The 144,179-nt window shown below is 39.3% G+C and overlaps 1 long non-coding RNA gene across 6 annotated transcripts; it reads left to right on the forward strand.

Moving 5' to 3' along the window:
- Positions 1 to 3,368: 3,368 nt before the first annotated feature.
- On the forward strand, positions 3,369 to 97,171 carry LOC114513433. Of its 6 annotated transcripts, XR_004901682.1 has the most exons (11): positions 3,369 to 3,587; positions 5,949 to 6,009; positions 6,725 to 6,758; positions 32,125 to 32,268; positions 32,815 to 32,956; positions 33,475 to 33,669; positions 34,211 to 35,562; positions 63,888 to 64,095; positions 84,491 to 84,690; positions 93,068 to 93,231; positions 93,332 to 97,171. It is a non-coding gene; the product is annotated as an uncharacterized LOC114513433 (long non-coding RNA). The 6 variants fall into 6 exon arrangements; XR_004901683.1 differs by having other exon boundaries at positions 3,369 to 6,758; positions 34,211 to 34,390; positions 35,435 to 35,562; XR_003685839.2 differs by lacking the exon at positions 6,725 to 6,758.
- The last annotated feature ends 47,008 nt before the right edge of the window (positions 97,172 to 144,179 follow it).

Here is a 144,179-nt window from a genome sequence, read left to right on the forward strand (position 1 = left end):
AATCTCGCTTCCACATGGGCTTTCACTCTGAACCAGAATTTAGTCTCCAATCTCAAATGGCCCAACTGAGATGACACAAACACTTTTAATTAGAATTTTAATATGTAATCCAAGCCATTTATAGATTATGCACAGAGGTGATCTTCTCTGTGTTTAATAACTGTGTGGAGAACTTAGATAATGTTTAATTTGGTGGAGAGACTATTTTTAACTTTCCTGGAGTCGGGTTACCTGCAATGTTCCCGGAGAGTCTCTTAGAAGTTCTATCAGCGTGAAGTTTATTGTGTGAATGAGTAACTGGCTGCGTCTGCAGCAGGTCCTGGGGGGAGATTATAAACACCGGACTATTCTGCAATATTCTGTAATTCACATTGCTTCTGGGAAACCTAATTTCATGTCTCTTAGTTCAAACTCTGTGGGTGAAAAGAGATAAGTACCCAAAGGAGTGCCCGGGGAATTAGTCTGCCCCTCACTACTTGGTCATGAGTGGTGCCCCCAGCCTCATGCGTTTATTCCTGAAAAACCCAGCCCATGAAACAGTGTTTTTTTGTGTGTTTTTTTTCAAGAAATAGTTGACACTTTAGGTTGGACTTATGCTTGACATGAATTATTTGGCAAATTGGGGACCGAAGTGTAACTGATAAACTTCAGGCTGCATAATAGGCTTAAGAGGAGCTCTTGGACAAAAACACCTTAGTAGGGGTTCCACCAAAAAACTTTATTGAGAAAAAACAATCTTTTCCCCTGCTCATGAAACAACAAAAAAATGTGTGCCTTGCCCCAATGCCAGTACTCATTTATACGCACGCACACACACACATACACGTTGTAGGACTGTATCCTGTTTTTTATTTACATGGGCACGTGACTCTCATTAATGTTGATAACCCTCTGCACATGCCTCCAAAAATAATGGACCCCAACTGTGAGAACTGTCTGTATTCAAATGTGTTAAGAGCTGAATATTTAAAATCTGTTTGGCACACCGAGCTTGGTTTTCTGAAGACAACAGAAGTTGGAAAGAAAGATCAAAGAATAAAAAAGAAAGGAAAGCAAAAGCACCGTAAAAAATAATGACATCTGGATGGGGCCTTGATAATGTTCTAATTAAATGGACTTACACCTCAGTCTTATCACGTGCTCAGGAGTGGGAGCTTCAAAGCCCCTTTCCAACTGCATGCAGCATTGGAGGCAGGCAGGCAGGGGAGCCTTGGCTGGGAGCAGTCACGCCTGCTGTGATCCAGCTCTGTCCTCTACTTTCTTGCGTTGGATGGGCTTCTGCTATTTTGCTATTAAAGGTCATGATAAATGACGTTAACCGTATAGCTTACAAAGATATGCATGTTCCTTAAACTGGGTTTGAAAAAAAAATCGGTTTATCCACGTAGATTAAATATGCTATGAGATCCCTGTGTTTTGTTGCCGGCTCATAGGTTAAGATGAGTTTGATGAGAAACCTTGTATACATTTTCCCTGTCCAGGTAAAGTCTTTTGACATCCTTTCCCTTCAGGGTGTAATAGAAGCTCTCCCTGAAGACAAAGTCTACACTAAGTAGACTTTTGGAAGTCACCAAGTCAAGCACTTGTAATTTCAAAAAGAGTTTCCAGAGCCTACCTTAAATGGACAGATTTCTAGTGAAATCAGCATGACCTGAACTATCTTCAAAATGCTGGAGGTTTAAGACCAGAGACAGTGTGAAATGAGGGAGCGATATTTTCTAGGTCCTTTTTTTCATGGAGTTTTGAAAAGTCATGATGAAATCTCTCATTAGGTGTTCAAAAAAAAATAAAACGTACCCTAGATTTTTAGAAGATGTTGGTTAGAGAGTAGATATATACTGGCTTTCTCATTACCATTAACAGCCACACATGGTTAAACCTCCCACGACTGTGCTGAGTATTTTCCCTCTGGCTTTGTAAAGTGATGTCTGGGTGTAGGTTTTACAAAGAAATTTTATAACCATTTCACAGACTCTGCAACACACTTACTATTGCAGACTATGCAGCATTTCTCCGGAAAATGGTAACAATTAATGCAACTGACGTTTGGTCTAGAAAAAAAGGCCAACGTGCTTGTACCTCAAGTCTTTGGGGGAGCACAAGTCCATCTTGTTTGGACTCAAGGGGAAGCTACTTTTTCTTTTCCCCTTTCCTATTGTTTTCATATTCCCCGTCATCTAATAGTGCTAAACAATCGAATGCAAGGCATTTTGCCTTCTTTCCCTCCTTATAGGAAAATTGTTCAATTAATACGTGAAGATGAAGGTTGGAAACCCACCATCACCTAGAAAGGTCCAGGAATTTAAAGAACAAAATGTACCCTCTGGAGCTCAGATTTCAGCAGGAGAATGTAGAACAAGTTAGTTTTCTCCGGGCTTCCTTAATTTTGTTTCTACTGCCCTAGGCATAACTTAGACACTAGTGAGGCTTGGTGGAAGTGCAATGTTTTGGGGGTGCTTGAGAACGCAGTGGGGTCTAGAAAGAGAGAGACCAAAATGACACCGGCCCCTAGAAACAGGGGGAGGGGGTAGCTTTCAGTGTGGAAAGTATTCAGTGTGCCACACCCCTATGCAAAAGACTGGGACTCATTTGGCTTAGGGAATCCCATTCATGTTTTGAAATATATGTATTTATATCCAAGATGCTTTGAAAAAAAACCAATTTCTGTCATCCTTTTATAATTGGCTGCGCCGTTCATCCTGGATGTCAAGGTTTTCTTTTACTTGCTCTGTCTTCCCCATGTAAGCTAACGCTTTATTTCTTCCCAGAAAAAAAATAAGATATTTGCATTAAATTTATCATTTCAATAATAGTAGTGACAAGTCCCTCTTTGTGAAAGATACAGGATTAGTTCCTACCATGAGCTCATCTGCATCATCTCTATTTATTTCTCCAGGGTGATGAGGAGACCTTTGCATTTGACCAAAAAGCCCTAGTAAATAAGGAGTTAAATTGAAGGCAGGCTCACTGGTTTGCTGAGATCTGTCAGAGTCTGACTGGCTGGCTACATATCTGTCTCTGGAACAATAGGTACCTGTATTCTGCACGGACTGCTGGGCAGCGCTGACACTCTGGAGAAGGTCTGCCTCTGTCTGCGCTTTCCTGGTGAGAATCCCCAATGACAGCTCCACTTCTCAGTGGAGGAGAAAAAAATATCTGTCTATTCCCTTGATGAAGGACAGGGCTTTGATCATTTTTATTCAAGCTTGTCTTGGCCGGAGGTTTTAGGTTCTTAGTCTCAAGTCAGCAGTCTCTCCCTTTTACTCTCTCTCTCTCTCTCTCTCTCTCTCTCCCCCCTCTCTCTCTCATTCTCTCTGTCTCTCTTTGACACACATACACACATTCCCTCTCTCCCTCTCTCTCTCTGACACACAGAGACACACACATACACATACTCTCTCCCTCTCTCTCTCTCTCTCTCTCTCATTTCCCCTCCTAGGTTCTATGCAGGCAGATGAGTGCCACAGCTGTAACTGAGGCACAGAGCAATAAACACAGTGGAGCCAATTTCCACGATGGCGAGAGGGGACACCGGAGGTGACAACAATGACAAGGACTCAAAGGACCACCCTTCTGACAAGTTTTAGGTAAGAAAATCTGTCTGCCTCGATTCTTGTATTTTTGCTTCCCTGTGGCTGAGAGCGAGTCTCGGAAGGGAAATATATTCGTGAGGGTATCGTCTCTGCTGCCCCTTGCCTGCAAACCTGTGTTCTCGGGGCTTTGTGTTACTAGAATCCTTGGAGGTGAGGTGTGAGCGGCGCTGGGTGAAAGGGTGAGCTGCTTTTTATGTCTGCCTGGTGACATTTATCATGCTGTTTAAAGTCATATCTGGAAAAAATTCTGTTTGATGATAGTTAGCAATGTTTTGTGCAGCATAGAGCATATGGCCGTGTAGAATTCAAGCGATGCTCTTTCATTCTTAATTTGTAATTATTTTTACACTCAACTGTACTGAGGTCAGAGAGTTTTAAAAATTAATGAGCTTCCCTGTGGAGTTCAAATACTAATGTCGATGTGAGCTGCCACAAAAAGATAAGATTATGCTGGTATATTTTAAACTTAGACTTAACTGTATCATTTTGAACATCTCCATCTGAAATGCATGAGTTGTATATTAGTTTATGGAAGCCTAGGTATTTGAGAATATTAGTCCTTAAAATTTTTTTTAATGACCTGGAGAAATGTTGTGAAAATTAGACTGTAGAAAATGATTATTTTGTATAGAGACATTGTTAAAACTTAAGAGAAATTATTATTATAATGGAGAATACCTTATACTTTCGAGGAAATCACAAATAATGAATGAGCTACATGCTCAAAAATATCTGCAATGTGCTTTCAGCATAAGTAAGATAATAAAAATTCAGGATTTATTTAGGGTGAAAAATTGCTGGCACAAACAAAGAAACAAGTGTGCCCATAGATGAGAATTCTTTGTCACAAAAATGAATCCAGGGCATGGATTTAGGAGGTTAAGTGATTTCTACATTCTTAGTGCCCTTCAAAAGGGGTGAGTCCAGACATTTAAGAATGTGCCCCAAACTTTCATTTCCCACAATTTAAAGACATTGTTTATGTTCCTGATACAACACATTGTTTCAATGCGGGGGATTGAAAAGCAGTCTGAGTATACAGTAATCGGGGCTAAAGATGCTTTTTATCCTGAGTTCCCCATTTACAAGACCCATTCTGAGCTTCCTGTGATATATTGTCATGTAAATACTGTGCAGCCAGGGAAAGCAGTCCTATGGAGATTCAATTTACTTTGAAAGTTGTTCATTATAGAAGGGATGAATGTTATTTATTTGATGTGATTCAAAGGCTGGAAATGACTTTTTCATTGTGGCACCTTTTGTAATGGGTGCAGGGTGATCTAATCTTTTTAATTTTGGCTTTCACACCAGTGGAGATGAAAAGAGATCTGAACTCATTTATCGGTTGCTAGGTCCTTCTGGAGACCCGAGTCCTGTTCTTGGTTGCTATGGCCAGTCTGACCTCAATCTCTATAGTTTTGGGGACTTAAGCAGTTTCTTGTTCTTCGTCGTTGTCTTCTTCTTCTCCTTTTTTTTTTTTTTTTTAATGAGGAGCATGTACCTTGATTTGTGTCCAAAATTGTGGCTGAACGTCTTTGTCTGCGAGTGATAAATGGTGCCGAACAATTCAACAGTTCTTACAAGTAAACACCGCTGTCCCACTAAAAATATGTTTTGTTCTGAGTTAATGGTACGGAACAAGGCAGCCTCCACAAACAGCTATCTTTTATTGTGGAGGGGCCTCCGAAACTTGGAGCAAAGTGGAGGAAATTGGCTTTCATTTTCTCGTGCATTAGCATTTTATTTGTGAGTCAGCCGGCGCGGCTTTAGGTGGACCGGTGGATCGAGGATGAGAGGGTAACCCTCCCTGTACTTTCTTTCTAGCAGGGGCTGCGTGTGCCCGGATCCTGCCGGGACGCTGAGAACTCGGGAGGAGTTTCTGCGTTGGGAATGGTCTTTGGTTCCCAAGCACCGAGTGCTGAGGCACAAGCGGGCAGGTGTTCTGTGGCTTTGCTGCTTTCGGTCTCACGCTGATGGTTTCAGGGAAAGTTCTGTCCAATTGTGGTGACTCCCAGGAATGTTCTGCTGGTGTGCTACTAACGCTGAGGCGTCCCAGGACGTCCTTGGATTCTAGAACCTCTAGAGAAAGGATTCATGGTGATTAAGAGGCTGTGGAGGCTGCAGCCGGATTCAGCAGAGGGGCCGTCATACATTTCTCCATTCCCTTAAAAACTGCTTATTTGATTCTGCAGGGAGCATACACTCTGCTGATAATGTGATGGTGGCAGAGAAGGTGTCAGGAAAGGCATTTATTGCTTACCAGCACCATCAGCTTCCTTCAGAGATCGTGGCTTTGTAGTGTAGTTTTTTCTTTTAATAGGACTGTGCTAATGGTTTTTATTCTAAATTGGTCAGCCCTGAGCATCTTCAGGAAAAATGGGTTCCCTAAGAAGTGACATCCTCCTCGAATTGAAAGGTAAAAATTAAACGTTTTTTTAAAGTGCCGTTTTAGAAACCATTTCATGTACTTCTTGCCAGTGGCATTAGAAAACTGCTTTCTAAAGAAAACTGTTTAAAATTTAAGCCATTCTATTTCACGTTAAAGGTTTAAGGAAGAGACTATCTTTGGGAATTTTATTGTTAGTGATTTTGGTAAAATTGCCTAGCTTTTATTGACAAATTACAGTCAGGTATCTTGTTTACTTTTAGTCTTGAAAATAAACAGATTTTCATATTTTAGAGAAAATGATAATTTGGGGGATCAATAAAATAATCTTTATCTATTGTGTATAGATTTTATTCCTAAAACTGGTAAATAAAAACCAAGATTAGGTGATGTGGAAGGTCTCTTCCACCCTGAAAATTCTTGATGGAGTACCAGTTTTCGAAAAGAATGCATGACGATGCTTTTATTAACATAACCACACATATTCAGCTACTGTGTGGCCCTTCACCTGAGCAGCAGTAAAAAGTTCCATGCTCTGTTGTACAGGTAATAATTGTGAATGGAAGTAATTTCCAAACAATTGATTTTCGAAGGTATTTTTTTTGAAAACTGCTTCTTTAACGCTTTATTAAAACTGGGGTTTTGCAAAGCTCAATTGTGTCTCCTTAACTGGGGTATCGTCAGGTCTTCTTAAAGATAATACTTTATTTAAGTGGTTAATGTCCAAAGAAATATTTAATTCTAGGTATCCGAAGAAGACAGATATTCCCCGGTCTGTGGTATGTATCTATATATGTATGTGATCATATTTTCATATGAAATGTATACATTTAACATTGTGTTTTGCTTCACTGTTATTTCAAAAGATTTAAGTGAATGTCGGATAGTGCTCAATTTCCTGAAATGATTAAATTCAGTCTCTGAAGAATCTGGGGGAGAGGCCTGTAATGACATTTTGATGACTTTCATTTTAAGGTGTAATAGAAATTGAGTAAAATATTTTAATAGCTATTCTCTAATATCTCATTTCAAATACAATGTTTTTATTGCTCATTCTAGCTTACAATTTTCTGGTGATGATAATGTTGGCTGGTAATTGTTTCTTACATAGAAGTCATTTTATCCTTATGTAAAAGTTATTTCATAAAAGTCTTCAAGCATTTATCTCAGCTGAAGCAATTGCATTAAACTTGAGATAAAATGGTATTTCCAGAGTCCTCCTATTTTAATTTAGTACTTCCTCACAAGAATTAGGTGTATCTTAAAAGGATGAATATTAGATATGCTAGTTTGTGGTTTAATGAGGAAAACTAAAGAGGCATACAAGTCAAGGGAAGGCTGAGAAAACAGAAGGAATAAATGCTATAAACTATCACAACATTGACAGTGCTTTCGGATGCCATTTACTTTTTAAAATTTAAAATCGGCCTGAGAAGTAATACATACGTATGTAAATATCTAGTTATTACATCCATCTTTATGGAATGGGTAAGCGCAGATATATAAAGGTAACATGATTGTAGCCAATGATACCAGGAAGATTTTTGCACCTCAGTCCTTGCAGGAGCTGTAGACACAGAAGTTAATCACATAGCTTTTAAAGAATCAAATCTTTGGGGAACTACAGTTGTGACATTAGATCAATTTATGTAAGTCAAAATGAAATCCTTAAATCAGTCTTTCTGTGCAAATTATACAAAGCCATTAACGCCCTAGCTGCGATGTTCTAAACTCGCTAATTGGAAAGTATTTTATGCAATTTAACTTGATTGTAGTGAACATTTAAAGTCAGGATATAACATTATGGCTGAACTAACACACGATCGGTGTGTTAATCACCGATCGTGTGTTAATTCAGCAAATTTTTATAAAAGTAAAATTAAGCTCTAGTATCCAATTCTTTTCCTCTCCTAATATGTTTCCTAAGTTTCTCCAAGTTCACTTTCTTTTTGTAATTAATATTCTTTTCCAAATACTAGTGTGGCAGGACAATTGGTTACTCTCAATTTCTTTCTGGCTACTGTACTTTTGGTTTTTGTCTTTTCAGTGTGCCAACATTCTCTCTCACCTAGAAAGCTGTATTGACTTTGAAGCTGTGTGTCCGACCTATTGGCCTGAGTCTGGGGGGAATCCCCAAACTTGTGTCATTTGAAATCGTGCATTAAATGCTGAGAAGTTTGAGTTGGCCTTGGGTTGGTATTAGGATATAGGATTTTCTCGGTAATAGCAAGTTACTTGCCTAATTCAATAAAGTCTTGCAGTGGCCTTCATTTATTTCACACAGAATAGTTTGCCAAGTGGCACACTCTGGATTTATACGAAGCACCATCTAGAAAATTTAACACAGAGAAAGAACTGTCAGGGGAGGGCCTCCCTCTTAGGTAGCTAGTGAAGGCATCCCCCCAAATTACTACTCTAGCATGTTGTCAGGAGGCATGGTAAAGTTTTATCTACTGCTGTTTCGTGTTTTAATCACCTCTGAGATCCGACAGCAGATTTTAATTTGCATGGCCATCAGTCTGATACTTTCATTTAAACAATGTCAGAGTAACTTAAGAAAATAGAAGTTATGCTAAAGAGCTTAATTATATGCTCTGGCATTCGCTAATGATTAATTGAAATAGTTAAAATTTTGTTCATAATTTTAAATGTGAAGATTGTAGTTTGCTTAATGGGGCTCATGATTTATTATTCTTTTAATCAAGAGATGTGTAGACTGTGTAGACTGGTAAAGACCCCGAGTCCTTCTAAAGTTGCTAGACTTTATGATCTTACACCATAGAGTGAACAGAAACTTTTTACATCCTTAATAACATCTAAGCCATCATTTATATTCTTAATGTTGCTTGGCATTATTTAGGCACATGTACTTGTGATTCATAAATCCTTGAATTTCCTATACTTTTCTGACAGTTGAATTCACAGGCCCACTGCAAAGAGCAAAATATACCATAAGGCTGGGAGTTTCCTTGGAGAAAGGAAGGCAAGGTGGCATACCGAGGTCAGGAACATATGGTGTTTCATTAATTACCACCGTCTCAAAGGTTTTAACGCAGTTTACTTCAGGCATTATTGAAGTTTCTGGATTTTCTGGAAATATTCGAAGAATTCAATTGGCTAGCTAAATTTGAAACATGGAAATCAAATACATTATTATAAAGATGTGCTGCCATATAGATTTAGAAAAATGCATTCATTCATTCAACAAACATTTCTATTAAGTGCCTACCCTGTGCTAGACATTATTCTTGTGACTCTTAATTGAATAGTCACCATCAATTCAATATTCATCATGGCCTGATTTTGCAGATTATAGGAGTCTCACCAGTTATTCGTACATCATCAACTAATCACATCACAATCCATATATGTTTGGAACTTGTATTTCTCTTGTTTATTGTTTAAATGGCTCTAAATATATTTTAGGAATAAATACCCATTTAAAAAATACACTGGTAAAACAGTCAGAATGCGTTTTAAGATGTTATCTTATTGATGTGTATTTAGAAATGTCTAAATTGATCGCGAATTTTCCCTCACTATTCAGGCCCATAATGCAGCAGACACTAAGTTGGTTTTACTATTTTTGTGCTTCCTTCTGATGCTTCTTATACTTCTTATACTTAAGGGACCTCTAATTCTAATTATTAATGACTAACATTTATTCCCTATAAGGGATATGCCAGGCAATGGGCTAAGCGCTTCACCTGTTTTCTAATTCAGTCCTTTCAATTACGTTATGAGAAAGATAGTACTACTGTCCTTATTTGTAGATGAGGAAACTGAGGCTTTAATAAGTTAAGTAACTCCCCTCAAAGGAGTTACTTAAGCATCTGAGCTACTAAGCATTCTGAGATGACTTAATTCCAGGCCTTTCAGGTTCCATTCATCCTTCTAGTCATTCAACAAATATCATTGAGCTTCTGTACTGTCCTAGGCCCATTCGAGGTGTCCAGAATAAAGCAGTGGCTGTTAACAGGAAGTCTTTGCCCTTAGACTATGAACTCACAGCCAAACCTTGATACTTTCAGTATGTTCTTCCTCTTTTTGCATCTATGTATTCCCCAGAGCCAATAGTATAAACATTTTAAATTCGAAAACTTCATTGAACTCCTCACCATTTGGCTTTCATCTTTTCACCTGCATTATCGCCGATTTCTAAATAGGAATTTTCTGTGCGGGAAGGCTGGTCTGTTCATTACCCTCATGAAGATTGTCTTATGTTTTTCCCTGCTTTTCCCCAAAATGCTGAGGGTGAGCTTCTCTGGTCGCTGCTGCCCCTGAAAACCTTTGCTGCTGCTTTCTCAAGGCCTCCTATCCTTCTGTGTCTGGGTCAATGCCCATAGCTCCTACAAAGCCCATTTCAGAAATGAAATCCTAAAATTCTTTCATCTGCATTGATCAGTTGCCCCATGACATTCGCAGCAGCGGACGTGACGTCAGGCTAGGTAATGTTCCACCCAGTTCCTGTGTACCGACTGTTCCAGTGTTTGTAGACGTGCCTGACTTACACGTTCGCCAAGAGTTCAGGAAAATAAAAGAAGAGCGTAACAAAAGTAAGACTGGAGGGTTTGGAAGCAAGAGCCCCACTGCCTACCCCAGTGTCTGGCACAGAGTATTCAGTTAATGTACATTTGAGGCTGGGAAGAGGGGAAGACGGGTGGGGAGGAGGGGGGAGCCTGACAACAGGAGGAAGCTTAGCAGGGAAAGAAACTAATGTTCCTAAATTAATAGCCCAGGACTTTCACAGATCTTTAAATATTTATTTAGAATTGGAGATTCTATTAAGGAATAGTTAAACACAATAATCTCTACTTTCAAACATAGTTTTGCTTCTTCTGGGCATAAACTGGTATTCATCAATATTAATAGATTGCATGTAGAATAAACTTTCTTGTTTTCCTAAGTGTGGTTATGTTATATTTGTATATGTTCTCCATCGCTCTTCTTGTCCATGAGGTAGCTGACTCTAAATTAGTTTTATTATTTTATGCCATACACAATTATTTCTCGACCCCTTTGGACATTGCTCAATATCATAGAAGTTACTGACCACACTCTTCCCGAAAAGAGCCATCTTCTTAACCATCATAAAGTTATTAGTTAATACTTAATGACGTATTTCTTTCAATAAAAAGGCAATTTAACATTTAAAATCCTGGTGCAAATCTCTTCTGTTAACAGGCAGCTCTTTTGATTAATTTTACTTATGTGTTTTGCTCAATTGTATGCAAAAGTGTATAGTCTTAAAATCTCAAGAAAAAAATAGGTTTATATGGATTCTTAAACCCAGAGCTTAAGGTAAAATTAAGGTGGAAATTTTATTTCATAGGAAAATCTAGGTGAGTATTTCTTAAAGCAACTACTACATCAGATCTCTGCTATGGAGCTATTTTATTGGCTGTTTGGACCATGACTTGTATACATAGATATAAAGATAGGACTTACATCAAGAAACTACTACCAGTACTTTATATATATGCAACATGCACTCATTTTCTTGGGTGAAACGAGCTAAAAAGTTCACACCCTAAAGCAGTGAATGTAGCCTGTGTGCACTCATTTATATGGGCGTATTCTGTGGAAGTAGCCCCATCCTGTGGGAATTTCTACCTGCTAGTTGTGATAAGTGGGGGTGAAGCTTTGGCTCGGAGGCTTGGAGCTATCTTCTCCTTTTAAGGAACAAGCCATATTTCTGCAGCTTGTATTGTAATAGTAGCATTGAACTGTCCATGAGATTTCCAAAACGGAAACTGTGCCCCAAATTCTTATTGCCTGCTGTGTTGATGTTACTAAAACACAGAGGATGAGCTTGTCTACCCTTTAACCCTAACTTTTGATGGTCCTTTCCCTTTGACACTAATTTCAGGCATGAACCTTGGCACTTAGCCACAGTGTGTAATTGTTGGTATCTCACTGCCACCTGGGTGCACAATGGAGAACAATATTTAGCCTCTGCGATTTGCCATAAGAACACACCACATGCAGTTGAAAAGGGAAATGTTTAATCAGCCAGTTTCTCCACACAGTTCCAATCAGTTGGGTCGGTTGAAGATTTCATTTTCTCTGGATTAACTGGTTGTTTTGTCACTGTGAAGATAAAACCTTTGGCTCCCTCTTGAATTCATATCAGCAAATTTGGGGATGTTGCATATCAATTTGAATGTAGAAGCAAAAAAGATGTTTGAAAATATGCTAAGGGAATAACCCATTTTGGTCAAAGGGTTTTTTTCTTCTTTTTTTAAGTTCCTTAAGTCTTCTGTTTTGCTGGTTGGCTGTGGACTTAGTTTGTCAATGGCTATAAGTGATAACATGAATAACATCATTTCATTTTTGGTGTGTTGTATGATGATGCTGTTGATCTTTAGAAGAAATTCCATGTGGTGACATTTACAAAAATAGTTTCACGTGAACAGTTTTTAATAAAAAAAATAACGAGAATGGTGTATCTTTCAAGTGACAAGCAAGTCACCTGGGGGGTGTATACTCATTGTACATAATGGGAACGTGAAATGAACCTTGCCTCCCACCAGATATGCTTACCAGATATTCAGTTCAGGGAAGTAGTTTTTAAAAGTATGAACATGGTATAAGAATAGGATAATCTGTATAAACAAGCAACGTATCATCTTGAAGACCAAGATCTACTTTTTTAGAGATTTTATTTATTTATTTTTAGAGAGGGAAGGGAGAGAGAGAGAGAGAGAGAGAGAGAGAGGGGGAGAGAAACATCAATGTGCGGTTGCTGGGGGTCATGGCCTGCAACCCAGGCATGTGCCCTGACTGGGAATTGAACCTGCGACACTTTGGTTCTCAGCCCACGCTCAATCCACTGAGCTACGCCAGCCAGGGCTTGCGATCTATTTTTTTAAAGGCTGCAGCTTTCAAAGTGCCAGAAAGATTTGAATTCAGGGTTTTGTCTTCATGTTACTTTAATCCTGATAATTCAGTGCAGTACAATCCATTTCAGTTCACCCAGTTACTCAATGGATTTCTAAGATTTATGACCATTTTAGCCTCTCCCCCAGTCAATGATCTCTTTGATGGTATTATTTTATTTTATTTTATTTTTGGTTGGGTAGACATAATGGGAAATTTGGGAACATATGGCAAAGAATGTCTAGCTCTCTACCACAAAACAAAAAAATTAAAGAGTTCAGAATTTCTGTGTGTTTGGTGGGGCATTCCAAGTTGGGTAAAAATTTGTATAGAGTATGATCTTTTTAACTAAAATGGTATCTCTTTTACTCAAAAATCATGATTATTATCATAAATTTGAGAATACTTCAAATCATTTATTTATTCAATTATTCAATTGGCTTTTCTCCCTTCATCATCTTGTCTGACCAGTGTTGCCCAAGTCATTGTGGGAGATTTTATAAAAGGAGAAAATAGGATCTTTCCTTTATTGACTATGGGATAATTGGAGAGAAAAACAACTCTAAAGAACATATTGGATAATATCATAAAATTACTCTTAGCAATCACACTTCAGTACTGTGAAGGAAGAAGCTATTTCCTCACAGGTAGAAAGCAGTATTAACAATCAAATAGGGCTTTTGGCTCAGAATATTGTTTCAGATTATTTGTTGTGAGAACAATAATGAGAACATTCAGAGTAAAGACCAATTCTTGAAAATGGATTTTACAGTTTTCAATTGATTTCATCAGGAAAACAAAGACTTTCATTTCACGAAGACTTAAACATTACTGGTGCCACCTGATTGGTGATTAATTCAGTGAAATTTACAAATACTTTCCTGATGGTTTATAATCAAATATGCACTTGTGGGGGCTGGAGTATACCATTGCCTTAATTGTACTTCATGATTTTTCTCCCAAAATTTGGAGACAAATGTAAATGTAAATGCTTTTTGAAATCCTTCAACTTCCTCCCTGTCTTGAGGAGCTCAGCGAACACATTCTGTGCCATGGAAAACTTTTGGAAGCTGCCTTTCACAACATCCTGGGACGTGGAAAGCCCTGCCCACGGCTTTACTCTGGGGCGGAAATATCCCACCAATCACCCACATTGATAAAAACATGGTTCCAAATCAAACCTAACATTAAGCAAAGAGCTTTGGGATTGGTTCAAGGTTTAGTCTCCATCTCGAATGTAAAGTTTTAAGATTCTAAAGAAAAACAACAACTTGGAATGCACATTACCATTTTTAAAGCCAAAGATTTGCCAGGCCAAAAAAAAAATTTAAACCTGACGTAAAGTTTTTGCCTTTAGTTACATTGAGGTTTGTGTGCTGAAAAGCCCAGTAATCATTTTAATTATTCTCTTGTTTTATCTTGTGGAGTTTATATTTTGTAGACGTAGAAAGAAGAGTGTTGGCCATTTCTTGGCCATTTTCTGCCTTCTTTCCTTAGGAAGGGAAGAATTAGTTAGAAAAATTCACACTCCATTCTTACCTATGGGCTTCTCCTGTGGACAGTATATGTAATCCACTAAGCAAGGAAGGGCAGATATTCTGTTATTAAGGAGTCAGGGGGAGGGAGTAGCAAATAACTAATTCTCCCATGTATCCTATTAGGTGAATGGACTTCTACTAGATACATCATGGGGAGAATCAGATGGAAAAATACATAATGGGTCCCACTTGGAGAATACATAGCAACATTTTCTCTAGAATGTGGCAGCTCTTAATTCTTGGCGCCTTTGGGAAGCAGGGCTCACCATACACACCTGTCTAACCAGATGGGAGCAGAGACACTATACACCTTCTACCTGTGACTTGTGAAAGCCGTTGGTTGCCCCCAGTAAGGAACTCCTCTCACTGCTGCCTACTCTGAGCTGCATTTCATTTCGATAGCCATTTGCTGTAGGCACTTTGAACTCCATGCAACGCGAAAGGTATGGCTGAGAAATTCTTCACTGGGATTTCTCCCTAGCCCGCCTCCCCACAGAGGGTGATTTAGAAAACGAAGACTAGAGACTTAGAGACACTGTGTCTAGCCCATTTCTAAAGCTATACATTGAGGCTCACATCATTTGAAGCAAAATGGAAAAAAATAACTGGAGAAGGCCAAGGTATGCTACGTTGGAGAATATGGCAACTGGTCAAATTTATGACTCAGAAAAGACAAAAGAAAATATTTAGAAGAAAAGAAATCAAGTTGTTGTTGAATGACAGGTTCACCTATTCTCAGTTTCACTTTCACTTGCTAGATCATGATGTCCATTGTCATCTTCAGGTTTCATTTCAGTGCCACTCCCCTGAGAGTAAATATGTTTTTCGCATGGGCACCCATACCTCGTGCCTTCTTTCAGGGCTTGGCACACTTCTTTGGAACATCTCTAGCACGCTCATTCGTAATAATTTAACTTTGGCATAATTTGCTCATTGTAATCCAGATCTTTCCCCCCAAAAGGTAGCCAAGACAATTTGATTAATGGTGCTTCTAATGGCAAACACAATTTCTTAATGTTTTGTCTTGAAATATTTAAACATGAAATAGAAGTTATATGCTACATCAGTGTCCAGGAACAGAGGGCTAGGTTTTGTGCCCCTATGGTAAATTCATATCGTGTCAGTAATCAATGAGTGTCAGCTTTTCAGGTTCATTGTCATATTTTTAGATTAGCTTAACTGGTCGTGATTTCAGTTAATTTTACATTTGAGTTTATTGCCCTGGTATTTGAAGGTCTTGGATGATTTTTGAAAGACTAATATTCCAGCACACACTTTGCAGAAAGTTTATAAAATACAGACATCCTAAATAAGCACTGAAAAGGTGTTTGGAGAATCTTCTCAGCTGATGTCTCCTTCTCTGAGTCACTATGGCTAAGAGCTAAGCGGCAGCCTCTGAGGCCAGAAGGGTACATACAGTCTCTGGAATCAAACTAAATTAGATTCAAATCTCAGACCTTCTATTACCTTGGCCCAATTGCTTAGAATCTTTGAAACACAGATTCTTCTTCTGTAAAATAAGGATCATAATACTCACATGATTAAGATTTTTGGCTATTTCCCACATCAGGCGCCATACCCACATGGGCTATAAGGCAAGTACTGTTATTATCCATGGTTTACAAATCATCACACTGAGACTTGGAGAGGTTTAAAAAAAACCACCCAGAGCACAAGTAGTTCTCTAGTAGTGAGCTTCTTGTTAGATGTTTTCTTTACATAGAATTTATTTTTAGAAAAAAATTGTAGGATCAAAAGGTATGTATATAATACACTTAGTTAGTTTCTGAAAGGTCATTCAGTTTTAAGCCCTTGACCATGAGAAGTAGTAAAGCTATAATTTATAGTTCACTATGTTACTGCATCACAAACTGATGCTGTCTGAGAGTTTGTAAGTGGGCTTGGAGAGCCATATGCCATGAGAGCTGCTTTATGCTTTTCTTCTTAAAGATGGTGATGGTACTCTTACCTTGATGAGTAAGAGTACCATCACAACTCCTTTTCAGTAAAGACTCTGGATAAATGGCTGTTGCATGAAGTTCAATGCCAGTCTCCAAGGCAATTGCTATGCTTTACATGAAAAGTGGACACCGTTTCCAGAAGAGCTTGACAGTCTCAGGGAGGAGTTTTATAGCCTTAAAGAATTTTATGTTTGTGATTAGTGTGACTCTTAATAGAGGGAAAAAAACTGAGATTGACTAGAAATTTAAAACTTTTATTCTAGTCTAGCTGCACCTGTTGCCTATTTCCATGTGCTGATTTCAGTGTCTTCTCCTGCTTCATCCTCAGGCTCTTGAAGTCTGTCGGATGCCCAAAGCAGGTATAGAAACACCAAAATAGCACAGTCTCTTTGGTTGAGAATAACATGTCAGTTTTCTTTTCTTGCTTTTGTGTGCTCTCTGGAGCTCACCCATGCGTGATGTTCCAGTTGACTTCAAAGGCAAGTCTGTGGTTGGATTAGCTCCACAGGACAGGGAGCAAGGTAAGAGACAGGCTTAGTGCATTCAGGGCCCACTGGGGAGCAGACAGAGCCAAGCTCTGTGGTTACCAAGACGACTTGTTCATTTATGTCCTCATGGAAGAACAGGTAAATTTGCATAATTTCTTTTACTTTATTGTCACTATTAAAATTATTTAAAATATGACTAAACAGTACTTTAAAAAGGTTGCCATATAGCTGCACTTGGGGAGTTTAAAGTCTAATAAAGAAGATACAGATCTAATGGATTTGGAGTTAGAAAATACCACTAAAGTCAGGAAGGCATAAAGCATGCAAGTCTTGAGATAATTTTAGGTGTTAAAAAAAACGGATGGCTTAAAGAAAGGGTGTGCTTGAGAAGTTGCAGTTAGATGTCTTTGCTTTCTCAATCTTTCCAGGAAAGGTAGACTTCTCACAGAAGCAAGAGTCAGGCATGGCAGAAGGCAGGAAGTGAGAAGACTGGCTGAGTTAAAGACATCGGTACAGACTCAGGTTGCACTTTGGGAGAAGGCTTAGTAATGAAAGCAGAGTGGCTGGATGATGTGGACTTTGAGATGACTCAGCAGAAAAGAACATGGGAGACTGGAGAAGGTTAAGAGACAAAGCAGACAGGCAGGGTGAGGTGTTCCCCATGGACTGTGAAGCTAGGAGAGTCTGCCATATAAAACATCACCATGGAGACCTAAGGAAGACGTGGAAGTAATGAGGTCCATGGAAAAGCAGGGAAACGCCCCTGGTAGTTCTGCTGGGTACTCACAGTGGGCTTATTTATGAAGTCTGGAAGCCATATGAAGGCAGATAAACAGTCTCAAGTTTTCAGCAATCAGAGGACCAAGATAAAAGAGGCCACAATAATCCAGGTGAGCAGTTGCTAGATCCTGGACTGAGATAGTAGATGTGATGTTAAAAAAAGAGGAGGTACCTTTAGTAGTTGTGAAGGAAATAATCAAGCAAGATAACATCAATGAAATCCAACACCAGAGAAAGAGGGTTCCGAAACAGTAAAGGATAGAGAGGAATAACAAATCATTTTAAGGTTTTGCTCCTTTGAGAGAGAAATCACAGATGAAACAAGGCTGCGTGAGGATATAGAGCAAATCCTAGAAAGAGAAACAAACATACTTATGGCATATTAATGTTTTTCTTCTGCCTCTGGACTGAAGAAGAAAGAGAGTAAGACTATTTCTTTGCACTTTGACTTATTTCATTTCTCTCTGGGATCACAAAATCTATCTTAATGTTATACGCTGTCTACAGCACTTTTTGGTGTCCTTGCTCCCACACACCAGAATTCTTTGAGGTCATCCCAGTTGGCGCTGTCGGGAGACATGACAGAGAGAACGGCTGTCTGTGTGGTAACCAAAGGCACAGACTTTGTATTACTGAACCTCAGACTGAATCTCGACTGTGGTCATGTTCGAGTGAATAGAGCAGAAACAGGAAAGAATCACTGGTCTCCCGAAACTGTCAAGCTGACTTTGCTGTTGGAGACACGGGCATATGCACTGAGGCTATCACAGTCTTGCTTTGATTTATGCCATCAAACACTTGGTACTGGACTTGGAAAGGGAAGAAAAACATTGTGTGATTCAAATGAGTTTTTCGTTTGAAAAGACAAAAGACTGCGTACAGCTATCTTTTCTAATTATTACCAGTGGGCATTTTTCTCTCAAGATAAATGCCGTAATTGTAGGACCTTAGAACTGCTCAACATCTATAAAACATAGCTTAAAATAATTTCCTAAATCTTAGAAATTACAACAGGACTTTCAGTCTTATTTTTCTTTTAGCTGTAAGTTCTGAAAGAGGAAACCCTCCAGAGGAAGCACCTCATTTTTTAGTTAAAATGAAGGCTGAGCTTGGAGAAGGGGCTTAGTTTAAGGTCACAGGTCTAGGTAGTAACAGAACCAGGAAAATCTTAAATCTATTTGTTTATAGAACAAGCCTCTTTTAACTATGCTGTGTGGTTTCTTCCTAGGGTAGGAGATTATAAACAATAGAAAACTAACTGCACATCTAATTGCTACCCACCAATAAATCAGGTCTCATGTTCGATGTCTCATAATGTGCCTGTGCATCTATCACAAAAGCGTTATTGTGAAATAAAGTATAAGCACTCCAGTAATGACAGACAGGGCTTAAATAGGAGTTCAAAAGATTTTTAAAAGACAGTAATTATTTAGGGGAAAAATCATCTGTTTTTCCTGATTTCCCCAGGAGATAGATATAACAAGAAAATTATGAATCCAGGTCTATTTTGTTCCATGTGTAGTAAAGGCCCCACTATCCTAGGACAAGGGTGGGGTGCCCAGAAAGTTGCTCAGGTGTAAATGTGGTCGGAGAATAGAAAGAATGAACAGAAGAGGAGAGGGAAGGGGAGTGGAACAGATGCTGACTGAGCCATAGCTGAGTTTGCTGCGGCCTGGGTTGGCACTCAAGCACAGATGGTCATCTGTCCCGGCGCATCCCCCAAATTTGATCTATGTGTACGTTGCACATTTCCTTGTCCCCACTTTACAATTCCTAGCACCTGGCACTTGTTTGCACTGCACAGCTGAACCATGGTTCTTGAATCGCTAAATCCAGTGGAGTGTTAGGGCCTTCCCTGGATCTCTTTGCACATTTGGCCCGGTGATCACTCCTTCTTTGTTCAAGTTCTGTGCTCCTGACTTCCATGGCCCCATGTTCACCAGATCATCCTCTAATCCTTCCTTTTCTGTCCTTTCATTGCCTTCTCTTCTTCCTCCTCCCCAGGTTCATCCTCAGCCCATTGCTTTCCTCACCTTTACACTCTCCTTCTGCATATTCCTCTATTGTCATGATTACAATTACTCATAAGTTTTATAGGTAGAACAAACCCCCTTCCTGCAATTCAGACTCAACTATCCAACTGCCTGCCATGTCTGTTGAGCACCTGTCAACCCAACGTGTGTCACTGACCTCTGCATTGTTTCCCTTCACCTGGCTTCTCCATCTGTGCCCTCTATGAGTATACTGATTTGTTCAGTATACAGTTCAGAGCTGCTGCCACTGCTGTAATTTATCTCTTACTTGGGTGTCTGCACCATCAAAATGCTTTCTTCTCCCAGCTGTGTCACCGTTAAACATCACTGTACATCCAACACAAGGTAAACCTGCCTTGCAAGCTTAAAACCTCCTCATGTTTCCTCAACCTGCTGGATAAAGTCTAAAATAGGCCCGACTTAAATTCTAGCTTTAAATATGCTACTTCCTGCTTCTCTCTGATCTTATCTCTAACAATCTCCTGTTTTAAACTGTGCTTTCCAGCAGCACACGACAGCTGGGAATTCCACATGTAAACTATTGCTTATTTGCTTTTACATCTCCTTTTTCTCTAAGTCACTTCTCACTTCTCTTCCTTGGCCCAGTGCCAGTCTTCCTTTTGTCAGTCAACATAAGTGTGTCACCTCCTCCCAAATCCTTTCCTTTGTATGTCATGTCACCCTCCGTTCCAGCTACATGGGTATCTTTATCAAGCCCTTTGCATATTCCAGTCTTTGCATTAACTATATCATTTTCTAATTTGTATTTTTATGAGCTGTACAGTCCATTGACAGCTGTTAGAAACTTGTTAGCAACTTATTTCCTTCAATTAAATTTAGATGTGTTTGGATGAGAATTTGGTACAGAACAGAAAAAATCTTTGTCAGTTCCACTGCTGACAATTGAGTTAGGAAATTGCTCATTTAAGGATACAGATAAATGAACAAATAAATGGATGGATGGATGGATGGATGGATAGATAGATCCTGACATGTGTATATATTTTGCCTTTGACTTTAATTTAATTTATCTCTCTTTCAACAGTAGCTGAATCACAAATATACAAGTATTTTTATTTTACTTTCTCCCCCAACACTCATAGGTTATATTTTACCCCTAAAAGAAGCTCAAATTCAAGAAAGACTTGGTTATTGCACAGAACACCACAATTAGTTTAGAAGTTTAGAAGTTTCATAAGAATCTCTTTTTTCACTCTTCTTACTATTTTGTGACATTGCCTCTCTGTGATTTTATAAACACTTAAAGGTATATTTGTATGACGTGTATTCAAACACATGCTAAAACATGGATTTTCCAGGGTGGCCAGTTACCATGCTATAGAAGAGGTTTTAAATTTTATTTATCTATATTTCATATACAGGAGGTAGCAAAAGTAGGTTTTATAGTCACAAGTATGCAAAACAGTTTATTACTACTGTAATAACTGTATAACTATATAATAAACAGTTATATTATTACTTATTAATTATTATATTATCTTCCATATGAGCAACTGTAAACCTACTTTGCCCCACCCTGTATACAGCTTTCATGCAAAAAAGTAGCAAAAATACTACAAATGCTATTCTCTCAGGAAGAAGAATGAGCTTTATTTTTTGTTGATGAAAAGCCAAACAAGCCCAGCCAATTTGCCAGGCATATTTACACTGGAGCATCTTTGCCTTGACCAGTGTGGCTCAGTTGGTTGGGCATCGTCCTACAAAGTGAAAGGTCACTGATTTGATTCTTGGCCAGGACACATGCCTGGGTTGTGCGTTTAGTCCCTGGGTGAGGCACGTGCAAGAGGCAACTGATCAATGTTTCTCTCTCAGATAGATATTTCTCCCCCTCTCTTTTTCCTTCCCTTCCCTTCTCTCCAAAAATAACTAAATAAAATCTTTAAATTTAAATTTGAGCATCTTTGGCAGTAAGTTATGTGGTATCTCCAAGTGTGCAAATATTTTCCAGAAGTTTAGCTTAAGCAATTTTTTTTGGCCGGATTCTTTTCAGGATAAAGTTGGGATTTGAGAAATTGGGGCAGTTCTCACAACAGTATAAACATTTCCAAAGACTGGTTAAATAAGCTCCATTATTATTCTAATCAATCATCTCAAGTCTTTCTCCTCCCACCGTACTCACTAAGATTTTAGCACTTGGTCCATATGTGTGTGAATGCAGTGGCAAACTTCAGATTTAAAAAGACTGCTCGTAGAGTTACTCCATTTCTAATTTATATTCCTGCTACCTATGTTTTATTTGTTCACTTACCACTTTTTTGTTCTTCTTTGGGTCAGAGATGAAACAAACACACATTTCCCAAGAAATCACTCTTAGACAAATAGGTTCATTCCATTTCTTACGTATACTGTCCCATTTTAATTAATATATTCTCTATTGTGTCTAGTAACCTCTTCTATTGTAGCTCAAAAGCGTGACAATGTTCTAGTGAAACTTTACACAAGTAGGTGGCAGGCTGGATTTGGTCCATTCATCGGAGTTTGCCTTCTTCATTTCACTCTTCTGTTTTGATTTTTAAAGTTGTGAACATAAAGGTCAATGCTTCTATGATGAGTAAAATTTTAGGTTATATATTTAGGTTAAATTTTAGCTTAAAATTTTAGGTTCAAAGACAATGAAATCTTCAGGGTTAAGAACGACTAATAATTTTTAAGATCTTTTCCATTTTTGAAGTTATTGCTTGTACAATTGTAAGTTTCTTGAGGGGAGTGAGCAGATCATAATTTATCTTATGCTCTCACCATGACCAAAGTGCCTGGTTCATGGTGGAGGCTGATTGTGAACCAATGAATGTGTGATCAGGACCCTGTATGCCAACAGATAAAGTTAAGTTGATTACATTGTAGACAAAATATCAGACCCAGTTTTTAAGACTTTTTCAATTCTCTGTGCTCTGTTATTTCAAAAGATTCCAGATTAGCCACTCCGATGTTGGAATAAAGATGGGCACCATCAATAGATACTGGGGGTCTGGTGTGTGCTCCCACCTGAGCCCATGTTCTGAAAGGGATGCTTGTGGGGGTTTTATATGATAAGCATGTACAGGTGGGTTTTTGATATATAGGGTATGATTTTTTTCTCCAGTGGTTTAGATCTGTTCCATTAAAACCAAGAAGAATGACCCTTTTAGCTGTGACTGTGGGCTGAGGAGAATGGATTTACGAATATTTCCGACTCCTCAGATTTGAGGTTATCATGGGCATCGTGTCCTGTGTGAAGCTGTGGAAGTTCTTGTGACAGGTAGGTGGCTACATGCCAGGAAAGGTGCTCTCTACATCAGTGCAAATTATGCTGCAGACTATGTGACCAACATAGATAATCACAGACTCAATGATGAAAGACCTGTAATTACATTCAACCGTCCTCAAGTATAGGTGCCATAACTCGTACTTCTTGTTTCTTTAAAAATTAATTATGAGCGGAGTAGTAGTAATCATGCTGAAATTTAAAGACTTCAGATTTAAAATGTTAACAATTAACATCGAAACAACTCCCTTTCCTCTTTCTGCTTCTCCCTTCCCAAATCTACTTTCCTTCCCATATACAACATCTATTAACAGATTAATCTTTGTCTTTTTACACTTTTTCTATACATACATTTATCTATGTGTGTGAAGCTTAACTGGGAAAATATCTACAGATGTAAGTATAGGCATAGATACAGATATCAGCGATATTGATATAAATATAGACATAGAGATCATTCCATGCTGGAGATGTAAATCCCCCTCATACATTTGAAGTACTACCTGTTATATAACCACTTTAAGCTTTTCTTCCCTCCTCTTTTAAGCATTATGCTGTGTTTTTAGCAATACACAGTCAAAAAAATCTTTGTAGTAGTTAATTAAGGAGACGAAAACAGCTCTTCTCCTGGTGGGGAAAGGAATATTTTCTTTTATTAATCTAGTTTTACTGTTAGTTGGTTCGCAAATGATTGTTGATAGCCTTGTAGAGTTTTGCCAGCGCTCTGCCAAATGTATCCTTGGTTCTCACTCTGCATATTTTTGGTATTACTGTGCATTTATAATTATAAAACCATGAGGGCCCATGACTAGAAATACACACACATGGATTTATCTCAAGGAGACCATTCAGAGGCCCAAGCTCAGAGTGGAGAGCATTCTGACACATATCTGCCTTTTGTGGCAATGGCATCCTAACACATCTAGTTTTCAGATGTTGAGCTTTCAGAATATCCTTCCATTCTATAACAATTGCCACCCACTTTTAGCCATATTATAAAAAGAGCATCTTTAACCTGCTATGTGCAGAAACCTTTATACCTTACTATTCAGAGATAGCTATTTTAAAAATTTCCAGATTCACTCGCAGCTCTATTCTCTGCAAGATCTACCCATCTACTCCAACTATGTCAAACTGACAAAACAGAAGAAAACAAGAATAGACTTTATATGTCACTCAGGTTGGCGGAGAGATAAGCTGAGAAAGCAAGAACTGGAAGGTGGAGGAAAAAATGTACCATCATCTGAAAAAGAACTCTTCTCTCTTTCAAGCTATATATAACTTAGCCATTGCAAATTGAGTAAGACTATTAATAGTAATAATTATAATAACACCTTACATTTGTCTAGTGTCTAGTGTTCCTCAAATTTTAATTCATTTCATCTTCATGACAGTTCCATCAATTAGTCAGGACAGAGCCTATTATTTCCTCCCTACTTCCCACCTCTGCAGGTACTTCCTGCTGCTCTGTCCAAACCTGGTGATCAGATTTGGAGAAGTAAAACTCCCCGCCTTGAATATCTCCCACGAGTCATTGTGTTTGGGCGTCATACCTGGTGATAAGTTAGAATGAGGGGATTTCTGCTGTGCCTAACATCCCCTCAGGGAGAATGCGAATCACCGGAAAGAGCAGGTCAGATAACTTAGAATTACTGAGGGGATGCTACTTTCTTGAAATAGAGACATGTGGCAGTATTAAAATCGGGTAGCATGGATTAATTCCTTAAATTTATTCTTAATTATATCACAGAGTCATTTGGATTCCATTCATTTCCCTGGTAAATTAGCCACTGATAGTCATAATTATGACCCTTAGGTGTGATAAGACAATGAAATGCCTCCTGAATTATTACGAAGTGTTCATTTATGTCTACCCTGTATGTTAATTATATATGCAGGTGACCAATTTTCAAGAAGGGTTCATTTATGTCTACTTGTATGTTAATCATATATAATGAGATTAAATTTTAGTAGAGGTCATATTTCTTTAGAAGAAAGCTCCTATTCCAAGTGCTGAATAAATATGATTATATTTTACACAGATTTTCCCCCTGCATTTCTGTTTGGTGTCCACGGTCTTGACTTAATTTGTTCATTACTCACACAGGTCATCATTTGAAAAATAATAATGCTGAGCATTTGTATCATACTTTATTGTGAGCTAACACTTTCTTGTCATACACATTACCCAGATTACTGTATAAGCCTCCAACAGTATTATTACCAGAATTTTGTAAAATAAACCTCAGGGAGCATAAGTGGTTTGCTTGAAGCCACATGGCTAATAAGTGGTGGAGAAGAAACCCAATTCCATCTGTCCGAGTCAAGAACTTTTTCCATCAAACCACAGCCATCTCAGAAACTTGTTCCCCAGACCTTGCGTCAGGAGGCATCAGCTGCTGTGGGCCTCTCCACTTGGAAGCCCATCTGGCTGAGTTTCTTTCTCGTGCCGGTCAGTGGGGCTAACATCAGCCTACAGTTTGGAGATTCGGAAAATGTGTCGTAAGCCTGATTACCAGTGAAAAGGGATAATGTCCCCAGTATTAGACTGTGTTTCATCCACCTAAAGCGGTACACCGAATACATCATTTTTTTAAAGATTTTATTTACTTATTTTTAGAGAGGGAAGGGAGGGAGATAGAGAGAGAGAGAGAAACATCAATGTGCAGTTGCTGGGGGTTATGGCCTGCAACCCAGGCATGTACCCTGGCTGGGAATCGAACCTGGGACACTTTGGTTCCCAGCCCGCGCTCAATCCACTGAGCTACACCAGCTAGGGCTCCGAATACATCATTTTATAGAGAGACTACTTTATTTTTCCTACAATGTGACCAAGGCTGTGATAGAGCAGGACCCTTTGTGACAGCTCTTTCGTGTACATGAGAAGAGTATGCTTTGAAAGGAAGTATAGGTGTAGGCATTCTCCATTCACCATGGCTACAAAACAGATTTTCTGCCTTTGATGAAAAGAACAGGCAGTGCCTATTCTAAGGAGGGGATGTGAAGTAAGAGAGAGCTCTGCATGCAAGGTTTTATCATCACCTCTCATTTCTCTTTATTCCATTCTAATCACAACCCTGTTATTAAACAAGCTGCCCTGCTATTAATAAGGAATGCAGAAAAGTCACTGCCTTGAATATGCTCATAGGAAAAGGGGCACAAGAAGGTGAGGGACACCTCTAAGGAAGGGGAGGGCCTTTGCCAGTCATAATTATCTGTAGGGAACAAACAGTGCCCAGGAAGTTGGGCTGGACTCACAAAAATAGAAACCCAAAACATTAGGGCAGGCCTCTGTTTTTTTAATGAAAGATTGCCGATGCTGAATACTAATTTCCAACTAGAATAATGCTGTAACAAAGCCATCCTGCCCTCATCCATTCTGGAATACTAAAGAGAAATGTTTTCTGTGTTTATTAAGCCCCTTATAATTATCTCTGACGTGTCAAATATACTGGGGATAGAGAGAATAGTAGAAGATTGGGGGGAACATTTTTTAATGTGATGTCAAGCCTTCAAAGAACTGAATGAGCGGCCCCAGAAATAACCATGCTTTAAGCATGACATTGCCATTTAATAAACCGACAGAGAAAATATTGAAAGGAATTCTGTCAACATTCTGGGACTAGTGTAATTTTGAACAATCAGGCATAATGGCAAGATCAAGCTTGGGGCCATGCTGTAGAATTTGTACTTCTGTGAAATTATAGAACTTGCGAACAACACAGAATGAGAATATGTAATGATGGAAAGGAGGCAGGGATGTGGGAAGCTGGACCTTCTGGTTCTGACCCCTCTGACGTTACTGATATGCAAATGATTTCGTTATGTCAAAATAGCAGAGGTGAAGCCGTCAAGATTTGCTGAGAATTTTAGGTTTCACCCCAGAAAAAAGATAAGTTTGGCATTTGGAACAGCTGAGAGTGTATCTGAAGCGTTGTCTCATTAAAATTTATGATCAGAATTAATTCACATTTATTTCATCAAGGACCAAGGCACTTGGGTTGAACTATGTGGGGGAATTGTAAAAGAAATAATAATGAGAAATGACAGCAGGTCCACAGAGTGACCAGTGAGGACCATTCACAGATCCGATCTTTTTCTTTTCCCTTTTTTAACTTTCCATTTGGTGTTTGGAGATTATTTGGTGTTTGGGGATTCAAGGTCATTTGTTGGCACATGGATATGCTATGAAATCAGTAGAATCCTCTTAAAAATCACTCAGGTTAAAGAATTAATACACATGGCCCTGGCTGGTGTAGCTCCATGCACTGAGCATGGGCTGTGAATCAAAGGGTCGTAGGTTCAATTTTCAATCAGGACACACGTCTGGGTTGCAGGCCAGATCCCCAGTTGGGGGCACACGAGAGGCATCCACACATTGACATTTCTCTTCCTCTCTTTCTCCTTCCTTTCCCTTCTCTCTAAAAATAAATTAAAAAAATTTAAAAAGAATTAATACATGTAGCAATATGAAAAAATAAGACTTCCACAAGAAAATAAGGATGGTACGTGTTGAGGATAATTTTGTGCCTAGCGCTGTGCTCAATTGACTTAATGATGCTCTCAGCAGAAAGCCTCTGCATAGGGTAACTTTCCCACGTAGTTGCTGAAAGGGTCCATTTCTTGTGCTCTGTTGGATCGTCATCTTAAATAAGAAATGAGATACTCTGTTTGCCTCTTGATCACCCCAATCTTCTTGGTTGCAGAGCACCTAGGACAGCATCGCTTCATGCCTCTGTCATCTGTGTAGATAATTCCCAGTTGAGGATGCAAACATCAGTTGCCGGTAGAAGTCTTGTGTGTTTCCTGGGCCTTCTATTTTCCTTCTAATAACTGAATTGCTAGGAGGAAGTTGGTTTCTTCTCTAGCTCCTCAAACACCTTCTTCCCTACTTCTGTGAGTTCTAATCCTAGAACTGCCCCTCACTGGATGATGCTTTGGGCAGATCAGTATTTCTGACCTTTATCAGCTCATCCACATGGTCGTCTAGGAATTGGAGGCTGATTATCGCTAAGACCTCATTTCAGAGTGAAAGTCTGCTGGTCCGTGAGTTTTTAAGTTTGTGCTCTCTGAATGTTGACAATGGTGAGCTTTCACGGATGCAGATGTGGGATTAAAATCAAAATCTTATGTGCTTTGTCTTACTATTCTATATTCTGTCTGTTTTCTGTATACCAGATGAGGCTGCACACTAACCTTTTTATTAAAAATTCTAATTCTTGATTAGGGTACTACTTTATACATCAATACTTCCTTTCCCTCGGGAATTGCCAAAGAATACGCCATCTCCAAGGTACTGGGAAGTGAGGCAAATGTTGCCCTCCTCACTGCCAGCTGTTTGGAGACCAGCAAGTGGTTCTTAAGTCCTGTGGCAGCTGGACCACAAGAAGGCAGTTCAGTGCATCCTGGGAATATCCAGGCAAAAGAGTGAGCTCTACCTCAAATGGCTCCTCCGTGGTTCTACTAGGCCTACAGCCTACTCGTTCTCTTAGCTGGTGGTGTGTCCATTTTAGAACTGAAAGGAAAAAAGGTTTCAGTCTTTGTTAACACCGAGTAGCTCAGTGCAAGTGGGCTTTCAGTGATCATTTTCTTCTAGCACTTGCATTATTTTCTCTGCGATGGAAATTTCTATTTCAGGTTCCTAGGCAGCCATTTCTAAGTGGCCCATGTGACCTCCAAGTGTTGGGACTTAAGCATAAGCCTAAATTTTTAGAAAACAGAGAGAGAAAGGGTGAAAATGGAAGGAAGGAAGGAAGGAAGGAAGGAAGGAAGGAAGGAAGGAAGGAAGGAAGGAAGGAAAGCTGAATGCATGGGCAGTTTCACTAGAATGGACTTGCACAATTGTTAAAATTACATCTTTGCTGCCAGGTCAGTTTCATTTAAGTGACTGTTCAAAATATGGGTTATGATATTTAAGAAATTAAGCAAATAATCCTTTTATGTTCTTTAAAACCTAACCTTATAGAAAAATCTACTGGTCCTTGAAGTGTCTGACAACATTGTAAGCTCTGATGCCTTTTTAAGTAGTTCTGACATATTCTGCGATATGCCTGTGTGCTCACAAAATAAAGGGGAATGGAACTTTATGTGAATACACGTCATAATGAATTTCCCGAGCTAAATGATTCCTGGGCTGAAAGGATTTCTTATGATCACAACTGATCTTCCTAAAATCTATATTAATAGTTTTATACCAAAATGGCACAACTTTTGATTGTTAGTGCTTAGTTGTAGCCAGAGGCTAGTCCTATACAAACCAAATGTGATAGTGACAGCACGTATTTTTTGAGTTGAGTGCTCGCCATGTGCCATGCACTGGGGAAAGCATCTGACATGGATTTGTTTGTTCATCCTCACACCCTCAGCAGTAGTGCTGTTTTTATTCCCATTGTATAGGTGGGGAACCTAAGTCATAGAGAGAGAAAATAACTGGTCCAGCCTGTGAAAGGCAGAGTCAGGATTTGACCTCAGGAGGCCTGATTCCATGAGGCAACAGTCAGGTCCATGCTCTACTCAGAAGCCCTATTTAATCCTTTTTATTCTTGCAGTTTCTTTCTTATTTGCCATTTTCCACATTCCGTGGGCATCTTGCAGAATTTAAGTTTTAGAGGAGTAAATGTGTTTTGTTTTGTTTTTTAAGAGAGAGAGGGGAAAGAAAGGGGAAAGAGACCAAGAGAAACATTGATGTGAGAGAGGAACATCAACTGGTTGCCTCTGGCACGCACACGCTCCAAATGGGAATGGAATCTGCAACCTAGCCAGGTGCCCTGGCTGGGAAATCACACCTGCGACCCCTCGCTTTGCGGGCTGATGCTTAACCAACTGAGCCACACCAGCCAGGGCTAGAGGAATAAATGGTATCTTGAAATGATAATCAGTGAGAATTAAATTTTGCTTCTGAGTTCATCTAACTTGCTCTAAAAGAAGGAGATGCTGGCTCATTGAGGAAGAAAATGCCAGTAGGTAGCAGAAAAATGAGCCAAGTGGCCAGAACAGTTTCGACAGTAAAATTTAGTCTCTTGCCTACTGGTTGGTTTCAGTCATACAGGAAGAAAAGAGGCTGTGTAAAGACACTTCTTTCTGATGTGGATCTCCATTCTTCACAACACTGGTGTGGTGGCCGTGGCGGAGCAAGGGGCAGAGAAGCAACGCGAGAGGATAGACTCTGGAGCTAACCTGCCTGGATTCCAGTCCTGGCTCCACCACTCGCTAACCATGTGATCTGGGGCGAGTTGCTTGCTGCCTCCCTGGCTCCGTTTCCTGTTCTGTAAAAGAGAAATAATAGGACTTAGAGTTCATGCAAATAAAACCGTTAGAACAGCTCCTGGCACAGAATAAAGACCCTGAGGGTGTTTGCTGTATCATCATCTTCATCGTGAGGCCCTTGAGCACTGGGTGGCAAAGATAGCGACAGTGGTTTTATATTTAGACATTGTTAGGGCTTCTGTATAGAAAAGGAAAATAATAGATTAGATTTATCTTAGACTTTGCTAAATCAAGCAATTTTCACATCACCTAGATTTATTTTGGTTTTAGAGTGTGAGTGGTTATTTGTAAGTTATTCAACTAATGTGTTGCCATGACTCAGTCTGAAGGAGGAATTGTGCTCCCAGCAAAAGAAGATTTAGCATTTTAATTGAGTGATTATAAAACAGAAACAGACTGACCAGCATCCTGAAAATCTGAAGACGGGAGTGGCAAAAATGAGAGCTAATCCTGCCTGCAAAGTCTGAGTGATTAGGGAGACCGGGATTTGGAGTTTGACATCGCAAATTTATTTTGGGGTGATATTGGTGAAGTGGGGCTCATAAAGCACAGTTCTGGTCGATTCCCACACTTTTAAGTCTTCACCCCTGCTGTCTTCAAATCGTTGGAATGGGTGCTGTCTGACCGCCTCTGATGGCATCCATGGGGTGCGCGAGAGGCTTTCTTCCTTCAAGGCAGTTTGGTGCGTCTCTGCCCGCTCAGGGAGGGGGAAGCCTGGCGAAATTCCAGAGGTGATTAGTGCTGTATCTATTATTTCACAGGGTTGAGTGTGTTTGGGTGGAAGAAGGGGGAACCCTATAATTTCATAGCTGTTAGAACATTTCTGCTAAACCTCTTTTTCTTCTAGAATTCTGAAAGGATCTCAACGTTCAAGATGATTTGAGGGCATCGTACAGAATAGAGTGCACCCACCGTTGTTACTAAATCTTAATGGTGCAAGTGAGAAGAGTATAAATATTTCCTCCAAAATATCAATTATAATTTAGACCCATTTTTGTGAGATGGAAGTCCTCCTTGCAATTATTGGAACTCTGAGAATTTTTCTCCCATAAATACAAAATCAGAGTCAGAAGCTTAACTTAGACCAGTTAGGAAAAAGTACTGCAATGAAAAATTGTGCCTGCACTGCTTTGTTTAGGAAAAAAATATATGACTTGGGTTAAACCAAATTTTGAGTTATCAACTATTTCAATACTCCTATGCATCCTGCCTGTAAAGTTTAAGCATTATTCTTAAATTTATAGGTTCTTTGAATTACATTGTAAATGACTGCCATGCCAAAACATTGGAGCAACAATCATGCGATGCTTTTTTGTCATCATGGGTCATTTTCATCCAATGCTTAGTGATTTCATTGCACTTGTATGCTTAGGTGAAGACGCTCCACCGAGCATCCATGGGTCAGCTATGTGGACTCTAGCTGCCAAAGGCGCTTCTCCATCTGAACAGAGCGCTTTGCTCAGCCAGTGTAGACATGGCCTGATAAACAATGGAACTTCTCTTTGAGAGCTGAAGGTTGGATTGATCTAAATGTTTTAATGCGAGAAAATGTGCACAGGTTTGATGAGCAGTTAAAATGCCTTCCTTTTGGTAAAGTGGGACCTTAAATTGACAGTAATATGAAGAGTAGCATAATTCATAATGAACTTGAAAGGCAGTAACACTCACAGTTGCACAAGCTAATCAAGGGAATATCAAATCAAAGTTTTAACCTGAGCTTAAATATCTGTGACAGGGAGGTTGTTCCTGCAGGTTTATATCTGTCAGGTCTTAACACTACACCTGTCAGAGTGCAACATGGCCTTGTCACTTTAAACCAAGATGTCACATATATTGTGGGAAACAACCTGCTTTGTGTTTTCTTCTCTAGGATTTTACTAGGAAAGCCAGTGTAAAAGGTTTTTTTTTTTTTAACACTCCAATTTTGCTTTTCAGATTCTCAGGCTGACGCAGTGAGCGGTGGAGTGGGTTGGCAACCGTAGTTTCTCCGCTCGTGCAGAATGGCTGCAGGGAACAAAATTAGACATGCCCAGCGAAGTCTGCCCGGGGTGAAACAGATGCCTTTGAGGGTTGAATCAGGTGTGTGGAGAATGCTGGCGACAGAGGTTTTGTTGTTGTTGTTGTTGTTGTTGTTGTTGCTGGTTTTGTTTTTTTGGGTTTTTTTTGCATTTATAGTTGTCAAGGAAAGGGGGCAGATTTGTGGCTTTGCCTGTTCACCCAACGCTTTTAATGCTATAAAATACCGACAAAAGGTTAACCTATCCTCTCTCCTAGGATTTGATACAAATTACTTCACCGCCTTGAAAGGCATGATTGTGGTTTTTCATAGTCAAATACAGTTCTGGAGATATCTTCACATTGACAATTGAAGTTTGATAGGCTTTCTTTACAATTTGTCTATTTCCTTAGGAAAGTAAATGCTATTGGTAATATATGAGTTAGCTGCAAAGTAATGAAGAGGACTACTTTCAAGTTATCTTTAAAAATATATGCTCGCTTTATCTTTAAAAAGTCGTTAAGTGGCTCAGAAAAATCAAGCTGAGGTATCTTTTTTTCAGAAAATGTAAATCACTTTTCTTTTACAGGATGAAATTGTACTTAATAGCTTCTTTTTAATTCATTCAGAAACTACACGATTTTTGTTGCTATATTTTGTTAGAAAGGAAGGAGAGGCTGTTTCTACAGGTGTCATAAAAAATCAATACTGAGCCACGGATTATTGGATCCCATAGAACCATGGAGACTTCGTGCTGAAATTCTTCCAAAGGTGAGTAGGGGCATTGATTTTCCTTCTCATGCTGGAAGAAATATGACACAGGGAATAGAAGTTAAATTTAGACTTGAAAACAAGTCTGATTTGAAACTATGCCTTCAAAAAATTAGTGACATTTTTTTCAAAATATTAAATGAGGACATTGAGTGAAAATTTGAGCAATACATTTTTGTAATATTTTCTCTTCGATTTACTTCTTTTCTTTATTACTCTGAGGATTTTTGAAGAAAAAAAAATGAATTACTTGACCAGCATTTTATCTGTAATTCAGATCCAGTGATTTTCTTGTGGAATACTTGTATCATACAATGGAAAACAGTCTCTCTCTTAAAGCTATAACCAAGACTGCTATAGTCCTTCAGCTTCTAAGAAAAAGCATATTACATACACAATCATGTTTAAAAATATGAGCTCATCTCTAAGCTTCCTTATTTAAACTAGTATGTTTTGCCAGCTAGTTTGTGCCAGAATATTTAGACACATACTTGCTTAGTTGTTTACTTATTTTGCAGTTTCTTCTAGATTTGGCAAAGTTGAAAAGCTATACCTAACGCATTGGTTGTTTTACCGCATTGCTTAGTATTCCATCCGTGCAGGCAGACGGTGTTCCTAGGTTTGGGAGGATAAATCCCGGGGGAAGTAAGCTGAAGAACATTTTATGCATCACTCATTCTATTACGAGCCCTCTGCTGTTCCATCTCTACAAGGTAAGAGATTTATTGTGCGCTGGCTTCTGGCAGTAGAAAATGACGTGTGCTAATGGCTCTTGCTTCAAAGGGTATGTGTTTGGAACTCATAATGGGGAGTATAGAAATCGTTTTATAAGTAAAAGAATAATTGGGACAATTTAAGTTACTCACACACGCTCTAACACATTCATCTGTCCCCAGGTAGCATTTGGTTGTTCTACCCTGGGACCCACATTCTGTAGTATTGTCTTCCTCATGTTAAGTGAGGTGGTAAATTGGTCATTTTTATAATGAATTTGAGCAGAGTATGTGATCACGAAAGATAATTCAGGTCTCAATGTAGAAAATTACCAAATTACCAGCTTGCTATGTCTGGAGATAGGTATAATTTGAGTTTTAGAGTTTTGTGGGATCAAAAAATGGATTCTGAGAAAATTAAAATATAAAATGCTAGCAAGTTCGTGGTAATATATACCATTGACTTAATATCATTTTTTTTTCTTATTGCTAGCCAGTGGAAAGTTTTTATTCTTTTTTTTTCCTTGTTTTAAATTTTCAGACTGGCTGAAACAACAACAATCTTACAATTTATACTCTAATTTTGGATCATCTAGTTAATACTTTAATGCTGATTATCTTGAAAGACAATGTCCTATAAGAAAGGCTATTTGAATGCTGCTCTGCATCAGTAATAAAATAGCTGGGAGAAGGCAACATGCGGGAGGTACCATCTGATGAGGTAAGATTCTATCATGTCCCATAGAGTACGATTACATTTGATTTTCTTTGTCATTATCTCAACCCCAAGAAAGTTTGCATTTATCAACTTGACATGGAAACCTGTAATGTAGAGCATCATATACATTGTGTAAACTGTGACCAGTTTGAAGCACTGAAGGCCAAGCTATTTAATGTATTTTCTTTATGTATTAATTATACTGTTTTACTATTTTTCATCCTTTGCAGCTTAGAAAATCATGACTCATTAAGCATGTAACCTATTTAAATGAAAAATAAATTACATACATTATCATTGTTATGGGAGGGAAAGGCATACTATTCTGTCACTTGGGATGAGGTTTAACTGTCCATGTGTGAATTCTTAAATGCGAACAAACCCAAGACAATGGCATGCTTTAAAGTGCTCTAAAGTTAAAATGGGAAATAAGGATTTTGTGGTAAGTGGCAGCCTTGTTTTTACTGTTGTGATAATATAACATCTGCATGAGAAAAGAAACGTACAAAAGGCAATGAAGGGACAATGAAGGAGCTGGACTTACAGATAGTTCCAAGTGCCTGTAGGTACAGTTTGCAGGTGTTAAGTATCCAGCCCTCTTTATCTGGTGCACATACACTGGCCCGTCAGAGTGGTCAGGTGCTCTCTTCGTACTCCAGAAAAACTAGTGTTTTCCACATCACTTACGTTTATTCCAAAATCTCCAACAATATATAAAACATATTTTATCATTGTCTGAGTAACAGGATGGTAGCTCTTTTCTCTTGGGGTTAAAACCATCACATGACTTTTCCTAAGATGTTGCAAAGACGAATGTCTACTAGATAATTTGTGGTCTGTACACTGTTGTGAATTTCTGTGGGGAAAACGTGGCAACTGATGGAAGCATAACTACCCTCAACGTGAAAACGGCCTGGGATGCCACCTTCAGCCAGCACAGTGTCTTGGATCCATTACCGTTTCCTTTGCTTCCTTTGTTGTTGTCCTCCAGGTTCGCTGTGGGTCCACCTCGCTTTTGTTTCCCTTTGACTCTCTGTTGTGTTCCAGTTGGCAGCTGAAGAACAGAAACAGAGCAGTAAGGCTGCATGGCTCCATTTTCCAGTGCCACCAACCGCGAGTTAAGCTGACTAACATTGTGAAAGCCGGGTCCATTTCGGTCACAGCAGGCGTGGCAGGTAAAAGCATTTCTATATTAAAGTACACACTTTGTTTCTTCAGGTCCTTGGTCTAATTTCTCTTGTTTGCCAGGTGGGGGGAGAAACGAAAATAGGTTGAGGACCAAATGCCTAGGGTATTTAATCAAATGCTCAGTAACTCTTGATGAGAGGATGCAGAAATTTCACTTTCAAGGATTAACTGGGGTGGATTTTGTCCACCCAAATGTGTATCTCCTTCCACTCAGCATGTTATCTGGCTCCTTTTTGCCACTGCCTAAATATGATGTAGTGGAAGAATTTCAAATAGTTCTTCTTTTCTTTTTTTTTATTGTTCAAGTACAGCAGCTCTTGGGTTAGCAGAAGCTAAGCGTGCAGGGTGAAGTGCCCACTAAATATAGGTATTTCTGGAGTTTCTCAAACAGTATCTTTGCATGCTGTTGTTTACTTCTATTAAAACAAGACATATTCTAGTTTGATGTAGTCCCATTTATTTATTTATTTTTCTTTTGTTTCCCTTGCTAAGGAGATGTATCAGATAAAATATTGCTACGAGCAGTGCCCAAGGTTTTACTGCCTATGTTTTCTTCTAGAATTTTTATGGTTTTGAGTCTAACATTTAAGTCTTTAATCCATTTTGTAGTTATTCATGTGTGTGGTGTAAGAAGGTGGTCTAGTGTGATTTTTCTGTACAAATCTTATCCAATTTTTGATTTCACTGTGCTTTGTTAATTTGATTACTATTTCATACATGGTAAGTACAAACCTCCTTAAATACTTTATGAAGCTCATTTAATCAAACAAATATCCTAAAATACACCACTCTATTGATCCTTGACCTTTTGACCTGTCACCTTGCCATGTCCTATGCCTTTTTCTCACATCCTTGTGATGAGTGCTTAGGGAGCAGAAGGGGAGAGGAAAGGCATCAGCCCCGCTCTGTGAGCAGCAGCGGGCTGTGGAATCGTCTCCTGAGGGGGATTTGTTTCCTTGCAAGTGGTGAAATTGGGATGAAGAATATCAGTCTGCATTCATACTGAACATATTTTTAGGAAGCTTCAGAGGACTGTACAAGAGTCACTTAGGAGGGATAAACGTGCTCTATATTTAAGGTGGGAGAACTAAATTGCTGAGGTGTGCCAGATGACAGTGATAATGTCAAGCTCATTTTACAGATAAATCTAAATGTTCCTCACCTAGTTTCTGCGTGCCATCTATTAAAATAAATTTTACAAAGTCTCCACTGGAGTTAGGGGCCTTGACATTCATCTTCTTGCTCTGGAGTCTACCCTAGTTTGCTGTGTTTTCCATTCTACGACCGTTCTATGGATATTTCTTACCAGGTTAGATCAAAAGTTAACAGAGGGTGCCATGGGAAAATAAAATAACTTTTAAAAAAAGTTTTAACAAGAAAGAAAAAAATAGAAACGATCAAGGGCACCATGGCGCTGCCTGGAATCTTTTCAAAAGTGTGAGGTCCCTTCTGTGTTAGCAGTCAGATAAATTCTTTAACCATTTTAGCCTCAAGTTGACAAAGGTTTTTTATTTATAAATGTCCCTTGGGGTCTGGGACGAATCTGTGGTACTCATTTATTTTCTAAAGAAAGGTTCAGGATCAATAAGTTCAAAATATTTCAAAGTTACCGTGTACTTCTCTGCTTGACTAACTCAGCACTGTGTGGACATACCCAGATTCTTTTGGGCCCTCAGCACAGCAACCTCCACTGCACTTCGGGGCACTAATTGGCCTCCTGGCTGTCCGAGGGCCTGAGATCTAACATTGGTTGAGTGGGTGCTGCCTGGTTTTCCAAACCATTTCTGCAGAGACTTATGGTTTGGGACAAGAGGTGAAAGGGTTGGAGACAAGGATTATATTTTGGCATTTCTTTTTCTAGTTTGTTAAATTTAAAAAAAAAAACACTGGAGAAGAAAATGTCATTCTTTTGTTTTCGGTTCAAATAATGGCATGAAATGTGAATCACACCATAATTGTCATGGAGAGGAGAAAGGGAGGGAGTCAATTATTCCTTAGCTACTCTGGTTCTCAGGGACCTGCTGTGCTGTTAATACACTAAAAGGAAGGGTGCACAATTTCTCTCTACTATGACATTAAAAAAACCCAGTTGTTTAGACAGAGTCGTGTTAAAATAGAAATGTCAGGGGTCCATTATCCAGAATAAATATATGCATCCATGTGTTCATATGCATATACGTATCCAAATATTTCCACTAAATACTAAAAATGGAGGAAAGGAAAGAACAGGATTTCCTAAGGGTTTAGGAGACTGACTTTCTTTTCCTTCCTTCTTCCCTCCCTCCCCCCCCCCCCCACCGTCTCTCTCTCTCTCTCTCTCTCTCTCTCTCTCTCTCTCTCTCTCTCTTTTTGTTAGGCAGGTACCAAAGCAAGTCCATTTTTAATGTAGAGCTTTGGGTTTTAGCTTACAATTTCACTGAGATTTTATATTCTGTTCCATTATGTGTCATGATGACTTTATTATATAAAAGTTCTAACTTTCTTACCTTTGAGTAAATCTGGTGTTTGAGATGAGTGGGCCAGGTTTGCCCTTTAACGACCTGTTCAGAGAACATTTATTGAGCTTATACTACGGGCTAGGCACTATTTTACCTCTCTCCAAGTATCTCTCAGAGCCCAGACATTTTTATTTGAGTCTGAAAAAGCACAGGATAGAGACACACACAGTTGTGAGATTGATGAATTGGCAGTAGATAGATGGATTGTAAAATGCCATAATAACCTGATACTGTGCACATTTTTCTGCCCAGGGATTTTATATGGTCATTTTCAGAATTTAGCAGAAAGCCTCATCAGAGTTGTGTATTTTTGTTGAACTTAAAGCAATTCCTTCAAGCTTTAGAAGGTTACATGTTCACTGTTTTTTACAGGTACAGAAAGTTCTTATTTTCCATTTCTACTCTTGACAAATGCTCTACCCTTACTGTTTATATCCTTCTGCTTTTGCTTTTCCCTTCCTTGCTTTCCAACTTCTCTGACGATTAACTGCCACATTTTTTCTCCACAGTCCAACTCTGTGTACGTATGTATGGTAAACTAGGAGGTTAAAAACTAAGTGGAGCGGGGGCTCTGGCTTCTTTGCGGCAGGGTCTAAAATGATTGTGTGTGTGTGTGTGTGTGTGTGTGTGTGTGTGTGTGTTATGGCAGAAACATTGCAGTTTACATTGAGCACACACATGTAGCGGTTTAATTGGAATTGGAATGACTCGTTTGAGTTTTTACCACTTCCTGGCCGAATAAAAATTAGTTTCGAAACCTGCTTCTCCAATTATTAAATGGGAAAGGGAACATACCCACCCATTTGAAATGCTATAAAGATGAAATGCAATCGGCAATGTAAAGCACAGTGCTTGGCATGTGGTAAAAGAGCAAAAAAAAGTGTTACCAATGATCTGTAGGGTTGCTATTACTTATTGTGTCTACAGACACACACCTACCCCATATACACGATTTTTCCATATGACGCATTATTCAAAGAATGATGGCTACTGTTAGGCAAAACTGTGCAAAGGACAGATCTGCCTTCAACATTACCAGCTTTCATTGAGGAGGCAATTCTCTCCTTACTCCGTTCAAATGCCCAGCACCCTGCCTCTCATCTTCCCTTTCCTGATAAAAGCTCCTTTCAAGTAAGGACCTAAAATTTATCCATGCAGAGGTCTAGGTGAACTGAGAACATTTGAGGTGTTGCCTTTGAAAAGGTCACTGACCTCTTATCAAAGATCAAACGCTGGGCTGATGAGATGGCAGGCAGCTGGCAGCAGCTGGAGGAATTTGTTTGCCAGTGTGACCTTTCCTTGCCTTCTGGAGATGTCCCCCGAGTGGGAATGGTTAACTAGGCCAAAGGTGAGGTGAGTTCGCCTGCTGAAGACACCTGCTGGGGCTCTCCTGGGGGTTGTCTGACATCCTCAAAGGCTGCCTCTCTCTCTGAGCCTGGGGCCATTAAGGAATGACTGTCAGCTTTTCCGTTTTTCTTTTCTATTTTTTTTCATTTGTATCTGTGGGTTTTTGAATCTAGTTATGCCTGAGACCACAAGCTGTATTCCTTTGAACAATTTTTCCTAATACTCTTCTTTATTTCTGGATATACATCCATTTTTCTTCTACCCACATCTCATCCATATATTCATTCTTGGTTGCCCATTGTATTTCTGTTACAAAGGCCTATATTCATGATTTAAAAATTTTTCACACATCAAACTGTTCTGCTGAGACATTCTCCTGAAATAATCTTTTTTATGTAACTCTACTTCACCTCTATTTTCTATGCACAGATTTAAGGGTTTGAAGGACTAGGTTCAAGTTGAAGGTAGCTTCACCAGCAATACATGCTTGGAAAATTAATTTCTAAGCCTGGGTTTGTCAATGAACCGGGAATAAAAGGGTCAGCCTTGGTGTCATAAGAGTCAAGTCAGGGTTTTGTAAACTCAAAAGTGAGGAGATGCATTGTGGTCTTCTTTTTACTCATCATAGCTTCGCTCGAGCAATACTTTCTTAATGGACAGCATGAAGACGCGCGTTGTGTTTAGTAGTTTGTGAAAGATGAGAGAGGATCGTGACTCTGACATTGTCCCCCATTACCTGAAATAGCTATTGTTTGCCTTCTGATAACATTACTGTCAGCCCTCTCTGCCAAGCGTGATAATATCGTCTAATGCAGAGACAGCCCAGAGGAGCGCATTCTCAGAAATGTCCACTGGTCGACAAGGGGTCTGCAGTGATGGGCTACATCCACGAACAGCTTGTCAAAGGATCCAGGTCCTTCTGTAGAGCAGCTGTACGACGCATGGGCAGGCTGAGATGCCCCCAGGTCACTGGAAGTTTGGACTAGGAACATGAGGCACAATGTTTTCAGGATCCTCTACCCAAGTGTGAAACGATAAAAGCTAGTTATTTTTTTTAATACCTACTATATGCAAGATAGTTTCAACACTGGTAACTGCTAACTTTGGGTTTCTGCCAATCACCAAGTATGCACTGAGCTGCAGACTTCACCCAGTTGTCTAATCTTACCATTTTGGAACACCTGTATTACGTCCATTTTCCATTTGAGGAAAATGAGACCAAACCCACTGTTTTCTGGTTTTTCTCAAAGATCCTGACATATAGGTAGCATTCTGTGCATTTTGCAGATGAGACAATGGGGTCCCAGTGGTTTCTTTTTTTTAACTTTAAGATTTTATTTATTTATTTTTAGAGAGGGGGAAAAGGAGGGAGAGAGAAGGAGAGAAGCACTGATGTGTCGTTGCCTCTCGCACACTTCCTACAGGGGACCTGGTCTGCAACCCAGGCATGTGCCCTGACTGGGAATCGAACAGGCGACCCCTTGGTTCACTGACCAGTGCTCAATCCACTGAGCCACACCAGTCAGGGCAAGGGAGCCAGAGGGTTTAAGTAACTTATGCCTGTGGCTCTATGCAGAACAGCTGGGATCCCACCTAAGTTGGCCTTATCACCCTGCGCATAAGGCCACACTGCTATTCTGAGAGCTGTGAACCTCACAAAAGGACGTTTCCCCCCTCTTAATTTATATATATATATATATATATATATATATATATATATATATAATAGATTGATATTTCCATAAAATAAAATAAAATTGATTTACTGAAAAAATAGAATTAAAAGACATACAAAACACAAATTTAATTCTTTATTATCAGACTCACCAAACATGCAACTGCTCTGACACATTGCTGTAGACGCTTTTAAACACTTTTCCCCCCATTTCTGGCTTATCTTAGGAGGGACCAATAACAAAACTGCTTGTGCCAGCACCAGTGCACAGGGCCTACTTTGAGGGGCGCTGCTCTAGACCTTTGGGGTGCGGAGATAAGGCCGTTTCTTCACTCATTAATAGAAGTCTTATGGCCATAGATTTCATTTCAACATTTACCCGTAAGGCTTTGAATAATACCCAGGTTGGAGATATACTAAAACACAATTAAATATTGAAAGTCATAGCCTCTATTTCTACATTTTATTTTTAATCTCACCCAAGTTAAAAAGAATGTCTTAACAATATACCAACAGGAGTTAAATTAATCTTGGATGGAATATGTCTATTATTTGAAGGTCTATCCTCTCATAACCTACGTAACCAAGAAATGTGGACCGTTGTAAATTAGCTTATTTGATAGAATAGAGATACCAATATATTGCAAGTCTATCCCTCTCTCTCCAGAGGGCAGGCTCATTGTTGTGCTGATTAATTAATATTCTCTCCTACTGTATCCAAGTCGGTTAAAGGAATGAAAAGAAACATGATAACAAAGCCAGCAAAGCAAACACTTCTGGTTAGTGTCCACGGTGAGTAGGGAAGGGCTTGTCACCTGCTTCCTCTTGCTGGGCAGAGTAAGTTAGCTTCATGACGGTTCCATTTTCAATATTTCTGAAAGCAAGCCTTAAAATAGAATGGCCATGAAAAATAGCAAACATGTGTTTCCCAGAGGAAAACATGGTCTGTAGCAGGCTCCGTCTCCACATCCATCTGTGGAAGTGTCTGCAGGAGATAAATGAGAGGAAAGGCTTAATAAACAGAAAATGTAGAGTTGCTAATTTTGAAATGTATTTAGCAACATCATACCCAGATTTCAAGACCAAACTTAGTGTTTGCCTGATTCCTGGCCCAGCCCTGCATGTGTATCCCTGCTGTTAGGAATGCTGTGTTTATATGGCGTTCGTGCCTGTTCTGGTTCATCTTAATGGGGCTTTCACTTCAGGGAGATGTGCTAGATGAGAGGGTCTGTTTGGATCCCTCATTTCATTGCAGGTGTCACAGTTACATTGATATGGGACTTTCTTTGTATTCAGTAGAGGAAAGAACAATGGCAGAAATGCACAAGATTCATGTTTGTCTTCATACTGGATCCCTGTGCTGACCATTACATTGGCGACCTTCGCACCTGAAATTCAAATGAAGCTCCATTGTGTTCTTATGCAAAGCCCTCCCTGCCTTGGTATCTAATCTCTCACACAAACTTCACAAGATCATTCGTTTATGGAGGTGCCACTGTGTGACAGGTCCTGTGGGAGATTGTTTGAACTTGGAGCAACAATTGTGGCAATTTAGCCCCACCTTCAAAGAGTCTCCAGACTGGCTGGGGAGGTACAGGGACAGAGGTGCAGATTCAGAGCGTGTGGGCACTTGCCATTGTAATTATAAACAAAGGGACTGACCGGCCTTTAAATGTAGAGCAAGTGACAAGCTCGGGCTGTGGAATCAAGGAAGTGCTTCCCAAGGTTGGTGACGTGCAGCCTAGCTCTGGGAAAATAGATAGGTGTGTCAAATTTAATAACGAGAAATACTTGTATTAATATTTTTGTATTGAGTTTTTGTGCAATGTGACTTTCCTTGGGGTCTTTTCACTCACAACCTCTTTTTTTGGGGGGGAGGGGAGCTTTCATTCAGTCCCCCAGGGAACTACTGTTTTTATGGAATATTTTTCACATTGTTTCTCTGCATCTGCACATCACATTCCTCCAATAGCTAGAAGTCAGAGTGGTTAAGAGCAAGATTTTGTTTGTACTTTCCATATCTCCACGTGAGTGTTTTTGCCATATTGATTGTCAGCAGCTTCCTTCTGGTTTCCAAAACTCAGCATCTGCTAACGAATTTTATTTTTTTTATTTTCCTGTGATAAAAACCCATTAGTAGTTAATAAGCTCATAACTACTAATTAGGACTTTACCTCACCCTCAAGGATGTATGGCACAAGGCACACCGAAGACAGCATCCACCTTAATACAATAAGCTTACACTCACTCAATTTTCGCTCTGGGAAGCTTGACAAAATAGAGTCTTTTGTTTTAAAAAAATGAAAATGAGTAACTAATCCATAGGGGGATTAGAGGATGTTTTTAAACACTCCCCTTTTTAGAATTCCAGGGGAGAAGCATGGTGCTTATTAAAAAATAAATAAGCACCTTAAAGGATGAAGGCTGTCACCATGCCTTGCTAACTTATCTTTTTTCCTTTTTGGCCTTGTCTAGTTTGCTAAGTAGGCAAGGCCAAAAAGGAAAAAAAAAGATGCAGCTAAAACCCAGACAAATAAAGCCCAAAAGATCCAAATAGGCTGCCTCAAATTCTTGGCTACAAACTCGACATTGGGTGGGACCACACAATACTTAAGGGTGATTGGCGAAGCGTGCCCAAACTGCAGTAAATGTCAGCGAAAGTGTCAAGGTCGCAGGTTCCTATACATGTCAAGAAAGTCTCAAGGGCATGTCCCAGCGCCCTGGTTTTGTCCACATACACACTCAGTACCCACCCACAACCCTGCTGTTCTGTGATTAAAGACGTCTGAACACCTGAAGAAGCTGTTAGTAAGCGCTTAGAAAATGTCAGTCGCTGTTCATTTGTTAAGCTAGACTGATACGCTGAAAGCCCTGTTTTTAAAAAACAAAACCAAGAACTTGACACCCTGCCTTTACATGTGCCAGTACAGTTTTTCTAGTGAGGTTTTAGTTGGGGGCTGAAGCAGCCATTGAAGCTGGCCAGGAGTGAACAGAGGCTGGGACTGGGCAGAGGTCGGAGTGCAGAGAGAGGATTCACTGTCCCCATGGAGCAGACCTGCTGGCTAAACCCCGGAATATAAGAATTGGGGTGTGTACCTCTGGGATCTCAGAGCAGTGGAGACCCACGGCCAACCAGGAGATAAAAGACCTAAGAGCTGCGGCCAGCTCAGACTCTTTCCAGAGGCCAGCTCGTGTGTGTCTCTGGGCTGTCACAGCTTCTTTTCTCGCATCCGTCACATCGAGGAAATGATGCAGGGTGGGGCAAAAGTAGGTTTACCCTGGTTTGTGTGGAAAACCACACAATAAGGGATACAGCATAATGGAAGAATAAACTCTGGCTGGCGTACTCACAATTGTAAGGGGTGTGATATCATAAAACCTCAGCTTTTATATTTGACTTTTTTTTATTACCAATGATGGAAGGATCTGAGTATTGTGTATATATATATTTTAGAAACATGAAAAAAGGTATTAGAAAACATTTATTTTGTTAAAAGGGGTCACACTTATTTTTATATTTATTTTTCCCATATCCTGTGTATCTTAATACATATGGCTTCAGACTTCAATTTATTTTATATCCAGTATATCAGGGCAGGGGAAATGAGTGATTTCTCTTCACTTATTTCTCTACTGAGTTCTGCCCTTTGAAAACATGGAAAATGTTGCTTGGGCTCACTCTCTATGATTAGAGAAAGAAATGGTAAAGGAAGTAATATAGCAAGGATTACCTTCCTGGGGACCTGGGTCACCCCTGTTGGAGAACTTCTCATTTTGATCTTCTAAAAGTGTTGTGTTCACTTTTATTTCATTTTGCCATTGAGGGCCTATCAAAGATTTTACTTGGAAAATACTAGGGTCTCATTTTCTCTCTGGGATTTATATTTTGGAATAGATGAAATGCGGTTGTCAGATGTGTGCAAATTATTTAGAGGTATCCAAGGCAAAATCAGTGCGAACCCTTAAGGTATTTTGAAAGCAACTTAAAAATATGAATACTTAACTCCTGTTATTATGCTTACAGAATCACAAATGAGCATAGAAACCATTCCGAGTTAAGAATATAACTTACTAATCAGGTAATCAGTGGTGAATGCAAGCCTTCTCGAGTGAGTGACTGCTTGCAAAGAATGGGCTTTCACACACGTTGACAGAAAACTTGACAGCTGCACGGGGCTGTGTTTAGATTTCTTCTGCTGTCGCGTGGCAGATGCTTAGGCATGACAACAAAGACTGAGGTTTACAGTGAGAACTCACTGCGGGTCACACTTGTTGTTCTGCAGCCGTGAGTACGTAGGCTTCTCCCCGTGAATCGCAAATGGCTTCTTTCGTGAAAACCATACAGATACAGGATGACAATGACTTGTATTACTAACTCTGTCATCCTTATCCATGATGTGTGACCAGATGCGTGTAATGACTGGTGCGTGTTGATGATGGGGTGGGTAATGCACGGGGGGCTCCCGTTTTATTCAGACCACTTTTACTTCGATTCTTCTGGAGTTCTAGTGTAGCTAAAACATTTCAGAGCTGGATTTAAGTTTTTGATATCACCTTGTCATGACAGGGTGTTTAAAGTGAATTTATGAGAATTTCTACTTTATGGTTCTTCTTGCAAACATAAATCAAAATTCGATTTGTAAATTTTCAGGTAGAATGGAAAGGAAACATGGTCAGATTTAGATACATAGAAAGCTGTTTATTTGTACATTTCCAAGTGTACAAATACACAATATGTTTAATATGTAAAGGTGTGAACCATTTAAAATATTATTGACTTCTGTATATATGAAGTTATTTAATTATGAAAAAAGCATTTACTTTAATAAAAGTAGCCATTATAGCTATTGTAAGTGCATTTAATGGTACATTTTATTCTTAATATGTTAGTCAGATATGTAGACTAAAAATATAGACATACATGACAACATAAACTTTTATACATAATATAATGACAGGAATATATTACTTACCAAGCTATCTTGTTAATTATCCAAATATAACTTTATAAAATGACTTTAAGGACCCCTCCTTTTATTACTTATTTAGCTAATTTGTAAAAGTGGTCTTTGTATTCAACATGGTAGACATATTGAAATGAAAATCATGGTGAGTTTCTTTTCTTATCTGGATTATTCCCATCATTAATTTTCAGTGATTAATGTAAAATGTGTATATATCAAAAATATTGATTAAATCAGTATTTACTGACTACTTTCTATATTTGACACTGTGCTAGGCTCTGGAGACAGATACAGGTGAATTAAATTCTCTGTCCTAGAGAACTTTGAGTCAGGGTGATAGATAAATGGATAAATTACCACACAGAGGATTAGAGATTTGGTTAGTTTTAGTAACTCTATGGGGTAACTAGGAAAGGTTTCACCTGAAAAGATGACATTCAAGATGTTTGCTAAAGAATGCAGAAGGAAGCCATAGGAGAATCATTCTAGGCAGAGAAAATGACACCTGCAAAGGTACCCCACAGTCAACGTGGGGATTTCAACGTGGTGGAGCTTTGAGTATATGCACATGTGAAGGAGGAGAGGTTAAAAAAAGAAATGGAAAGATGTGATGAGGCCAGATGACAAAGAGCTTTGAAAATGCAAAAAAGAGGGAGGGAGTATTTGAATTTTTGATCTTGTAGAAAATAACCAAGCAAGCTATACAATTGCATTTTTAGACAGGTTTGTGATTTGAAATGTTTTGTTCTTCATACTGTTTTTGTGATGGTTAACTCTGCCAACCATGGGAAAATATGCATACTGGCTAGAAGAAGAAACAAGAGGGGAAAGATAAGGAAGAGTTTATCATCCCCTAGCTCTTCCCCCAAATGTGTTGATAACCATGAAAAAAGAGGCTAAATTCAATGAACACTTCTGAGTTACAACTGATAGATGTTGGTGACTAATTGAATGTGATGGGACAGAGAGATGGATGAGTTAAAGGTGGTACTGAATGCCTTAGTGTAGAAGACTGTACTGGATGGTGACACCATTACAGAAAGTAGGATTAATACTGGAAGTAGGCCCTGGCTGGTGTGGCTCAGTGGGTTGAGTGCCAGCCTGTGAACCAATGGGTCACTGGTTTGATTCCCAGTCAGGGCACATGCCTGGGTTGCAGGCCAGGTCCCCAGTAGGGGGCCCATGAGAGACAACCACACATTCATGTTTCTCTCCTTCTCTTTCTCTCACTTCCCCTCTCTTTAAAAATAAATAAATAAATAAAACCTTTTAAAAAAATACAGGGAGTAGGATCATTTATGGAGGATGAAGAGGGAGATAGATAATAATTTTGAAATATTTGAAAGAAATCCTAGTAGAGATCTCCAGAGACTAGTCATGTCAGTGTGAAACTCAAAAGGGTTGTGACTGTTTCATTCTTATTTGTACCTGTTGAGACAGGTTAATGAGTATTGAATAGAAGAGGCTGTATTTATAGAAGAGTTGAACACTTTTCCTCCCAACCCCTAATCTCGGAGAATGAAGGGAAGCATAGAAGAGCATCAGAGATGGAAACTCGACAGACTAGCTCACATTCATAGGATGAGGAGAATGGAAGAGTCTGTCCAAGTTGACAGAATGAGGCAAAAGAGACTTAGGGAAGAATGATGCCATGAAAACCAAGGCAAGAAAGGATTTGAGCACAAGGGAGTCCCATTAGCGCCAAGTTTCACTGAGTTGCCAAGCAGTATGAAGATTAAACATCAGCCTTTGGTTGGAAACAAGGTAGTTGATGGTCCTCTCAGAAAGACTGAATCATTGAGAATGTAAGCCATATTACAACGTATGGAATAACAAATACAATGTATGAGTCAGTAATAGTAGGCAGGCTGTATTTTCTACACATTTGATGTTGGAGGGAAGGAGGTGAATAGAATGGTAGCTACGAGCAGTGGTAGGATAAAGGATGGCTTTTTAGAAAGCAAGAGAGTTGAGCACATCTGTAGGGAAAGACGTTTCCAAGGAGAGAAACAGGTTAATGAAGCAACTCCTGGTGGAGGTGGAACAGGACACAGTCCTGGAAGAGAGAACTGAGAAAGAAATATGTGTATGTTTCTTCTCCAAGAGATGAAAGAAGAAGCTAAGGACAATTGCCAACTGATAAGATGAATGGATTTCTACTTCTTGGGTTCTTTTATTTTTAAGAAGAAAGAAGCCAGATAGTCAGTGGAGAGTTGACAGCAGAGGAAGGGCAGCAGCGATTTGTAACAGCTGCCTGAGGGCTAGGACAGGGGGATGAGTGGGTGCGAGTGGAGGACTTTCTGAAGTCCTCTTTTCATAATGGCGTCAACCTGGCCAGTGGCGGAAGATTTTTCGGTATCATTGAGTAGCTTTGGAGCAGGAATTGGGAAAATCTACTCATTAAATTACCTGGAGTTAGAAATTGATCCAGGGGCGTGTCAGAAGGACAGTGGGGCAACTCTAAAAGTGTGAAGCAGTAAAATGTAGTTAATATGGGGTGGCAGAAACGAAATAATCAAGGTTCAAAACATTGCTTTTATCTTTTAGTACAATCCTGGAGGTTTCAGCAGGAAGACTTAATTTATTCTAAGTGAGCTTTAAAAGAAGACAAATATTTAGACAGGAATCAGCTACTTACTAGACTCATCATTATGCAAGGTGGCATAAGAAGAGGAAAGCTAGAGTCGTTGACTTAATTTTCTTGAGTTTTTATAGTAAAGTGAATTCTCAGAAAGTTCATCCTTTGAATGGGATTTTACCAGGAGCCCATCATTACTTTGTCTCAACAGCTATTTTTGTAATTGCTTGAGTTCTCACTTCCATTCGAGCTGGTAAGATTAAAGCTAGACCTTTGAGAAAGGGCAGTTATAACTTTATTTATGAAGACTCCATTATAAGCACACAGCTGATACTAGAGTTCTTCTATTCTGCTTGTGTATTAAGTCAAACCTTTAATTTAGTGTCACAGAAATTTTTTGAAGCCTGCCTTTAAGGATAAAGAGCTCTTTCATTAATATGTTCTCTCGAGTGTGACATAGTGGACTACACGCTAAACTTGCTGGTCTGGTTCTACTCTCAACCACTTACATGCAAATATGTCACTTTACATCTTAGGGCTTCGATGTGATTAGCATAAACATCTCTGTACTTTCCTCCAAAGTTCATGCTGAGAGCCTGCCAAGGAGAGAAATCACAGTTATAATGAAATCCTCTTGGGTGGACAATTCAGATGGTTCAACTCCTCTGCTTGCTTTCCCTTTCTTCCGCTACCATTTTCCCCCATCTCCCCAACCCTCCCCAGCTCCTACCAATACTGAATGAGGTCAAATATTCTGGAGAAAATATATTCACATTTCTGAGTACTGGTGACATCTGAAATTAAACAAATCTCTGTAATGCTATTTTTACTCCATTGTGTTGAAATTTTATGCTCATGTTTATGTCTTACCCATTAGACTATATCTACCTGAAAAAAAAAGGCATGTGCCTTATTTCTTCAAATTCCCATGATGTAGCATAGTGTTTGACATGTAGTAGATGATCAATAAAGGTTTGTTGAGTAAGTTAATTAGTGAATAGATCAGTTAACATAAGCATATTGACATTCTAAGATTTACAATGGAGGAAACTTATTTACAGAAGTTTCAGTATAATTATCTTTCAAGCTGTTGTGAGATGCCATATTAAACACAAAGAAATGCATGGTCTGTCCAGCAGGTATCCAGCCATATAATACAAAAAATAGAGACATTTATTGAAGAAGATACAAGAAATATTGTACATAGGAAAATGACACCTCACTTCCCTTCAAAGTGGGCACCTTGGTACCTCACACAGTTCTCCCAGCCACCATCAACTGCCCCATTGTATTTTCCTGAACCTCACTGATGATCTGAAATCTCTTCCTTTCAAAGATGATTTTAATTTTGAGGAAAGCCAGAAGTCACAGGATGCCAAATCTGGGCCGTAGGGGGCTAAGTCACTTGAGTGATTTGATGTTTTGCCAAAAACCCCTGCACAAGACATGATGCATGAGTGGGAGTGATGTGGTGATGAAGCTGCCAATCACCAGTTCACTTCTGAATCATCCAAATAGTTTCCGCAGAGGAATGTTCAAGCTTAGTGCAAAATTTGAGCAGATTTGTTGCTCTACTCGCTCAGTCATTTTGAATGCAATGGCCACACAGTACACATGCTCACTCAATGGCATCTACCACCCCCACTGACTGGTATAACGAAATCTTCACTGTTCACGCATGTGCATTCCAGCCCACTCTCCTTGGGTGCCAGGTTACATCGATGCCATGCAAACCGTTCTTGTTACATTAACAATGGCTGCACTTTTTCCAGATAAGCCTCATACATTTCATTAACTTGATCTGTTTGGTGACCTCAGAAATTAAACAACTTTGTAATTTTAGTGAGTAACAGTTAAACTACTATGAAAAACCTTTTTAGCCAGTGCCAAAAACAGATGGAGGCATTAAGAAATCCTATTCATGGAAATCAGAAAGGGGCTGGTTAAGCCCACAGAGAAAATAAGGTCTTTGATTTTCATTGTTGCCAACTAATAACCGATTTCTATGAGTCACTTATTTACTTTGTAATTGGGCAAGTCATAACATGAATTGAACATCTACAGATTTGTTACAAATAAAGATGAACTATCATGTGCTCTTATTAAATAAGAAATTGAATTTTCAAGATAGTTAAAAAGATCAGTACATTGTGTGGTCATAATGCCATTATTCAAACAAGTGATTATCCAGTTTGTCTCAGGAGAATGTTAGTTAGCCTATTTGAGGGGAATATTTTCACTCAATTGGCAGTTGCTTGAATTTGTTGGTCAAAATGAATTGTCTTGATCTTTTATCACATAGGGAGTTACTTCCAGAAACCCATTTGCTGTTACAAACATTTGTCATGCATGTTCACTCTATGTGACACCCAGGTAATGCTCAAAAATTTTTTTAAAATTCAATTTATTCCAAGCTATCTTGACTCATTCCCACCAAAGAAGTGGATATGTTGATTTATTCTTTCTCCCCCAGTTTTATTTTTAGTTGAATTTAGTAGTTGGTTTGTCATCGTGCAAACATGGTTTACTCACAGGGAGTCCGTGATGGGGATCTTGTTTCTCCTCTCCTAAACTTGTAAAATTATTTTCTTCCTCAACCAGCGTCTTCTGTTATAGAAGTGAACATTCAAAATTTGACATGAATTTCAAAGTTGAAATTTCTTCCAGGATTTTGATCTCTGATTGTTTGAGACGATAGAGCAGAGAAGGGAACATGTTTTAAAGAGAATGGATTTCTAACGGGAACTTATGATAAACTCTGGGAAATTGTACTTCTCTTTACCAGGGAGATGCAAGTTATTTCAAAACACCTCTCTTAGGTATTCCTTGACATTATTTTCCATGTCACATTATTTTTTGATTTTCTAAAATGAAGAGGATGCACTGGTGAAAAACATCACATTTGGTCCTGAAGGTACCTGAATTTATATGCTGACCGGGTATTTACCTGTGGGTGTGACCCAGAGCCAGTCATTGATCTGCTGTTGCCTCAGTTGTCTCATGTAGGAAATCAATGTCGTATTTGAAGAGTAAAGGAAATAGTTAATTATGGCAGGATTACAAGTGGAATGAATTCACCTATAGGGAGGTGTGTACTTTGTAGTTGAAAACTATGGGGTGTGACGAAGTCAAGATGGCTTTGAATCCATCAAGTCTCATAGGTTAACCATTGCATTACAGTTTGTTCATGTGTATGCATTCAGATATAGTTTGAGTTATTGCAAGCACTTGGTCTTAACCGAGGCAATATTTAGCATCTACGAAGCCTTATATGTAGATTTTGGAAAACCAGTACAGAAAGGAAGGGAACTGACTCATCAACAGTGCACACAAGTGAAGATCTAATCCTTTAAATGACTGCGTTGTTCTTGTAATTCGTTCACCAACTGTTTACTGAGTGCCTCTGTGCACTCAGTGCTGCAAATGGAGCAGTTAGCAAAACAAACAGGGATTCCTGCCTTCATAGAGCTGCTATTCTAATTAATCATTAACTCAATCCAAAGCCAACTCAGAGAAGCTGCTGTGAGAGATAACGGAAGGGAATGCACGTTTATTTTGTAGTTTCCAACTCTTGCACACTAAATCAGGGCTCTAATGGATTTTCTGCTTATTGAACTTGTGTTCTTACATTTATGTTTGGTGATACAAATTAAAGGGGATGTTGGAGTGTCTTGGGAAGATAAGACCATGAATTTTTGAAACCATGTACACTCCTAAGTGGTGCGCTAGGAGAAACGGGCCAAGGAGCTGGATAGTTGATGTTCAGAAAAGACAAGGTTTGGAGGAAATGATAGTTGACCTCGTGCATTGAAGGGGCTGACTCAACGGAAAGGCGACAGACAGACTTTATGTGGCTCCAAATATAGGAATAGAACCAAAGGGGCAGTTTTTTCGAGCAGATTTCAGCTCAAGACAGAACTTTCTGTTTAGAAGAGTTATGCTGCAGACAAGAGGTTGTTGGGGGCAAGCTTCCTTTTTGCTGAAAATAACTTGGCAGAAGCTGGAAAAACAGGGTCAGGGGTCCTCTCTGATTGGCGACTGGCAAGACGTGCCTTGGATGATCCAACCCTATGCCACGATTTTTACTCTAGAGTTAGTCACCGCAATAATTTACAAACCCCCCAAAACTCAGAGCCAACATATTTTCGGTGACAATATCCCTGTAAGTTTCTGACCTTTAAGGTTTTTTACAGTTTTGCAACCCTAAACGTATCTCTCTCTCTCTCTGGTGAATTTGTATGAAAAGAGAATGAAGTCTTCCTTATTTATCACCCATATTCAGGAAATTATGTTTGGTGTATGGGTTTCGCTTTTGTTTCTTGTAATGGTGGCTCCCTTGGAGATTTGCCTTTCTAAATCCATTTTCTTGTCAGGATTGAAGATGACAGTTTATTCCAATGCCCGAATATTAATTTCTGTGGAATATCTATATATTTCGTTGGCCAACCTACTGTGAATTTTCTGGATTTCGATTAGCTTGTCCTAAACCCCTGGCAAGCTAAATTTCTCTAACAGTTTTCAATTCATTGCATTAAATGCCTGTTCAGCCTTGGAAGAGATATTGATTTTTTTTTCTCAGCAAAGTGACAAATACCGTTTTCATGACTATAATGGAGATTGATTATATTTTATGGAACACACGGAGAGAGCCGATCTTCGTGACACAACCTTGGGGCGTACACAAATGAAACAATCATTTGAATTAATAATGAAATTAATAAATTCATCTGTTGCTGATGAAGTAGAAGTGTTTTTGAGAAAAAAGAAAAGCTCTGTTCTGCAGCCTCACAAACACTGTGAGGAATCAAGACCAATTTTAGTATTTCGTGGGTGCTGGTGTTGTGATACCTTTTAAAGAGTTAATAGTAATTGTTTTTCACACCTAAAACTATGGCATTAACCCCAGCACACCTGGGAATGTTGTGTAATAGTATTTATACGGAATGACATTTTTCAGTTAAGTCAGGACAAAAGTAAATCATGATGAATGTCAACTAAATGTGAAATATCAGGTAGTCCATGGGGAGCAGTCTATGTTTCTAATGTGACTTATGTAGCCTCAGTGTAAAATTGAACTGGTTTCCTTTTCGTTCTAAGCTGTTTACAGGTAGGCCTTAAGTAGAGCAAACGTTAATATGTTTTTGTCATTGTGTCCTGCTGTGCAGTCGCTTTACCCTATACTCTACAAGGCATTTGAAAAACGAACAAAAATAGCATGCACATTTGTCATAAGCTTAATGTATGTAAAGGGTATATGCCAGTTTTTTTGAGAGGAAAAAAGAAATAGAAAACAAAGAGTATTTTAAGGCATTGAAATAACTATGGTGGACCCAGAAAATGTTGCTAGGGAATGTTACAGTGTTACTTTCTCTGGAAAAAAAACCTTTAAAACAAAGAAACCGGCTCGTGTCTGTTTAGGGCCTTTTTCCATGTGCTCATCTTCTATCCTCATCACCTAAAATTGTACCAAATACAGTACCTGGCACCTGGGAGGCATTCAGTAGTATTTGTCAAATGAATTAACAAGTTATGCTAGCAGAAAGAAATGAAAATTATCATAGTAAGCAATGTGGTTAAAATACTAATATGTACCATTGAATTTTACCACTTTTACCTCTAATTTTTGCAGTTGTTACATGGCTACAGAGTGAAAGTCTCAGGGTGGGGTTGGGGGGAAGAACAAACACCCATTGATGAAGCTGAAGATATTCATACATGTGCTTACATATTTGTTACAGTTCTGAAGGAAAAATGACCTTATGTAAGGATTTGAGAAATACCAGAGAAATTATTATGGATATTTTGATGGCTCACTTTTATTATTATTATTATTATTATTATTCTATGATGGTCCTACATAGAGAAACACTATTATTTTTAAAATATACTTTAATTATTTTACAGGCATATGCTTTGTTCCTAAGAATAACCAAAGTAATGTTTTGTTTTGTTTTTTTTATCTGAAGGGTTAGAATTGAATGAGACCTTCTGAAAACAGGTACTTAAGGTAGAGTTATTAGAAGTAGAATAGTGGACTTTAAACAGGTTTTCTTTTTTAAAGTAATAGTAATGTCTTAACAAACTTAAGTTGAGCTTCAAAGTCATTCTTAAAAACATAATTAGAATATTGATATATGAGGAATTCCTATGAGATTTTGATTATATTTTAGAGAAATAAAAGTATTGATGTTTGCTCGGAACAAAGATAATTATTATCAGCACACACCTAGATTAAAAGAAGAAATTCTGATTTGGACGTTTTGTCCAATGTTTCTTTGGGGCCCCCAATCCTCCCTTCCCAGAGTGCTTCTGACATACTCTTTGGTTCACTTCTCCCTAAACACTTCCATGGTTCCGTGTGGCCGCTAAGAGATTGAAATAGTGTCATGATTTGTGAGTTTGTTCAAAACTCCAGTTTCTCAGTTCCCATCCCTGAAAATCCTGGAGTGGGCCTGGATCATCTGAGTTTTCAGGAGGAATGCCAGGTGCTTCTTCAGACTACGTCTTGAGGAAGACTAGGGGAAAACAGGTCACGCACTTGTAAAGGCTCCTTGTAATTATCTTTCTTACCTTTCTGACGTCACACAAGTTTCTCTGCCCTCTAGCCCAAAGGGTGATGTCCTCTCCTCTTCACCTCTATCGATACCCTATCCCTTGTGTCCTAAATCAAACCACACCTCTTAAATGAAGACTTCCTACAATAGCCCACTTCTACAGCATTTATGTATGTCATACGTTTGAGGCTTAGGGTTTCCTGTTGTTCATTATGGCTCGTGTGTCATTCTTCTCTGTGTCCCGCATAGTGTCTTACGCATGATCAGTGCTGTAAAAACACGTGTCAGTTAAGGAGTGAGGATGTAATTAGACTGCTAGGCAGCAGGTCAAAGACTACACTTCAACCCCATGAAGCCACTTCATAACATGTCGCAACTTACTCTACTCTTCAGAGACTCCATAATTGCTTGTTTGGGTAAATAAAACCAAAGCTAATGCTTACCATATATCTGGGTCTATTAATCACATATTTAAACCTCTCTATATGCAACGCTTGGGAAAGTCTATACAAAAGGTACAGTTTTAAAATTTTATTTGAACTCTAATGTCCTGACTCCATACATTTTCCCCCCGTTGGTCTGTGTTGCTAAAGGCCAAGCTTGCTTAGCTTTCTTGAAAGAAAATTGTTTTTATGTTTAGAATAATTTCTTACCAGTAGCTACAACGTAACATTGTGGTGAGATCATTAGAATAAATGTAACATTTGTCACAGGCAGAGAACCTTAAGTGCATTTGATGCCTGGGCCGTGTTCTTGCTATATAGAACCAAATGATATAATTTAGCATAGCAATGAGTATAACCTGGCATGGTGCTCATAATAATTGGGATATACTTCATGCCACTAAAAATGATAATTTCCCGAGAATGGAAAATGGAACTCACATGTATTTACCAGTATTATTCATGCTTGTCTCAAGAAAAACACTGTTCATTGGAAACATATTTTGATCACAAGGTAGGCATCTCCCTAATACTATTTCACAACACAGGAAAATTAGCACTACCTATTTTTTTTTCCTCAATTTTGAAAAACAAGCCCTGGTAAGTCACCTTGGAAAGATAGAGGCGATTTATTCATTTATCCTTTTTCTAGGCTGAAAACATCATGGCAAATAAAAAGACAACCACGGGACATATATTCCTTTCTCTTAAAACTAGCGGTTTAGCTCTCTGGCCGGCTGGTCTCCAGTAGGTTGGACTGTGGAGGAGCAGGTGTGCTCCTCCGAAGTGTCTTTACAAGTGTCTCAGTGGGGCTTTCCTTCCCCGCCTCCGCGGGAGACAGCTCATCTGTTTAATCCTTCTGTTTTAGTCAACCTTTCTTATTATGCAGACGGAGTTCTGAGGCTCAGCTGGATTTTGACTCTCCGAATGAATTGATGGGGCTCTTTGATCTTAACTGTGTTCTGCATCTGTTTCATCCTTCCTCTGAATGCATAGTCTTCCAAACTCCCATCCTGGCCGGAACTCTTAAACTAAATGGGCACTCATACATACAAATAAAAATAGCTACTTAAAACTCAGCTACAAACTACACTTTTCATTGCGGACTTCTCTCTTTCTCTTTTTTTCTCTTCTCTCTCTTTCTCTTCGTGATAGTAAACTTTCTTTAAAAAAAGATGCCCAAAGCAATTTAATTATGTTACTCTGTAAAGGACCACCAGATTTGAAAGTATTTAACTATGTGTATATGAACGAGTCTGTGCTTTGTAGGATCAGATTTGCATAGGAAATAAGAATGACTGACCTTTGCAGACCAGTACATTATATGGTAGTTTAGTAACTTATTACTAGACCACATCAGAGCACAGGATGTACAATCTACTTAGAAAAATTTACTGTAGAACCACTGAGGTCCTGCTGGATATCAGTCTTCTTTCTGATGGGAGTGATGGTGACTGAACTGCAGAGAAAATCCGTTCAACTCAGAACTAATCCATATGGAGAATTTCATTCTGGGTCATCAGATGCTAAAATAACATCATTTATTTTCAACAGATCTTTAAAATTAAATGCGTAGGTTCTTGTGCGAGGTGGGATGTTCAAGGAACAGCATGCATTGTTTGCTTACCCACGGTTAAGCATGTGAAGATATGCTTAGTTCAACCGGAAAATACCAAGTTTTTATCTGAGTAACCTTTGATAGTCTCATCTGGTATTTTGGAAACTTGTATTAATTCTTTTTTTTAATTTTTAATTCCCCATGAATCTTTGTTTATCTTGAAGTGTACCATGATCTTGTGATGATAATGTAATGTCAAAGCTGTCAGAATAATTTCAGCTGAGCAAAAAACTGATGTTTCCTAAGAGCCAGAAGACCTTGAGAGAGTTATGAAAAGGTCTTTATTCAAGAGGAAGAATATTGTGATATGACCTTCTAGTCTATTAAACATGTCTTTATCTCAACATACGTGCACTAAAAATACTAATCATTATTAGTAAAATCTCAGAATACACATTTTCCTTAGAAACATTTATAGATAAAACATATAAGGAATTTGATCCCTAAACATAACTCTAAAATATCTCTATTTTTAAAATATTTAGCTAACTTTCTTTCACTCAAAAGTATCTCTCAAGCCTACACATGGTACCCTTCTCTGAACTGGGGAGACTTTCTTCACTATTTTTGTACTTTCCATATGGAATCTGAGAATAACTGTGCAGGAAGGTTACCCAATCCTTCCTTAGGCAGAACTACTCGCCAAAGACGCTGTTACTCTCCCCCAGCCAGTTTGCCCTATCTTGCTACTAACTGTTTTATTTTTGGGGAGGGGTGGCGCGGCATTGTCCCTTCTGTCAAAGTGAAACAAAAACACCTACACTCTTTGTCGATAATGATTCTGTGCTGCTTGAACTTCTGAAAAATACAGTTTTTGCCTTGCCTTCATGGAATGGATCAACACAAACCCAAATCTCATTTTTTTTCATGTCTGTGTGTGTGTGTGTGTGTGTGTGTGTGTGAGAGAGAGAGAGAGAGAGAGAGAGAGATTTACAAGTCTTTAAAAGTCTAGTTTGTGTTAGAATAACATCTGTCTGGTTCACTGATGTAACAATCCCCAGGTCAGTTTGGCTTACTATATTAGAATTTATTTAAAAGATACTAAATGACTACCTGCCCATGTTCTTGTATTCATCAATTCTGACTCATATTCATTCTTAACTTACTTGCTTATTTCCTCCTAACGGTAATTAGATAATTCACTTGAAATCCATTCTTCTCTCTCAATGTGAAAAGTGAAAGGTGAAAGGTTCCTACATTATGTTCAAGAGAAGGAAAGGAAGGGAACATTCATATTGTGTATCTTGGTGGAGACGTCATTCCTAACTTGAACCCTTTATGTATGGGCTCTCTGACCCTGCCTTTTAGTCTGTGACTGCCAAACGTGGTCTCGATTCTTGACCATCTCTTGCACCTCTAAACTTCTGTAGAACCAGCCTGCACCTTCAAGGCTGTCTTGATTTTGAATGACCCATTAGTGGGTCAGGAAATCAACAGCAGGTCATAACCTTCTGAAAGCACATGGCGATGTATATAACCCTGGAACTTCGCTACCAGCAGCAGCAGCAGCCGCCTGACTCCAGAGCCTGTCAGGCACAGGGAAAGTCAGGCTCCACCGCAGACCCCCTCACTCAAAATCCGAATTTTAACACGATCCCCAGATGATTCACAGGATCGTGGATGCTGGAGACGTGCTGATCTATAGGATAAGTATCACCAGTTGCTGTATGGACTTGCTCTGGAAAAGAAAAATTAGAACATTAAAAAAAAAAGGGAGATTTTTCATACCCTAGAACTGCAATTGACCATCTAATGGAGTTTGAAATTAACGATTATGACAATGACAAGGCCTCTTGATGAGAACATCCATTATCAAGTGCTCCCAAGTGTTGACCATTGCGTCTAGTGCATTAACTAACCCATTTAATCATCATCTTTCCCCTTTGAGTTCAATGCTTGTTTTACAGAGGAGACAATGGAAGCCACAGGTTGCCTAAGGTCGCCCCATTAAAGCCAAGCACTCTGATGCACAGTATCTGTGATTGGTAGTTGCACCTTTTAAAAGACAAAAAGACTATTTGTTTCAGACACGGAGACAACATATCACTTGGACGATTCCTATGAAGGTATCGATCGGCATTTGTTTAGATAATGTTAATGATCAGCAATGAATTCTCAAATTTGCATATTTAAAAATAGAAGAAGAATTTAAGTTTTAAGCCCACATCAAACTTTAAGGTGATCAGTTCACAATTTATTATATACAAGGTGCACGTGCTATGTGGTATCTTGCGCCCCATTAGAAGCCATTGGCTTTGCACGTTCTGCTGGCATTTGCAGACTTAGCTTGAGAGCAGACCGACTGAGGACAAACATTCACACATCGGGAACATGAAGAGAGGGCTCCTGACTTGAAATGACTCTAGAATTGTACAGCAGGTAGGAATGCAGTGTGTCTCTCGTGCTGAGATAAATCCTTCCTAAGGAAAACATCCTCTGAGAAAGGAGATGCGGCAGGAATATCAATAGTTTGGCTGTGATTGGGTGAGGAAAATTAACTCACGCAACAAATGCAGTTGGAAATAGCACTGACCTGAGAGTTGGAAGCAGGAGGTGGTGAGGCCACATTACGGTTCAGAGCCACACACAGCACTGCATCCTGTGTGTCAGCGGGGCAGGCATAAGCTGGTGAATCGTGTCTACTGGTGTGGGGAAGTGGAAGGTGTGCAAGCTTTTTTATACAGACACTGAGATACACTGGTTGCACATTTAAGTAGGGATGATGAAATTTTTAAGTGAAATTTGTCATTGTTTTTACATATATAACAAATTCATACTATAGCAAAGAATATAGTGTAAAGAGTAGTTTTCTCTCCACTTCTATCCCCCAAGCCCATTTCCCTGCTGGAGCAACCACTGTTAGAAGTTTCCTGTGTGTTTTTCAGAGATATTCTCTAAACATGAAAACATTATGTACAAAATCCTTATTAAACAAGATGATAGCATATAATACACGTGGTTCTGCACCATTCTTCTTTCCCCTAAAGTGTATCATAGAAATAATTTCATATCAGTACTTCCGCATTCATTCATGGCTATGTGGCCTTCCACAGTACGGACATACCTTGTTTAACCTTTGGTGACTTTTTACATCATTCGCAGTCTTGTGTTATTGCAGATAGTACTGCAGTGAAGATCTTCATCCACCTATTGTCAAACACATGACCATATGTGTTCTCTGGTCTTCACAAAGTCCCGATTTAATTGTCCTATACAATAGCTAACCAATGAGGAAGAAATAACCAATTAGCATAAGAAGGAGAGTAATACTAAGAGTTGCAAATGTTATTTACTATGCAGTAAATAGTCGGTGTGAGTCCTTTAATTCTTATTACTCTGTGGGGGAAGTTATTACTGTTGTTGTTGTTAATTATTTAAGTGAGAAAGCCAGGATCTGAATTGACCCAAAAAGCGTAATTCTGGATCCCTGGCTCCTGTTGCTGCCTGGACAGTTTCCCAGCCCCTTCCATCGCCACTTTAGCAATGACAGAATATTTATTGGATACCTACGATGTACTAAGCAATTGACATGTATTATTTAATGTTTCCAAATAGCATTACAAGGTGGGGTTGTTTTTTTAAACAGAGTCTTAATGAGGTTTAATCACTTGCCAAAAGCGCCAGAGCTGGTTAAGTGAGGAGCCAGGAACGACATAGGAGCAGGGTGCCTGGCTCCTGAAACTGTAGCCTAGCAGAGATGGGAATTGAGACAGCTGAGTTTCCATCCAGCAGGCTGGAAGGCAGGAATGGAATGAATCTACATATGAGGCTTAATTAAACATATTCAAGTGACCACGGGGATTCAGAAGGGCTGTCGCAAGGGCCCAAGGAAGAGGGTTGGTGGCACACCTATGAAAGCCTCTGCAGCAGAATGGGACTTGGGGGTCCGTATGGAGCCACGTGGTTCCCCACGGACCATGTTTTCGAATTTATATTGCTTTGTTCTCACTGACTGCTTCCATCTTTACAACATGCCACACCTGCACACTGTATTCACATCATACACATTTGTGAGATGTGGTCCAGGCGTGCCCTCGAGAAAGGTAGTTCTGCTCTGAGTGGGAATTCGTGCCCACATTTTATAGATGGGGTTCTTTATTCCAAAATTTATTTTGGAGATTAACAATTATAATGGTGTTAAGTCGAGCTCTGTAAAAGAAGAAAATCCTTTCTAATCCCACACGACGTATTTTCTATTGTGGCATTTCTCCTTCCAGTCTTTGTCTAAGTGTATTCAGTAATCAATATACGCACAATTCTATATTCTGCTTTTTTCATTCAGGATAGTCATCAGAAGTTGGTTTTCTCAGTCATCCTCATTATCACATAATGACTGCATACGGGTAATTGCTATAATTTCTTTAATAATTTCTCTCACTGGGGACATTAGGCTGTTTCCATTTTCTCTGATGGGTGCTACTGCAATGAAAAATGTTGTGTACATAATATATTTTATTCTCTTTGCATTTCCTAAGAGAAAGTCCCCTGTTCAGTCAAAGACTAAAGACCTTTTTGACTCACTTTTAGCTTTTTGAGTTTGAATTATTTTTATGGGAGCAAATAGTGAGCCTTATTGAAACATCTATTTTGTCACCTTAAAGGAAATGTTTATTTTTAACTCTTCTGTGTATGAACTGTTTTGTCAGTATTTCAAGTGGTATACTTTGAATGACTATGTGGAAAGTAACATATAGTAATCAACATGGACTTAATGAGTGATTTTTTTGCATTATTTAATTTTAGAAGTAGGTGAATCCACTTTTGGAAAGTAACATTTGCTTTGAGGAGGATGGTATGTATGACAAAAATATTCACTCTTTATCAAACAAGGGTTTCTTGAGAAACTACTATGTGCCGGGCCCCAGGCTTATGATGGTGAATGTGAGGGGCACCGACCATTTCCCAGCACGGCATTGCTGACAGCCCACAGCTAAGGTGTTTTTGTCCTTGACATTGTGCCACAGCACTGCCTTGTTCTCTACCATGTCTGACTTCTTTTTCCTTTTGCTTTTATGACATCTGGCTCATTTCTTCATATCACTGTAAGACATAAAGGATAAAGAATGGCTTATTTTCAGAATGAAATATACATGTATATGATTTCTAAGAATTCCTAAAACCATGTTTTCCCCTCCCATCTCTGTGCTGGTGGAATTTAAGAAAACATTTGATCGTCCTAGGATAAAAGTATTTTGCTCTGTAGTTTGGGAATATTGCATCTAAACACATTTATCTTTTCAGCACTTGAGGCTAAATAAACCAAGTGTGGGAAGTTGGGACCCTCCATTACAGAAACATCCTAAAGTGAAAGTAAATTTAGGGTACATACCATGGTTTATTAATACATTGTACTGCAATTTCCACACATCGCAATAACTAGTTCGTTCCTTTTTAGGGAACCAAATAAATAGAATTCCTGTGTAAAATGCACTTCAGAATTGCATTTTAACTTTCCACCAAACACTTCCATCCCAGAAAGATTTATTAATTTGTTGATGAATATAACTTCATTATCATGTTGCATATTACTCTTTTTTCAGTTCTTCAGCGCACAATTTTTCCTTCACTGGTGCTTAAAATTTCAATGGGGAAAATATCATTTAGTAAATATTACATTGTTTTAATGGCTGACTAAGCAGATAAGGCTTTTTACTGATCAATTGATGTTTTACTACCAGAAATATTGTTATATTGTTTTGTAAGAATGTTACTCATGTTACCTAATATGCATTTAAATTTAAGAAAATTGATTATATGTACTTGTGTGTATATCTACCTATCAATTGATTGATTGACTAATTGATTTACACTTCTATATGATTTTAGTGGACTGATGTTTTTCAAGGGAAAATTTGTATCAAGACGTGGAGACAGATGTCTATCTTTCAATCCAAAGTTGTTCATAAACAGTTGTTAGCCGAGATGCCCAAATTAGTTTCTCATATTATTCTGTATAAATGTGATTTGAAGTTTTATGTGACGATATGTTCCAGAAATTGAAACTTTTCAAGTACTGTTCTTGATGAAAAAGGGATGCGGGGAGACAATAATATCGGTATAACACTTCCATGGGTTGACGTAAGGCTACTTAGGCATGAGGCTAGCTCCTTTGGTTAACAATCTGCCCATCAATATTACTAGGCAGCACACAGGTAGTTAAGGAAGTACCAAGGCATCTGAAAAATGAACTCGGACAGATTTTTAAAAATTGTCCTTACATTTCTAATATCCCATATCCTTAACATTGGGATTGCAGTCCTCCGTATTGCAACTTTGCACATACCCTACTGTTTGGACTCAGACCCAGGGGACTACATGTCTGAGAGCTGAATGTATTTTTGGTCCCAAATCAATCTTGTCACTGCTTGGAAAGCAACGCAAGATAATAAGTAGTATTCACCTGATTGCTTTCCTGCTCTGAGACAGCTGGTGACGCATGTCTTCCTGATAACCAGGAGTTTCAGATCTAAGGCAAGGATAAAGGGAAGCTGGGAGCTCGCAGAATCTCAATTTGACAGTCACCGGCCGAGGAGAGGGTCAGAAGGGATCGACTCCGTGACACGTATGAGAAAGGAACAAAATTTATCTGCTCTGGTTGCAATGATTAGATGTCTCTTTGTCTGCCTTTCTTACAGCGGTTGACTGATTGTACCCGCCAGATGGCTAATATCATAATTAACAAAGTTGCTACTACATTTGCAAAGTTTAATCGAAAAATTTGCCGGTGATATGACGGCATTGTCACAAAGATCACAAGGGACACGGAGCCGACTTTTGCTCAAGGTGGAGTGGCAAAGCTGTGTAGGCAAGACGAAAAGAAATCGCGAACTTGTTCAGCCAAAGGTATGTTTCTTTCATAATTATACATCTTAGGATTCCTTGGTAAGATTTTTGTTTGATGGATGGTGAGTTCTTTTTGATTTCATGGCCAAAGTGGTTCATAAAAACATCCATATGCTTACTGAGCATGTAGAGTATATTCTCTAAAAGCTTTGGTATTTTTCTAAATCGGGAAATTCAGAAATATAATGAAGTAGCTTTCAATACTGAGAGTTTTGCCTGTTGTGTCTAGCCAATCTTTATCAGGTTTCAAAATAACTGTTTGACAGCAACTATCCATTGGACATTTATATTGTGTAGCATTGGATTTATTTTGCTCAACATCGTAAATGCTATCTCTCTGCCTCATTCTATTGTGTCGATCTACTTGCAGGAGTGGAAAAAGAGGCAAGCATAGTTATAGAAGACATAGAGGTTGTATTTGAGTTTCAAGAAATGCTCACAGTGGGGGACATGAGAGCTGAAATCTGGATTTTAATTGAACAAAGTAACTGGACTTTTGACAACATTTAGAAAGATCTGTATTTCTTGAATGTATGTGCTATTCCACAATGTCAGCCTGGCCATTGACTGTTATCCGTGTATTTTCTTATCACTGTGGTTTGCTTTGCCTGATTGGATATTCAAGTTCCGGGGAGTTTCCCAAATTATACCCATCATATATTGCTAATGAATGAACGTGAATATCAGTGAGAAGGGACATGCGCCTCCGAGTACATGCCTGTGTGCTTCCTCTGAGTACAGAGACATGAGGGCATCTCAGCAAATATGCAGAAGGTGACGTCCGGCTTCTTTATGCTGTGTCACACCACTGCTATAATACCAAGGCAATCAATTTTCCAGATAACTGAAGGCATATGTTAGGGTTCTTTTACTTTCCTTATGTGGTCATCTGGGGCACTCTATCATGGCAAAAAAAGAAAAAATCCTAACAATTCGTTTTTGTCCATTGCTATTTATCTTTTGTGTTAATAGCTGTGTTTAAACACCATGAAGTAATTTTGGAAACAATTTATAGCAAGTATTTTTTAAACAAGTCCATTTCAACTTCCTCATGGTTTTATTCCTAACCACGGGAGATTAGAGAGTTTGAGTATACTCATTTTAAAATTTGACAATCAAATTTCATATTCTCAAATTTTAAAAATGAATCATTCTATGGGATTATGACTTTTAAAGCTTTCAAGTGTCCAGATGATTTTTAAAAAACTGCTTAGTGGAATTTTGCTTAAAATTGGATTTACATTTTAGTGTTTTCTAAAATTGAATGGCATTAGTAACAAAGGCTGAAAGTGGAGGTTTAAATCATTATTTTATTATATTCCAGACATCATTTTCAGAAGAGTATGTTATTCTCATGACAAAAACTCTCTTTATTTTTCTTTGACTTTGCATCTCTCCCCTCCTAGTATCCAGCAATAATAGGCACAGGATATATATTTATTGAGTGAATGGATTAATGAATTTAAGTCTTTCAATTGCTATTCAACTATGGTTAACATTTGCTTCTGCCAAATCAATAATAACTTTTGCACATGGTAAACATTATGGACAGAAACAGGTAGATGAATGGTATAATCACAGACAATAGGGAGGATTAAGTTCCTAAAATAATATAATGTTGTTTTAACCTGAACCTCCATAATGTTTTGTGTAATTGAGATCTGCTATTGTATAAACGCAGTTGGAGTGAGGGAGGTCTATGAGGATTAGACAGGGCTAGGAAAGTGGTTCACAGCTAATACACCCGCTCTTTTAAACAGGATTATCTCCTGAGATGTGTAGAAATGAACTCTTGTCAGAGTTTCAAAGGAATTAATATTTTTTGGTAAAATGTGCTAATGTAAAGAGTTAGAAGATTAGTGATGCATAATGAAAGCAATGCATTCTTTTGCATGGAAATCGGAATGTAATAAATGTCCTGCAGGTGATTGGGGCTGTAGCAATTTTATTGAAGATTAAAGTTTGATTGACCTTTGTTAGGGTGATTAACCCTTCTGAAATTAAAAGCTAGAGCTGAATTATTCTGGCCAATTTAAATGCAAACATTGAACCAGGTCGTGTGTCATTCAAATAATAATAAGTTAACCCCCTCCTCCTATTTTAATTTTCACTTTTGCACATCTGAATGGATGCTGTTTGGAAGGATCATAGTTCTGGCGACAGCATCTCAGTGGCAGAGAACGTTGAATAATGTATACATAATTGGGAGCACGTGGGAAGAGTCCCGGGACCACTCCCCTCACTCGAAACGTCAGAACCAGGGGCCCAACAAAAGCAGGGAGCCTGAAGGGTCTTCGCTCACGGAAAATGCATGATCTCATTAGAATGTCCTGAAAAGGTTAGGAAGAAATACCATTCTCATCCAATGCCAAGCACCTACACTGCGTATTGTATCCATGTTCAATCTATAAGCTGTCTCCTGAAAATGGGGGCTGTCGGTATGGCTATTTATGAAACTGTTCATAAAAATTGATGGTTTCAGATGTCTGGAATTTCATTTCCCATCATCTCTGATAGTCTACACATATATTCAGTATTTCCATTAAGTTAAAAAATGTCATAGGAGAAACAAACTCTAGTTATTTACAAAGCCAGTTCAATGGTTTTGTTTTTATTTTTCTTCATTAACTTTTCTCGAAGCCTTTGAAATGTTGTATATTCACATCACTTCAAAAAACGGTTTCCATTTTTCGTATCACATTAAATTTTTTTATTACTAAGTCGGTGAATATTTTTAGATTTTAGGTCCCACCACACAGTGCAAGCGTCTTCCTTTTATGTGGCTGTGGACTATTAAAATGATAATAAAGGCTCTCTTCATTCCACATGTAATTTATTTCTCCTTCTTTTCATCAAAGAATTCACTCCGAATATGTCAAGGTAGAAGAGTCCAAGGTATTATAGTGTAAAAATTAAGAAGCCTGAGGTGCTATAGTTTATTTTTGCAGAGGCTTTTCATGTATTCTTTTAACATCCTTTTGAAAGATAAGTTTCTACTCCAGGCCTGCCAAGAAAGTCAAAGACGAAAAACTTGTGATAGAATGACTGAGATTATTCAGCTAGCAAAGTGACTCTGGCATCCTCCAGAGAACTGGGCAATACCTTGCAGCGTAGATTAATGATATGTTTAACGAAGACCTATTTGCTATATGGATCATTTCCTAATTCTTAATCGTGGCTAGAACTTAACTGCAAATTGTAAACAGACACGTGGTTCTGTAATTTGCCTGATAAAGTATAGATTACTGGCTTTAGCTTTGGTACACTGAATTGTCAAACTTAAAAAGAAATCCGGCTGTTTCATAATAATAAGTGTTTTCTTATTAAAAGTAATTTTCACTAAATAGTAAACACTACCACTAAATTAAATCTCTAAAGTAAGGGCTATTAATTCTTCAGCTATAATTCAATAATCTTCTCTGATTTGATTATTTTTTTAATTTTAATTATTGTTCAAGTACAGTTTTCTGCCTTTTACCCCCAGCCCTCCCCACCTCCCTCCCATTTCCACCCCCCCCTTGTTTTTGTCCATGTGTCCTTTATACTTGTTCCTGCAAACCCTTCCCCTTTTCCCCAGAAATTTCCTCCTCTCCACTCTGGTCACTGTCAGCCTGTTCTAAATTTCTTGTCTTATTTCCAGAACTAAATGAAAATAATTTTCAGCATTAAAATTTATTGTAAACACAACATTTTCTAAGCACAAAAAGCTAATGTGCTGAACTACTGACAACAAACATCCTTTTTCTAAGTTGCCACTAATTATCAGCAATCTTTTCCATAAAAGAAAATCATGGCTTGAGAAGGGGAAATTCATGTTGTCGTAGTATAGAAAGAAGTGCTGAAAGAGCAAAGACAAATAAGATTGTATTTTGTTAAATCCCAAATCCAACCGTTTGCTTTGCTTTAGGGTGCTTGGGAGACATTTTTATTTCTTTGTTGTCTTTGTTTCTGGCACTCTGTCCCCTCTTATCCATCTACTCCAGACCTGACATTTTCCCTTATAGTTGTAAAATAACATTCTTTACATTAACAAGCTGAAAATTAATCTATTTGATATTTTTACAACCTCATATTTTGGAGTTCTTCTGTTTAAAAAGCAGGCTGCTTAAAAAGTGACCAGGGGTGTCATTTTATTCACTGCATATTGTTTGTTAGCCAACAATTAATTTAATTCTACTAAAAGTTGAAAGTAGGCTGACAATGAGCAATTTTATTGTACGGAGCTAAAGAGAGCTAACAGCTGAGAAATTCAAGGATTTTCAGCATTTTTGTAATCATTAATAGTCAAAAAGGTCACCTATGAATTTTTCAAGATAGCATTCTCTTTAGCAGACAGTAATTCTAGAAAAAACTTGGGTAATTTTGATCAAACGAACTATTTCTTATGATTCATTTGACAAAATAATAAAAATACTCTGGAGACAGTAAATGCTCCAATGTTACCTTTCCAGCTAATTATGAAGGTTAGTTCCCTCCCATTAGTTTTCAAGTGAATTGGAAGCCTACCAAATGTAGTGAAGTGACGTGTGGCTTGTTGATGCATTCATGCTATTTGTATGAAGATTATCACATCACCTCTATACATTATTTTGGGATCTAGAGAACTACTTAAGAACTACTGAACTTGGACTGAAATGACTTTAGCATTAGTGTTTCTGGAACCATCACTGACTGACCTTTACTCAGTTTCAACAGGTATCTATCTGTTGAGTGCCTCCTTTGCTCCAGGTATACCCTCCTATCAGTGAAGTGTCTGGGGCCACGTTGTATGAACCAGAAACTGAGACTCGAAGTAGAGAGTGATTGACAGAAGTCAGCCAGCCAGCCAGGGGCACAGTCTAGGTCGGGGAAAACTGGTTCCACGTTCCGAGACTTCCTTCGCCAGAGCTATCATTGTGATATGTATAGAGTTCCACTTTGCTAAAACTTGGTGACTGTGAGCAAAGGATTTTTAGGTGAATTACAACCCTTTCTTTATACAAAGGAATTTACCGAAATGAATTACTCCTCTCCTGAGTGATTTCTAAGGAAGTGAGAGAGGAGTGGTTTAGAGTGCCTAAGATTATTTACCGGCACCTGCATCCAGTGAACTTGACTTAGTTGGTTCATTTCATGGGGACCGGAAACTGTACTCTCCAAATATGTGTCGTTAGGATCTCTTAAAATTTGTCTTTAAAATGTTTGTGCTTACCTACCTTTCATTTAAAATTTATAAAGAATTCTGTTTAACAGTGTCAAAATCAGAGGTACCATTGTCCCACCTCATAGACGTTCATTGGCTTAGTGAGTCATTTGACAAGCCATTGATAAATGGGTCTTCACATTTTATAATTTCTGCTCTTGAAACTGGGTATGAGCACAGTCTATTAGATTTCTGTTCCATAGTGAACTTTTTATATTAAATGTGTTTAAAGGAATATGTGGGGAAAATGTTTTCAATAAACATAAAAAATAAACACACAAGTTATACGGAATTACTGCAATATGTAAAAAAGAGATTATGCTACTTGAGAAAATAATTTTGGTTCTCATTTCTTGATTTTTATAAGAACGAAATAGTCAACCAGTAGCCCAAGAAGTAAACTGCAAGATTAGCCTAAGGGGTTCCAAAAATTTGGAAGCGACATATATTCACTTGGACACCAAGTTCACCTTTGGGAAGTTGATTCTTTTTGTCTGAAAACTCTCTGAGCTTGGCCCAGAGACGTGTGATAGGTCTCAATCCATCTCTGTATTTACTCGCAGGGCCTAGAAGAGCGCCTCATATATGGCGGGTACTAAGGAAGTGTTTGTTAAATTATATTTAAAGGGACTATTACCATGAAAATTAAGCTAGGGACACTAGACTCCAGTCTTCGTTATAAAGGCCTGATATTGACACTAAGAGATAAATCTAAGTTTCAAAGTCTGAAAAGCTAAAAAAATTGAGGTCTATACACATACTGATAAGTAGGTAGATACAGATATGGATATGGATATAGAAATAAATGTATTTCCATATGTACTTCAGAATGCTGTTTAAAGTGGTTTAGTTTTTCCTTTCACTCAGCTTTAACTCTGGGCCTATCAGTTTCATCTCATCCATAATTGTTAGTTACTAGTTAATCAGTTGTAACTTACCAACAGTTAAACTAGTTTTTATGACTTGATTAGAATTGATTAGAATATTTGTTTATTTTTAAAAACTTTATTTATTTACTTTTAGTTAGTAGAGGGGAGGGGAGGTAGAAAGAGAGAGGTAGAAACATCTATGTGAGAGAGAAACAACTATCGGTTGCCTTTGGTGCTTGCCCTGACCAAGGACTGAACCCACGACCCAGGCATGTGCCCTGACCAGGGACTGAACAGGCAAGCTTTGAGTTTGTGGGACGACACCCCAACCAACAGAGCCACCCTGGCCAGGGCTGGACTAAATATTTAATCAAAATAATCACATTGGTTTATATTTGGAGAAAAACAGGAAAAAATAATTCACAATATTCATTTTGAAATCAATTTAAACAATAATAAAAGGGCATTGATTAAAATAATGGAAGTCTAAGAGTATTTGCAGGGAAATAGAAAGTTACTATGTCGAGTCTAACTGCGGATGAGCACTTTGCAGCAAAGAACAGTGTGGAACATGACGAAACACGCAGCGAGCATCTTCCGTAAGAGATGCTAGGCCAGAGGGAGGAGCACGTTTGACCAGCATCTCTTCTGACGATACAAATGCTTGAGGATTCATTAACCATTTGAGTCCTGCTTGATGATGATGATTAAACCATTAAGCAGATGTGAATCAACTTTACTATGTGGAAACATTGAGGAAAACATTTATGAAAAATACGATCCAATTTCTGAAAATACAGACCAATTAAAGTTTGAGATTTAATTTAGGAATTTTCACTCTGTCTGCATGATGTATATATTAATGATAATTTCTCTCCCCTCATTCTTCATCTTCATAAGCAAAAGGAGATTTTTACTTATTGACATATTACTGAAAAACCTAGCTTTTCTCCAAAATTACACATTTTTTGCATAAATGTGCCTAATTACCTGAATTCAGTTTTGATTAGCAGTGTTAATTGATGCAGCTGTGGATGGTATCTGTTTACCTAAATTACCATGTGCAAACAGCAATATGTCTGGAAGTGAATATGCTAAACTGAAAATACTAATTAGCTAAGACGGATTGTTATTCAAGTCACATTGTGGAGCTTTCTAATGAAAGCCGGGATGTGTCAGGGTTTTATGATATTCAGACAGAAATGTCTATATTACATATAATTTCTAAATTTAATTCATAAGAACAGATGGGATGTCAGCCAGGGTTCTTCTGCCTTATTCCAGTATTAATGTGACTATTTTACTCAACTGGAGATAGAGTCATATGTGTTTTGTAAGAAACTCGTCATGCTCTTTGACAATGTGCCAACCCTGCACATTCAGACTCATCTCTTTCTTGACCAATATATATCCCAGGTTATATCCAGCTATTGTCCCGAAGATAAGGATAAACTACCTTGCAAGTTTAATTACATCAACTAGCTAATTTAATGAAGTCTAATGGCAGGAAGGTTAAACAGACAGCTTACTCTCAGTAGTACTTTACGGATGTTTTCTTCTTGTATTCCAAATGAATAATAATAATAAAGTTTGATCATAGGATTTTTAGGAATCAATGAGCAAGGGCTGGAAGGCGAGTTCTCACTACCTTCAGTTTGTTTGATCTTTAATCATTTAAAAATACATAGCAAAGCAGTGCTTATTTTACAGTACCAGTTTTAAAAGCTTTACAAGTCTTCTCTGTATCTTTGGTTCCCATTAGTTTTGTCCTAAAGTGTGACCTGCTTTGCTTAAGGTTTCTCTCCAAAGAAAGCATTAATCTTTTACCATCTGCTCTGGCACTCAGCACTCATTAATGGCAATGTGACTTAGAGGTAGCCAAAGATTATAGTACAAATCTTTCACATCATATAGTGAAGATATAATGGACCCATTTTTCCTTTCCCAAGAGGCTGAATAACCATGCTTAATGCATAAGGAGTCTCTTCTTCCCAAAGGCTGTGAAAATAAAGCCTCTTGACTCAAACTTAAGAGTTTAAGATCCCTTATTAGATATTTTAAGATGCCATGAGCAAAATGGGGATAATTTTCATGATGTAAATTTGAACATAATTATAGTTTAGCATATTTAATTTAGGTTTAAGTGAGGATTATAATTACCAAAAAATTGAATTATATCAATTATGCTAATTTCTGTCCCCAAAGTTTTGTGTAATTTGGGTTCCCTAAGATAGGTTTAAATCCAGCAAAACTACAATAGAATCTAGTACTAAAAATTAAAAAAAAATGTGAAAATGACTTTTTACATCTTAGCTACAAAAATGTTCAAGTACTGTTAACTGGCCCAGGAAAACATGAAGTGCTTGAAATAGCTTAAATCTAAGTGGATAAATGAGACATTAAGCCCTGCTTGGACCATTTGTGTCCTATTTTCTATATCAATACCAATTGTAGCACATTATTGCTATTTGCTGTCTAATCAATGAAGTTCATCCCAGTATTTTTAAGTAAAATTAGTGTGTGTTATAGTGATGATTACTTAATACTATGCTTTGAAAAGTCACCTTCTGAATTGTCTTGTCTCAATGATCCTTTTAGCCTTAGTCCTTTCAAAGATGCTTAATGTAAAATTCCTTTATTCTTGTAATTTCTTTTTTCTTGAAAACTTGGAAGGGGTTATTTCCCGGTGGCTATAGGTGGTTTGCTGAATGTTCTGTGGACAGTCTACACAAGTTCACTATTATAGACACAAAATGTGTGTGCGTATACACGCACATTCATAAAATCACCTAAGCAAAGAGTTGAGTTTAAACACTAGAGTTGGCCAACCAGTTTGATTATTAGGTGTGTTTACTTTCTGTGCTGCTGTGTTCACTAAAACAACTGCTAAGTACATAAATGTAAGTCTGTTTTCAGAGCACGGATGAAAGAAGAAAAATCTCCACCGTAAAGTTCAGCCATCTATTCTGTTCAGAGTCATGTTTGGGACACTTTTCTTATCATGAAATTCTCTAAATGTTTTAGTGAATTTTCTTCGCCTTCCTGTGTGGATGCTAACTTGTTTTCTGTCAGAACTTTTAAAATAATCTTTCTTGACACATGAGCATTTTCTACACCGCAAACTTCAAAATGGGAAAAGAGGTCAGTAATGCAAAATGAGAAATGGAGTTAAGGATTTTCATCAGAACTTCCGATGAAGTGTCTTTAGGCAAATCACTGAACTTCAGTGTGCAAATTAGTTAATTTTAAGAATAAATAAAGCTAACTTTCTGCTTTCTAAAGGATTTATCGCTGTGCCCAAGGTTCTACAGATCTGTAAATGAAGTGTATGAATCTTTTCTTTGAACTCTAATTGGCATGTGGGAGAAGCAGGTCAGACTAAGTTAAAGGCTGAGGGACATAATCCTTTGGAAAAAAATTTGATTTAGTTTTATTGCTTCTAAGTACCACTAATGTATTCTAAGATTAATTTGACTCTTTGCTTCCCGTATGCTGATTTCTTTCAAAAGGATAGATAATAGGCTCCCCAGGGGTATCTTTCATTTTTTTAGTAGTTTATTTTTTATTGTAGTTTTTCCCATGTCAAACCTCCCCCTCTGTCTTCACAGAGTTCTTCCATGAGAAGCGGTGTGCACACAGTAGGAGCTCTCAACACAATCCTTGGTTAATAATCACGGCCATGAATCCCTTCTATAACTCTCAGTAGCCTAGATTATGGGATACTGGGTTGTCACTGATCCAGGGGCTGTAAATCTTCTGAAGACATTTTTTTTAATGCAGACCTCCTGATTATTTTGAAAAGGTTGCATATTTTTAATCCATTTATGTTCTGGTCAACAGAACCCTACTATTTCCTAAAGGATTGGACTCACTTGAACTTGCTCCCGAAACCATGTAACATATGCTACTGTTGAATTAATGCAAATTTCAAATGAATGTGATTTGAATTGGTAAGCAAAGCTTTGTAGACAGGCAGACTTAAATGCATATTTTGCCTCTGATAATTTGCCAGCAGTGGGACCTTGGGACATTTTCTTAACTCTTTTGGACCTTAGTTTACCCATCTGCAAAAGAGAGTTAATAATACCTATGTAGAGTGTGTTAGAATGAGCAAACTACGTAACGTAGATGAACACCTTAGCCCCATGCGTACCATCAAGTTGACACCATATTTAACAGATACATATAATTACTATGTAAAACACAGTGGCTCTGCATCAAAAGCCAACGTAGGTGGTTAGATAATTTGTTTTAATGTGGCATTTATTAACTCAAAGTATTATATAATAAAGTCATTGGAATTTACTACCAGTATATATATAAGCTCATTTTGTCCCAGGTAAATGTGTGTGCATGCATGTAAACATATCATTTACATAAGAACAAAGTTAAGCACTTGGTTTTTCAAGGTCTGTGGTATGTAAACTCCTGGCATTTTTCTTTTCTAATAATTTCTTACAGCTGTATAACACTTCATAGCCCCAAAATAATGCTTCACACAGTATCATATGTGATCTTCACAGTAACGAGATAGGGCAAGTGACATTGCATTTTCTTTGTAAATGGGGTTTGCAGAATTGTTAAGTGGCTTGCCTAATGGACAGGGAAGAAATGAAGGTAGGAGAATACACTTGTAATCATTTTCCAGACTGTGTAGAAAAAAAGAAGTTGATAATGCTGTTTCTCCATGTAGCACTGGTACATAGTAATGTGCCAAGTGAATATTATATTCACACATAGGGCCCAGTAATGAGTATATTATGAAATCCAGGACATTCTCAAGGTTTTCACAGCAAGAGTAGAATTTGTTTGTCCTCAACAAACGTTAAGATATTCTGACTCATTGCATTATTCTCAATAGTTTCATTTTTACTGGTATTACTAAGGCTTGTGTGGAAATGGCGTGGGCCATATTCAGAAAGGCTGGGACTAGGAACTTGGATGTCTTTCAGGTCTGGACAAAGGCCCAGAGGTCTAAACAGGGGCAGAAATCTAGGGATTCCTTAAGAAATTAGCACCTGAAGCCAGATTCCAGAAAAGTTTATTTTTTCATATAAGGAGCTAGTCCCAGGAGAGGCAAAATGACCCTTTTTGCATCTATTTATGATTTATTATATTGGGGAAAATATTTCAGGGATCCAACAAGTCTCTTACAGTTACTTTGTGCTTGTGAGATACAACAAAAAGCACTATAAGAATATAGAAAGTACAAGTCTCAGCACCTGCAAGGATTTTAAATAATTATCCTTAATAAAAAAAACATATTATATGCCTTTTCTAGCAGCAACACTAGAGTTTAAGTGGCAAATTCTTCATTGTTTAATTTTAAGGATATTAAGTAATAGATTTATTCATTCAACAAGCATTTCTTCCTCCCTGCACTGGGTAGTGGAATTCAAATGGGGTCTTTGCAGTCCGATGATCTGGGTGTAGCTCATTGGTGGTCCACTAATTAAAGGTGGGGCAAATTATCCAAATCTTCAGCATGCTTATCTGAAAAGTGGGGTTGATCATAGTAAGACTGGCTTGGGGAGTCACAATGTTTATAAGGCACTCCCCGCTGTGCGGGGCACACACAAGTGCTCATTATTTCATGAAAATGAATGGTCTTCCACGGCAGGAATGTTAACGTAGTTGGAATGGAGATACACACACCAAGAGCAGCTACTGTGGGATGTGAATGAGTACAATCTAACATGGTCCAGACCCCATAGGTGCTGTCAGAAGTTAGGAATGGGAAAAGCCTCTTGGCGAAAGGGAAAAGAGTAGCAAAAATACTTTCTAAGCAGTGTGGTGCCTACATTCCAGCCCTGCCTTCAGGATATAGGGCCAGATGAGCATCTCCCTGGAGACCACTGTTAATCTGGGAACCTACAACATCTGTACAATTGAAATAGGACCAGGGCCCAAGCTCAGCAAACACATCAAACATGAGTTCCCATTCAGTGTGGTTGAATAGGACACCATCCATCCCTGGGCTGTGATTCATGCAGTAGACGGACTTGATAGACACTGGGTTGTTGCGTTTTTCAGATAGCACGCATGGTAGGTAGAGTTTGGGTATATTTGGACTTGTCTGGTGTTCTTATGTCCAGAAATTCCAAACTAGATTTTCGTCCTTAGCTTGTCAAGCTGGTTGTAAGCCCACTTAATGAGGTCTGCCGGTGGAATGTCTTTGATGTTCTGTGGCCTTTCTGCTTAGTCTCAGCTACTCTCAACTGTGGCTGAGAAGTTAATGAAGTTACCACAGTGCTCGCTTGTCTGCGGCTTTGGAAAACACACCTCGTATGTGTTTGGGTATTTAAATTCTGTTTTCTAGCTTTTAGGGTTTATATCCTCGTGCTGCATTCAAGTGCTATGGAAATAAGACCAGATGGATGTGACAACCAGCCATTCGGGAAATTACATACACATTACATTTCAGAAAACCAGTGTACATATGTCTGACTGGATGCGCTCATATGCTGGATTATTTTTGTTGCATCCAAATGGTTGGGATTTCAGTGAAGTCATTACCTCAAATGTCAGCTGGAGAATTCCTTTCAGAGGAAAAGCATGGGCCTGCAGTGAGCTGTTTTGTGGAACGCAGCTGACTGTGGGGACAGAGGAAAGGTCACTGCTATTTTCAACCTTCCTTTAGTTTTCTCCATCATACTCGTCACTGCAGACATTGTATTATTAATTGTTCAGTGTCTATCATTCCCCTAGAATATAAACTCTATAAGGACAGATGATTTTTCCCCCTTGTTTAATGCTGCGTAGTGGTTGGCATGTAGTAAGCACTCTATATGTAATAGAATAAATTGGCTATGATGAGGCCCTGGCTGGGTAGCTCAGTTGGTTCGAGTGTTGTCTGGATATGCCATGGTTGGGGGTTCAAGCTCTCTCTCCTTTCCTCTCTCTCTTTTTGTCTCTCTCAAACCAATTTTAAAATTTCTCTTAAAAATTGGCTCTGAATGGGTAACGAAATGGTATTTAATTCCCCTTTGTGCTAAAGCCAGTAAAACATGGAGATCTTTTTTTGTCTTTTAAATAATGAACATGCAATTATGAATAATGATGATGATGATCGTCATCATGCCTAGTCCTTATGGAACATGACGTTTACTATGTTCCAGGCACTGTTCTAAGGACTCTCAAAAACCTTCAGTGTGGGGGTGCTATTCTCCCTATTTTATGGATGGGGGATAGGAAGCACAACAGTGGGACATGACAGAACCAAAATTCAGAGCCATCTGCCTGCCCTTCTACATCTCACATGTTGTTTCAAAATGTGGCTTCCAAGTTTGGAAAATTATTTTAGGTTATTTTAAGTTATTTTAGGAATTTACCCACCTTTTCAATGAGCAAAAATCATCCACGAGTTCTGAGCTATATTCTTTTTTATTGAATTTATTGGGGTGAATTTGTTAATAAAATTATGTAGGTTTCAGGCGTATGATTCTATAATACTTCGTCTGTATATTGTATTTTGCATTCACTGCCCCAAGTCAAGTCTCCTTCTGTCACCATTTATCCAACATTTACCCTCTCCTACCTCCCCCTACCCGCTGTGTTCACCATACTCTTGTCTGTGTTTATGAGGTGTTTTCTTTTCTTAATCCCTTCACCTCTTCCACCCAGCCTTGTGTCACGCATCCACTCTCAGACAGCTGTCAGTCTGTTCGCTATAAGTCTGTTCTCTACCTATAAATCCGTTTCTATGTTGTTAGTTTATTTTGTTCATCAGATTCCACATATGAGTGAAATTATATGACACTTGTCTTTCTCTGACTGGCTCGTTAAATGTGCTATTCAGTTCAACCTGGCGGTGCAATGACGATTACTCCTATTTAACTCTGAGAAATAGGAATCTGAAGAGGCAATCACTTTTATTATTTTCTATTACTCTCGTCATTGAATTGCCTACCTACTTGATCTTCTGTGGAAAAGGGAAAGGAAGACAGACTAGATGATAAATGCTAGCAAAAAATGTGTTAATAAGCCCACAGAATATTGTCAAGCTGGATGGAAACATTGGTACTGGGGACTCCACCTTGGCTTACCGGTGGTTCCTCCAGTTTCACTCCTACTGACACACAAGGTTCACAGAAGGTTCACATGGCCACAGAAGGTTCAAATTTAGATTTGAAGCCAAAACATATTATAGAACTTGTAGCAACAAATATGCCTGCCCGATTGGGTTCGGTTAAGCTGATACTAAAGATTGGTTTCTATACCTGAGCACAGACCTCCCATAGTGGTGCAGGCTTTGTCCCAGAAGAAATAGAGAAGCCAAAATAGAATTGTGAATCACCTGCAAATTGTTGAAAATCACCTCTAGATACAGAGGTAGTCAAGGAGTGGAGAGTATGTAGAATATTATGACTGGCAAATAAACCTTCAGGAGAAAAGCACAGTTTTCAGGGATTTATCTGTGGACTGGGGAACCATGTTCCATGGCCATAAGAACTGTATCTTCACTAGAATTAAGAATTGTGTTCATTACCTATCTTCCTGCAACCTTTCCTACTGTCCTTCTATACAACAGTGCCATTTTACCAGTTCATTTCCGTGATGCCTCCTCCAGTTAGTTCAGGAGCCCGGATCAATCTTCCTACATCTTTTCTTCTCCTTCATTCATCAGTTCCATGAAATTCCATTCAAAAATGAAATAGCTTTATTTTGGGCTCACATAATTCTATTGATTCCTTTTGTATAATATGTATTTATATGCTATACAATCTTGATATTACCTAATGTGGTAGCATATCAATTCCTTCCCCTACTAACTGAATGAGGTAATTCATGCAAAATGCTTAGCAGTACTAGTACATGGTAAAAAAAAAAAGCTCAATAAATAGCATCTATTATTAGGCACCAATTACCTATAAATATATTTTCATATATTGGGAGAAAATTAGAGAAATCAATTTTTCACAAGACCCTTTGGATGAGACCATGATTATTCCCATTTAGGGTCAGATAAACAAAATGATATGTTTATATGATTTTCTTGGACTTCGTAATCATATTCTCTCTAGTCTGCTTCCTTATAACTTCCTTTTCGTATATTATGAAATCAACTGGTCTTCATCTAACAATCATTACCATCATCATCATCATCATCACCATGGTAAGAGTATCTCCAAAAAACACTTGTCAGTATTTACAGAGTACGTTATAGCTTTTAAGGCACTTCCCTTATGTTTTCTTCTTTCCACAACACTTCAGAGTTGACACTGTAAGTAGACAGGACACAAATCATGTTGCCAGTGTGGGGGAGATCTAGGATTAAGAGTCTTATTCTCAGATGGTACATCACAACGATAAATGGGAGATTTGTGCAATTACTAGCACAGCAGAGAATTCTTAATAACACCTGCAGGCATGCCCCACCTTCAGAGAACAAATTTTGGAAAAGATTTTTTGGACTAATGAGTTATTGAACTTGACCTTAGCGAACATAGACATTCTCTCCTATGTCTCTTCCCCTCTACCCTCTAGTTCCTGACGTTGGAAAGGGTTCACAGACACTGACATCCAACTCTTCAAGCAGGCAGAAAGGCAAGTAGGTAAATCAGGGCACAAGGCTGGGAATAATTGCTTTTTCATCCGGATTTTCATATTCCAAGGCCAGAAAAAGAGCAGTTTATGCTATTTTTTAGAGCAGCTTTAGATTTATAACAAAATCTAGAGGAAGGTGCAGAGATTTTCCCATATATCCCCCTGCCCTCACACATGCATAGCCATTCCCATTATCAGCATCACTCACCGTAATGGTACATTTGTTACAAAAGATGAACCTACATGGCCACATCATAATCACCCATAGTCAATAATTTACTTGAGGTTTCACTCTTGCTGTTGTACATTCTGTGGGTTTGGACAAATGTACGACATATATCCACCATTAGAATATCACACAGAACAGCTTTACTGCCCTAAATATCCCTGTGCTCTGCCTATTCATCTCTCCCTGCCAGCCACCGCCAGCAACCACTGCATCTTTGTTCTGTGTCCATAGTTTTGCCTTTTCCAGAATGTCATATAGTAGGAATCAAACAGTATGTAGCCTTTTCAGAGTAGCTTCTTTCACTTAGGAGTGCCTCTTTGAGATTCCCCTATGGCTTTTCATGGCTTGATAGCTTGTTTCTTTTTAGCACTGAATAATATTCCACTGTCTGGATGTACCATAGTTTATTTATTCATTTACCTACTGAAGGCCATCTTGGTTATTCAGATCATGGAACGGGATGAGGAAAAAAAGTCCTAAGGATGAACGAAGGATGAGCCGCCTTCTGCTCATTAATGGTTCTAGTACTGCAGTGTTACTATGATTTCACAGAAATACTCACATGTCGTGACAGTTTGGGAGCTGAAGAAGAGATGGGTGGGCTTTACAAATTATTTGTGTCATTGGATAGGATGAGAAATGGGAATATGCCAGTTTCTTATTTAAACAACAGATCACCAGGTGACAAAACGTTCCAGATAACAGACAAGATTTATCTGTGGATGCGATGCTGAGTGCTTCCTCATCGCAGGCACAAGAGGACGTGGGAGATGGAAGAGGATGATTTATGTAAAACTAAAGAGGTGTGCCTCGATCGTTATTATTGATGAACTATTGCTACTCTTCCATCTTTGGAGGGTCAAAGAAAATAACTTTCTTGCCACCTTTCTAAGTTTTTCTGGCTGGGCTAATAATCATATCAGCGTGAGAAAGATAATAGGAGAAAACATCCAAAATTTATTATGTGTCTACCTGCAGGGTGCCATAAGATGTGAGACCAGAAGACACATTGGGCAGTTGAGGTTTAGATGCCCCTCTGGATAAAGGAGAGGGAGGTAAGATCTGGGATTTCAAAAGGAAAACAGGCAGTTCACAGGTAGATGAGAAAGTGCAAACAGGTGGTAAACGAATTCTTGCTAGGCCCCCCAGAAACAGTGGGACACAGAGGGGGAGCACAATATCCTTGGCCGGATTTCTTCCTGTCTGCCACATTCAGTCTGTGTTTTGAGGCTCAGGTGAGGCTCCCTTCCTTTAAGGAGGTTTTTCTATCTGAAGTCTTTAGGCAGGTAAGGAGGGAAGGTTTCAAGATTCTTTCTGAGTCATGTGTTTCTTAATAGCCAGTTGAAAATCAATATCTCCAAAGGCAAATTTGGGGATGGTAAAATTTCAGTCTACATCACATCATAGATCCCAAATTTGGATCTCACCTTCATCTTCATCCTTGAAGAGTTTATATCTTAGGTAGATGAACATTGCTGTTTTTGCTAGCTTGTTTTCTTAATCATTGAGATTATATGAAATGTGTGTGTTAAGAAGATTTATTCTCTCATGTCTGTTTGTAATCAAGGTAATTTTAGTGGAAAAGTAAATTTTTGTGACTTTGACTATTTTGTGGTAGTGGAAGTAAAGAAAGATGTATTTTGACCATATATAAAACAAATGAACAAAAATTCTACTACCTGCCCTGGCTGGTGAGGCTCAGTGGATTGAGTGCCAGCCTGCAAACCAAGAGATCACTGGTTCAATTCCCAGTCAGGGCACATGACTGGGTTGTGGGCCAGGTCCCCAGTAGGGGGTGTGCAAAAGGCAACCACACATTGATGTTTCTCTTCCTTTCTTACTCTTACCCTTCCCTCTCTCTAAAATAACATGTTTTTTAAAATAAAAAACTCTATAAAAGTACTGTTATTAGCCCTATTTTTAAAAAATTCTACTAGTCAAATGTTAAAAATAAGCATTGGAGGTTGACCTGAATTGTTTATAGTTTTATCAAGTTCCAGCAGACTTCAAGATCTGAATGCAGAAACTTTGGGAAGAATGATTGCAAACATCAATACAACAGAAAAAAGATTTTAGAGTTTGTAGGAAGACAGGATGCCCGAGATGCCTGGTTATTCACCTGGAATAATTTTAAACCCTGAAAATATCTGTCCATCATTAGCATTAGAATGAGACCCTGTAAGAAGTCAGGATATCCTTATGGGAATGAACTGTTAGAGCTTTAAATCCTTTTTGGATTGCAAAAGAAAATGTGTTTTACCTTATCATATGACCAGTGGAGCTTTGTATATACATGTCTTTTCTATACATATGTACAGGGTCCAGCGAAAGTATCGCTTGCTTCAGTGTGGTTGGTAGGATAATAATATGGGTGTAGTCATTTATAGTTTTAATTTGAACATTTCACATAAAATGTCACATGGTGTGCTTGAGTGTGATATTGTTATGTTAAAAATTACATGCTTATGATTTTGCAATAAAATGGGGGTGTTTTTGTGCCAGACGCCTGTATTTATTTGATTGGTGAATCTGGCCTTTCCCGGCATAGCCAGAAGGAGCCATTCTCAGAAGGCATGCAGGCAATCAAAATATTTTCAAATTCCAGAAGCCAAAGAAACCTAGCTTTGGTTTTTATTTACTGGTGTGTATCTTTCTAAACTTGAAAAAAAAACAAACAAAAGAAAACTGGCCTCTAGTTCAAACGTGTAATGAACTAGACCTCTCTTAGTCCTAACAGATAAAAAAGATAAGGATCAAAGGACAGTCAGCAGGAAGGATGTGTGAATGATGTCTGGTCTGTCTCAAGACCTGTGGTCACTGATTTAAGTTTAAACAGAAAAGGGGAAACATTAGATGAATATGTTGTGTTCACGCAAAGCAGCCAAAACTTTCTCAGTAACATGCTCATTACACGCTCAGTTAGGTAGCTATATTTGTTCGGAGAACTTAGGTGTGAGGGTTTTTCTTTCTTAGTCCCCACCCTATTCTGGACTCATAACCCTGTCAGCAGTACACTAGGTACTGATGAGGCAACATAAACAAACATTCCAGAAATTGATGAGTATTATTTGCTGGCCACATAATTGTTGACATAAAAGTAGGTATTAGATGCTACAGGATAGGTTCAAGGCCTGTGCTCCACAGAAAGAGAATGATGTCATTAACCAAAACACACAGTGTTCGCTGAGGAACTAATTAGCACCAAGCAAAAGTTCGAAGTTGAAAACAACTTGAGAAAACCAAGTGGTATCATTGGCAAAGAACCTATTCTTAGTGTTTTAAATGTTGTATTGACAGCCAGTAAAAATAACTAAATATTAAAAGATCTAAAATAATGTAGATGGTGTCTAGGGATCGAGCCACTGACTGTGTTTTGACATTTTAACATGGGGCTCATTTGGGGAATTCACTTGTGTCGCTCATTTAAGGTGTGTTTGGCAAACCCTTACTTCCTTGGAACCACATAAAATATTCATGGGTTTCTGTCTGTGGCCCCAGAGTTAAAATTAAACCCCTGCTCTTGGTGTCATGAGACAAAATATTTCCATAAGTACCTTTATATTTTTTTACTTTATTACCTCCAGTGCAATTTATATTACCACCTTCATAATCTCATGCCGCCGTGGATCCAGAAGAAAACATCGTATTTCCTGGTCCCTGTCCTTAAGCAATGTCTCTGGGCATATATTCACCCACGTACAGACAAAGTGAGGTAGAAAGTAGGCTTACCAAATCCCAGAGTCACCTTTACTGAGCACCCACTATATTATAGGTGGTGTGTGTGTGTGTATATATATATATATATATATATATATATATATAGCCTCTAGTTGTCACGACGACCCAGAAAAGTAGACCACACTATCACTATTTTGTAGAAGAGAAAAATGGAACTGTTTCATGGACTTCTCCAAGGTTACCCAGAGCAGATTTGTAAATGAGGCTCGACTCCAAAGACCTTCTTCTCCAGATCACACCACCACGTGCCAGCTCGCTACCATGAGAGGTGGCGCCAATTTGAAATATGAAAAGAATCAGTGCCGTTCAGGGTCCATTGTTCACAAAAACGTTAAGCCCACTTTTCAACCGAGTCTCCTCGGTCCTCTTGATGACGGAATGACCAAGCCCCGTACCTCTCTTGCTACCCAGGGAAAGATAGAAAGTTAGCTAAAGGAAGGAAAAGAAAAAGAGAACGAGGATATTAGATCTGTTTATTTGGTGTCGGCTTTTCGAGAAATTAAAAGGAAAATACTTGTCTGTGGAGTTTTCCTGTTTAAAAGAGAACGGGGTGGAAGGGGGGAAAGGGCAGACAGAGAACGCTGATCTGGTGGTACTGAGCAACAGAGCGCTGGTGTGGGGGTCGTCTTTCCATCTCCCCCGTCATGCCACCCTTCACTAAAGGGGAATATTCTGTTTGGCTTTCAGGCCAAGGAGAAGTGCACGTTAATTTTATATTTTCTCCTAACTTTCTTTTGGGGATAAAAGCGTTTTGGTTTTCTGCTGTTTATTATTTCAAAGGCATCTATATGCTAATATGGTTATGCTAATTATTTTCATGTTTCCCCTTAGGTTATGCATCATATCACCCACCAGGGAGGATCATCTCTCATGAAAACTTTTAAATTTGATTTTGAAAATTATTCAGAAAAATTTAAGCCACGCTCTCTTCCCATGTAAGAAAGAATATGCTCTGGAGATTCCTATAATTCAAGGAAAATGGACCAGGGTAGCACTTGGGTTCTCATGCTACCAAAAATCCTCTTATGCAGGTACACAAAGCATTTAACATTGTGACCCTGAAATGTTGGAAGAATAATTAAAATAATAATCTAATAATAGGTTTTTAGAAATTGCTCAATTTCAATGTTGGATCCAGAGAGGAGAAAGGGAAGGCTATTTTCATTCTCCACAGCTTCTGAGGTGTGTTAATTGCTTCTATTGCTATAAATACTATGTTTTAATTGTATGTCATCGTTTCTTAGCATCATTTCTAGAAACTTAATTCTAATAATATTAATGCCTGAAGCTGAGTTTCTGCTTACAGAAAAAAAATCCAGTCAAGAAAAAAAGAAAAAGAACTTCATATAATGAGTTTGCTTGATGTTTTCTTCCAGCTTTTTTATTACAGAGAAAAATTTTTATGAGGCTGTAATTTGTTTTGAGAGCAGATTGCAATTTAAAAAAGAAAAAAAATGTAGAAGTTAGCCAATTAACCTGTCTTAAAAATATTTTTTCAGCCATCTTCTTTTGAAGATAACCAAGACTAAAAAACTGATTCCTTGACACGAGATGTCACAACTTAGATCACTTTGGAGGGTTTTTTCACATTTCTCCCTTGGTTAAACATTGGACTCCTTTTGTTCCCAAGCATTTCAGGGGTACAAAGAAAAGACCCCCATTTCACACTCCTCTGTATTGTTCTCTGTCCTGCTTAAGAAAACCAAGGAATCAGAAGCAGTGGGGGAATCACATTCCAGACTTAAGTTCATTGTGGGTTCCGCCCTCCTCCTTGCCTATTCCTCTCTCCATCTTTTAGTCGCTGCACCGAATTTCATTCCTATTTTTGAAGAGCTCCCACTTTTAGACCTCAACAGTGCTTCACTCTGCAAGAAGTGCAGCCCAGCTGCTGCTGTTTCCCCTCTTATCTCGTTTTAATGCCTCTTGAGCTCCAAGGCAGCTTTGACATTAGCCGAGTTCGCATTCGGGGCTAGGAGAACGGTCTTCTGAAAGGGGGCGGGACAAGTACACTACCCCCAGTGGAGACAGGTTCCCGGACCACGTGTGCTGGAACTGGCAGCCAGCAGCCTTTCAACGCTGCCAGGCATCGCCTTTCTTTAGACAGGGAGCCTCTTCGCCGGGGGTGCCTTTGGTCAATCGGTTAGAATATGGGATTGTCAATTAAGCATAAAATAACATAACGTTGAGACCTGGCTATGTTTGGTATTTGCTATTGAAAGAAAAGATCTGTAACAGTTTATGTGTTGTGACCCAACATTATTTTCTTTCCATTCTACTTACTTGCCTGTGACAGTAACAAAATAGCTACATATTTTCCCTTTTAAAGTTGTGTTTGGAGGATTCATTGAATGTTGAGCAGCCGATCTTAAGGCAGTCCTGGCTAAGAAGAAACTCTCTTCTTGCTCTTCTCTGAACATAATTTAAAGATAATTCAAATAGAAAAGCAATTTGCGTACAATTAGATCCAAATTTATTAGGTGTAGGTGAACCATGCAATCTGATTAACGAGGCTGCTATGAATATATTATTCTCTTCATGAACTAAATCCCAGGAGGAGAGGAAATACTATCTATAAAGCACTGTTAGCCCAGAGCTCCAGAGGGGACTGCTTTTTGTGGATGGCCAGCAAACGTTTGGTGTGCAGGACTCGGGCCATGTGAGTAGTGGCATTTGTTTCAACACGGCTCCAGAAACTCTGTGTGCTCTGAGAGGAGCAGTGCTCCCGGCGCCTGCACTGACCGTGAATTCTGTTACAGGCACAGGGCTTTGAAATAATAACTACCTAATAGTTTTCTGACCTAGATGAGTTTCTTGGCCTCTTTGTCATTGTGGGAACCAAAAAAATTCCATTTACTTTATTTAACTTGGCTGCGAGGATTAAATGATGTGATACATTTGCATGGTGCCCACACCTCTCAACGGCTCAACTAATGGTCACTGGTTCCATTATCATTATTTTTACTCATCATAGTACTTTTAGGGTCATCATCATTATTAACAACATTAATGGTTATGTGAAAGGTTCACATTGTTTCTCCTGCAGAGAACTTAGAAATCAAAAGGTGACACATCAGGTACTCTTCCTGCTGGTGGTAACACAGGGCCATGAAATAAAAATGCCAAAAAGCATGAGTTTTCAGTGTGACTCACTGAAGCTTCTGTATCATCACAAAGATTCATTGAACACCTTTTTTTTGTTCTTTTAAATATAAGCTGCCATACACAATGAAAACTTTTAAAACCCACCATGTTTTGCTTGTATCTAATCAATGACAAATATTTAAGATAGACAAAAGTCACCTACAAGCTAGATATTTTTACCCTCACTTTCAAGAATTCAGATGTCTATCTAATGAGCTGGCTTTTTCACTTGTCTTTCGGATACCCGATATTATCAAAGCTATTTTGTAATTAGCTATTGTGTTGCCTCGTGGTGGCCTTGTTAATTACAGGGTACAGGTTGAAAGTCCTGTATTTCATGAAGTGTGGGATTGCTTAGAAATTAGGCTTTCTATAGAAAAAGCCATCTTGCTGGTTGAAAAGCCCTCGTAAACGGCCAAGCCGTCTTGATGAAGTCAGAACATCTCATGAGAGCCTACAGTTGGATCTCAAGGCCATTAAAAAGTTTCAGCCTTGCTGCTAAACAAGAGAAGAATAAATAGGCTTGTGTTTGCCTCCAAAACTCCTGGCTCCTCAAAGACAGAACAGCCAGGTGTTAATTAAGCCTTTGCAGGGTTAGAATGGGTCATGCCATTCTGTATAGAAAAGTCAGCTTTGACTTTTAATTGCATGCCAAAAAAAAAAAAAGATCCACAAATGTAACAAAGGTTCTTACTATGTATGTCTCAGTGAAAAGAAAAATGTTTTTTCTTTGTACTTGGAATGCTTCTAATTATAATAGAGTTTTCACTAAGATACTATCTTCAGTGAAGATAGTATATAATTATGTTTTATTTAATTTTTACCCTTTCCTGTGGATTTTCTCTCTGTTACAAAGCCATCCCTTGGAGGAAATGCTGACACTAAATGAATATCCACACCCGGGTGTATTTGATGGTGTTTCATTTTAAATATTCACACTTAGGTTAAAGTGTAGCATCATTTACCTTTCACAAGGTCTGGCATATAGTTGAGGCTAAATTAACAGCAATTAAGAGAAAACAGCATTGTTAGCATTAGAGCGATGCTTTCCTATGTTTCATTTCCATTCTCTCATTCTTCAGTGAAGTTGCTGTAGCTTCTCCAGTGGGCAAGGCTTGGGATTTTTCACGGTCACAAGTGAAAAAGAGAGCAAAATAGGAGAGATTTTCATTTATAAGATTGCCTTTCTCTTATCTACTGGTCTTGCCTCCCAGACTGTCTGTCTGTCTCTGGCAAGCAAAGTCAATAAAAATGATTAGAGCTGGCATCTCACAAATGTGCACCCTTAAACCATGAAGCAGTAATGCTGTGCAGGAAATATTTTTCTGACCTTTTCAAATTGCATCCAACTGTCTCGGGAATTTCTCAGTGACTAGAGGTAATAAGGTTCAATCCGTTTTACTGGCTGGCTTCAAATTTAGTTCCTCCAAATCTCAAACTTATCTATTCTTTGCATCTTGGCTCTGGCATCCATTCAGCACAGAAATCCATACATCTCATCTTTTTTTTTTCTTCCTCCTTAGGCTTCACTAAAGGATCCTACTGTGGAATCTACAACCCCTTACCATTTGTCCCTTCTAAAACAAAATATTAGCACGGGAAGGTCAGTGGGCAGATTGTCTTTGGAGAGCTCTTGTTGGATTTAATTAGCTTTTAGATTTCACCTCCTTCTGACACCTCAGTTTTTACCTATGTGATTTGTGCCTCAATAGTCTTCATTATGTAAAACTCGTTCAACTTAACTATACCACGGGCACTTTGGAGAATGTTTAAAGAGGCAAAAATATGTGACGTTATTTCTCGTTAAACTGATGTTGGCTTTCCTCCTGTGAGTCTCAAATGCAACGGACACACTCCCCCAGGGAGGACGGGAGTCAGCCAAGTGTGGCCTGCTAACAGGCAGCTGGGCGGCCCCATTCTTCACTGTGTTCTCTGGAGGGGAACAGAAAACAGAAGCTGAGGACACATTTCTTGACCTCACAAAGTGTTGGATGTCAGGAAGCCTTGGCGAGGCGCTAAAAAGCTTTTCTTGCTTTTCATATTTAGAGCATCCCCATGCTGACTGTGATTCTGGGAAGATATCTGTGTTTCCTCATTTGTAGGACACCCCACATTCAACACACTGTTCTGTGGCTCCCATTCATTGCCTTTGTGCTGTGTCCTGCGGCAGTGATTAGATTCTTGGCTGGAAGTTCCTGTGGTCAGTGGAGCTTGGAGCCTTCTTTCCAGGGCCTCTCCGTTCCTGGGCAAACAGCTACCAGGAGGAGGAAACCTTTTTGAAGTTGCCCTTCTAAGAGTTTGTATGTGCTCCTACAATACTTGTCAAGCTTGATCATCATAGATATTTGGCTTTGTAAGAGTGAGATAGTGTCAAACAACCCAATTCAGAAAATGAATTTAGAAGGAAAAACATGAAAGCAGACTTGAAAAACTTTACAGCAGTGTATTTTTTTTTCTAAAAAGAAGCTGTACCATTGGTCCTCTACATCCACAGTCCCTCATCCATGAATTTGACAAACCCCATATCAAAAATATTTGGAAAGAAAAGTTTATATCATTGCTGACCTGGATTATGTAGTTAGGCTTATGATGGTTGCATCTGTACCAAAGACATACAGACTTTTTTTCCTTGTCATTATTCCCTAAACAATACACCAGAACAACTACTTACATAGTAGTATTTACATTTTATTAGGTAATGTAAATAATAAAGGCAAAGAGGAGGATATGCGTAAGTTACATGCAAATACTATGCCATTTTAATATAAGAGACTTGAACATCGTGGGTTTTGGTATTCATGTGTGTGAGTGTTGGGGGCGGGGGTCCTGGAACCAATTCTTTGTGGATATTGAGGATGGCTGTATACTTATGCTGAAAATTATATTCATAACATAGTTTATCTTTTTTGTTTTAAAAAACAAAACAATGGTATTGATGGAAGTTCAAAGGATGCACAGAAAGTATGTTTATGGATATGAGTGTTTTTTGAAGTTGCTATTTTTTGTGATTGGAAATTCAATTCCTCTTAACCATAGAGTCACAACACCAATGATGTCTTCTTACAACCTGGATATGGTAGCTGACATTCTTCCTTTTTTCCAGTAGGGACGAGGTATTGGTAGATCATCAGATCTCCCCAATATTTGCAATGCAGAATAATGTTTTTCTCACCTACCTGGTTTTCCTCAAATGGAGCAATGGTACACCTGATAGGTTGTTAGTGCAGGTGTGTGTATGTCTGCGTGAATGTTCCTTCTTGGATACAACTACTGTTTATCAGTGTATCATAGAAAACTCACAGTAGCCTGACTTAATCTTCATCGAAGCCTGTTAAAACAGGCACACTCTCCTTGAGAGTGAGGCTTAGAGTGGTTAAAACTGAGTTTGCTTGTAAGTGGCAGGGGTACGATATAAAGAGAATTATTTTCACATGGAAAGGAAGAAAATAACTCATTTGTTGTACTCAGTGGGTTTTGGACATATCCTCCTCCTTTTTCTCCTTCTCCAACACCTCTTCTTTTCTTCTTATGGTGCTTCTCCTTCTTCTTTGAAGGAGAGAATGAATTAAGGCCAAGTTGTCAAAGCGCTCGCCCACTGTGTCTTCTTTAGTGGGACAGCCATTCTTCTCTATCACCATAGAGTTGCTTTCAGTAGAGCAACTTATTTAATTACTTTGAAAGTTTAATAAGGGCCAAGAGTTTTGGTTGGTAGCTTATGTGACCACGACAGAGGTGAGTAAAAGTAGGTTTACAGTTGTTACTAGGGAAAATAATTAATAAATGGTAATACAAGAATAAACAATGTGTGTTGCATACTCACAAGTATAAACCTACTTTTGCCCACCACTGTATGTAAGGTAACTTTTATTACCTTAAAATAATAGTATAGGTGGCAGAAGATTATATGTTGTCTTTTGTCTGTGAATGATTTACCAGGGTAAAAGATGGACTGAGGAAAGCAGGTGTTCAAAGGTTTTTCTTTTTTGGAGGCCAGTAAAACCTATCTTTTTTTTACCTTTTAATTTACTTTATTGGGGTGACATTGGTTAATAAAAGTATATAGGTTTCAGGTGTACAATTCTGTAACACATCGTCTGTAGATTGTATTGTGCATTCCACACCCCAAGTCAAGTCTCCTTCCATCACCATTTATCCCCCCCATACCCTCTTCTCCCTCCCCCCACCCCCTTTTGCTCTGGTCATCATCATACTCTTATCCCTGTCCATGAGGTGTTTTTTCTTCTTAATCCCTTCAACTTTTTCACTCAGCCCCACAAGCCCCCTCTGCTCTGACAGCTGTCGGTCTGTTCTCAATAAATCGGGATATCTAGGAAATTAAATTCCTTCAAATATACACCTAAAATATTTTTCTTCTATTTGCCTCACATATCAATATTACAGAAATAAACATTCCTCATTGCCACAGCAGGCTTGTTATTGAGGCCTTAGCTCAATAGAGAGATCGATGCATAAGGATTCCATTTTCACTCTTCTAGTGATGCTTAATTCACTTCAATCTGTTTCTCAGGGAAGGGCTTATTGTTTATTGAAGGTGAGCTGGGTTTCTGGTGTTGCTACAGCATGACTTAGTCTCTGATGCCGAGACCAGCAACCTGATGGGGCCTCATTTGTTCCCAGGCATATCAGAGGACAGAAAATGAGTTGAAATCTAAGCAGAGTGGTAGAATCTCCAGAGCTCTGTCACCACCATTCACTGCAAATGTATGTCTTCCTAGAGCGGGTATTCAGAAAATCTGGAAGCATCTCAGTTGTAATAAATATTCTCCTTTTAAGATTTTCAAATAGATCTGCAGGAAAAGCTTTAGGTGGAAACATGGAAGCATCTCTCTCTATCTCTTGAATATGCATGTAATCTCAGTACAGAGTCCTTCCTTTACGTTTGCACAAGGCCCCTTTGATTCCCACTTGTCCCCCTTATTAGAAATAAAGTAATATAAACAAATAAGAAAAGATGACTTTGAAACTATCGGCCACACAAGTTCATCTTCAACACTTTGCTTTCCATCGCAGCTGAGGGAAGGGAATGACAGCCTCGGCTCTCAGTCTGTAGATTTAGTGGTGGGCACCTGCCTGCGCTGCTGTGATATTCAGGCAATCTCCACTTATTGTCAGGGTTGCAGCAGTATTTATTTTTTCCTAATTGGAACCCCACTGATACCCTGTGGGATTTCCTCCCCTTGACAAGGCAATATATCCATATGGGCATGGAGCATCGCCACCGGGGTCTATTGTAATGTTCTAGTCAGAAATATCAACACGGGGATAAAAATTAAACCAATGCCTAGACTAGTGGAGTCTCTAGACTACCCTTTGATATTATTAGGAGCTCACCATTTTGCTTCGTGTTTGTCTTTGGCATTAAAGTGATGTCAGCAGAAATTCAGACTGAATACCCTTCCTCGAGGTGTTTCCTCTTCTGTTGTACTTCTTCACGGCATCGCCTGGAGAAGTGAGGGGACACTGGTAGGATTGCCAGCTCTCACGTGTAACCAACAAAGTAAACAGATGCAAGAGGTTTGGGCACTCTTTTTTGAAATGTTACAGTTTTATGATGCCTTTTTCTTTTTTAGCTGAATACACAGAATAAGATCAACTTTGTGAAAATGCCTGGAAAAATCTTAATTTTATTAAAATGAAATTACCTCAAATGAAATTAACAAGTAAATTCTCCTTAACTTTTTGTGTCAAAACAAGATTCATTACTTTGGACACCGGAGGTCACTTCATTGTCTATATTTATGGTTTCAACATTTGTATTTGCTTCTTCCTTGTGCTATTTTTATTTTTGTTACTGGAGTTCATGAAGACTTAATCATCAGCCCTCTAATTTTCCAGGGGAAAAAAAATGTTGATTTATTGAACTGGCTGCAGAAAAAGAAGGAAAAGAAGAAGATCAATCTGACATTGTAGGTTAATAGTAGGGAACAAAACACATTCATAATTAGAAGAGAAAAGGACTTTCCTTGTTCATTCCAGTTTATAATAAAAAAGCCTCTCGCCAAAATGTCTCAGAAAATAATGCATTCAGACTGAGTCGAATTACCGCCTAGCAGATTCTATTTATCTGTAGCTTAAAAAGCAGCTGCGTTTTTGTAAAAAGCAATGAATGTGGCAGTCCTACTTAAAGGTAGAAGAAAAAGAACACCCCTTGTTTTGTAATAAGGGGATTTTCAATTTAAAAGAGAGAGCGAGCCTGTTGTGTGAAGTGCGGTTATTACATTCACTGTATTCTATCTCACCCACCAGGAGGCTAATAATGAAGGGGCCAGGGAAGGAGGCCAGTGCTACGAGGGTTATCTCACAGCCTCAGATGCTGGATAAGTCGAAGGAGGCAAAATCGCTTTTGGATGACATTCAGAAAGGCCGGAGTGATTATTTGGAAGAGAAAAGCCTGCCTATTCTTTTCCAAGGTAAACAGTTCATTTCATCTGTCAGCTGCATGTTTCAGTATAAAAATATGTTTATATAAAGATATCTATAAAGGTTGCATTTTTTAAAAAATCATTGTAGGTGTGTGAATATTCCCCTGGCCTGCCGGTCCACGGATGAATTACTAGCAACCTGCTGTAGACAAAGGATGCTCTCGGAACCCCACCACACCTAAAGCCACGCTTTGAAGGATCTGCCAAGCTCACTTTTAATCATGAGAAAGAAATTACTCACATGGAGTCAGCAGAAAATGAGAAAGTGGAGCTCGTGCTACAAATAATTCCAGCAAGTGCCAAGGGGCTAGTTGAGGAATGGCTTCACGAGGTGAATATCTTTAGCTCGTACTTAGGGTTTGGCTAGCATATAATCATTTTTTCTTTTAGGAATGATGACTATCCTAAGTGTCTTTCCTAACGAAAGAGTGCTCAGAGCATCTGTCAGGATGTTGACAGATTTAATGTCAGTCTCGTCCCTGTTGTTATGTACTATGACTAATTTTACATTTGCAAAGATGCAAACATCAGTTGAGGCGAAGAAGAGGCTGTCTGAGCCAATGACTGTTAATAGCTGTATGCATTTGTGTGTTTCACTGTGAGTGCATGTCCGGTGATTCCTGTCTCTGTGTATGTATGTGTCCTCGTTCTCGTCTTCTCTCTGTCGTGCACACGTCGGTCGGGAGGGCTGGCCGGCCAATGGGTTCTCAGACGTGGTCCCAGGCTTTCATTTGATTTTTGGACCAGGAAAAAAAGAATGTGTCGTGTCATGATGAATGGTCAATCTGAATTTTCAATTCGTATGAAAGGAGAAGGGGGAGGAGGATATAAAGCCCAGTGATGAGACTGACCTTTTCCCTTTGGGAAGGATATAATTCAAATTAAACATCACTTTCAGTGTGAAATTAGTTTGAAGGCCTCCTTTTTTTTGTTTGGGGTGGGAGGTGCCTGGTTTAACTCCTTGATGGCTGCTCTTGCAGAGAGAACCCCTTCCATCCTGCCTCTGCGCCCCAGTCTGCTTGCAGTAGCTGATAGTGTCCCTTCCGTTGTTTTATTTTCTAGAAGTCAGGTCCAAGAAACCAAGAAAATACTATTGAATGTTTTCTACTCTCTTTAAAGTTTCATTAGTCACGAGATAAAATTCTTCCAAGAATGTGTTATTTGTTTGTGTCCCAAACTAATGATGCCAATAAATGAGAAAGAAAAGAAAACTTAGTTTAAGTATACTTCATCAGGCAGGAGGGAGAGGAAAGCAAGATGAATGATCTTTTGAAAGACCTTTTGGGTGCCCTCTGCTCTAGGGTAGTTTCTGCTAGCAGAGTGTGCCACAGAAGAACAGCAACCAAAACCCCAAGTTTTCTCTCTGTTCTCTGGTTTCCCAAGTAACTGAGTCACAAGATTGCCATGCCAACCTGCAGCAACTTTGGCTTCAAGCAAGCAGGTGCCAGGACACTTTGAAACTGCCCTGCAATACTTGCTGGTCGAAGGACACAGGCCCAAACTTGTAGAAAGAATGCCTGTGCGTGGAAATGCTGGCCGGCATGCCCACGTGCACACATCCTGGACACCACAGTGAGGCATTGTCGAGGTCTGATTTGCAACTGATTCTCTCTCTGGAGCTTGGTCCTTCTGGGGAAAGGGAAAGGATTAACAAGGCTAAGTAAGGGACAGGGTTGTTTTTCCATTGTATTTGCAAAAGGAAAATGTTAGGGCTCTTTAATTCTTTCTCCCTAAAGGATGGAGAGGTGTGGTGGGGGAGGTGAGCCAGCTGGGAATGGAGGTAGAGGTGGAGTGGAGGAGGTGGAATATAGGGGCCGATGAGCAGCTGTGTTTATTTGAATACATATCATTTAACCCTCACCTAAAGCCAAATTGGAGAGGTTTGGGAGTGCATTAATCTGGACCCAATTAACATGTCTTTCTCCTTCAAAAGTGCAACCTGAGATTAATGAATATAAACTAGAGTTTCAGATGTAGTGCTTAAATCATTTGCATGTTTCATGCATGATAATTGAATTTATGTATGCACTTCCTTTCATTTAACTATTTCCAGTCTCCTCCCTGTGATTCACATAAACCGAGGTTTCATTATAGTAACTTCGAGACGGAAATCGTTTGCCTAGACCTTACTCCTAACGAGAAACTCAAGCCCTTGTGTCTTTTATGTGAATGTTCATAATACAATGTTTTTTAAAAAGCAGAGAGTGGAGCTCAATAGTCTGGGACCCTGTTTCAACAGCTGGTAATTAGGCACTCCAAGTTTATTTCTGAAAGGCCAGAAATCCATGGGAATTCGTGGCATTGAGTTTTCAGTGGTCCTGAAGAAGTGGGTTTTGGTATGGCCACTTATAGTGTATTGATAATCCCACGAGCAATGTCACTTTCACTCGGCATAAAGCATGTTCTTGGGCTCTGGACCTGAGTTATTTAGACCATTGAGGGGTTTAGTGCACAGTATTGTTTCTGGCAGAGTTAGATATTTTCTTCCATATATGGGGGTGGGGGATGGTGTCAGGCTCTCTGAAGGTCTGTAGATGAGTAGTTAGCACTTGTGGTCCCTTAGGATGTTGTAGAGTTTTTTTTTCCCTCTCTCTCTTTTCTTTCTTTTTTTGTTATTTAGGTGTAGAAGTCGTAATGCTGGCTTAGTGCAAGCAGGTGCTAAGTTCCCCTCTCCCCACCTGCTCCAAAATGAAAAAGCTGGCTGTGGGCATGTAACAAAGCTTCCTGGGGAAGAAGTTGAAACGAGGCTTGAAATAAATCCCCTGGTTTCAGTGATTTGTCTGTCTTCTGTCTTTCCTCATGTGTTTCCAAGTTCAATGTCAAAGTGATGAGCTTTTCTCCAGGAATTCTCCCCAGTGTTCTTTGTTTTTGGTGAATTCAATGGTTGAGTGTTGCTGAGTGTCTCCTGGTCTTGTTTCCTGGTCCTTGTAGCTAAGAATGTTGTTGAAGGATGAAATCTTGTTAATTTGTGATGTCAAAACTTAAGTGTGCTTCCTGTCACTTATGTGTAGTTTAAAATGTTCCGTAATGTAGCATGAAATGATTGGTTAGCTTTGAAATGGTTGTGAAGTCGTGTGAAGAAAATAAGTTTTGCATCCGACCAAGATAAATTCACTCTAGTGCTTTATGGCTTTTTATTCCTATGTGATAGTAATAAAGTCTCATGTAGGGATGGAAGCCATGAAATACATTGTGAAAAATCATCAACTAAGAAGGGGCCATCAGTATAGAAAACGTTAGCCTGTGGAGCTGTGCATGTGATGGAGAACCGATGTAGTGTATAGCTTTGCTACATGCTTGGTGTTTCTTTGAGTTTCTTTATCCCTAGGTTTTGACAGCTAAGGAATCTAGGTTACAAGAGTTGATTCATCTTTGTAATCATTGATTTACATGCACATTTGGGTTTACACATTTCTCTTTATCATACATTGTTTCTCTGTTTTCTATTAACGAATATGCTCTAGAAAAACTTAATAGCCCGCTAACCTGGTGGGCAGCATTAAGCCCTTCTATGCCTACTTTCTCCTGTTGTGGTCTTTCTTCTGAAACAAAGAAGGAATTGTCTAATGAGACTTGCCGTCTTGGAAATGTGGTCCAGATTGCTCTACTCCCAAGCTCAGGAAAGGTATACATTGGATGTGCTAAATCAACACCTCCTGGGGCCCATAAATCCACTGAGAGTTGTTTCCCACTTACAGGTATAGTGTAGTCCGTGACACCTGCTGTCAGAGGAAAGCAGGAGGGCTTTGGAGTGGAGCTGGGTTCTAATCTCTCTGCCACTCCAACTTCCTGACCTGGGCAAGTCACTTAAACTCTGCAAACCTCTTTACCTTTAAATTGGGTAGGAGTAATACACTTTGCAAAGTTGTTGTAAGGATTCAATGAAGTAATGCATACAGTGCCTAACAAATTATTTAGCATGTTTTTTTTTTAAGAAAACTCATAAAATACTGGTTCTCTCCCTTCCTCTCTCTTTTTCCTCTCCCTTTCCCTTCTCTCCCTTTCTCATGCCCTCCCCTACCTTCTGATGTTAGTCTAACAACGACGTCTTTGAGAAAGAAAAGAATGTCTAGTCGCAAGTTCTTTCTATATGTGTCTTAAATATCTCAGTTAGATTAATAATTTAATTTTTTCATCTTGAACTGTTTTCATGTTGACAATTTACCAATGAGTACTTTTACTGTTTTCTGTATGTGTGGCTTTCCTTGAACTCTTTTAATATTCACTTTTGATCTATGCTCATTTTCACTGGTTTTCTAAATTGTTTTTCAGTGAGAATTCTAATAAAAATTACTTCTGTTATCTTTTGCCTCTTCATTTCCTCCACACAATGGGATTTTAGCCCGTGTTCTGAAAATGTGTGGGCTGCCCCAGGAAGATAAATGATGCCTTTTCCTTAAAAACAGCCCATTGGCAGTGCTAAGAGAACCATATTCTCCCTACATTTACATATCAATATGAGTGCCAAAATTTGTCAGTTTAGTTGTAACTTTGATGTCAGTTTGACGTATAAACATATAGAGAATATAATTTGACTTTACCACTATAGTCTGCAGAATAATTGTGAATAAGGAAAAGGATTAGGAAGTACAAACGCTAAAACTTAAAAAAACTTATAAAATCTGTTGCTATAAAAAATAGAATACAGTGAACATTAGTGACACCATACAAGGAGGGACCCTCTAAAAAATGAAATTATCTTCTGGAGGGTGGGCCCTGTGGAGTACAGACTTCTCTCACTAGATCAGGGTTCCAGAAGCCCATCTGTATCAGTGTACCAGCTGGCACTGTTGTGAGAGGCTGCGTTCAGCTTCAGTGGATTTTTTTTGAAGACTCTTTCAATGTGTTTGCCCATTTCATGATGGGTGATTTACAAGCGCACCTGCCCACACTGCATTGAGCGCTCCGCAGTTTTTCACCAAAAACAGCATGACCCCTGTGTCCCACCCTCCCTATTCACCCAATCTCACCCGAGTGACTTTTTTTTTGTTTCCCTGGAAGAAAAAAGTCCTCAAAGGGAAATGTTTTGCTGATGTGGAAGAGGTGCAACAAAAAATGGCACAAGCACTAAAAGGCATCAAATTGATGTGTTCAAAAACTGTTTTTGTGCAGTGGTAATGATAGGTGTTTTGAAGGTGACTAAAGTTTAAACATCTAAGAACAAATATACAATTTTTTATAAATAAATTCTGGGTTTTTTGGTCCTCTCTCATATTTGTATCCAAAGTTATTTTAATGTAATTATATTTGTTTTTAAACCCCATGCTTACCCTTCCCTATATATCCGGATCCTATTAATGTCCCTGATACTTAGCAGGTGTTCAAGTATTTGTGAATAAACGTAAGGGAAAGATAGGGGGAAGGAAATAAAGAAGTACAAGGATGTATCGCCATAAGAAATGTGTGGTTCGGGGAGCAGGGCAAACACACACACCCAGTTAAAGGTCTACTGTGAGACTGAGGAGAGTTCATTCTGTTTTAGGCCATTCAAAATCAAATGCGATGAGTGGCCTATACAAATTATTATAAGAACCCAGAGCAAGGAAATGTCCCTAGAATCAGGGAGAGATCCATGTCAGGATTTAGAACATCTGCCAAATTTCCATAGGCAAGAGTCAAGGATTTAAAATTAATTGATCCAGGAATTTATATAAAGCTCAAGTGAGTGAGTGCTTCTCACAAATTTTTCTTACAAAGTATTCCACCCTGGAGAACATATTTACTTCTAAATATCTTCTCAAGTACCATTAGAAGCAGATAGTAGATTTTAATGGACACACTTACTTAGGTTAATTAATTACTGCTGAGTCTCGGTGGGCTGCAATTAGCTATTACCCATATGAGATAGGATGAGTCTAAGCTGCCAGCATGCCTGTGATTTCAAGGATGGTCATATATTTGCCCAGTTTCCCCCCTTCTTTATCCTTGCATGGTTATATTTAAACTCCAATCCTTGCTGGAGCTATGTGGCAACTTGTGCAAAAGTAGCTGCTTTCAAGAATGGCTCAGCCTCTCTCAACAGCTCTGGATATTGAATGTCTCACCAGACACTGGTCTTTTCAGGGTTGTTGGCAGTGACTCTCACATTCCTATGTAAAATGCATATAAATGTGTTGATACACAGTGATTTCAGCATGTGGATGAGGAAAATCTGAGTGGTCATGGCAAAAGCAGGAACCACAGCATCGAAGGAGAGTAGGAGTGTGAATATATGGCAAAACATTCCTTCCCACTTTGTTTCTCTTCCATGTCCTTATCAGAAGCTTCACTTCATTAGAGGTGCTGCCAACAATATTACCTTAATCAGTGGAGGATACCATTATGGAACTTGAGCATGTTAAGAAAACCCACATATCATCCTACACATTCAAACCCAAAATGACACTATGGAATTGTACGGCTTAAGAAAGTGAAATGAAAAGTTCAGAATTTTTCTCTCATGTATCGGATGGTCCCAGGCACTCTGAATCCATGGCTCAAATAGCAAAGCCTAATATTTTAGTCACAGTTGGGACCTCAATGAGGAGGCATGTACTCTGAGTTGTCTTCACCCAGGTGGCGATGGGCTCAGGCCGGCCTACACTCTCACTTGAGCATCTTTGTCATTAAAGTCACTCGTGTCTACATATAAAGCATGACTGAGGGGCGGTTCAGCCAGCAGCTCCAGATCAGAGTGGAGTCCACACATGACAGCAGAGCCCAGAATCTCGGTAGGCACCAAACAGCGTGACCCTCTTGGTCATGAGCTTCAGGTTTTCCATCTCTAAACTAACTCTTGGATTCAGGACAGCCCCAGACCCTGTTCTTATAGTTTAGACTGCCCTTGAATTTGAAATGCTGATGATGGTCAAAGGGTAAGTGGCATGTGGCTTGAGAAAAATCTCTCATAATTCTACTAGATGGCTCTTCCCTTCTTGACCTTCCATGACAGAGGCTCAGAGGCGCGTGACAGCCCAGAGATGGAGACCGTGGACTCCAGCTCCCCTTACATTTCTTTTCACGGTTAGCCCTTCTCAAGACAATATCAAATACATTAGTTTGTTTAAGGTAATAATATTAGCCCTCGTGGTTTGTTCATTCATTCTATTAGCTCTTTTACTCTTTTGTGTGTTTAATTAAACACTAAGAAAAAACAGACTTTGTAGCCAAGAGATAGAAAAATATTCCGGGAGTTTGTTTTAGCAAGAAATAATATAAACCACCTATTCGTCTTCCAATATTAGGTTACACAAGGAGGGCTCAATAAAGATTGATGAGTTAATTTCTGGTTTAATTAAGTTCAGAGTCCTTACAGTGACCCACAGGGCCCCACACAGCCTGCATTCACTCCATCTGTTCAAACTCATCTCCTGCCCTAGTTCACCCAGGCCGGCTTCACTGACTGCGGTATTCCGTGAACATACCAAATGTGCTTCTATTTCACAGCCCCTGACATTGCTCTGAAATTTCAGAGCCCTCTACCTAGAATCTGGATATCTATAGGGTGGGGCCAAAGTAGGTTTACAGTTGTGAATTTGCAAAACATGGAGTTCATTCTTGTATTATTATTTATTGCATTATTTTCCATATGAACGACTGCAAATCTACTTTTGTCCCACCCTGTACATGTCTCACCCTCTCATTGCCTCAGGTCAATACTGAAAGACTCCTTATCAGTGAGAGCTGCTGGGACTACCCTCTACAAAATAAGTCCCCTCCTCCAGATTCCCACCACCTCACCGTGATTAACTCTTCTCCATACATAACACTTATACTCTGATATAGTCCACATTTACCTGCTTTTAAAAAACGGATTGGTCGATTGCCCTTCCTCACTGGAACATAAGCTTCAGGAGGCCAGGGGATGGATCTGTCTCTTATTTACTGCTTTAATCCTCAGAGCCTGGAATCGTGTCTGCACATAGAAAACACTCAAATATTTTATGACTAAAGTAATACTTCTCTGCCACTTCCTGGCACCTATGTGTCAAGATACTCAAATGATTTATGGTGACAACAAAGAATCACTCTATTTCTCACTATTTGAATTAACCATACTTTAAGCATCATCTTCCTCTAACACATATAGTTTTGTTGTTCCGTTTTCCCCTCTTACAAACATACTGCGATGAGCATCTTTGACGACTTATCCCAATTCATCCTCAGAATACATTCTTAGGTGTGGAATTACTGAATCAGAAATTAATGGGCATTTTTATGGCCTCACATATAAATTACCAAATTGCTATCCAGGAACACTATACCAATCCACACTTGTATCAGGAAGTAAATATCAGAAATTTTTTGCTTGACCTTTCTTTAAAATCAGTATTATGCTGTCTCTATCAAGTTAACCAGATTCTCTTTCACTCTTGGTTCTTTTTTTTCCTTCTTTTTTTAAAATTTTTTTCTTGTTCAAGTACAGTTGTCTGCATTTACCCCCCATCACCTCCCCTCCACCCCAGCCCTCCCCACCTCCCTCCTTTGCTTCCACCCCCCGCCTTTGGTTTTGTCCATGTGTCCTTTATAGTTGTTCTCGTCACTCTTGGTTCTTTTGCTTTATTCATCCTGAGGGTATCAAGTAGTGATACCTTTATTCACTTTGTCAAGTTCGATTCTACATTTCTAAAATAAAAATTATTTTGGAAACGGGAGAAAGTGAGAAATTACATTTTCCAGTTCACCTGTTCTGCATATGAGGAATTGAAGTTCTGAGATCTTACTGCTGTTTTCCAGCGAGGCTGGGCCTGAGGGACTCAGGACTGCTGACTCTCGGATCGGTGCCTGGAAATATATAAAAACCATGAGTCAGCCAATAGGAATCAAAGCACACCACGCTAACTCAACTCTCAATGTCTACCTGCTCATTAAAATCAACATCAGAATGTCCACACATCTCCTGATGCTGAGGGGTTAGATATATTTATGGTGTGAAGGACAGAATGGTTAAGCTGAACTACCTGTTCCACTTGCTGGGGTAACTTGTTCTAGAATCTGTTGTTTATCTCAGGCTCTCTTGCACAATCTGGCTCCTTCATATTTATCTTCTCTTTGAATTTTATAAAATTACAAGACAACTGAGAAACTAGTGGCAGTCGTCGTATTTTTTAAGTACAAATAAGACAATTAGATAGCTAGCTGGTCTTTGAACCAAAGACGAAGGTCTTACGTGTCTCTGGCGTTAACACAAATTGCCATTTGAAGACTTTGTGGGGATGGCTCTTCAAACCAACATGCACACATATAAAAAGCTATACATCCCTTTGACAATATCTATCTTCATGGGCAAACACACAACCTTCCACGTCTCTGGAGAGAAACAGACATTAATGAAAAACTTGGAATTATATTTTGCCTTTCCTTGGAAATCCTCAAAAGGTGTCTTATATTTTTCCTCATGTATATATTCCTTTCTAAAATTTCTTTTTAAAAATATTTTATTTATTTATTTTTAGAGAGAGGGAGAAGAGAAAGAGAAAGGGTGAGAAACATCAATGTGTGGTTGCCTCTGATGTGATGTCCACTAGGAGCCAGAACTGGCCCGCAACCCAGGCATGTGACCTGACCGGGAATTGAACTGGCAACCCTTTGGTTCGCAGGCTGGCGCTCAATTCACTGAGCCACACCAGCCAGAGCACTAAGGTTTCTTTACATATAAGGCATTATTTCCTTATTCATGAATTGAATTGTTCCAAGAATGCCACAGCTGAAGTCCAACAGTGATAAAAAAGAAAGAACAATCAACAGAGCTCTGTCGATATCCAGATCTTGGGGGATGAATCCATTGAGAGCATAAATAGGGCACAATGTCCTCATAAAAACTGTTAGTATATGAATACAGGCCTCATACTGGATGTCTAATCTAAATGCAGGAAGTCTGAAATTCCAAACAATTTATGAAAAACACACTATAATTTACTGATAAGCATTAATGTCCCTAAAGACCATGTAAGAGCTCAGGTTAAATAAACCAATAACTCCAATTGACAGGAGACCTCCAAAGGGAACTAGAATGGATGAATCTAATAGTTGCCCACCATAGTTGTATGGGGTAGATGTGTACATGTGGAAGTACCTGTTTGTTTCAGGGGCGCAAATTTATTTTAAATGCAAGGGCAGAAAATTGTGAGGCTTCCCTGAAAGAAACTAGGCTTTGCACAAATAAGACACATGATGTTGCAATTTTTTTTTACTTTAAATTTGCATTTCTTGGTGATGGCCCCTTTTTATATAGACTATAGAAAATAATTTTAGTAAATATTTTCCTCAGTTTTATCAAATCCAAACCTTTAATGCCAGCTGGGCCTGCACATCCGTCAGCAGCTAAACCATCTAAAGTCTAGAAAAGAACCTTCTCTGAAGATATTCATGGCCTCACCTTCTTTTACTCTATTTCTGCACTATCTTTCCCCACCTCCTCACCAAGAAATATAGGAACCAAAAAAACTAGCAGCCATCAACAGCCCGTTTCAGGCCTTGGCTTTTACAAACATCTTGATGGATCTGCTTGACAATCTCACCAGGAAGTTATTGTTCACCTATTTTTTTCAGATTTCAAACAGGGTCTGAGGCATTGTGACTTACCAGGCCACTTTTCACAGTATTCTCATTATATCCCTCAGGTCAGTCCTCAAGCCCGGGGCATGACTCATGTTAGGTATGCTGGTTATTAAGATAATATCTCTCAGCTATGTGGTGAGACAGTAGGATCCCTTCACTCTTACTTATTCTCAGAGTTTTGAGGTCTGAGTGAATTCCCAACACCGCCCCTCCACACACACCCCTTTTTTGTTTCCTCTAGTGGTTGAACCTGCTCAGGAAAGGGAGAGCTAGTGCCCCCCAATCTCTGCTCTCTCTCCCACCCCAGTTGCTTTTTTCTGCATTGTTGCCAACCTTTTCCCATCATTCTGGCCAGAATGATGCTAGGAAATGCAGACATGGCCCTATCAGAGCAAAAAGTCTTCTGAGTATCTGAGCAGTAGGCTTTCTGCCTCCCATGAGGGAAGCAAAGTGTTAAGGGTCACCAGGCCCTGATGGGAGGCATGCTAAACCTTCTTCACTTCTATAGGTAGACAGTACAGTTGAGGAAGGTCTGTATCCCAATTCCGCTAGGGCAGTTGACATCTCCCGATGAAGGAGAATGAAGGAGTAGGTACTTCAAAGGGACTCAGCCTCCCTTTTGCAATCCATGGAAGCTTTGATAACAGAGCACAGCGCATTGTTTAATGTCAGCTGGTGAACATGGCAGTAGTGTTACAGTCAGAGGGCCCAACTCTGCTCCGGGCTGGATGTGGGACCATGAGAAGGCTCCTTTGGGAGATCAGAGAAGGCCTCCTGGAGAAGTGACATTTAATTCTGGTTTCAGAGGTAGGCGGCTACAACTCACTGAACGTCATAAAACTAGAGAGCCGATCCTCTCCCATTCTCTCTGATTGCCGCACCTTAAGTCAAAATTCAAAGTCATTCCTTCGGCTCTCACACACATGTGAAAATGAAAGTTAAAGGAATTCTTAGGCAAAGAACTATAACCTTTCACATAGAGCATTTTCCACTGGGATGCTTGTTGGCTAGCTGGGCAGGGCTCAGCCTCTCTTGAACCATGACTAGGAGAGGCAATTCCACTCTTCCTGTTAGGAATGAAACAGGAGCCATAGCTCCACATTGTTTTCAATGATAAAAATACATTTCCTATTATTGTATAAAAAGACCAAGGGCTTCTCTCTAAGGATTAAGAACAAGTCATTGCCTCCAGCAACTTTCCTAAATAAATCTCTCCTCTCCTTCATGTATAGAATTTTTTCAGACAATTGTCATCATGTGTGACCTTTGACAAGTTATTTAACCTCTCTATGGAAGAAGTCTAAAATGACAGGGTGTTTCTTCATAAGGCTGTTGTAAGGGTTAAATCAGTTATGACTTAAAGTAGTGCCTGGAACACAGTAAATGCTATACAAGGGCGAGCGAATATTATTATAACTATAACCATCATCTCCTTGTTCTTACCTTCTACTTACTCTCAGTTCACTTCAATTTGCATGTAACCCATGACTCATTTGCATGTAACCCATGACTGTTCAATCATGAACAGTTCTGGTTGAGGTCACCACTAACTGCCATGTACCTGAATGTAAGGGGCTATTTCAGTTCTCATTACTGACTTCTCCATAGCAATCCATTTTTTGTTTATCAGCGCCTTTAAAAAATATGTACTCTCTTCTGTTGACATCTATGACACAACAATTTCCTGTTTTTCCTTTTTATCTTCCTGGTTATGGCTCCATTTCTTTTACTGGCTTTTCCATCTCTGCCAAATATTTAATATAAGTTACTCAAGATTGTGCCTGGGTATTTTCCTCTTCTCTCCCTGCGTAAGCCTGTTGAGGACCATGGCTTCAGTAACTTTTTCCCCAATCCATTTTCTGAGTTCCAAATCCACATACCCCTAGACATCTCCATTAGGATGTTTCAAACACATATCACTTTCAGCACGTTTAAAACAAATTAGTTATTTTCTGCCCTAGATATAGGCCTTCTCCAAGATTTCCTATCTCAGCAAATTATGTCCATTGCATAAAGTAGAAATCCAAGAATGATCCTTGATGCAGTTTTTACCTCCTTTACAATCCAATATATGTATGTATTGAACCCAGCCACTTCTTTCTGTCTCCACTGCCACTGCCCAAGGTCAATGTGCCAGAACAACTGCAACAGCCTCGAGCTTGGCATTTCCAGTTTTTCCCTGCACCTTCTTTGGGCCTCAGGTCTCACAGTTCAGCCAGACATGGCTCCTTAATTCAAGTCTGACATGTCAACTTTCTCACTTAATTAAACCCTTGTAAGAGTTTTCTAGTGCCGTTAGAACAAAAGCCAAAGTCCTCATCATGCCCTCCAAGGTCCTAAGGGATCTGGATCCTGTCTACCTCTCTCAGCTCTCTGTCCCCATTGCTCTGTGTCTTCCATGCAACTGAGTGTCCTTCAGTCCTTCAAACACATTCGTTCTTTCCCACCTGTTCACACACATGGCTGCCTCCATCTGGAAGGCTCTCCAAGACCACCACTCCACCCCCCTCTTTCTAGGGAGGGACATCTGTTGGGCCTTCAGACTTTCCTCCTCCTGTATGCCAGCTGCCCAGTCTAGATCAGGTTCTGCTTCCTCATATTCCCACCAAAGTGGGTTTCTTTTCTCCACGGAGTTTGACTCAGTTTGTAACTACCAATTTATTATGTGATTAATTAATGTTCTTGTTCCAAAGTATAACTTAGTCTCCTTGAAAGAAAAGATTGTTTCTGGTCTTGCCCTTATTTTTCTCCAACACTTACCAGAGAGCCTATTATACCCACAGAGGGGACTCAACATTAATTGAATAACCAAATGAATGATTTTCCTATTCTGGATTATGTTATCAGAATACTTCATGTTCCTTTCAGAATCCTCAAATCCTCTCCAAAGCTTGACCTTACTACATTCCAAGAAAGATTTGAAGATTATAATTGAATTTTTTGCTAAATTAGAGCCAGAGTTCCATTCTAGAAGATGCAGTTTCCCTATAAAAATGACATTCATTAAAGCAGGAGTTGAAAGGATTTGTGTAAACATTCTCACATCAAGTACACAAGATTCAAACAGGAGTGCAGCTGCAATTAATTTGAAACCTAAATTGTATTTCTACATCAACAAAGTTATAGGGAAAAAATGAGTCATTAAGTAATTGCTATTGTGACATAGATTCATGCTATAGTTGAAGTACTTTGCACAGCTGTAATCTTAAACTACCTTGACGTTTGCCACATTCTTTAATTTTCTGATTGATTAAATGCATTATTTGACATTTTGGCAGATCACAGAAAGTGTTGAATAACAGACTCCTTTCATTCCTCATTATTTGCTCTCTTTGTGCTTCATGCAAATTCTTTAGAAACAAAGGTGTGATATTTCCTTTTCTACAATTTTATTTTAGTGTTGTATTTTTACCGATAATAGTAGCAGTTTCTACACCAGAAATCCACATTATTAACTTAGATAACATTCTCTCTAACTAAAATGCAATGCATAATGAGATATGAATTTCATATCACATTCTGACTTTCATATTCTTGTCATTTGTACAGAAGATTACATACTTTTATATTCTCGTCAGTAGAACAAAGGATTAAAAAACACTCACTGATAATAGAAAATGTCTTCAGTTTTGGTTGCTTGTGCATACATCCTTTGGGAGACTGGGTATTTCCATGTGGCCAGTTAAATGATGTTTTGGACAGTGTTGACATTGATTAGACTGGCCAGAGGAGGACGTTTTGGTTCCAGGTCCATTTTCCATAGTCTATTCAGTTAGTAACGATTATATAAACATTATTCCTCATCCACTGGGACACCCACAGTCCTTTGTTTACAGCCTTCATCCAACTTCTGACTTACTGACGTTCCTTATCATAGCCTCTCTAATCAGATTCTCCTGTCTCCTCAGATGGAGAGGGCATTTGTTTGGGCTGATTGCCTAGAAAGTCTGCCCCCGCAAACAGTCACTCAGTTTGTTTTAAGTGATAGGACCTGCACGAGGCATTAGAAATAGACACTGAAAAGACTTTGACTTCTCTTTAGCCCAAGACACCCAGACTCAATTGGGGAAAATTATCATGATGCGGTATAATAACTGTTATATTGGGGGATTTAATCATCCTCTACCCAGACTTTGCAAGCAAGGAAGGCTTGTTAGGAAGTAAAATCTTAGCTGACTTAAAGAACAAGGAGGAAATCCAGGGCAGGGGGGTGGAGGGGGAATGTAGGATTCAGGATGAATCATCCACCAGGATAAGCTTCACAATATGCAATCAATTTAGTATGTCCAAGCACAGGCTATAAAAAGGGTAGCTAAAAAGAGAATTCAAGTAGAGACCTGAAGGGTGCGTCAAACCAGGAGTCTGTTTTATCTTCATATGTAGTAGCTAGCCACTTAAGATTCAGAGACAAGGAAGATTATCAGCGGCTTTGCTTCTCAGGATGATCTCTCTCCTTGTAGCATTGGAAGGAAAAGATAAGATGGAGGCAGGGAGACCCATCAGGAGGCTGAAGCAGTAAAGAGAGAATTTACCAGGACCCGAACTACTGTGGTAACAATGGAGATGGAGACCACAGGAGACAGATTAGAAAGTTGTATAGGAGGTATATGGGGCAGGAATCTGCAAACATTGAATGTGGGCAGGGGAGGAGAAGCTGAGTGGACGGCCATGCTTAGGCTTCCTTGGGCTCCTTTGTGGATGGTATCATGTTCGATAACATGTGCTTCCTATTGGCAGTGCTAATTAAAAATAGCTGGACATACTCTTGGATCCTGGGAACTTTAATTAGAAGGAATCCATAACACTCTTTTAGCTGGGAACTTTTCACTGTGTGCAAGAGGTCTGAGGTTGTGACCTTTTTTCTCTATAGGGACACTTTGGTTAAGTGGCCCTTTATGTTCTCATACCATCCTCCTCCCTGGATTTATCTCTTTTATCACCTATCAGACTGTGCTGCAGTTGCCTCTTTGCTTAACTTTTTTCCTCACCAGACTGTGAGCACCTTTTGAGCAGGAACCATGTCTTACAAATCATTACTCAGACATTTGTGTACTCAACGTACTCAACATTCATAATGTCCACTATGTGTCAGGCACTAATTCAGTGCATGCTCAGGGCCTTGCGTAGTGCCTGGCATGCAAGAGACCCTCCATGAATGATGAGTTGAATTCAGCATATGATTTAATTGGCTACTACTCACAGATTTTCACTTTAATGTAAGGAAATCTCAGAGTGTAAGTTCTTTGCAGACAGGTTGTCTAGACCAGAGGTGGCAAACACAAACCCGCGGGCCAAATCCGGACTTCCACCTTGTTTTATCTGGTCCGGCGCCTTGTTTCTACCTGGTGACAGTACCAGGCTCCTTGCTCCTAGTTAAGAAGTAGTTACATTTACACAATCCTAAAATTACATTCGGCCCTTTGAAGGCAACCTCCAGGCTGATGTGGCCCCCAGTGAGAATGAGTTTGACACCCCTGGTAGACCAACCTTTCTACTCCTGTGGCCTGAGGATCAATAACATTAGCAACACCTGGGAGCCTGTTAGAACTACAGAATCTGAGGTTCCAGCCCAACCTAGACCTAGTGAAGGAGCATCTGTGTCATAATACGAGCCCTGGAGATCTGCAGTCGTGGTGAGGTTTGAGAAGTCTGGCTGGGAGAGTCAGGCTGAATTGTTATAGTGCACAGATGAGTGGTGTACCCGTGGTGACCACCCCACTATTCCCTGATCATACCTCCACGTGCTCTACTCCAAGCTAAACTTCTGTCTCCCTGCCACCACTAAACTCCAGTCCCAAAGGGACACATGGCACATCTTTCTCCTGTCTTGTTTTTTATCAGTCCCTTACCCTTCTGACCAGGCTATACTGTAGCAATACCCACTATGGAGAACAACACTGTTTGGTATTTTTTCAGGATAGTAGCAATGAACCATTAGAACTTTGCAATCAGTTAAATCTGTGTTGAAATCCTGGCTCTGTCACTGATTAGTGGTATGTCACAGTTGCTTTATTTCATTTTTCTTATCACCTGTTTTCTTATCAGTGAAATGAGGATAATAAGAGTATACACATCATAGGATGATGGTGAGGAATAAATGAGGCATTGAGTGCCTAACTCAGTAATTGACACAGAACTTACTAAGTTTATCTATGATTCCACTTCTGAAAATCCTTTTCAAGTCTCAGTATTAATGTTATAACACTACTGAATATCTATGATGTGTAAAGTCTTGTAGCCTGGAGCAAAGATGCATACCTTAAGTCTAGCATGGCAGACAAAGAAACAGGGAGACAAATTTTGTACGAAATGGGAGCATCCCCTAAGCGCCACACCTATTGTCAGTGGTTCCCAATATGGCCTTTATAAAATGTTGGTGCCAGATCCTACCCTCAGATATTTTGATTCATTTGGCCTGGGCATCTGCTACTTTTTAAGCACACCCAGATGGTTCCGTGTGCAGCAGGTTTCAGGCAGACATAAGAAGTCTAATGAGGAAGAAACTATTTATGGATGAAATTCCTGAAAAAAAAACCTCTATAAAAAGGGTAGTATTGAGAAAGAAATATAATAATTTTTAACCTTAATGAACCACTGAACTTTTTCTTATAAAAATTTTAAATAGTAAAGGCTATTTTGAAAAGTAAGCAAACCATACCAAATCCCATAATTCCTTTATTTCTGTATGGTTTCTCCCTCCTTTTGTCAATATACAAATATATATTTGTCATACAGAACTATTCAGTAAACATATGATATGAGCCAAAATGCAAGCTACACATGTAATTTAAAGTTTCCCAAAATCCACATTATGAAAATTAAAATGATACAGGTGGAAGTAATTTTAATGATACATTTCATTTAACCTAATATATATATCATTACTCTAACATGCAATCAATGTAAAATCAACGAGTACAATACATTCTTTCTACATACTAAGTCTTCAAAATCCAGTGTGTAGTTGATAACTAATGCAAATCTTTAGACTGGCCTCATTTCAAGTGCTCAGTAGCCACACGTGGCTGGTGGCTGCGATGCTGGGCAACATGGTTTTGGAAAGTATGATCTATGTAAGACACAGAAGGAGTTCAGAAGTAGCAAATATATTTCAGTTGTTATTAATGTTGTCTTTGTTGTTGTTGATTTAGACATCAGTACACAACAAATCCCACAGAGTTACAGACCACAGTGGGAACTGAATCAATTACTGGATCAAGGAATTCAAATTTTATTTAATGGCCATGAGAAAGCACTGGTGATTTTGAGTAAGAATATTAATTTATCTGGGAGATGTTAGATGAACTGGAAGAAAGGGCAGTTGGAGGTGAGAAGACCAATTAGAAGTCCAAGGGAGAGATAATTATGGTGTGGACTCCAGCCAAGTCAGGGAAAATGGAAAGAAAGAAACAAATGGATTAAAATTCACAAAGACATGGTGACTGATCTCATTGGAGATTGAAGTAAAGAAACAATAATAGTCAAAGATGACTTGTTGGAGACGGGAAAGTTGGGGGGGGCTTTGTTTGTCTAGGCAGTATGGGGGTGATTCTGGTTTGTTTTAGTCACGTGGAATCTTTGGTCTAAGAGAGGTGACTTCCTGAATGTCTAGCTGGGATGATTAGAATGTACGCTTGGCGTTTATGTAGAGTGAGAGATGAAACCAAAAAAAAGAGAGTAGATAACACAACAGAGTAGGGGAGTACCACAACTGTCTTTAAATACCTAAAAAACTGGTATTTGAGAATATGGACACGATTTACCAGTATGGTAAAATAAACCATATCTGCGAAATAAAAGTAGCATGCGTTAGGAAAGTTACAGAGAGGCAGAGTTTAGCTTCATATGTAAATAAATGATCTAACAGATAGTCGTCCCTACATAGAATAGGTGGCCTCAGAAGATCGTAAATTCCTCAGGCCTTTTTTAGAGCAAACATTTAGAAATAAAAGCACATGAACATACAAATCAGACAACTTTCTTTCTACATAGCTTCGCATCATTTCTAAAGAGCTTATTTAAACTCCAGTTTTTAACACACAACCTTAGTAGACTGTTAACTTTTATTAAATGGTCAACATAAGATTCTGGGCTTATGCTACACCCACTCATAGCTGAACCATCGGCAGGCAGGTCTGATTAGCTTCGGATCGACCCCTCCATCCTGTCTTGTTGACAGTCTTCTTCCATGACGTACCTCCTCTGTTCTCCAGTGTGTTCCATCTTCTTTTGGTTTCTTCCCTCTGTTCTACAAAAAGTAACTGTTAAGGGGGCATTCTATGGAGAGTTTATACTCCTTTTACTCCTCCTTCCTCTCCTTAGATTGAATCATAATCAATAAAAAGGCCATTTAGTCAGTTCTATGGTTAAGTTGTGGTGTACTGGTACGAAGTTAAAGGAAGTAAAATGAGGCTGCATGCTCTCTCTCCCGCCTCCCTCTCTGCCCCCTTCCTTCCTCTTTTCCTCCCTTCTGTCATCTGTCTCTTCTTTCCTTCTTCCTCCTTTTCTGTTGGATCTTTTGCTTATTTTGGCTTAACACTGGAAATATTAGTTATTAAAAAGAGGCCTCAATCTTTTTCCCTCTAGTAAAAGGAGATTTTCGCTTTCTCCCTCGGTGTCTTAGAAAACAAGCAGGATTCTGGGAAGATGTGGCGCATGCCAAGCAGCACTGTTGTGTTTTCTCTTTTTGTTTTAGGCCCAAATCCTGGGAGTCAAAAAAGTTTTGTGGATCCACATGGCCCACATCATTAACAATGACCTGCTTTTTCAGAGAGAGGTACAGTGTAGCGGATAAAAGCAGGGACTCGACAGCCAGTTGCCCAGCCAGGCTCAGCTCTGCCACATACCTATTGCATGTCCTGGGCCACCTGGCTTAACACCTGTGTTTCTCCCATTTTCTAACCTGTATAATAGGGATGACTTAATTGTACAATTTTGTGGGTGGCACTGAGGATAAAGCAATAATAAAACAGATAACGTCCATATTCTGACAGAGCTTACATTCTAGCAAAGAAGAACAAAAACTAAACCAATTAATATATGATTTGCTGAGTGGTAAAAGAGCAAAGAAGGAAAACAATACAAGGTAAAGGGATAGATAGTGATGGAAGGGGGTGCTCATTTTTATGGGAGAGTCAGGTGAAGCCTTTATGAGGAGTGATGTTTCAGCAGAGACCTGGTATATATGCCTGGGTGAAGCATAGCCAGAGTGAGGAACAGCAGGGGTAAGGCCCTGATGAGGGAAGCTTCTTTGGGCGTTCAAGGAACAGCACGGAGGACAGCATAACTGGAGAAAAGTGAGGAAGGAGAAGAATGTAGAGTGAGAACAGATCACTTATGGCCGATAAGCAATGGTACAGAGGTTGGATGGTATTCTGAGTGAAATGAAAAAAACACTGGAGGCACTGGCCAGGTAGCTCAGTTGGTTAGAGCATCATTCCCATATGCCAAGGTTGTGGGTTCGATCTTGTGTCAGGGCACATACAGGTTGTCAACCAATGAATGCATAAATAAATGAACAGCAAATCAATGTTTCTTTCTCCTTCTTTCTCTCTTGCTGTTTCCGTCTATCTATGTCTCTCTCTGTCTGTCAGTCCCTCTCTCTCACCCTTCCTCTCTCTAAAACCAACAAATAAAGGACACATGGACAAAGCCAAAGAGGGGTAGGATGGAGGGTGGGAAGTGGGGATGACTGGGGTGGGGGAACTGGTGGGGGGAAAATGGAGAAAACTGTACTTGAACAACAATAAAAAATATAAATTAAAAAAATAAATAAAAGGAAATTACAAAAAATAAAAATTTTTATTATTCTTTATAAAAAAGATATTGGGAGGAGTCAGATACGACTGCAGAGTACTTTGCCAGTGCAATTAGAATTCTGTACGAAGTTGTCATTTACAGAGATGAGGGAAGACTGAGAGGAAAGCAAAATGGGAGATCAAGAGTTTATAACCAGATACATTACACTGGAGATGCCTATTAAATGTTTAATGGGAAAAGTCAAGTAGACATTTTAGTGCAGTCTATATGTTTGGAGTGCAAATGCTGCTGTGAGTTCATTAAGAGATGAGAACTGAGAATTGACCATTGAATCTGTTAACAAAAAGGTCATCAGTGACCTGGACAGGGAGATTTCAATATTTGAATATTTCAATATTTCAACGGGACAATGAAAGCCTGACAGCAGGGAGGTAAGAAAGGGAACGGGAAGATTCTGCTTCTGGCTGTGATCATTGAACTTGGATCAAACTAACTTCCTGCTGAAACAACTAGAAAATGTGGGTTAAAAAAATCTCTTTGAAGATGTCTGACATATACTAAGACTAAAAGTACTCGAAGCCAAGCCACAGAAAGGAGACGCATTGAGGGAAGCCCAACATTTAATGCTGATTTTTTTTCACTTAAGGCATTTACCTATTCGTAAGTGGTGCCAGAAACAGAGGCTGGGAGACCAAGCAGAAAGTGATAGCCCAAGAATCAAGAAGCTGAGCAGACTGGTGGACAGTCTAAAGGTGTTGTAGAGGAAACATCTAGAAGTAGGAGGGCTGGTGAATAACTCAGCGTTTCATTTGGAAAGCCTGAAGGTCTTCACCCTAGGAGTTAGAGCAACCCCAAACAGACCAACCTTCCCATAAAGAAAGGCCTGCTTCTACCCACCCAAGTTGCAGACTGAAGTAAATGTCTTCCAGAAGCAAAAACTTAATCCTCTGGAGCAGAAGTGTTCAAGAGAACTTTCTGTGATGATGGAAATGTCCTATATCTTTGCTTTCTAATAAGGGAGACACTTGTGGCTCTTGAACACTTGAAATGTGACTACCATGACCAAGAAAATAATGTTTAATTTAGCTTAATATTAATTTTATTTATTTTGATTTTAAATAACCACACATGCCTAGTTGCTATTATACTGGCAGTATAGCTCTAGAGGAAGATAAGGTCATGCAGAGTCTCATATTATCTTTATAATTTTTATATATTAATCTACTTTCAATCAAAAATCATCAGGCATGTGAGAATATAATAGCAAATGACCAAAAGGAAATAAAAAATTATTAAGAAAGAATCATAGGTGATCCAAATGTATTCACTGTGATTAATATATATATTTTGAAATGTAATGAAAAGGTGGTAGATTTCAGCAGAACACTGGTACTATAAAAATAGATAGACGTGGAAATTTTAGAGAAGGAAATATAAAAATTCAGTAGATGAGTTTAATCATAGATTAAAAACAACTGATGGGAAGATCAGTGAACTGGAACATGAGTCATGGAAAATGTCTGGACTGAAGTACAGAGAAAGAAGAATGGGAAATATTGAAAAGCATCTATAAAGCATATGAAGCATACATGCTATTAAAGTACCAGAAGTAGATGGGAGAGAATGTGTATAAACAATCACTCAAGACATAAGAATTTTCAAAACCAGTGAAAGGCTTCACCACATTCAGAAGGGGTGAGCTACCACGGTATATATTTCAGGGTCCTGGACTCAGACCAATTTTATAATTCCCTTTCATATATCGTAAATGAATCGAAGCACTATACCAATAGAAGCTGGCATAACTATGTACAGTGCTAGATTGGTTATCAGGTTACCCCTATAAACCTAATTAGTTGACCTCATTAGAACAACCACAGTTAGAAAAACTAAACACAACAGAACAATGCATTGAAGAGAACATAATGAAAGCAAACAATTATTTTGTGTTGAACACCTGCCTGCCCTTCTAACCAGACTGGAAATTGCTGGCATAAAAAGGATGTGCTAATTCTAAATAGTTTATTCACCTTCATTTTGTTTAAGACAATGGACTGTGGACCATAGAGTTAAAAGAAATCTTCTCCTTTCCATATTAATCAGAAATATTCCACTTCTTTGAATTTTGTTTTAGGCGGTGGGGATAAAGAATGACAGTATTGATAATGAATTAGACAGATGAAATAGAAAACTTACAAAGAAGTAAAATAAGGGAACTAGAAAGGATCTAAAGGTTCTGGAGTCCAGGGAATTCTGGAAACACGGAAGAGGAACGGGTCTAGGTTGGGGTGGGCCGAAGGTTGGTAGAGGCTCTTCGGATTTCCTCCTTCAGCCAGTACTGTCCTGAGTGGTCAATCATGATTTTATTGGACGGGATGTTTTCACTGATTATGGAAAGGAGGCAAAAATCCACTTTACGAATGACATGGTAGGTCGCTGATCTAGGTCAACCTCGTCAATGAGGAAACTGACTCAGAAAATAACAGCACATTTTATATTACAATTTTGTGCAGCTTGAAAGCAAGTTGTGTTTTTTTGTATTTTTTTTTTGGCTGCCAAAAAAACAAAAACCAAAAAACAAAGAAACACACAAGCTTTATCCAGTAAGAGTGCTCATGTGTGAAACCTTACATTAGTCAGGTTGAGAAAATTACCTGGCTAATTTTACTGGCAAAGAACTCAGTAATCTGAAATGATTTAGCATGGGACTAATGACACTTTATATCATTTTAAGAACAGTTAAACTTCCTAATTGCAGACACTCTAGAGACTTAGAAAAATGGCTAAATAATGGCATGTCATTAATTCTAAGAAAACAGCTTCCTGGGTAACACCTGCTAGGCACATGCAATTGCCAGGTTAATATGGGCTATTAGAAATTAATACTTTCCTTGTTCTTAAACCTCAGTGAACTGAGATATCTACCTGGCTACACTGCTGTCCACAGCAATTCATTTGAGTGTTCTATGCTTACATTTCCTAACCTACAGAGGCTGGGAAAATTCAGCGCACATACTGACTCTCGAACATAGACTAAGTAGAAGCTGACTCCTGGAAGCTGCACATTCTAAAAATAATCTTTTAAGGAAAGTAATATGTACTCAGTGCAAAAATTATAGAAGAGAAAATAAAATATGGCACTTCCCATATAACTTTTACTTTCAACTAGAAAGCTTGAGGAAACAGTAACACACTTGGTTTTATAACTTCCTCTGTGTCTGATGGGCCAGGAAACTAATGTCTGTTTATTTTCTTTAGCCTTGATCAAATTACCCTTCAGCCTTAGCCAAGAAAGCCTTCAGATCTTTTGATTCTTAGAATTCCGGCAGAATTTTGCCTTCACGTACCACAAGTACTACACAAGTGTGAGAAGGTAATTGCAGCCACATAATGCATCCATGTTTTTAAATCTCAGGATGCTTTTAATAACAGTTAGCACTGAGTACCAATGACATGCCTGGTCATGTGCTTTACATGCATTATTCCAATATCACCAATCCAACAACCCTATAGATGCAGTAATTATACATGTTTTATAAATTTAGAAACTTAGGTTCAGGAAAAAGAAAAAGAAATTGCCCAATGCCACTGAATTCATAGTGGCTAAATGGGGCCTGAAATTTACCTTCCTACTCCAAAAAGCACGACTGAAAGACTACGATATTTAACTGCTTGCAAAGCTGTGGCCATGACAAGCATCTCACATTTGAAATAAAGCTTTGTATTTACAAAGTCCTTTGTATCACTTGTTCATATTTGACCACAAGTTTCTAGTGAGGCAAGAAGGAGGGGAACCCAAGACAGAAAGAAGTAGCAATGTACACAATATCCTATCCCTTTTTTTTCTGCAAAGCCCAAATCCTTCCCACTAAATCACACTTCTTCCCCCTGCAGTAAAACATGTAGTACTGATAATAAAATAACATAAACATGTGTTAAATGCATACCATGTGCCAAGCAGCTTTTCTCCTCTCTGTTATTATTCTGTATATGAAAATCATAATATTTTTAATGTCATTATTTCTGCAGTAATGTTAATGGGTTCACAATTGTCTCAGCTTTCTACCTGGATTTGTCTTCTTATGTGTACTTTCTTAAACATCTACCCCCACTCTTTCAGGAGCCCTGTAAATCATTCTGTTATATATGTCTTGCTATTCCTAATATCATAACTTAGTACATGATCTCTTCATTTCACACCTTCCCAGTTGATACTTTTAAGAGATTTTTTTTCTTTTTAGAACAGTAATAGGCCTACGAAAAGTGAGAGGAAGGTACAGAGATTTCCTATATATCACCTACCCCCCAGAACTTGCAAATGCTTCCCCCATTACCAACATAACTCACCAGAGTGGTACATTTTATGTTTTTACCAAAGAATAACTACATCAACACAACATAGTTTACTTTAGGGTTCACTCTCAGTGTTGTGCATTCTATGGATTTAAACAAATGTATAATGGATATATTTATCATTATAATATCATAAAGTTTTTTTAGTTCCCTAAATCTTGTGTTCTCTACCTATTTATCTCCTACTGGTCTTTTTACTCGATAGTTTTACCTTTTCCAGAATGTCATAAAAGTTGAAACCATACAGTACGTAGCCTTTTCAGATTGGCTTCTTTCACTTAGCAATAGACATTTATGTTTTTCAACTCTTTTCATGGCTTTGTAGCTTTTTCTTTTTAGTGGTGAATAATATTTTATTGTCTAGATTACCACAGACTACTTATCCATGCACTTACAATAAGGCATCAGTGTTGCTCCCAAGTTTTGATAATTGTACACATTGCTGCTATTAACATCCATGTACAGACTTCCAGCCAAGAAGGAGGTGTAGGTAGACATACTGTGCCTCCTCGCACAACCAAAAGAAGGACAACAACAAATTTAAAAATAAAAAACAACCAGAACTGACAGAAAATCTAACTGTATGGAAGTCTGACAACCAAGGAGTTAAAGAAGAAATATTCATCCAGACCGGTAGGAGTGGTGGAGATGGGCAGCTGGGTGGTGACGTCTCATGGCAAGGCTGCAGCTGCAGGACGGTGGCCTATGGACCAGGTGAGGCAGCGGCTGGCAGACAAGGTGGTCCCACATTTGTGTGCAGATAAACCTGGAGGAACAACTGGGGAGCGAGACAGACTGCGCAACCCTGGGTTCCAGTGCAGGGAAATAAAGCCTCAAAACCTCTAACTGAAAAAACCTGTGAGGGTTACAGCAGCAGAAGATACTCCCAGCCTCACAGGAGAGTTTGTTGGGGAGACCCAGAGGGTCTTAGAATGTACACAAAAACAAGGGTGGCCCTGCCCTGGTGAATACCTAAGGCTCCACCCCAACTATGTAACAGGCATGCCAAGACAGAAAAAAATGGCCCAAATGAAAGAATAGATCAAAGCTCCAGAAAAAAAATACAACTAAGCAATGAAGAGTTAGCCAGCCTATCAGATGCACAGTTCAAAACACTGGTAATCAGGATGCGCACAGAATTGGTTGAGTATGGCCACAAAATAGAGGAAAAAGTGAAGGCTATGAAAAGTGAAATAAAGGAAAACATACAGGGAACCAACTGTGACGGGAAGGAAACAGGAACTCAAATCAGCGGTTTGGACCAGAAGGAAGAAAGAAATAGTTAACCAGAACAGAATGAAGAAACAAGAATTCAAAAAAAATGAGGAGAGACTTAGGAACCTCCAGGACAACTTTAAATGTTCCAATATCCAAATCATAGGGGTGACAGAAGGACAAGAGGAAGAGCAAGAAATTGAAAACTTATTTTGAAGTTTTGAAAACATCATGAAGGAGAAACTTCCCCAATCTGGCAAAGGAAATAGACTTCCAGGAAGTCCAAGAAGCTCAGAGAATCCCAAAGAAGTTGGACACAAGGAAGCACACACCAAGGCACACCATAATTACATTAGCCAAGATTAAAGAGATGTGGAGAGAATCTTGAAAACAGCAAGAGAAAGGGAGAGAGTTACCTACAAAGGAGTTCCCATTAGACCAGGGTTGTCAAACTTATTTTCACTGGGGGCCACATCAGCCTCAAGGTTGCCTTCAAAGGGCTGAATGTAATTTTAGGACTGTATAAATGTAACTACTCCTTAACAGTTAAGCGAGAGCTCGGTGCTTCTGCTGGGTAGAAACAAGGTGCTAGACCAGATAAAACAAGGTTGAGGGCTGGATTTGGCCCATGGGCCTTGTGTTTGCCACCTGTGCATTAGACTATCAGCTGATTTCTCAAAGAAACCTTAGAGGCCAAAAGGGGCTGGAAAGAAGTATTCAGTCATGGAAGACAAGGACCTACATCCAAGATTACTGTATCCAGCAAAGCAATCATTTAGAATGGCAGGGCAGATAAAGTGCTTCCCAGATAAGGTCAAGTTAAAGGAATTCATCATCACCAAGCCCTTATTATATGAAATGGTAAAGGAACTTATCTAAGAAAAAGAAGATCAAAACTATGAACAGTAAAATGACAATAAACTCACAACTATCAACAACCGAACCTAAAATAAAACAAAAACAAAAATGAACTAAGCAAACAACTAAAACAAGAACAGAATCACAGAAATGGAGATCACATGGAGGGTTAGTAATGGGGAAGGGGTAGGGGGAGAAAGCATGGAAAGGTATAGGGAATAAGGAGCATAAGTTGTAGGTACAAAATAGACAGGGGGAGGTTAAGACTAGTATAGGAAATGGAGAAGCCAAAGAACTTATATGTGTGACCCATGGACATCAACTAAAGGGGGTGAGAATGCAGGTGGGAGGAGGTGTGCAGGGCGGAGGGGAATAAAGGTGGGGAGATGAGACAACTGCGACAGTATAATCAGTAAGATATCTTTTAAAAAAGCCATGTGCAGGTTTTTGTGTGGACCTTTCAACTCCTTTGAGTAAACACCAAGAACTGCGTTTGCTGGATCATATGGTAAGAGTATGTTTATTTTTGTAAGAAGCCACCAAACAATGTAAGAGGAGTCCTGTTGCTCTATATCCTCTCCAGTATTTAGTGTTGTCAATATTCCATATTTTGGCCATGCTAATAGGTATATAGTGGTATCTCACCATTGCATTAATTTGCATTTCCTTGATGACGTAAGATGTGGAGCATTTGTTCATATGCTTATTTGCTATTTGTATGTGTTCATTGGTTGGGGTTCTGTTAAGATCTTTGACCCATTTTAAAAATCAAGTTGTTTTTTGATCCATTCATTTGCTGATGGGCACCTAGGTTGCTTCCAGCACTCGGCTATTGTAAATTGTGCTGCTATGAACATTGGAGTGCACAGGTTCTTTTGGATTGGTGTTTCAGGGTTCTTAGGATATAATCCTAGCAGTGGAATTGCTGGGTCAAAAGACAGATCCATTTTTAGTTTTCTGAGGAAATTCCATACTGTTTTCCATAGTGGTTGTACCAGTCTGCAATCCCTCCAACAGTGCACTAGGGACCCCTTTTCTCCACAACCTCTCCAACACTTGTTTCTTGTTGCTTTGTTTATGATGGCCATTCTGACTGGTGTGAAGGGGTATCTCACTGTGTTTTTAATTTGCATCTCTCTGATAGCTAGTGATATTGGGCATCTTTTCATGTGTCTCTGTATCCTCTGTATGTCCTCCTTGGAGAAGTGTCTGTTCAAGTCCTTTGCCCGTTTTTTAATTGGGTTGCTTGTCTTCTTAGAGTGGAGTCGTGTAAGTTTTTTATATATTTTGGAGATTAAACCCTTGTCTGAGGTATCATTGGCAAATATGTTTTCCCATACAGTTGGATCTCTTTTTATTTTAATACTGTTTTCTTTAGTCATGCAGAAGCTTTTTATTTTGATGAGATGCCATTTGTTTACATTTACACAATGGAATTCTATGCAGCAGGAAGAAAGAAGGAGTTCCTACCCTTTGCAACAGCATGGGTGAAGCTGGAAAGCATTATGCTAAGCAAAATAAGCCAGGCAATGAAAGACAAATACCATATGATCTCACCTTTAACAGGAACCTAAACAACAAAACAAACAAACAAGCAAAATATAGCCAAAGACACTGAAATAGAGAACAGGCTGACAGTGACCAGAGGGGAGAAGGGAGGGAATTTCAGGGAAATTCCAGGGGAGAATGGGAAGGGTTTATAGGAACAAATATAAAGGACACATGGACAAAAACTTGGGGGTGGGTAGAAATGCGAGGGAGGTGAGGAGGAATTGGTGGGTGGGCTGGGATGGGAGTAAAGGACAGAAAACTGTACTTGAACAACCATTAAAATGAAATTTTAAAAAATCAAGTTGTTTTCTTATTGTCAAGTTAGAAAAGTTTTAGTATATTTTGGATAATAGTCCTTTATCAAATGTGCCTTTTGTAAATATTTTATCCCAGGCTGTGGCTCATATTCTTATTCTCTTGACATTGTTTCTTGCAGAGAAGAATTTTTAGATTTTACTGAAATTTCTCTAATCAATTATTTTTTTAATGGATCATATTTTTGGTGGTGTATCTGAAACAGAATGCTCATACCCAAGTATCTAGGTTTTCTAATATATTATTTCCTAGGAGTTTTATAGTTTTGTATTTTATATTTAGGTCTCTGATGCATTTTGAGTCAATTTTTATGAAACCTGCAAGGTCTGTGTCTAGATTCACTATTTTTGCATGTTAATATCCAGTTGTTCCATCTGCATTGATTGAAGACACTATGTCCATTTGGTTGTATTGCCTTTGCTCCTTCATCAAAAATCATCTGGCCATGTTTATCGAAGTCTATTTCTGGCCATGCTATGCTGCTTCATTGATCTATTTGTCTATTCTTTCACCAGTACCACACTGTCTGGATTACTGCGGCTTTAGAGTAAGTCTTAAAGTTGGGTATTATCGGTCTCCCAGCACTGTTTTTCTCCTTCAGTATTTTAAGGCTTCCATTAAGTCGTCTTGCCTTCTCTAATTTTCTCTGCCATCTTGCTTCTATAAGTGTTTTCCCTTAGCTATAAGCTTTTGAAGAGGCTAATTGATCTCCCATCTTCTGCATTTTCCCCTGTAATTAAAGTGTAGACAAAAAGCCAAAATTTACTAAAATTCTGATATTTACTGACCCCTGAAACATTCTTTTAATGAGATCACATCCCTGCAAACTTCCCATGGCTCCTCATTACCTACATTATCAACTCCAAAAATATTTGCTGCTTTTAAACTTAAGGAAATGTTCTTCTAAAATTGTTTCCCATTTTTTTGCCTAGTCTTGCATGCCTTTGTTTTAATCTTTATTTACTTCATGAATGCCAAGTTGGTGCCAAGCTGTATACCATGTTCTTGTCTCACCATTTTTCTCAGAAAGCCTTATAACTTTCCCCACAGGGAACTCCAGGATTCCACTACAAATAGAAGAGTACAATCTGAGATAATAAACTAAACATGCTTAAAATATTTGAAGAGAAGCCCTGGCTGGTGTAGCTCAGTGGATTGAGCGCGGGCTGGGAACCAAAGTGTCCCAGGTTCGATTCCCAGCCAGGGTACATTCTCGGGTTGCAGGCCCTGACCCCCAGCAACCACACATTGATGTTTCTCTCTCTCTCTCTCTCTCCCTCCCTCCCTTCCCTCTCTAAAAATAAATAAATAAAATATTTAAAAAAAATATTTGAAGAGGTAAAAGAAAGAACAGAATCAATGAGAGAAAAATAGGGCCTTATGAAATACAATAAGAGGAAGATTTTAAAAATAGAATTTCTGTAATGACAAATAGAACCAAATAGAATTTCTACAGTGACAAATTAGATGAACAAATTGAAGCATAGATTAAATGTAGCTAAAAACATAACCAGTGAACTGGATGATTAATTTGTAGAAATCATCCAGAATATAAAACAGATGAAGAAGTAGAAACGATAAAGAGTATTTATGAAAGCTAGAATGATAAATTCCAATAATACTTCTCATAACAGTTGTAAGGAGTGAGGAGAGATGAGAAAGTAATTTCAAAAAGTAATGGTTAAAATTTTTTCTAAAGAACACATAAACCCATACATTAAAGAAACACTGAAATCTGCTTCTACATAGATCCTAGTTACATTTCAGAATATAAAAGACAAATAGAATATATGATGTGAAATAAGACAAAAATATAGCTTACCTTTATCTTTAATCTGACAAGCTAAAAATCTATATCCTTCTAAATTCTCCTACAAAAATAAAATTGAAGTATGTACCTATTCAGAAAATAATAAAAATTACATGAGATTATGGGTATCTCAGAACAATCAAGAATCTACAAATGTATTCCTTACCTTTAAGGAATTTATACACTGCTAGGGAAGATGATGCATTCATTTTCTCACTTCTTTTCACTACCTTATTATTTTCTACTATGCCTATTAGTATAAATTTTTCTCCACATTATTGTCTCATTAACATACAAAAATCATCCTTGACTATACTTCTTTTACTCAAACAACTTCAAATGTTGGCTTTCTAATAGTGTCTAAATCAGGAGTCAGCAAACTTTTTTTGGTAAAAGTTTTGTAACTCTCTTAGGCTTGTCAACAACATACACCCTTCTTTACTGTTTTTAAAATTCTTTGAACAACATCACAACCACTTTTAGCTCATGAGCTGTGCAAGAACAGGCACGAGGCAGAGTTGCCTGGGCTGTATTTGCTGATCCCCTGTCTAAACTCAACTTGTCATTCACTAACCCCTACTCTCTCTGCAGGTTTTCTCCTTAATACTGTACTGCAGAGACGCTCTGCTCTGATGGATCCAACGGAATACAATCTATTTGCTACAAACAATAGGAGAGGATTATATACAGGCTTTCTGGGCTTTCCCAAATGCTATAGATTGACCGGGGCAAGGCACGGTGTTAGCCAGTGAGATTCAGAAGAAGGTTCCTCTTTAACAAGGTTATGATTTAAAACTGGAGAAGCCAGCTGGAGGCTTTATCATTTCATATTTATCCTTGGGATTATGCCAGATGCACTAGACTACAAACAGTAACTGGGGTCCCATCTGAAATGTGAACGATTCAGTTGAACCTTTGCATTTTATGAATATCCTGTGCAGAAGAAGCACCGCCTAGATGCTGGGTTGCAGTGATGCATTTAAGAGTCACTTCTTTGGAGGACCTCAGACTCTACAAAGAAGAGGATGTAAGTGAATTAGTGAAAGAATAACATTTTAAGCTCATGATCATCATTTCAAACTATTGTCTATCAAGAGGGCATTGCCAGCAAAGTATAGAGATTATTTTTTAAATACGAGAATTTGTTTATTTATCTTTATTGTATTTTTTCCATTATCATTTAGTCCCTTTACATTCCCCTCCCCCCAGCAAGCACAACACTGCTGTCCATGTCCATGAGTCCTTTTTCCTTCTGTTCAGTCCCTCCACCCCCTTGCCTCCCCCCACACTAGCTGTCAGCCTGCTCTCTCTCTATGAGTCTATCCCATTTTCCTTATTAGTTCAGTTTGTTCATTCGATTCCACATATGAGTGGAATCATATAGTATTTGTCTTTCTCTGACTGGCTTATTTCACTTACCATAATGTTCCCCTTGTCTATCCACACTGTCACAAAGGGTAAAATTTTCTTCTTTTTGACAGCTGAGTAATAGTCCTTTGTGTAAACATCCCATAGTTGTTGTAGTCAGTCATTTACTGATGGACACTTGGGCTGTTTCCATATCTTGGCTATTGTAGATAACACTGCAGTGTCTTAAACACTTACCTAAGTCACTTAAAAAACAAACAAAAAAACGAAGCTTCTGTTATACAGAAGAATGCCTGAATATGTCATGATTGTTTTCTTTTATCTGTACTTTACACAGATATTTAAAACACATCTTTTATTTCCTTGGGTCCTTATTGGTTCAGATACATCCTTGTCATCTTGGTATCATCCCTAAATTCAGGGAAGGCATAAGATTAAAGATGGTTCTAAGTCACCCATGCTGTCTGCCCAAGATGTGGCAATCATATGGAAAGTGTGTGTGTGTGTTGGATGAGGGGAATGTATACTGTTATTGGTAAAGGGATAGGAAGGTCTCCCTTAACAAACAAGGAAACTGCTTTGCTCTCTTGGTCTTTAACAACCCAGAAACACCTGTGAACTGTGCCCTACTCCCAGTCATCAATTACATTAGTCAGTCAAAGCCCCAGAACAATCACCTTCCAGCTCCCCATAGCTAATTCTACACAGCATCGCTCCAGCCATCTCAGCACCGAAGCCACAGCATTAACAGAATGTATCGAGTTGCTTGTGATGCTTCACTCACAGTAATCAGAAAAAGAAGTCAAGCGGGCACATTTATCATGGTGACCGCAGAGTTTGTAGGTGAGATGTTCGGAAGGCAGAAGATACCTTTGATTAAGTTAAGACAAACTATAATGGATGAGGATTCTGCTCCAGTCCAATAAATCACCAGAGCCTTTCTAAGCTAGCAGAAATAGGAATCATTGATAAATTAAAACTTGCTGCATTTTCTATGCTGATGCCTTTAGTGTGGATTCTGCCTAGACACCTCTGCAGAGAAAGGCTGGAAAAAGAAGTATAAACAGTCTTGAGAGGGTATTTGTGATTGGCAACTATAAAAAGCATTACCCATTGGATTTATTCATGGCTATGCTTTAACACACTTTGGTCCCTTTTAATGGTGGGGGACATGGTGACAGGTCACCGGGGCTGTCTGAGCCATCAGACCAGCAGGCTGCAATAGCAACAATGCTGGGACCCCTGTGTGTGTGGATCAGCATCTCCTCCTGGGGACAGGGACTCAGAAAGTGTCGTTTGCAATTAGGAAGTGGGAACCTTTTTTGTTTTGGTTTTCTCTGTGTCTATACATTTTTGGATTCTTTTTTTCTTGGGATTCTGAGACCATGAATAAAATATGAGCATGTTCTATCTCTTTTCCCTTAATGAGAGATTGTCATGGATGGTAAGCCATTCCCTGCACAAAGAAAGTCAAAGCCACACACTGGATTTATTAACTCTTAGCAAATGTTTGTTCGATGCTGAGTAATGAGGAGGTTTGCAGGTGTGGCAAGATAAAAGGCTTCCCCACTTTGCGTTTATCCTCTGGGTAATGAAAAAACAAATTGGCGATTTTGTATTTTTCCTAGTGGAAATTCATAAGGTCATGCGGGGGAAACAGAGAAGGTTAACTGGCATGAACATTTGCCTGTAAGCATGGTGTCAGGAAGGAAAGGTCACAAATGGATGACATGCCCCAAACCAAAAGCGGTGCCACTGCAAATGCAGGGACCAAACAAAAAGAAATTGCGTTCAATGAAAGCAGAGCCTTGGGAATTACATTGACTGACATGCAACCAAGTCTGCATTTTCAGCAAGCATATGTTGAAAAAATACCTTTTGTAAAGCCAGTAGAATAGTGGCTCCCTTTGAAAGTTTTTCACTTTTTGCCACCTTCCGTTAGCTCCGACTCTGTTGGCATTTTTTCCCTTTCTGCCTTTGTATTCAGTTCCTCCCCCCCTTTTTCCTTTTCCATCTCTCCCACTGAGGAGAAAAGCTACTTGCTAAGGGCAAAAGGGAGGCAGGAGCAGAGGTCTGGGGGATCTGAAGCCTCAGCCTTCCGGTGATTGCCATCTACACAGAGTTCAGACCAGCCATGCGCTTCTGTTGATAAATTTTCTTAACATAAAGACTGGTTCTTTCTTTTCTTTGTTAGATACCAACTTACATGGAACCAAAGAAATGGGACTTCTTGCAAGTTTGCAGAGTATTTCAGTCAGAGTATTCGCACTTCGCTACAAAGTTACACGGGTCAGTCGTTCCCTCTGGATGACTAAAAAGGTTTGGTTAAGGATTCTGTTAAGTTAGAGGGCAAAGGTTGTGGTCATTTCCTGCCAGCAATCTTTATTTCTTTTGCCTGGAGGAAAAAAAATGCCTTTTTTGACTCCTTTAGGAATCCCTGTTCTGAATCACAGCCATCTAGATTGGGTTAAATTTGGAAGAAAACTCCTGATGACTTTCCCAGACTGCAAAATAATGCCTGTCCTCAGTGGGGAGGCAAGCAATGTTTGTCAACAGAAGAGGGACACTGAGAGAAGAAAGAGGGAAAGAAGTAAGAAGGTGGAAAGGGGAGAGGGAACAACTGGAAAGAGAAATGGAAAGATGGAAGCCAGACAGAGCAAACTAGAAGAGGAGGAAAATTGTAGGAGGAGGAGGAAGAAATGGGAGAAACCAAACTGGAAAGTCAGTACAAGCTAGAGGAGATGAGGGTGACCAGAAATAAGTTCATTTGGAAGAAGATAATACTGGGTTTCAATTATTCCTTTGGTTCCACTGTTCTCCCTTTGCAACTGGAAAATCATAAGGTTCTGGCTGGAAAAAATATAACCTCTTCATTTTGAATCTGTAAGCAAGGGGAAACCAGAAGATGCTCAGAGGAAAAAGATGTGTGTACACAGTAACGCTCAACTTCGAAGCTTTGAAGAAAGCTATGTGGTCATGGAATCTTGAAGTTGGGGGGGGACCATTGATGCCTAATCTAACTTAATCATTTTGCAGGTGAGGAAATTAAGGTCCACAGTACTTGAGGGGCTTTATTCTAAATGGAGAGTTTGTTACAGTGATGCAGTTGAAGGTCAAACCCACCTTTTTTGCCTCTTTGTCATGTGACTTCTATGGCTGCTGCTAGAGCTGAGCATTTATTTCTCATAGCAGACGCCTGGTCCCTGACAGAACACTGGGTCTAGGCAAGCCGCTTATCCCTCACAGCCTGGCCACTGGAAACAATAGGGAGCTACAAGAGCTTCCTAAGCAGGGGAGTGATGGAACCGAACGGGGTTGGCAAAGGATCATTCTAGCCGCTGGGTGCACTAGGCAGAGGGAGGATAAAGAAATCACAGCGCCATAAAGCAGTGATAAAGTACCTGTGTGACCTTGAACCAACTGTTAATCCCTGAACCCAATTTCCTCCCATATGAAATGGCAGCACTGGATGGTCCCGTGTGCCTCTAACGTTGTATGCTTCTGAACTGACCCTGTGTGTGGTTGTGACAGTTAACATTACTTAATTGCAGCATCAGATAGACTATGACAGGAGTGTCATTTATGTCCCTCCATGTTGGCCATAGAGGATCTGAGGTGACTTGGTCACTCCACAAACAGATCCCTGAAAAATGGCAACTCCAGTATCTCGCCAGAAACTGGACCGTGGGGTCCAAAAGGGGAAGAGGCAGGAGTGCACACATCTGCTTAACTCCTCTCTCTTTGATTAAGGAATGTTATCCAAAGTTATAGCCATGAAATACCGAGAGTTTACACAGCAAGAGGCTCTACACCAGTTTCCCCAACCCCAACCAGTGAATAGGAATAGAGTCCCAGGGGTTCTGGCTGAAATAGTCCGGTACCTAATTGAAGGCAAAGAAATAGCAGTCAGCTAATTCTGTCACTGATAACATTGTCATTATGAAGAAAACCTAACTCCTTAATTGTTTCAAAATAATTGCTCTCTTGGTTTTAAAAGGTGTCATTGGAAAGACAATGCTGTCTCTGGGCAGAACTTATCCTTTCGAATTGGGCTGATAGCAGCCCATTATTTGGAGAAGGGTCAATAATGAGAATCTGGATAAATGGTAAGCTCTTGTCATAGATGAAGACAGAAAAATCCTCCAGAAGAGAAAAATGTTATGGAGAGAATATTGTTCAGAAATGTGTGAGTTGTTCATAAAGCATTCTCTGAGGCTGCAAATGCTAAATTAACAAACAGCTTCAGGATATTTATTACTGGTGGTGAGATGTTTGATGATGTTCTTTTTCTTTTCCATTTGTAGCTTCTCTCTCCGCCCCCCCCCATTTGCTAACTTTTGAGATGATCTCTTTATCATTAGTGTTAGGAAATTTTAGAAATTATATAGCATTTCTTGTTGTAGATTTTTTTCTTTTGGCCCTTGAAAAGTTCTATTCAAGTTTTATCTCATTTCAATATTGCATATTTTGTTCCTGTTTCTTCATTTTTTTCTATTTTAAAATTTTTATGTATATGAGGTCTGTCCAGAAAAAGTCCAGCCATTGTCAATATACTGAGGACAGTTTGCATGACATCGACGTAACCTGGAAGTTGAAGAGACTTGATTGGAATGCGCATGTGTGAACAATGATGGCTTCACTGTCTAGTTGGGGGACAGTAGATGCTGCTGAGTGAGCATGTGTACTGTGTGGCCATCACATTCAAAATGACTGAGAGGGTAGAGCAACAAATCTGCCTCAAATTTTCCATTAAGCTTGAACATTCCTCCGTGGAAACTATTTGGATGACTTAGAAGGCCGCAGCTATGGGCAACAAGTGATTGGCAGCTTCATAACAACAATGCACCCACTTATACATCATATCTCATGCAGAGTTTTTGGTGAAACATCAAATCACCCAGGTGACTCAGCCCCCCACAGCCCAGATTTGGTGCCCTGCATCATGGCTTTTCCCCAAACTAAAATCACCTTTGAAAGGGAAGAGATTTCAGATGGTTGATGGGATTCAGGAAAATACAACAGGGCAGCTGTTAACAACTAGGAGAACTGTGTGAGGTCCCAAGGTGCCCATTTTGAAGGAGACTGAGGCATCTTTGTCCTGTGTACAATGTTTCTTGTCTCTTGTATCATCTTCAATAAATGTCTCCATGTTTCATATCAGATGGCTGGATACCTTCTGGACAGACCTCATATATAATCTACTTAGAGAAAAAGGAACAAGTCATAAGAGTACACTTAATATTTTTTTCACAAGCTAAAAGTATTCTTATGACCAACCTCAAAACAAGAAATGGCATGATTCCAGCCCCCCAGGAACCTTCCTTCCACTCTCATTGAATCATGCTGCCAATATAACAACTATCCTGATGTCTAATAGGAAGATTCATGTCGTCTGTTTTTCCTTTTGTATAAATGGAATCAATATATTATCTCTTTACTAATTTCCTTCTCTGTGAATATTTTCCCCTTTCTCTGGAACTCCTGGTAGCCAGATGGTAAACCCTTTGGATTAATACATTGTATCTATCATATGTTCTCTTCCACTTTTCTCCTTTTTCTGCTCTATGTGCTGGGATATAGCCTCCACTTATCTTTTAATATTTTGATATTTGTGTCAGACAAAGATTTCTTAGGTATGACACCAAAAGCATGATCTCTCAAAAAAGGAAAATTGATATGATATCTTCAAAATTAAGAACTTATTTTCATAAGATACTCATAAGAGAATGAAAAGGCAAGCCACTGATTGGGAAATAATATTTGCGAGTTACATTCCTGATAGAAGTCTTGCATCTTTGTATATGCATTGCACATATATAAAGGATATTCAAATTCCATAATAAGAAACAAAGCAACCCAATTTAAAAATAGGCCAACGATTTCAACAGATAATTCACCTAGGAAGATATATGAATGGCAAATATGCACATGAAAATATGTTCAACATAAATGATCATTAGGGAAATACAAATTAAAACCACAATGTGATACTGCTGCACACTCATTAGGGCTAAAGCTAAAAAGACTAACCCTATCACGTGTGGGCAAGGATGTGGACCAATTGTAATTCTTAGACACTATTTATGGGAATCTGAAATAGTATAATCACTTTGAAGAACAATTTTGGCAGCTTCCGAAAAAGGTAAACAAATACCTACCCTATGACCCAGCTATTTAACTCCTATGTTCTTAGTGAAGAGAAATGTAAGCATACAGGGTCTGTCCGGAATGTATCTAGCCATGTAATAAAAAAACAGTGACATTTATTGAAGAAGATAGAAGATACAAGAAACATTGCACATAGGACAATGAAGCCTCAGTCCCCTTCAGAGTGGGCACCTTGGGACCTCACACATTTCTCCCAGTCGCCATCAGCTGCCCTGATGTGTTTTCCTGAATCTCATCAATGGTCTGAAACCTCTTCCCTTTCAAAGGTGATTTCAGTTTGGGGAAAAGCCAGAAGTCACAGGGCACAAAATCTGGGCTGTGGTGGGCGGAGTCACCTGGGAGATTTGATGTTTCACCAACAAACTCTGCACGAGATGTGATACATCAGCAGGCATGTGGTTGTAATGAAGCTGCCAATTACGTGTTGCCCATAGCTGTGGCCTTCTGAATTATCCAAATAGTTCCTGCATAGGAATGTTCAAGCTAACACAAAATTTGAGGCAGATTCATTGCTCTACTTGCTCAGTCATTTTGAATGCGATGGCCACACAGTACACATGCTCACTCAATGGCGTCTACCGTCCCCACTGACTAGTACAGTGAAGTCATCACTGTTCACACATGCACATTCCAGTCCACTCTCCTTGGCTGCCAGGTTACATCGATGTTGCACAGACCATTCTAGTTATATTAACAATGGCTGGGATTTTTCTGAACAGACCTCGTATATCCATACAAAAATTCACATTCAGATATTTATAATAGGTGTTTTGGTAGCAGCAGGATTTGGAAACAACCCAAATGTCCATTCATAGGTGAATGGTAAACTAATTATAATATATACAAACCATGGAATAATAATAAATAAACTATGGATACACACAACAAATTAGATGATTCTTAATTATGCTGAAAGAAACCAGACCATAAATGAGTATGTACTCTATAATTCCACTTATATTCTACACTTCCAGAAATTGCAAACTAAGCTATACTGACATAAAGCAAATCCGTGTCTGCCTGGAAATTAGGTGTGGGGAAGGGATTAAAGAAAAGAATTGCACAGGAGCACAGGGAAATATTGGGGCGATGGGTATGTTCGTGGTCTTCACTGTTGTACTGGCTTATGGATACACGTGCACATTAAACTCATACAAGTTGTACATCTGAATTTTTTAAAAACCTTACTCTCTTCCTCTCAGAATTTTGACATCCTTTTATCTTTTCTTTCATTATTCAATGGCCCTTAAGAAAACTATTATTTTTAGGAAGCTCTTTTTGCTTCCAGAGGTCTGAGGGTACATATTTTGGCTCTTACTTGCCTTTCTTATATACGTTTTTTGTAGTTCACCAGATGTATCAGGTATGCTTTCAGATCTTCTTCTTTGGGTTCATGTTCTTTTCTGATTTGAATATGACTTTTTTGCTTTTTTTGTGCTATTGTTGCTTTTAATGAAGTTCAAGGGAGAAAGTACATTCAAGTGATCATACCCCACATGCACCCAACACCTTTAAACTTTTTTTTTCTGGAAGGAATATTTGTAAGACATTCTGATGTCTTGAGAAATGATGTGATTCATCCCGGCCCCCCTGGGCGGGAATCGCCACAAAATAAGAGTCTAGATCTGCCCAACAACGTAACTGAAATACAACGGAGCAGCCGAGGCAAAGCTATGTTCTTTTCACATGTAATTAAACATGAAAGAAAAAACCAATTAGCACCCTAGTATTTTCAAATCTGGGTTTTTTTTTTCTGCTTGAAAGACAAAAGTTCAAGAGAAAAACTTGAACTGCTTGGTTAACTGTAAGTTTAGCAAGGATTGAAGCTGGCCACAAACTTGATAGGAATCAGCAATGTCGTGCTATTGTGACAACCTGCCATTATTCTGGGTCACGTTCAGTATAAGGCAGAAGAAATCAGAATGATTCTTCTTCTAATAATCTTTTCAGAGCTATACTTTAAAATAGTAGCAAGTTTTGTTCATAAATATTTATTATGCATCTTCTAGCTATCTCAGGCTCTGTGCTAGGCATTGATAACATAATGGGGGAAAATGCTATCCCCCCCACCCCACACTGGCATGCTTTAAAGTGCTAAGCTCCCCATTGTTGCCTGTACTTTCTTAGTCCCAGTCACTAGAAACACTTCAAGCCAGCAGCTGGGGTCTCTCAGGTGCCACCAGGAATTTTTAGACATAAGCCTATCGGGTCATCCGGGGCCCCAGATCTGGCACCTGATTCCAGGGGATAGGCCTGGGAGGAAAATCTTTCCTGCTGACCAACGTGATATTTTCTTCCAAGATCACATGAGCTCCCAGGATGCCGCTGACTCATATCATTTACGTGGACAGAAATCCTGGGAAATTTGCCTGGGACTCTGCCTACCTTCAAGGCAAACCTGGGGTAAGGAGCACACTTCCTGTTAACGCAACAGAAGGTTCAGAGGCCAAGTGCAAGAGAGCACAAGGGGACTGGGGCCAGTCATGTAGATGCTAGAAAATGAGGTACCTGTGTCCACAGAAAGAAGTTTGAATTTTATATTAAGGTTAGATGGGAGTCTGTAAAAGGATTTAAATAGGGAACTTACCTGATCAAGGTAGGGTCACCTTACTTCAAATAAAAAAAAACTAACAAAAACAATACCTAAGGCTGTACTAAGACTATACAACAAAGACAAAGACCAGAGGAAAAAAGTTAGTCCTCACTGGAAAGGTTAGAGCGATAACTTATCTTCCCTCTATGGTGACTTAGGGAGGAGGAAATGGGATTTCTTTGTGGCTTTCTGAGAGGAAATCAACGTAATTTTTATCAGGGGGAAATTTGTCCGAACATGAACCGGACATCTTTTCCCATGACAGGGAGCATAGGAATGATCCACCAATGTGTGGCAGGCCTCTCTATCCCTGGAAACTCACAAGAAAACATCATCCCTATTGTCTTCTCACTTCTCCTTGTCCCAAGGATGATAACAAAATAGAGAACCTTGGGAACTGCACTTTTAGTTTCAAGTGATAAGGATGCCAGCTAGTTAGTTAAGTAATGGGAGGGGATTTAGTGATTTACATAATTAAAAAGTCAAAAATAGCCCTAGCTTTAGGCATGGCTGGGTCCAGGGCATCTAGAATCAATTTCCCCCTATTTCCCTCCCCAGCTTTCCTTTTTGTTGGCCACGTTGCCCAAGCAGTGGCTCCAAACTTACATGCTACTTCCTTAGCAGCCTCAGTGAAATGATAATACAGCTCTCTCAACAGTATGAGCAAAATTCTGAAGTTCACTCAGTCTTGGTTTGAGCTAAGGCTAACACGTGGACCAATTATTGAGACGAAGTAGTTAGAATAGTCTAATTTGTCATATGCTCAAGCTTGGAGCAAGAGTTATTGGGTCAGCTCCCCCTAAATGAAAGCCTGAGAATGATGAGGTGCTGGTCGTGGGTGATTCCCACAACTATGCTGTAGTGTGTCTAGGAGAGAAGAAGGGACATGTGCTGGGCAGGCCAAACAAACACACCAAAAGCAACAAAACAAAACGAGCCTCACCCCCAACACACACACACACACACACACACACACACACACAGATGTCCACTCTGTATTTTAAAGTCTTTTTCAGGTCTACATTTACTGTTTGTTATCTTAAGATGACGCCCAGCCAAGAGCATTCCTAGATTTACTACATTTTATTCTGCGACAATTTATGCTTTTGCTATCATTCTCCAAAACCTTTTATTTTTTTCTTTTTCCATCTCACACACTTTACAATGAAAGCCAGGGTATAAAGAAAGTAACTTTTTGGCTGTGGGTCACCCAATAAAATATGTTCTCATATATGCCCTGGACTGCAAATACCTCTTGGCAAGAAAAATAATAAAACTAGCTGCCTTTATCATCAGGGAGAAGAACCATGTGTAACCAGTACACGACTTTCAAACAACAGATTGTCCCCAGCAGTGGTGAACCATGGGCAGTGACAAATGAAGCCTTTTCAGGCTGTCTGTCCCCTGTATCTTAGATGTGTTCTGAACTGAGCACAGTCGTAGCTGAGAGACACTGAGGCACTGTGCCCAGTTAATCCTCAGTGCTCATGCCAAGGATGCCAACAAAGGTCCCATTGTCACGGCACAGTGGGGCTCCGGGTACCAGTACGTTTGGAACTGGATGGGGGCCACCAACTCATTGATTGAATGCTATCTCCCGCCCCTTCCCCAAAATGGAAATCAGTGCTTGACACTTAGCTTTCACGGATAGTCTGACAATACCATTCTCAATGTGCACATGCTTGTGAGCAAAAGGGGATGGGGACACCAAAGGCAGGCTTCACTTCCAAACCTCAGAAGGGTTCTCACATCACTGAGAAAAACTGATTTAGCAAAATTATGGCGAGTGCTGACTGCCTTTTAATTGCATGCTGAGTTCCATGATGATGTGCCTGCTTTTCCTCGCACATGACAGAACTGAAAGGAGTTGCAAGAAAAAAAGAAGATGGGAATCGAGAGTCTCTGAAACTTCCTTGAAAAATTTTCAGTCTCGGTACTACCGTGCTGGCTGTTTCTTTTGATTCCTCACAAAATGATCTCACTTTCCGTGTTGGAGGTTATTCTCTTGAACCGTTGCAGCCAGTTTTCTGTTATTACTTTAATTCTCGGTAAGCTGTTGGCAATTGCTATCAAATTGCTTCATGGATCAATTCTTCCTTCATAGCCCATTAAATTTTGCTTTTCTGTCCTGAGTAAGAAGTTACAAACACATTTGGTTACATTTGGTCAGTGGGCCATACGCTCTTTACTCCTCTTTAGATCTTAGTGCAATAGACTCACATTAGGATTTCTGAATGCCTCGTATTTATGGGGCTTTTTCCTATGCAGCACCATCCTGCTGTTATGGAAAGGTCTATTGGGATTTAATGTTATTTGCTTGAGTGTGTAATCAGGAAGTGGTGTAGGTATACAGGGCGTCCTTATACTGATCAAATCCCAGGAGCCTTGTTGTCAGTTGCAAAAATGGACATAAATTAGTTCTCTCCCTTTATCCAGGCCACTTGGCAATGTGACTTTGCAGCTCTTTTTGCCAAGAAAAGTCTCTTTACCGACCTTTTAAATGTGAGCTGGCCCTGTGATTCGCTTTGATAAACAGCATGTGGCAGAAGTCGTGATGTGCCCGTTCCCAGCCTGGGTTTCGAGAGGCTCTGCATGCGTCTGCTCACTCTCCTGGAAGCCTGCTTCCCCCAGGTGAGCAAACCCAGGCTAGCTTGCTGGAGGATGAGAAGCCACGCAGAGGACAGCCACGGTGCCCTGGCCTCCAATAAATCAGACCCCAGCTGACCTAACAGCTGACACCACACTCCGCAAAGCACAGCCCAAATTACTGACCACAGAGCTAAATAAATAATGTTCTGAGCCATTGCATTTTTAGTGTGGTTTATTGCGCTATAAAAAGCAATTGATAAAATCCTCATTTCATGTGTTCTGGTGGTCCTTGGCATTCTCACCTTATCAATGCTATCGCCCAGCTTCTATTTCAAACTAAGAAATCCTTGCTGTATGCCTGGTTAGAAAATTAATGAAGCTAAAGCTCTGTTATTATATCATTTACTCGAACGTCTGTGATGGTATCAGTCCTATGTAAAAAGGCTTTGAGCAGCTCATCATTGCCTTCTGGAATAATGCTCAAGCTTAGCGACCCAACATTTAAGGCCCTCCACAATTTGACTTTGCTTAACCTTTCAACCTTACGTATATTTTCTTTCATTCTAAAACACTTTTTCTGGGCTACCTGAATTACTCTCTTTATTCCCAAATTACAATGCACCCCCTCCTTGTTACCTTTCCTCATACTGCTTCTACCAGCTGGATTGCCCTTCCTCTCATCTCCACATAGCAAAATTCTACCTCACCGTCAAAGTCCATTTCAAATGTTACCTCTTTTATGATGCTTTTTTAAAACCTCCTGATCAGATTCCGTCCTCCTTTGGAATGCTGGAAGGCCTTGGCTCCTAGCCTTTAGGAATCACCAAAGAGTCCTGAATTCTCATTGCTTTGTCCCCTGAGATGCTCTAGTGCAGAACCTTACCTCCACCATGTCATTGTAGAACCTACTGCGTGCTCATTGTAAGCCAGACCCTCACAGGTAGCTCATTCATTTCTCTTACCTATGGTATCTGCTAAATATCATTACTTTTAGCTCATGGGTAATAAAATAATTGGACCAAGGTTCCACACCCCCTGGGTTGTGTTAAACCTGGACTTTCATGTTGTCTCTTAAGCCTCCCTCACAGTCCCTTGTGCAGGGACATGGGCAGTTACCAAATCAGTGTCTTGGAGAGAAGATGGCCGGGTCTTTGACCCCACATTTTGGCCCACAGGAACCTCTGTACCGAGTTAGGGAGTCAAAAGAAAGGAAGGTAACTGCTGAGGAGACTCAGTGGGGTAGCTGGTCAGTAATACTGAGCTCTATCAAGACTTGTTTCTTCAACTTTCTCTGGCGAATCTAGAATGCCCTGAAATGTTTTATGAGTTATTATTGCCAGACAGTGGCTCAGCACTATATAGATAGTTAATAAGTGCCCTGCTGTTTGCTGCTAATTGGGAACTAATAACTTTTCTCCCCTCCTGGTCATAATGAATTTCTGTTTGTGTAGCCCAGCTTGTCCGTAAGATTGACACCCAAAAGTCTGGCTTTAAATCATCAGATTTCAATACGGCAGCTACTTTTTAGCCCGGGGCCTGCAGAGCATGTCGGCAATGGATCCAGAATAAGCGAGGGGAAGCTTGGCGCCTTTGAAGGTGCAGGCAAGCCTCTCTCCTTTTACCAAGGTCAAGTTTGGTTGTTTGGAAAGCTATGGGTTATTCTCTCACACACATTAAGAGAGTGGAAAAATTTTCCTATATTTGCAAGTGTGTTCCTTCTTAAAATAGTGAAAAAAGAAAGGCACTCAAGAGGAATCATGATCTAGTGTTATTGAAAAGTATTCTTGTAGACAGAAACATTCAGATTCTAGCTTTGAATGGCAGGAAGGATGAGGCTGACTTCACAGTTTTGCAGCCTTCACAGTGACCCCGCTGTTCATCTTCAGTTTGGTCAAGAAGGGTGTCTGCTTGAAAGACAGTTCCCATGTCTACAGTCTCACAACAGGAGAAGTTTGTCCTTGAACCTGGGTTCTATAGGATGCAGGCTTCTTGACTAAACCTGTGCTCTCACTGAGGAGTTTCCTGGGTCTCTACATCAAATGGTCCTTGCCTTGGGCATAACCTTGGCATGGTTGCCTCGGAAGATAGCACCTGTGCCTTGAAGACAACAGTCAGGCCCTGTTGCAGCTAAAGAAATAGCTGCTTGCTGCAGAAGGCTCAGGGCTACATGTGGATGTTGTTAGCACCAAAGCACAGGACCAAGTCTGGAAAGGGTGATCCGTGCCAAGTCCCCTTTCTGGCTCCTTGAAAGTCTCTGACCCCAGTGGAGTTGCAGCTTGGCCGATGCCAAATGCATTTACAGTTCAATTTGATACAGCAAATATCTGCAGGCACAATGAAGGCCTGACAGTGTGCTAGGCCCAGAGGGGAATTAGACTTGATTTCTCTTCTCCAAAATCTCTTCAAGGATGTGATACAAATACATGACATTAGAGAGAAAAAACAGAACTGCTTCTCATTGTGTTTCCCATGCTTTTTATTCCATCGGGTTTCATTTGCTTCCTCTTTTCTGATGTCACTTTCTTATTTTCATCCCTAAAAACAGCAGAGACAATAGGTAGGCCAATTTTTTTAAAGCATCTTCTTGACAATTACAGTGCTTCATTCTGAATTAATAACCTGCCACTTGTACATCTAGCAACAGTAAAAATGTTACTAGATGTTCATGATCGGGCTGTTTCAGTGTCTTGCACATGATAGGTACACAGGAAATACTGGGTGGAAGAAGTAGTTAATATGTTAGGGAAAATTAGCCACGTGGTTAAGTGTATGTTTTCAAATATCAGGATACCTGAGTTGGAAGCATGGCCCTGCCACTTACTTGCAGTGACATCATGAGCGAATGCCTTTACCTCTCAACATCTCTCAGTGTCTTCATCTGTCAAATTAGAATAATGAACATAGGCCTTGGTTGGTGTGGCTCAGTGGATTGAGTGCTGACCTGTGAACCAGAGGGTCATGGGTTCGATTTCCAGTCAGGTCACATGCCTGGGTTGTGGGCCAGGTCCCTAGCTGGGGGTGCACAAGAGGCAACCACACACTGATGTTTCTCTCTCTCTCTTTCCCCCTCCCTTCTCCTCAATCTAAAAATAAATAAATAAAATCTTAAAAAGTAATGAACATTATTATAATAATAAACGGTAATACCTGAGCCGAGGGTGGTTATGAGGTTGAAGCAGAAAGCTCAGTATGCAGGACGTATTAAGCACTTAACAAAGGTTATTATTGTTACCGTTATAATTGTTATAATTGCCAAGCATCATACAATGTAATTTATTTGCCTTTTTATCATTAAATGTTCACAACGAATATTTTGAAATAGGTATATATGTGTGTCTATATATACATATGTATTTCTCCAATTGAAAATCAAAACTCATGGAGATAATGAACTTGTCCAAGGCCACAGAAGAAGCCGACTCAGAAACCTATTCCCTCAACCCCCAGCAACCACAGAAGGTAAAGCTTTGAGAAGAGAAATGCTCTTTATGAACTGTAAATTTTGTGGCAGGCTTATTGTTCCAGACTCAGCAAAGGTTATTCTACACAACCGAGGCAGTCAATAAGTTTGGCTGACCTTGAAGTGGGATAATTCAGGTTAGAGTTAAGTTTTCTCTGAAATCTCTTTGCAGAATGCTAGTGTTATTTCCCATCAAATAAAATGCAAGGGCTCTCACTTTCTTTGTTACCACCTCCCACCCTCTCCTCCGACCTCTCGCCACACCAAGACCCTGCAGCAGGGTTGTCATTTAAGATCTTTTCAGCAATCTCAGGGTCCTGTCCAAATTTGGGTATTCATCTCCAACAGCTCTTCCAGTGGGGCACTGAAACCCTAAAATACTAACTCCCTCTGATCAGCGCCCTACCAAGCCACATCTCAGACACAGAGACACATGTGCACACCACGGTGCCTCCAGGGACCAAGAGTGCCTCTGGCAGGGTGGAGCGGACTGGAGTTCCTAAGCAATAATATTTCCTACAGCACTCAAATCTGGAATGTGGTCACTCTTGGTCCTTATGATCGTGGGCTTTTCTGTAATCTCTTCTTATGAAAGAGATTCCCAAGAGGCCCAGCTCTAGGTGGGTCTCCAGTGATGTTGGTGGCAGCTCCCAACAGCCAGACCTGGTTCAGATCCACTCCTTGATCTACAGCCAGATTCAAGATCTACTCCTCGTTCACAAATCTACTGTGCAAAGGATGTCCCAGGCATGATAATGTGCCTAATCTTGGAGAGCTTCCATTGAGTGTGGGGCTCTGGTAGCAGCCTCCTTCAGTGTTGGCAGTTGGTGTCCTGTACTAATGGTCATGGACCATTCTGCTGGCAACGGCACTGACGTCCAAGCCTCTCGGGTCCTCTGGAGTTGAGAGCCCATCCTGACTGGCAGCAGTGAGTGAGAAACACCCTCTGGAACACCATCTCAGCCATCAGAACTGCTTGAGTAGTAACTACTAATATTAATAATAATGGTAATAAATTAATCTAACAATAGTTACCATTTTATATACTTCCTACATGTATACCATAAATTAATATATTATCTTGATCGCAATTTTATGTAAAATACTCATTTAAGACCTGAGGAAATTGAGGACAAGAGAATCGAAATGACTTGCTCAAGGTTACCAGTTAGTAAGTGGCAGAGCAGACATTGGAACTCAAATGTGTCTGATTTAAAAGCTCTTGCTTTTCTCCTTAAACGGCCGTTTGTTAGGTGGTAGGTACCATTCCATTCTGAGAACCTTGTATACATTGTCTCACATAAAGAAAGTGTGGGCATTGGGTGCTGTGGCAACCATCCATCCTTCTGCTATGGCCCATGTATCCACTTAGCTCTGAGCTCTCAGGATTCTGAAGATGCAGCCCTTCTTGCTGGAAGTGCCTGTCAAGACACTGGCAACAGCTCAAATTCTATGCCGATCTATTCTCCTCTCTGCTACCATTCCTCCTGCCTGCCACCTCTACAAAGCAAATCTGGAAAAAGCCTAGTTTCTCCTAAGGCATGTCAACCAAACTCCCAATTTGGCTGATCTAGGTTCCTTGAAAACTGGTGGCAATGAATGCTGCACCTTACACCAAATAAACCAATTTGTGGGTGTTCCAGAAAGCAAGGTAAAGTCAAATCTAATAACTAGCATAAAATTCCAACTTTGATTATCCATGAATGGAGTATCCATATAAAATGTTTAATCTCACATGTAAAACGACTTAAAAATATATTCTACAAATGCCAGGTATGATTATTCTAGTCAATGCTATACTCACCCTCCCAGCATGTATGTGCCAAAGGAATATAAAGAGCTTGGGGACTAGTCTGAGCCAAGTATAATTGGACTGTCTGATGGTGACACCCAGCAATGCCAGGGTTAGAGTCCTCATATCACAGCCAGGAAGGTTGGGTCTGAGCCCTGGTCCTGCCATTAACAAGCTGGGGAAACTTTGGCAAGCCATTTGCTTTCTCTGATCTTCAGTTTAATTCAATAATAAGACTAATGATTACATATATAAAATACAAAAGTAATTATTATCACTTGATTTATACTCAGTCAAACATGTGCTTTTCTAAGATCTTTACATGCAATAGCTCATTGGGTTCTCACAACAGTCCTCTGTGCCCATGAGACCCCCATTTTACAGATATGTCAACAGAGGCCCAGAAATCTTAAATGACTTATCCTTGGCATCATATCAAGTAAGTAAGGAAGCCAGTATTTGGATCTAGACCAAATTCCATTTTTCCATTCATTGCAAAATCAAGAGGAAATGATTTTAGGGTTATTTGTGCCCTGTTTCTCTTTCACTTGCAGGAGAATTGAGCCATGGTTACATTTAGAATCCTAAAGAAGGAGGAAGAACCTTGTTAGAATCCCAGAGAGAACAAATAGAGTCCTAATAAGTAAAGCAGGTACATGATTGATTATGACATTTTCCTAATACATGAGCTATGCTTGCTTTCCCCTTAGAAAATGCTTTTCAGACTGAGGACATTGCTACCAGAGGATGCTACCAGGGGAGAAAATGGAATATTGTACTTAACTCCTTGTATTACAGCTATTGATTGAGCCTTCTCTCTCACTCCTTGTGGAGGGAATTATTAATGGAGAGTATTGGAACTCATCAACATCCTAAACTTGTCACATAGGAGATCAACTTCAATGGCAGAATGAATGGACACATGTTTGCAGGATGATAGAATGTGTAAATGAATGAATGCCTGGCTCTTTGCCCTTGGAATTCTTTGTTCTTTTCTAGTAGAGCTGAATGACTCTCTGGTAGAGTTAAAAGACTGATCTTGTCCTTTATCACTCAGAGGCTAAGAAACCTACTTCAGCAACTCAGGTATTGAGTTAATCTTGGCACTCATGTTTCTTGGCTGTTGTAGGTCTCTCTGTCTTACTTCTTATAAAAGAGTAGTGGGCGTTTGTTGTTCATGAGTGCCCAGAATACACAATACCTTCTCCCAGAATCATTGGCTCCCTCCACTCAATTCATGTGATTCTGATGGGGTCAACCTGCTTTCTTCCCTTCAGCCCTCACTCAGAGTGAATCTTGGGTCCAGGTAAGAATAATCAGTATACACCATTCTTGGGCCATGTTAATTGCTTAGCTTGTAGAAGATCACATCACTCACACTGCCCCAGTGAATCACAGGACTTTTGTTGAGGCGATAAGGAAAAACGTTCTTTTCCACTCAGGATGCTAAGCTGGTTCAATGTAAGCCTATGGCTGCTAGTGGCTACCTCGCCACTGCAGGAGAATGGCCTGCCTGAGAATGAAGCCAAATTAGGAACAGTTGTGTCAAGAAATGAAGAGAGAGGTATTCTCGACAACGCAATGTACATACTAATTAAAAGTTCATCCATGCTTGACAACAAGTCTGCTACTCAACTTTTAGTTATATAATCCAATAAACTTAGCCTTGTGTGTGTGTGTGTGTGTGTGTGTGTGTGTGTGGTCTGACCACCAGCTTGCACTGCCATGTAGTGCACCCCCATGTTTGCTGAGTACTGTGCTTTAAGGCCCTGACCCAACTTGTCCCACCACAGGTTATAAACTGCTGTTCTGACCTGTGCCTGCCTCATGCTGGTGGTTGTATGTAGCCTCTAAGTCTTTGTTCATCAAGTGTGCGACTACTCCATCATTAACAGAGTCCTGGAGTTGCTGTTTTGATACATGTTAGTGGAGAAAACTGGTGGTTTTCAGTTAAAGATATGAGTATGGCTTAATAGGTAAGAGTCTTTGGACTCAGGTGAAGCTGAGTTTATAGCTCAGAAGCTATATAGCCTTAGGCAAATTGCTTTATCTCCATGAAACTCAGCTCGCTTGACTATAAAATGGGGATAAAAATGTCCACACTGCAAGGAATTAGATAAGATTTGTAAAGCACATAGAGCTTGGCAATAAATAATAAATGCCTCATAAATGGTAGCTATTAAATTATTTTTTATGTCTTCAAGGCAATCTACCAAAAAAAATAAAAAACCTCTCTGGTCTCCCTCAAAGCTATATACTGACTAATGTATAAAAAACACATACCAAGTATACTTGGAAGGAAAACACTATTGTGAAGAAAGACCCTTTACAACAGATTGTATGATCCATGAGCACCTCAGAAACTGGAGACGGCAAGGCCTACACTGTTCTGCAGTGTGGACTTCAGAAAGAAATCAAAACATCCTCGGAGTTTTCCTTCAATTGAGAGCACTTGGGCAGAACAATAAAAAGCTTAAATTTATAAGGCACCAAATACTTTACATGAATACAAGAAAATACGGGAGGTCATTTTAGGTTCCTTTTAAAGGATTAGAGAAATATGGGT

Source organism: Phyllostomus discolor, chromosome 2, assembly GCF_004126475.2.
Source record: "Phyllostomus discolor isolate MPI-MPIP mPhyDis1 chromosome 2, mPhyDis1.pri.v3, whole genome shotgun sequence".
Lineage (NCBI taxonomy): Eukaryota > Metazoa > Chordata > Mammalia > Chiroptera > Phyllostomidae > Phyllostomus > Phyllostomus discolor.